This window comes from Panthera leo, chromosome A3 (genome assembly GCF_018350215.1).
Source record: "Panthera leo isolate Ple1 chromosome A3, P.leo_Ple1_pat1.1, whole genome shotgun sequence".
Lineage (NCBI taxonomy): Eukaryota > Metazoa > Chordata > Mammalia > Carnivora > Felidae > Panthera > Panthera leo.
The window spans coordinates 66,977,508-67,121,686 of NC_056681.1; the positions used below are offsets into that span (position 1 = coordinate 66,977,508).

The window sequence follows — 144,179 nt, forward strand, 5'->3', positions numbered from 1 at the left end:
AATGTGCACTGTAAACCTGGTGTGTGTGGATGATTTCAGTTCTCACCCTGGGCATCCAGTTCAGCCTCCTGCCCCTGCCTTGCCCCTCCTGCTGTCTTTGGTCTCTTGCAAGTCTCCCGTTACTGGTCAGCTTTTAGCTAGAAGACATTACATCTCTAAAGTCAAGAATCAATAGCTTTTGCGAAATGAAAACGGGCTAAGATGTGCTGAGCCCTTAGCTGAAACAGTAGATTTCACCTTACTCCATGAATCAGTATCATTGCCCATTTTAAACATAAGGAAACTGAGGCTCAGAAAAGTGAAGAGCCAGAGTTGCTCCTGTCACTCAGTGAATGGTGAGGTTTGTATCTGAATTCAAGGGTTTGACTCCAAACTAGGTTGCCAGATTTAGCAAAAAACGATTGTGTGTACTTAATTCAAAAAGTATTTGTTGTTTATCTGAAACTCAAAGTTTATCAGGCGTTCAGTATCTTACCTGGTTACCCTACCCAAGGCAAGGGGTGTGGGGTGCTGGTGCTGAATTGGGGGATGGGGGTCAGGCTCGGGAGCTCAGGGAGCGGCTGTCGGGGAGGAGGTAGGGGAACGGTCCGCACAAGGTCTCCAGTTTGAGCGCCTGGCGAGGAGTGACCCCTGGTGGCTGCGCAGCGTCCTGCAGCCCCAGCTGCTCAGCCCCATTGGTGGTGCCCGCGCCTTCAGAGATGGACATCTATTCTGGGTTCTGACCTCTACCGAGAGCAAAGTGCACCCGGCGACTGTGGGGAAGCAGGGCGGACCAGGCTCGGAGCCACCTGCGAGGGTTTTCAATCTCTTCGGCGGGACTGGAGGTCCGCTCCGTGCGCTGGGCCGGCCCCACTATCGCCCCCAGGCGGCTCACCTGCAAACAGCAGATCCTGGAGCTCCTAAATCTTCGGGCACCAGAGTAGGAACTGCTGAAATCCTGCCCCCTCCTCCCTGCCACCTATGGGGTCCCTTGGCACCTCCTGCCAGCCCACTCCAACGTGTGTCAAACCCTAACTGACGGCAGCACCCGAGTCGAGCGCGTTATTAAAACCAGCCTCAGGGAGTCTGTTTCCAGGATGGAGTTCTAGGAGTTACCTTCGTGTAAATCTGCTTTTTAGTACATCTGGTCTGTGCTGTGCAGGGTCCATACAATCTCCTTGGAGACTCATTTCTTCTTTGGATTTTCACTGTGTCCTACTCTGTGGCGGCATATGTCATGTTCTGAAGGTCACAAACATGGTTCCCGTGGGGCCTGCTTTCTCAGGGCTGTTGAGGAGACAAACCTGTCCCACAGGTCCCAAAAAGGGTCCCACAGGACACAGAATGGCTTCCACCCCAGGCCCTAAGGAAGCCCACCTAATGGCCCCTTTCTTCTGAGAATTGCGGAGGCCAGAATATCTTGGGGTGGTAGCGAGGTTGTCTTCCCAGGGACCCAGCTGACTTTTCATACTCTTTGTGTGTTTGGCCCTGAAGGTGTCACTGGCAGCTTGGTCAGGACTCATTGTGTTCTCTACATGCAGCACAGGGCCCTACAGAACTTTAGAGGGCCCACACTCACATGCCTGTAGGGCTTATCCTCCTTCTTCCCTCCGTATTTATTTTCCACCCACCTCCACCCTACTCTGTGCCTGCAGGCTGACTGCTTCACCAGGCTCCCTTTGCCCTCTGGCTTCAGATTTGGGTCAGCCAGGAGGGGAGGGTCACTAGCAAGAGATAGAGGGGCAAGAGAGTTCCCCCACCCTCCCCACCACTGGCCTGAGGGTTGGCAATGGCTGTGTTCCTCTACCTGAGGCCACAGCTTTATGGACACTCTTTCCTATAGCTGCAGGTTTCCCCCTAGTTCTGGTAAGGGCTCTTTTCCCTGCCCTTTTAGGCCTAGGGGGTAGTGGCTTGAGGGAAAACCTTTCTTAGGTTAAGTACCTGAGGGTCTGCAAATTAAAGTAACAAAAGGCAGAATAACAGGAGAAAAGGCACAAAATTTTTATTAATATTTGCATGCACTGGCCATTCACAGAAAAGAAGTGAAATTTAAAGAAGATGTTGGACTCAGGGACTTAATATACTATTTTAAGTAAGGAAAGAGGGTTTGGGCTTGAAGGGATGATAACTTTTAGGGAAGTGACTAGGAAATATATGGGAGAAACTACTAGAAGATACCAATTATTTCAGTAAGTTTTGTTTATGCAGATTCATCTTGGTGCTGATTCTGTCTCTGATGATACGGGTTACTCTCCTCTTCCTGATCCAGGAGAGGGGGACACTTTGCTAGAGAAATATATGCTCTGCTTTTAGGTGGATTAAGGCAAGGGCAGAAAACTCTTCTCAGATCTGTTGATTCTCAACTATCTTCAGCTCAAAATAATCCTAATGCCAAAGTGACATATTTTGAGGTGGCATCTCCTGGTCCCTTCACTTACCACTGCCTACCCCAGCACTTTTTTTTAACGTTTATTTATTTTTGAGAGAGGGGTGAGGAGGGGCAGAGAGAGAGGGAGACAGGATTTGAAGCAGGCTCTGTGCTGACAGCAAAGAACCTAATACGGGGCCCGAACTCAAGAACCATGAGATCCCAACGTAAGCCAAAGTTGATGCTTAACTGACTGAGCCACCCAGGTGCCCTGCAAACAGTCCTTTGTTAAGCTGTGTGTCTTGCTAGGGTACCAGAGTGCCAAAGCTAGCCTCTCATTTCCATCACCAAACATATATGCAGCGCTGAGGGTGTCCCAGGCACACAGTTGGAAACAGACCCTCTGGGCCTTCACAGTCTAGTGGGAGAAAGAGAACATGACAGGTCAGTAGGCTATGGTGGGAGCTCAGAGTGCCACCCAGCCCTGCCTGGAGCATCAGGGCAGCTCCCTGAAGAACAAGGAAGGATGAGGGGCACCTGGGGGGCTCAGTCAGTTAAGCATCAGCTCTTGATTTTGGCTCGGGTCATGAGGCCAGGGTTGTGATGTCAGGGTCATGGGATCGAGACCCAAGTTGGACTCTGTCCTGACAACATGGAGACTGCTTGGGATTCTCTAAATAAACAAACAAACAAACATTTAAAAAAAATTATATTAAAAAAAAGAAGGAAGGATGACCAAGTGGAGGAAGGCAGGCAATGTAGGGAGAAGCAGCAGCATGCAGGGAGGACTGAAGGCAGAGATGTCATGCATCAGGCACCAAAATGGCCACAGGAGGGATGGCCTGGAAGCGGCTGGTCATGACATTAGCAGACAGTGTGCCCTTCCTATTGCTGGGCCCTGGTTCTCTGGCACCTCCAGTCTGATTGGGGAACAGCAGCATCTTTGACACAAAGAATGTCCATCATGAAAGGACCCAGATAAGGGCCAAGCAGTAAGTGCTGAGGATGCTGGAGATTTGTGTGTGTGTGTGTGTGTGTGTGTGTGTGTGTGTGTCTGTGTGTGTGTGTGTGTTGGGGAAGGGGTCCAGCCAGACATGATTTGTGCTTTTAAAAGGTCAATCTAAGGGTGCCCGGGTGGCTCAGTCGGTTACATGTCTCACTTTTTGGTTTGTAAGTTCGAGCCCTGCATCGGGCTCTGTGCTGACAGTGTGGAGCCTGCTTTGGATTTTCTCTCCCTTTCTCTCTCTGCTCCTCCCCTGTTTGTGCTCTCTCTCTCCCTCTCCCTCTCTCAAAAATAAATAAGTAAACTTTAAATAAAATAAAAAAATAAAAGATCACTCAAGAAAAAAGTCACCCTGACTGTTGCAGGGGGCATAGATGAATGTTAGGGTGATAACCAGGGAGACCAGTCAGGAGGATGGCACCAGTAGTGGAGAGAAGGGAGAGGACAGTTTTGTGCTGTATTTGGAGGTGGAGCTGGCAGAAGTTGCTGGGGCTTTGGATGTGGACAGTGAGGGAGGGGAGGGATCCAGCTTTCTGGCTTGACAACTGGGTGCTCAGACAGGTGCTGCTTACTAAGATGGAGAAGAGACAGAGGACAGGCTGGGAGGAGGGAACAAGAGCTCAGCTTTGAATATGTTAAGTGTGAGATGTCCCTGAGACAACCAGGCAGTGGGGTATATGGCTTTAGAACTCCAGAAAGAAGTCTTGTGACGCTGGGTCTTACAAGGGAGGAAAGTGGTTGGGTGAGGCAGAATTAATGACTTAAAGGATTGGTGGGCCCTAAAGGCAAGGGTCTTGAGAGAGTTGGCGAACAAGTCTTGGTGAGATAGGGAAACTGAAGGGATTAAAGGGAATTAAAAAGCCTTTTTTTTTCCTTTGCTCCTTTTCTGGCTTCCATTCTTGCTAGGACCTGAACCTCCATCCCACTCTATACGTGCCTTGTAATGTGAATAGCATATGTCCTCCTTGTAAGGGACCAAGAGATGATGCTATCTTTGGAGTCTTCAGTCTTCCAGCACCATAGACAGCATCTAGGGAATAACCAGGTGGGGTGGTCATGAACATTCTCCAAGACCATTGGTACCAAACACCTTGATGCCAAGACCCCTGACTTCAGGGAATGAATGGCTTACGAAGGACACCTGGCCCCTGTCCTTGTTCTGACCAGTTCCTGGTTGCCTGAGAGGAGATGTGCACAATATGTGCTATAATTGCTAATAAAAAAACCCAGACTCCCAAGGAAAGATGAGACTCATGCTCTTTTCCATTCTGAATCTCGAGGAAGTGCTCTCTCTCTCTCTCTCTCTCTCTCTCTCTCTTCAATAGACTCTGCTTCGACCTCCTGCTGGCTGCCATCTGACTTCCATCTTTCAAGAAGCCAGGGACCCTCTTGGCTAGTCCTGTGGGACCCCCTCTCTGGGTCCTTGGACCTGGCCTGTCTCCATCAGTAGTCTTGAGAAGTCAATTGCTTAGTTTACAATCTTATCTTTTAGTAGCAGGTATTTCCTGGAGCAAGCAGCTGGACTATTTTTGTTTGGTCCTAGCATTGTTTAACATGGGGAAGGGAAAGTGTGTTCATTTCAGTTCTCATCATTAACTGAGTGTCTTCAAGCAAGCACCTTAAAAGAAACAACTATTATATAGTGCTTACCCCGCTGGACAGTTTTAACTCCCTTGATTCTCACAACAACCCAATAAGAGGGGTATTGTTATTTGCCCACGTTATAGATATGCTTCTTGTTTTAAACACAGACAGGTAACCTGTCTGAGGTCACATGGCTGGTTAGGGATAAGTCTGGGCCCCAGAATCCAAACTCTCACTCACTCCCTTCCTTAGTTGCTTCACTTCTCGAGTTTCTCCTTATATACAATGAGGGGGTGGCTCAGATGATAAGGGCTTTGGGTGGAGGGAGGGGATGTTAAAGAAATAATCATTCATGACACTTATTAAAGGTGGTAAGGGGACTTTATTCAAGAAGAGCTAGTACAGTAGGGTTTTGTAGTAGGGAAGAAACATCATGCTCAGTTCTGAATGCAGTAAGGAAAAGTGGGAATTTACTGCCAAGGACCAAGGGATGGTCAGTGGATAGAAAATTATCAAGAGGTAGGTATGGTGTCTAAATGGGGTGTTCCTTGGGGTGCCTGGGTGGCTCAGTTAGTTAAGTGTCCGACTTCGGCTCAGGTCATGGTCTCATAGCTGGTGAGTTTGAGCCCCTCATCGGGCTCTCTGCTCTCAGCTCAGAGCCTGGAGCCTGCTTCGGATTCTGTGTCTCCCTCTCTCTCTGCCCCTCCCCCACTCTCTCTCTCTGTCTCTCAAAAATAAATAGACATTTTAAAAATAAGTGGGGGGGGTCTCTTGATCAGATGGGGGCCCCCAAATGTGGGCAATGATTGGGTGGCAGCGGGTGGTGCAGGAGGTGAAAGAATTCACCTGAGGCAGAACAAAGGAGATAGAAGTTTATTGAATACCCAAGGGAGCAGTGGGCAGGACAGCAGAGGAGAGGCTATCTGCCAGGAGACAGTGGGAGGGGGCTGCTTTTAAGGAGGGCAGGTGAGGAGGTATTGCAATGTATGGAATTTTCCCTTTTTTGGTAACTGTGTCTAACTCTAAGTAGCCCCATTGGTCAGTTAGGGCCTATGGATATTTTGAGGTGGGTCCTTTGATGGGGCTTTTCTACAGTTCATTGCCCAAGCCTGTTTACTTGGAAATGGCCTCCACAATAGGGCAATTCTTTGTTAAGCTGACCTAGCAGGATTGTAGGCTGAAGGTAGGCCAGAGTGAAAAGATATTCAGGGTGTCAGACCAACAGTGGGGGATTTTCACTAAACTGACTCAGCAGGAGTCTTGCTCAAAGTGGACAATGCAGAGATGAACAGGAAGTCTGAAAGTCGGAGCCTGGTTGAGAAGGGAGTTCAGCGGAGCCTGTCTAAATTTGGTCAAGGAGAGACTCTTTGTCAGGAGGGAAAACTTTCCCTCAATCATCTCCTGTTAAGTGAATAGAGACTGCAATTAAACTGACAAAAGACAGACTAGCAAGAGAACAGTTTATTTCTGCATGTGTCACATACACATACACACACACACACACACACACACAAGTGGGAGTGCTCAGTGAGTAACTCAAAGGGGTGGTTAGAATTTGGGGCTTATGTATCTAATTTACTAGGAAAAACGGAGGGGGAGAAAAGGCTCTCCTGGGAAGAGCAAATAAATCTCTTTAGGAAAGACAAATGGGCTTTTAGAAGAACAGACATGAGATAAGAAAGTTTGTAATCGTGTTTGTTTATGCAGAGGCGAATAGTCTTTCTGTCTTGGAACCATAGAGCTTCCCTGGGGAGGGGATTGAGGGCATGTTTGCTCTAGGTCTGTCTCCTGGGAGCTGAACCACACCAAAGAGGGAATTTATGGCAGCCCTCATTTTAGTTAGATAAACTCCGAGAAGGCATATTTTTCCCCTGTATCTGCTGAATTTCAAATGTCTTCAGCCTAAAATAATCTTTATATGAACTTTGGAGGTTTGAGTGGGTCCCCACAGGTCTCATCCAGTTCCATCATTCTGTGGCTCACCGTAAAATGGCAAATGACAATGTGAGGCATGTCACAAGGGTCACATGCATGCCACAGCAGTTGGGGCCACAGCCCTCAAACCACTGCTTGGTGTCTTCCACCTTGGTGTCTTGGTCTGGGGACAGTATGTTCAGGGGAGGGTGGTGAATTCAGTTGAGCTGGCAAAGGCTTTGTGGATTGGAATCTGTGAAGGGAAGTGGGCAAGAGCATTGCAGGGGCTGAGTCAGCATGTGGGAGGGAAGGGACTGGTACTTACAGGGCACACATTATGTGCCTTTACTTCACCTCATTCTATTTTCCCAATAATCCTATGAGGTAAGGATTAGTCCAATCCCCACTGATCAGATTAGAAGACCAAAGCTCAAGTGCAAGTAATTTACTCACACATTCTCACACTCAAACTGCCACAACTTGTATGTGGGATCCCCAGGATCAAACAGTGAGCAGTGGAGGCAGAGGATGCTTGGAAGGGACACTGAGGCCAGACTTTGGAGATCAGAGGCTGAGACCGTCTGAAACATGAAAGGGCCTCTCTAGTTATTAGAAAACCTGTCCACCCAGATGGCTCTGGCAGCCAGGGAAAGACCTGAACCAGCCCTCCTCCCGCTGCTGTTCCTGGTCTGAGAAGCATGCTAGGGGCGGTGGGGGGGTGGGGGGTGAAGGGGAAACACACCGAGGCTGCAGCTCTCTCTCCCTGTGGTGGAGGCATTGAGCGACAGAGCCTAGGCTCAGTGCCTCAGTGCCTCTAGCACACCTTGGGTACTTTGAGGAGCACAGAGGTGCCTTTGACTTCTGTCCCCTTCCTGCCTGAAAGGCAGGCTACAGCTCCTGTCTCCTTCTATCTGGCTGCCACAAAGTTCCTGCCCTCCTTATTTCTGGGGACTGAGAAAGTAAATATTAGCAAGGAATGAGAAGTTAAAAATGTGCCCTGCCATTCATGGGGCAGGGACAGCAAAGACAAAGCCAGCTACAAAGTTAAAGAAGAAACACTTTCTGTCAAGGCTAAGCCCTAGCTGTACAGGGCCATGAAGACTGGTGCTTACTTATACTTGTCGAGAGATCTCCAATCTCTACATGCAGAGACCAGCAGAAACTTTGCTCTTTGAAATTGTATCAGCAGGGATGAAACATCCCACTCTTGCCTGGAGTATTTGATGCACTCTGACACAGAGAAGCAACTTCAATTTACAACCCAGGTGGACAGCATTAGATAAAGGATTTGGGGGCACACCATTCTACATCTATCTGAATTTAATAGTTTCCAAGGAAATGCGGCCTTGGGTCCATTTTGCAGTCTAGATTTCGACTTTGCTTTGAACCCATCCAAACATGGGTTCAGGTACACTTCTTTAATCTTTAAATTTTTTTTTAATGTTTATTTATTTTTTGAGACAATGCGAGAGACAGAGTGCAAGCAACGGAGGGGCAGAGGGAGACACAGAATCTGAAGCAGGCTCCAGGCTCTGAGCTGTCAGCCCAGAGCCCGACGTGGAGCTTGAACTCATAAACCGTGAGATCATGACCTGAGCCGAAGTCGGACGCTTAACTGACTGAGCCACTCAGGCGCCCCTCAGGTACATTTCTAACCTCCACCCTCCCCCATAACAACTGTAGGTTCTTCTTTGTTGGATGAGATGCCTCGTGGTTCCTGTTGTGCTATGGACTCTCCTTCCTTGCCACTGACCAAAAAACCCTGACTTTTTCAGACTATAGGCAAGTTTCTGGTGACCATGGGGTGATTGAGCTAGGACTTGACTTTATCTCCTAAAGCCCAAGACAAAGGCAAGAATTGTTGAGTCAGCCTGCTCCTTGGATAGGCAGAGAGCACACAGAGCATCGCATTCTTCTGGAAAATCCTAAGAGCTTTCTGTATATGACTGTCTCATTTCTCTGGTGCTTATGGTGTGGCAGGCACCATAAGCTGGGTTGAGGGCCTTACCAGTGTCTTATTACTCCATCCTTATCACACCCCACGAAGTAGGTCCTCTTATCATCATTCCCATTTAATAGGTGAAGAAACTAAGGCACAGAGAGAGATTAAATGTCTTGCCCAACAAAGTCATGCAGTTAGTAAGTGGCTTAGTTGGAATTTGAAACATCAAGTTTAAGTACAGAGCTTGAGTGCAGAGTTTGAGTACAGAGCCCTGAACCACTAGGTCCTAAACCTCTGGTGCTCTTAGTATCTCAGTACTTTCTTCACCAACCCTCTCCACCCCCCACCCCCCCAGTCCAAAAGAAATACTTAACAATTCTGTGTATTAAGTTTTATGTCCATACACCTTAATAAACATTTAGGTCCTAACAATGCCATCGCTATTTGAAAATAAATAATATATTAAAAAAATAAATAAATAAACCTAAGAGGGTAGAGTAAAAAATATATATATTATATATATATATAATATATATTATATAAAAATATATATGTAATATATATATTATATAAAAAAATATATAAACATCTATATTAAAAGAAAAAAATTGTATTTCATTCTTAAATAACCTGCACATAGTAATGGAATGTGTGCTAGTTGGGCACTGCACACTTTTCCAACTTTGGGATCAGATTTGGACACTATCACCCTTACTCTACATTCATTTTTCTCATGTGTTAAAAAAAAAAAAAACAAAGTTCAGGGACACCTGACTGGTTTGGCCGGTAAAGCACGTGATTCTTGATCTCAGGTTGTGAGTTCAAGCCCCACGTTGAGCACGTAGAGTTTACTGAAAAATAAAATAAAATTTTTAAAAATTAAAAAAAAAATTCAACCAAATAAATTTGAAGATCTAATTGGCTTTATTAAATGATTCCTGAAATGGGCAGCACCTGGTCTGGCAGGGTGAGGGGTGCTCTGAGGAACTGTACAGAAGGGAAGGTGTTTGTAGAAAGGAGGGTGGGACAAGAAAGCTACAAGCAAAAGAAAGGATTGCTTCAGGCAAGACCTCCTTTCCTTAGAGGGAAGGGCAGTGGGTCTTATTGTGCAGATTATCTCTTATTTCTTTGGGGTGCGGGGTTGGGGAGGGGATGGAGAGGGCCCATGTGACAGATTACCTCATTGATGCTTATTAGAAAACTCTGAGGCACCTGGCTGGCCCTGTCTGAGGAGTGTGTGACTCCTGGTCTCAGGGTCATGAGTTTGAGCCCCAGCTGGGTGTAGAGATTATTTAAATAAAAATAATACTTAACAAAATAAGAAAATTCTTTATTGATAGGTTGAAACTTAATTTCTGAAGAAGGTTGAAACTGCAATTAGGTTAGGTAATAAGCCCTTGTTTGGTGACTTGTCCTGGCCCAAGTAATGCCATTTTGGGCCTGTTGCTTCTCTTTATAACACATGGTAGTTGCTTTTTAGCACAGAAAACACCAAAAACTCAGTTTCACAAAGATATGATGTGTGGGGATCCATTCAAAACCCAAGAATTTGTATAAATATTTTAAGTTTATTTATTTATTTTGCAAGAGAGCAGGGAGAGGCAGAGAGACAGAGAATCCCAAGCAGGCTTCATGCTGTTAGCCCAGAGCCCAACACGGGGCTCCAACTCACAAACTGTGAGATCAAGACCCAAGCCAAAATAAAAAGCTGGTTGCTCAACCAACTGAGCCATCCAGGTGTCAGCTTAAATGTTTTAAGCTGAAGACATTTGAGATGTAACAGATGCCGAAAGAAGTCTTCTTGGAGTTTCCTTTATCTGACTAAAAGCAGCAAGTTCTGAGAAATGAAGCTGTCATAAATCTCTTCTCCTGGGGAGTTTCCTGGCCATGAAAACGAACACTCATACCTGCATAAACAATTATCACAAACTTTCTCATCTTCTGTTTGTTTTTGTAAAAACCCATTTGTCTTTCCTTTTTTTTTTTTTTTTTTTTGAAAGAGAGAGAGTGTGTGAGAGTGAGGGAGGGGCAGAGAGAGGAGAGAGAGAACTCCAAGCAGGCTGTGAGCTTCCAGTGCAGAGTCCAACTGGGGGCTCTATCCCATGAACTGTGAGACCATGACCTGAGCCAAGGTCAAGAATAGGATGTTTAACCGAATGAGCCACCCAGTGGTCTCTTTCCTTTTTTTTTTTTTTTAAGATTTTATTTTTAAGTAGTCTCTACATCCAATGTGGGGCTCGAACTTACAACCCTGAGGTCAAGAGTCACATGTTCTACTGACTGACCCAGCCAGGCACCCCCAATTTGTCTTTTCTAAAAAAAAAAAAACCAAAATAAACCCCCCAAAAAACCCTGATTTGTTCTTCCTTATAGAAGCCTTTTCTTCCTCCTCTCTCCTACCCCCACTAAACTAGACATATAAGCCCGAAATTCTAACCACTTCTGTGAGTTACTTATCACTGAGTACTCCCACATGTATTTGCACTGCATGCAAAAATATTTCGTCTCTTTTCTCTTGCTAATCTGCATTTTGTCAGTTAAATTCACAGACTTCCAAGAAGTGAACCTAAGAGGGTAGAGAAAATGTTGTTTTTTCCTCCCCAATAATATTGTCAAAAGCAATGTAACATGATTTAATATTGAAACTGTAAACTACCTGTAGTAGTTTTGCTTGGTGTCCAACAGATGTTGCTGAGTTTCCCTTGAAAATTTAAAATACCCCTGGTGCCCCTATGAATTTTCTCTTATTCTCTGGGATGCCTTGCTGCCCAGTTTGGGAACCATGGTGGTAGCCTAATCCCTATCAAAAGTGATAGGAACACTGGGACCGGGCTTGTTTTCTCAGTAGTCTCTACCTCCTCTGGACATGCCCTTCTGTCCCATGACTGTATCCCTTGTGCCAACATCAGTAGCCTGGCACAAAGCAAGAATTCAGTTGGAGGAGATGTTGCATGAGCTTAGGGAGCACAGGTGCAGAGCACACGTGATGAAGTTTTGGGGGATATTTCACCCTCCCCCACTGATGAGTAATACATGAGTAAATACATCCAGACTTTCAGATATAAATACCACTAATTTCTCTTGCTCTTCTGGCTCTTTTTTTTCCCTAGACTTTATGCAGACTGCACTCTCCCTATTTCCATACTTTCTTCTGTCAAGAACAAGAGAGCTGAGTTAGGTTACTGTTTTTTACACTGCACTCTATTATCAACATTGCAATCTGTGTCACATCAGGTCACTTTTCTGCTCAAAATCTGCAATGATTCCCCAGCTCACTCTGAGTCAATGTCAAAAGTCCCATAAGGGCACAGATAATCCACCCTAGCCTTTCTTCCTTGACCTCCTGTCCTGCTGCTCCTCCCAGCTTATTCTTCTCTTGCAGTTCAGGCCTCCTCGCTACACCCAACCTCTGGGTGTTTGCTCTTCACTGAGGAGCTGTTCCCTTGGCCTGGAAGACTCTTGTCAGACATGTGGAAATAGTTAGGACCACCCAAATGAGAACGAGCAAAGGCTATTTATTCAGTTTGCTACAGCAAGGGAGTCACAGCCACCGCCATTTGCATGTTGCAGAGATTCAAAGGCTATCAGGGATGCTGTTTGGCTCCCTGGACTGGTTGCTGCAGATATGGTTGACTTCTTGAGCTAGTTGCTGTAGATTGAAGCCAAACCACAACCTCTGCAGCAACCAAAGATTTCTGCAGCAATTGGCCCAGAACTGTCAGGACTTGGTGAATGACTGGTCAGGTTCTCTATTTTGTTGTTGTTGTTGTTGTTGTTCCCTCTTCCAACTCAGGACCGATCAGAGAAGGCTAAATATCCTTCCCAAATCAACCACAAAGGATGCTCTACTTCTAGTTAGCCCATGTCTAGTTTCCCCAGGCCAACTACTTCTAATCAGAGCACATCTGAAGCCTTCCCTTTGCTCACTGTGAAGCTTTCCTACTCCTTAGCTTGCCCTTGAATCTCTGCCCGTGATGGTAGCTGAGTCTCTTGCTGTAGCAAGCACTGATTAAGTAGCTTGTTCTGTCTGCTCTTATTTGGGTGTTCTTCATTTATAATTACAAACATGTGCTTTCTGGAGATGGTTGGGTGATCTCACCTACGAAAAAATTGTGTGTTTGAGAATTCTAAGATGTGTGGTGTGACTTCTTACTTTTTAGACTCTTAATGAAAAGTTAGATGTGGGAGACATCTGACAGTAGCCTCCAAAATTTGGCCCCAAGTTAGAATTGTTCTCAATAACAATGAAGAAACAAGTTACCAGGCTGGTAGGCTGAGATGGAGCCTAGCTCTTATCTATCTAAAAGCAATGGCACTTAACCTCAGTCCCATAACTGGTTCATTCCTAAAAAGAATTCAGTATTGGCAATTTCATACAATTCAATCTAATCCAAGTTTGTTGTGAGGATTAAGTGAAATGAAATTATGTTAAAATGAAGGCAGTATAACATTTCTGTTAATAATACAAGACGCCAGGGGCTCCTGTGTGGCTCAGTTGGTTAAGCGTCCTTTGGCTCAGGTCATGATCTCACAGTTTGTGAGTTGGAGTCCCATATTGGGCTCTCTGCTTTGAGTACAGAGCCCTCTTGGGATCCTCTGTCTCCCTCTCTCTCTCTCTCTACCCCTCTTCTCCTAGTGCGCGCATGCACTTGCTCTCTGTCTCTCAAAAAGAAATAAACAATAAACACTGAAAAAATAATAACAACACAAGACCCCAGAAACACCTCTCCAGGATTAAAATCCCTACTCCATCACTTCTAGCTGTTTGATTTTAGGCACCTTACTTGCACCATGTGTACCTCAGTCTTTACAGCCATAGTGTGGAGATATAATACAGGTCAACAATCCCTTGTCTACAACTCTGAAATGTAAGTATCTCTGAAAACCAAGTTTTGTGGCAAACTCAAGTGGTAGCAAATTTTGACCTGAGTTTACTTGAGGCTATTGATGGTCTATAATTATCCCACTTACTGTGAATTGAACAGGTCTTACTGCATTAATATTGATTTCAGGGTGTTGCCCCAGAATCTCTGGGAGTGTCACATATTATACCCACAGAGGGAAGAAAGCACCTCTCAAATATATTTGAAACAATGTTGGTTTTACTTTTTGTCTAGCAAAGGAGAACTTGTGGTAGAGCACAGCCTTCCTGAATAAAGCAGAGAGCTGGTCCTATAAAGGTTTTTACCAAAGCACAGCTGTTGCTGATTGGGATTGGTTTCCAGGATTCTGGATTTTAGTTACTTATTCACAATTTGGGATTAAGGCCAAAGAAGTGTCAGTCTTCCTATTTCTTTTTTGGCTTTGGAGAATGGGAACTTCAGTCACACCCTATCATCTTTTTGACGTGGAGAACAAAGACAAAAGAAAAAATTAAATTTCCTTACAACTTCTAGCCCATTGACAAGTCCTTGAGACAGGCAGAATGACCATCCTCTAGGAACTCAACTGCCTCCATGTTAATATTTGCTAAGGGCAAAAAGCAATCTTAGCTTCACATTATTCTGACCTCCAGGATCCTGTAGGTCTCCTTTAACATATAAATATTCCTTTGGAAACTTCTTTTATCTCTACCCCCCAAGATATATGTTAGCAATCATCCTCCAAGCATGTGGCCCACTGATACACCTCTGAAGTGTCTCATTACTAAGGTTTTACTACTAGACAGTAATAAATTACCTCCTTACAACAGCTAGCCGCCCCCCCCCCCCCCCTTCCTGGAAACCTTGTTTCCAAACTTCCTTAGAGACTTAAGCTATCTCTAACCCCTTCCCAGTTTGAAGGTATATAATCAATTGCTCCTCACAACCCCAGTGCAGCTCTTTCTGCCCACGGGTCCTGTCCCTGTGCGTTAATAAAGCCACCATTTTACACCAAAGATTTCTCAAAAATTCGCTCTGAACTTTGAACCTTTCCACATCACTTCCCAAATCTGAAAAACCTTGCATTTTGAGACACACTTGGTCCAAAAGGTTCAGATAAGGAGTTGTGGACCTGAAGTACTTCCATCAGTTTTGAGCAGATTCAACTAGTCTATGTAAACAAATTGGAAAGCTCTGTGTAGCCAGCAGGTTTTCATAAACATATAAAGTGCCGTGGCGCCTGGGTGGCTCAGTCCATTAAGCATCCGACTTCAGCTCAGGTCATGATTTCAGGGTTCGTGGGTTCCAGCCCCGCGTTGGGCTCTGTGCTGACAGCTCAGAGCCTGGAGCCTGCTTCGGATTCTGTGTCTCCCTCTCTCTCTGCCCCTCCCCTGTTCATGCTCTGTCTCAAAAATAAATAAACATTAAACAAAATAAAAAAAAAAAAACAAAGTGCCTGCCACTTAGCAGTGTATCAAGTGCCTACTAAGTGTAACACTCTGAGAATTCAGGATAAACAGGGGGCTTGATTCACTGCAGACTCAATTCTTTTTTCCCTCGAGTTCCTGGCGGAAGCGCTCTAACCACGGAATTTTTCAGGCAAGCGCGGGAAGGTGTTTCTCCGCAAGGGCCGCTTTCCCCGGCCCTTGGGTTAGCCCTCTGCACCCCGGCCACTAATGCCCACGCGGTGCGTGCTCTCCCCCAGCTCACGGCCCCGCCACCGCCCTTCCACAGAGGGCTGGCTTTCCCGAAGCGGCGGCTCCGAGGCTGCCGTCGGCTACCGGCCCGAGCGTTCCTGCCTCGACCAGCCACGGAGGGAGGGCAGCAGGCCTGTTGCCATTCTTGCCCTGGGTGCAGGGGCCCCGCGCGGCCTGCCAGCCCCTCCTCTCCTCACGTCGCCTGGCGCCCCGAGGGGGCGGGGCAGGTCGCGCACGGGCCGCTACGCCTCTTGCTCCCGCCCCAGCGCCTGTCGATTGGCCGCTGGGGCCAGTGTTCCTCCTGCGCAGCGCACCTCCCCCCAGATTTCCCGCCAGCAGTCGCCGCGCGGTTAATTCCGAGCTTCTAGGCGCTGGGTCCGACCGAGCGGTTGGGCCTTGTCGGCCGTCGCTATGTCGCGACAGAGCACGCTGTACAGCTTCTTCCCCAAGTCTCCAGCGCTGAATAATGCTAACAAGGCCTCGGTCAGGGCCTCAGGTGAAGGCGGTGGTGCCGCCGCTGCTACCCGGGCCTCCGCTTCTCCCGGCGGGGATGCGGCCTGGAGCGAGGCCGAGCCTGGGCCCCTAGCGGGCTCTGCGTCGCCACCCGAGGCGAGGAACATCAATGGAGGGCTGCGGAAGTCGGCCGCGCCCGCGGTCCCCCCCAGGTAGCGCGGTGTGTGTGTGTGTGGGGGGGGGGGCGAGGGCGGGGGCACAGCGGCGGGGCGCAGGGAGCCTGGGGAAGGGAGGCTTGCTTTGGAGGATTGCGGGGTGCGTAGCCAGGCCTTGGGTTCGGAGGAGGTGGGGCTGTATACTTGGCTTGAAACAGTGCAGGGGTTGAGTTCGTAGCCTTGGCGTTAGGGGGCATAGATTGTAAACAGGGCAGCAGGAAATTGGCTGCAGGAAGAAGGGGGGGGGGGGAGGAGACGTGCAGACTTCGTAGGAAGAGATGCGTTCCGCCAGGTGGGAGGCCGCGGTAGAGATGGAGTGCAAACTGGTTGGGGTAGCGAGAAGAAAGGGGAGATGGGAGCGTTGGGGGTGGGGCGGGAAGAGAAGGGAGCTTTGCAAGCTCCTTGCGGGGTGCGCACCCAGGGCGGGGGAGGGGGTGGTGTTTGTCTGCGGCGGGGGAGGGGTGGCGGGAAAGAGGAATGTCTGCGGGGAGGATGAACGCTTGCAGCCCAGAGGTTGTGGGGGGGGCGGCAGTGACTGGGATTCGAGGAGGAGGTTCCTCCTTCAGAGCTGGGATAGTGATCTGGGGGCCATTAGACGTTCGGGGAACACACTTTGATGCTTGATTTGAGCCTTGGACGCCTAGACTGTGGGGGCGATGGGCCCTCGGCCTGCTTGTGTGGGCTGTTGGGGAGGTGGGAGTGGGGGTGGGCCACGAGCTGTGTGCGTCGGGGGTGTATCACGTCGCAGACCGAGGGGTCCGATTGGTCGGAAGGAGAATTGCAGGGCGGGGTGGGGCGGGGCAGGGGGGGGGAGCAGAAAGTGCTGGGATCCGGCTGGGTCATCCCATAGGTAGGCCGAACATGCACCAACAAATGGAGAATTTAGAAGCCGTGTTAATTTTGACACACGTGGTGGAAGTGTGGTGTGGAGTTGAAAAAGATGTTATGATACAGTGTCTCTTTTGTTGACGATTCCATGGGAGGAGGGGGCACTGTAATTTTTTCGCAGTTAAGAGTGAGCTTGGAAAGGCCTTGAGCTGGCCCTGGACAGGGATATACCGCCACGATTGTGGGGAATCCGGCCGGGAGGTGTCCTAGCTCTCCGAGCAGTTCGGTGCTGTTCCACGGCTTGGTTGGCCTTTTGTAGGAGAAGCGGCGACATTTTGAAAAGCTTGTATTTGCTGTATCCCAGGTATTGTATTAGGCACAAAATGTAATGCTAGCCGTTTGAAAGGATGAAGAAATAGAGGTTAAGAAAAAAAAAACCCAACTCATTCAAGATTGAAGTGTTAGTAGTTCTGAGTAATCCCAATGTCTTTAGTTTTAGGTGTCCTACAGATTGTGAAGTCCAAGTGTAAATTATAGTGTTACCTTCCTTTAAGCGACCCTTTCAGGCAGTGAGTTTATGTAGTTGTGTGAAGAGTAGTAGGGTATGCCTCTGGCTTAAAGATTATTTGGGGCTCTTTTTTTTCTTTTTCTTTTCTTTTTTTTTAATATATGAGATTTATTGTCAAAATTCTTTTTTCTTTTTAAGTTTATTTATATTGGGAAAAAGAGCGAGTGTTCGAGCGGAGAAGGGGCAGCGGGAGTCTGTCCTAAGCTGCGCTGAGCCTGATCATGACCTGAGCCGAAGTCAAGAGCTCAACTGATGAGCCACCCAGGCGCCCCTTGAGCTTTCTTTTTGAGAAACAGCAGACACTAGAGCAGTTCTTGAAAAGGGTACTTTACTCATCAATTTACATTTATAAGGGAAACCTCCATTTGTAAAGATGTCTCCTGCTTTGAACCAGGAAGAGGAAAGATAACTAAAAGTGGATAAAACGTTTCTAATGGAGATGGTTCTGACTTAAATCTGCATAACAATCAGCACTTGTTGGGTGTTCTTTCCCTGGTACCCTTTGGTACCTGTCCCTCTCCCCACCCCTCCTCCATCTTTCTTTTGTCTTTAGCTGCAGAAGGTATTTAAGGTGGTAACTTGGAGCTATCTCTGGGAGTTAACTGTTTCCCTCAGTATCTCCAATGTATGCAGGAGGTGTACATGTTAATAAACCTCAGTTTGGTTTTCTTCCGTTAATCTTTTATTACTGCGGGTCTTAGCCAAGAACTCAGAAGGCTAGAGGAAAAACATTTTTCCTCCTCTAACATGTGTATCTTCCATAACATTGTTTTTCATAAAATTTTTCATCATTCATTGTAAGAAATGCAAGATGTGTTATAATGTTTATTTGAACAGGAGTTGACTATTCTTGCATCCATGCTAAAAGGACGTATTTATTGTGTGGTTGTGTTTTATGTATTGAAAAGTACATGCTCAGGGCGCCTGGGTGGCTCGGTGGGTTGAGGGGCCCACTTCGGCTCAGGTCATGATCTCACGGTCTGGGAGTTCGAGCCCCGCGTGGGGCTCTGTGCTGACGGCTCAGAGCCTGGAGGCTGTTTCAGATTCTGTGTCTCCCTCTCTCTGACCCTCTCCCGTTCATGCTCTGTCTCTCTCTGTCTCAAAAATAAATAAACGTTAAAAAAAAAAAAAAGAAAAGTACATGCTCCTTTTTTTTTGAGGTCTGAATTCAGGAGACTTGTAAAAACATGACATTGTTTACACTTGACCACCTGCTAAACGGACTGTTTCCAGAGTATTCAAGAAAGATCAGCATTTGATACTAAGCTTCTGAAGAGACTCCAGTATATAGATTTGACCTTCATTCAACAAATGCCCATGTAGCTGCTCTGCCAAGCACAGTATTAGGCATTGTGGGTCCAGGATACAACCTTATATAGAACAAGCAAAAGAGTAATTCTTAGAGTAGGAGCAGAGTGTATGAGCTCTGTGAGCTTTGGTGAGGGGAAGAGAGTATATATGACAGGGTAGGCTTTCATCTCTTCGGGGTGAAACCCAGCAGACAGACAGGAGTTAGGCTATGGTGGGAATAAGGGGGTGTTAGGAAGCTGGTTCAGGAAGAAGGTCCAGCAAATTGTGGATTGAAGGAAAGGAGATGTGAGCCTTTGAGAGGTGTGTAGGGGTTCAGTCATGAACCCCCTTTTTCTTTATTTTTGACTAAGATAATTGAGAGAGCTGTAATACGTATGGCTTTTTAAAATTTGAGCACTTTAAATCTGGCTTTTTAAAATTATTATTACAAATCTTGGCTAGTTTATTTTTTACAATCTTATCTCAATGATAATTGTCTCTCTTTGAAGTGTATGCCCCATCCACATTCACAGAGGAGGAGTGGTCAGACCTGGCAAATCTTTAAGCACCCTTGTCTGTACTAGTTGTAAGTCCTTTCCTAAGAATTTTCATAGTTAAATGTATTTGTAGATAGCAGTATACTTTTCCAACTAATATGACATCAATATAGTATTACTTATTGTAAGAGAAAGAATTCTAGCCCTTTTAAAAAGTATCCTGTGGGCTCAGTTTCACAGACCTAACTTGTTTTAATTGATATAATTAAAACGGTTTTTAAAGATGCTCAGCTTGTCATAATTTGGTCTGTGGGAGCCTCTTGTGAGCTTTTACAACTTTTTAACATCACCTCAGGACTTTTGAAAACATTCATTCTGATGACCCTTCTCCATCCCTGCATGGAATTAAGCTGCTCCACAAAGAACCTGTTTTTGTTTTTTTTAAATTTCCTTTAGGTTTCTGATCCTGTTTAGAAAATAGTAGACACCAGTTTGGATGACAGTTTATATGGTCACCTTAGATCCTTAGTGCATAAGTGATGGGTAACAGTTAACCCAAGCTGAAGGAGAAGGAAAGGGTATATATGGGCAGAGGTGTACTGGTAGGGGGGTAGGTCTTGTAGGGGCCTTGGAATTAGTTGCTCTGATTACTTCTCTTTTCTCAGTACTGCATTTAGTTATTTGAGGGTAGAGGAAGTCTGCTCTAATGGTCCACCTTGAGAGTTAGGTGCAAACACTGGTAGCTGATTTCTGAAGTTGGTCTGAAAGTGCTTTTGTGTTATATGCACATTTTTGTTTGACTCTTTTATTGTTTATAGAAGCAGATTCTAGCAGTGCTTTGGTACCTACTGAATTTTTTTTTAAGTAGATAGCTCAAAATTGATTATAAATTTGGGGGCACAATCAGTAATTGACAACAAAATTATGGACCAAAAGGAAAGCAAAAACATGATTTTTTTTTAAAGCATAGTTTGAAAGATCTGTTCAATATATATTTAGCTTTACTAAGTCATTTCTCAGTTTTAGTTGTATGAGTTTTGTTTTTTTTTAATAATTAGCTCTATGCCCAAAATGGGGCTCCAACTCCTGACCCTGAGGTCAAGAATTGCATGCTGTACAGACTGAGACAGCTTGGCACCCTAGTTGTATGAAGGCTTTTACATTTATTTTTCTGAGCTATCCGGTTTTTCCTTTTTTTTTTTTTTTAACACTATCTTTAGAATCTCAAGAATATTAAACATTTAAGATATATTAACATTTCTGGGGTGCCTGGGTGGCTTAGTGGAAAGAGCCTGCAGCTCATGATCTTGGGGTTGTGAGTTTGAGTCCCATGTTGGATGTAGAGATTACTTAAATAGATTTAAAAACATTTATATTAACACTTTAAAAACATATAAAGTCATAATTGGATTAGAAAATTTTTTTAATGTTTATTTTTGATAGAGCACAAGCAGGGGAGGGGCAGAGAGAAAGGGAGACACAATGTAAAGCAGGCTCCAGGCTCTGAGCTGTCAGCACAGAGCTCAAGTGGGCTTGAACTAATGAGTTGTGAGATCATGACCTAAGCTGAAATCGGAAGCTCAACCGACTGAGCCACCCATGCACCCTATTTAGATCTTATTTATAAGTATATTGTAAGATACCATTCCAGTATTTATTTTGGCATTTCAGCTTGGGCTTTAGGAAGAGCCAGAGTATTTTACATTGTAATAAAATGTTTAAATTTTTTTTTTAACGTTTATTTATTTTTGAGAGAGAGAGAGAGCATGAACGGGGGAGGGTCAGAGAGAGAGAGGGAGACACAGAATCTGAAACAGGCTTCAGGCTCTGAGCTGTCAGCACAGAGCCCAGCGCAGGGCTCGAACTCACAGACTGTGAGATCATGACCTGAGCCGACAACTGAGCCACTCAGGTTCCCTTGTAATAAAATATTTAGATGTGAGGTGACTTTTTGGCCCAGATATTTTCAAATTTGATTTGCATAGGGCTAAAGATTCTTGTTAATACAGTTATATGAAAAGGGAAAAATGTTAAGATTGTCAGAAAACATAGCTAAATATTAAAATACAGTTAATACATGACTGTCGGGCAAAGTTTTAAGTAGAGCCAGTGAAATAGGTGGATGTGATTTTCATAGGGTTATCAGGCTTTTATGAAAACCAGTGTATGAAAAACTGGCAGGTATTCAAATTATAGCATATTTCAAGATTGCATTATATTTCCATATTTTAAAAAATTAAGAAAAAAATTTTTTTTTAATGTTTGAGAAAGAGAGTGTGAGTGGGGCTGGAGCAGAGAGAGAGGGAGACACAGAATCTGAAGCAGGCTCCAGGCTCTGAGTTGTCAGCACAGAGCCCGACATGGGGCCTGAACTCAAGAACTGCGAGATCATGACCTGAGCTGAAGTCAGACGCTTACTGACTGAGCCACCCAGGCGCCCCCCCCCCCCCATTTTTTTTTTTACATTTATTTATTTTTGAAAGACCGAGACAGCACAAGTGGGGGAGGGGCAGAGAGAGAGAGGGAGATACAGAATCTGAAGCAGGCTCTCAGTGACGCGTGGGACTCGAACTCAAAAACTGTGAGATCGTGACCTGAGCCAAAGTCGGATGCTTAACTGACTGAGCCACCCAGGCACCCCTATATTTCCATATTTTAAAAGACAGGATTTAGTGTTGGTAGGAAAACCTGAATATTTGCATGGATTAAAATATATGTTCCTTTTATTTTGGTATTCTTTGGAAACTACACAACTGCTAGAAATTTTTATTTTATTTATTTATTTTGAGATTAAATTTTTAAAATTACCTTTAAACAATTGGAGTGTACCCACAAAATTAATAGATTTAATAAGAACTCTGTTAGCATTAAGTGAAGAAAATTTTTAATTGAAATGTTTAAAATACCTAGTTTTATTACACAGTATATACAACAGTGTATTTTATTACCCACTTAATTCTCTTTTTGGCTGGAAACCACTGTTTCCTGGGCCGGAATTTTTAAATGTCATTTTTAGCATTAGTAGAGGAACAGTGCATATTACTAAACATTTTAGCCTTAGCATTTTATAGTTTACTGCCAGTTCCTAACAGCAGAAAAGTTAGATTGTGTGTAAGATTCTTTAAGTATAAGGTTATATTTAGGGTATGGTGATGTTGAAAAACAATTTGAACAGTTAATTTTAACTTTACAAATAAGGAATTTATTTCAAAACTAGCTTTTTACGCTTTTTTTCCTCCAGTAAGTATGGCTATCTGCCTTTCAAGATAAACTTAAAGATATTAACAATTTTTAAGTTAATTTATTTATTTTGAGAGAGTGTGCATGAGCAGGAGAGGGGCAGAGGGAGAGAGAATCCCAGGCAGGCTCCTTGCTATCAGTACAGAGCCTGACATGGGGCTCAATCTTACGAACTGTGAGATCATGACCTGAGCCAAAATCAAGAGTTGGATGCTTAACTGACTGAGCCACCCAGGTACCCAAGACATTGAATTTTTAAATTGGTTGCTTTGGAAATTTATCTTTTCTAATTATTTTTGAGACCTTTGAATACCACTGTACAGTTTGTTTTACAATTTGCACTACATTTGTATAAATGGCAGTTAATAACTTGAGTCTTACTTAGCTCAAGTTATTTCCTTTGGGATAAAACTAATGAACTTATTCATGTTAAAACAGTAATATTTTATTACATCTTAAGTTTAGGTATAAAACTAAAATTTTTTTTCATGTCTTTGGGTCTCAGAAACTTGAGTTACTCTTACTTGAGGATAGAAAGGAATTTTCAGGAGGCAGGTGTGGCCATGTCATTTTTGGCTCAAGAATTTTGATCTAGTCATGACAGTTTTTCTGGGATCCCGTAAGAAAACTGAGATTCCTACAAGTGCTCTGTTGCCTCATACCAGGCAAAACAGAATTCCACTGGATTTGAGGCATCCTGTTCCCTTGAACTTCAAATGTACTACCAAGATGGGGCACCTTGGGTGGCTCAGTTGGTTAAGTGTCCGACTCTTGATTTAGGCTCAGGTCATGATCTCATGGTTTGTGGGATGGAGCCCCACGTTGGGCTCTGTGCTAACAGCGTGGAGCCTGCTCTGGATTCTCATTCATTCTCTCTCTCTCTCTCTCTCTCTCTCTCTCTCTCTCTCTCTCTCCCTCTCTCCCCCTCTCTCCCCCCTTTGCCCTCCCCCCCACTTGTGCTGTCACAAAATAAATAAACTTAAAAAATGTATTACTAAGATGCATTCTTGTCAGTCTGTTATGCACTAACTCCATTCTTGAGAATTTGTAACTTTTATAAATGTTTTTTTAAACGTTTATTTATTATTGAGAGACACAGAACGTGAGCAGGGTAGAGAGGGGGGAGACACAGAATCTGAAGTAGGCTCCAGCCTCTGAGCTGTCAGCACAGAGCCTGACGTGGGGCTCGAACTCACAAACTGTGAGATCATGACCTGAGCCGAAGTCGGTCGCCTAACCAACTGAGCCACCCAGGCGCCCTGAGAATTTGTAACTTTTATAAGACACAGATGTAATGAAACAGCTGGTGTCCAGTTCAGCCCTTAGTCCTTACCCTGCATAACTCTGTACACACAGGCAAGAAGAATAGTTGTCTTTAATTTCACAAATCAAGAACGCTTTTTTTTTTAAGATTTTATTTTTTAAGTAATCTCCATACCCAATGTGGCGCTCGAACTCACAACCTTGAGGTCAAGAGTTTCATGTTCCACCGACAGCCAGCCAGGCACTCCAAACCAAGAACACTTTGTAAACCTCGCTCCATAATGGTCAGGCTCAAGGCTCATCTACGTATACTGAATAACTTCAATACTTGGGGAGAAACTGCCTCAAACTATCCAATGATGGGGTTTAGGCTTAGCTACAAACACACCAAAACCTTACCTGAGTCTCCATCTTTTAAGGGATTTAAGTGTCTTTGAGAAGGGCAGCCAGGCTTGACAGATAGGTATCCCAACTGGTCCCCCTTTCAGAAAAATCTGCTTGGATAACACAATTTGAAGCCTGATGTCTCAAGACTATACAGAAATACGCTTCATGAGGGGAGACATGTTCATTGAAATAACATGTATTTGCTCTTTGGCCAATCTTGTAAAAATTATTGCCACGGTTCAGACTCACAACTGTTAGTGTCTTTACAAAGACAAAAGATGTTTCCTTCCTTTAGCAGCAGAAATAAAAGGCCAGCTTTAGGGTAGTCCCAGGTACTTTGGTACAAAGGCTGTGTGGTTAGTGGCTACCTGGCTGGAGTCAAGGGAAAGACTGCTTGACAGTAGGGAGGCTTGTAAACAAACCATTCTGCACAGCTGTAAGGGTCTTTGTCTCCTGTTAATGGATGTTAGTAGCCAGGAGGCACTTAATAGAAGTTTGTTTGAAATTGTACAGTCACAGCTTCCTGTTAAAGATGACCTATGTGGTGAGCTTGATGGCAATATTTATAGATCTTTGCTTGTGTAGGTTGCTATAGATTTAAGAGTGCACATACTGTAAAGGCCCTTGAGAAAAGTCCCAGCTGAATCATGCTGTTGTTTTTCTCTTCTAATTGTCTAGCCTAGGGGTTTCCATATTCACATTTTTGAAGAAAAGGAATAATTTCGTTATTGGGTCTGAATACAGTGGCCCCAGGTGACTAACGGAAGCTATTCTAAAATGTTCCGTTTGTCATACTTATTTTACTTTTGCAGTTATTCAGTGAAATCTTTAAGCAAGTTTAGAAAATCTTGGTATATAGTACTTGAGCAGAATTTATCAGCTGTTGTGGCTTCCTCATCACTGAGGGACTGTGCTGTAGTCTTTTAATTTTTATTTTTATATTTTAATTTTAATTAGTTAACATACAGTGTTATGTTAGTTTCAGGTGTACATCTGCTGTAGTCTTTTAAGCTAGATTTTTCTCTCCCTACCCTCTCCTCCTTTCCCTTTCTCAGGAAACCTTCAGGACCAAATCATTTTGTTAAGATTGAATTTCTGTTTTCGAGTCTAAAGGCATATGTACTCAATACTTCAGGGATGTTAGGCACTTTACTGACATTTTCCATAAAACTAGATTTTTAGGAGTGAAGGATAGTAGTGTGCTAGGTAGCTTTTGGAATGTGTGGAATACATAGGAGCTTGACTGGAGACTGATTCCAAGCAGAGTCTAATGAGGTAATATTTAATATCATTAGCAAATTACATAGTATGCTTGGTATTTTATTAATACTGTGGGTCAGGTCCTGTTCCTGATATATACTATATGGTGGTATGCAGGCATTGATGTGATGCATTATAATTTGGAGAGCATGTACAATGAGTCTTGTTGTTAACATTGTTATTCTACCAGAATTCTGCTATAGTTTTTAAACTTTGAATGATTCTGAGTAGTTTCTCACCTTAATACCAGAATTCATTATATTTGTGTTTGTCTTAATAGTTAAATAATAAGCATTGTGATATTTGCTTATGTTTTTAAAATGACTTGAACATCTGATTTTTAAAAATCATTAATTCTAGGATTTTTATGCTTGAATATTAATGCCAGAATTCATAGGAGTGTTAATGATACCTTCCTTGGAATTGCTTTTATTTGTAGGTAATTGCCTTGAATGCAACTTAACCAAATATTAACCAAGTTATATATTTCCTTTTGGCAACAGTTCTTGTGACTTCTCACCAGGTGATTTGGTTTGGGCCAAGATGGAGGGTTACCCCTGGTGGCCTTGCCTGGTTTATAACCACCCTTTTGATGGAACATTCATCCGCGAGAAAGGGAAGTCTGTCCGAGTTCATGTACAGTTTTTTGATGACAGCCCAACAAGGGGCTGGGTTAGCAGAAGGCTATTAAAGCCATATACAGGTAAGGGAGTCCACTCTGCAGAATGTTTGTGAGAGAGAGTGTGCGAGAGCAAGCACGCATGCACGTGAGCACAAGTGTCTCCGTCTCCTATACAGTGAAATTAAGTGTATTTTATGCCAATAAATTTCAGGAGTGGCAGGAAATGCTTCCAGCATGGGAAAAGGATAAGATAGATGGGGAAAATATAAGATGCTGTAGCTGGTCTTCAGTAGGTTTGTTGCATGGAGTGGAATTTTTCTGTCTTTTCAGTTGACTTATAGCAATATCATGCCTTTAAAGGAAAAATGTTTTCATGATTAGATCTCATTTGGACCAAAATATCAAATTCAGATATGAAAAAGGTAAATTGACACAGTGTCCTCATCTTCAAGGGTCCAAGAGAAAGGCAATGCAGTCAGGATATGTAGCATATAAATCAGTGTCATTCTCTAGGACAGATGGAGATGCATGCTTACCTGGCCTTCAAAATCCTCACCTATGATTACGTCTGAGGTGAGTTTCACATCAGATTTCTGGAACCATAACTTTCTTTTTCCAGGCCCAGCTTTTTTATGGTCCTAGACATCAGCAGTCCCGCCTGTGGGGCCTCACTTGGGCCAGGTGCACCTTCTCAGTTTCTTGAATTATATAGTGCATGCACATGATGTTCGCAGGATTCAGTGCTTGTACATACACTTGATGATGAATAAGTCCTTATCTGTTATCCCCAGACTCTCCAGGCTAGGATGTTGTTGAACTCAAGTGTTTTGGAGTCAGAATAAGAGTCAGTTTCCCAGGAATCTCTGGGAATCATGCCTTTTGGTCCTAGCACCGCTCATCCTGCAGGGCAAGGAGAGCATACTGAAGAAAGTTCAGTCTGCACAGAAATCTGACCTGCAGGACAGAAAGAGAATCTGGAAATTTGGTGCTGTCTCCTGCACTAATTTGCTGTATAATCTTGGCCAACAAAGCAACTCAGATACTGTTCACTCATATATAAAGTGAGAGAGTTGAACTAGATGACAAATAAGATCTTTTCCTAGGACTGATTTGGAGATTCTACACAAAGCTTTGGCAGTATGACTTTAAAAATACCAAAAAATTTTGCATTTATGTTGTCATTATTTTGTAAAGGCACCCTCTGCATACTGCATTTGGCCCTTTAAATTTCTAAATCATTGCAATAGCGTGGATGAGGAAAAGTAGGTTTTTAATTTTCTTTTTTCTTTTTTTTTTTGGTCTTAGGATTGTAAAGTAGTTTGCATCAGGGTTTTTCGTGGAATGATGTCATTAGATAGCTGGGGGGTGAGTGTAGCTGCAAACAAGGCACTGGAGAAGTTAGGAGCCACCCTCCAATGGATTTTGATTATCCTAACTTTGTAGTGTTGGTGCAGCTCTTTAGAAAAATGAAAAATTGTACCTTTATTTTATTTAGGCAGCTCATTAAAGTTGCAAATTCCATGACACTTTAGCATGTACTTAGTTTTAGTATTCAGTAGAAAGAAGGAAATAACGCCATGTTTGGAGCTTTCAAATGTAGACAAATGCAGGTTTGTTTTCTAATTATATTTGGTTAGAAGAAAACAGACATTCCTAGTTTGTGCCATTAGATTTGTGATCTTCTGCATCTAATCTTTTGCTCAGTGGATAGTGTCATTTAAAATTATAGCTCTTTAAATGCAAGGAGTAAAGAAAGAGTTTTGCTTGAAAACAAGACAGTTTCACTTGAAAACAAAAAACATTCAAAGTCTGAAATGGGGTACCCTTCCAAAATATTAGTATCCTTACCAGTAGAGGGTTTTTTTTTGTTTGTTTTTTGGTTTGTTTTTAATATATCCTATTTAACTTAGGGATAAACTTAGTATCATAACTCCATTTAACTGAGGGTGTAGTTTTGGCCTTCCTGAAGTAATAAAAAAAGGGTCTCAACACAAACACCTTTTACATGTCATGCCTCACCTGAAGAGGAGGTGGGCTTTATTTAGGGCCACTTCCCAAGAAATTAGAAGAGAGATGAAGTGGTCCTGGATGACCCAACAGTTAAGGCAACTTCAAGGAGGTAAAATAGGTAATTTAAGTTTCACTGGTAATTTTTTCCCTGAGAATTCCTTCCTTGTTGGCTTTCCTGGTCTATTAATCAGAAGTAATGGGTCATTAAATTAAAAACTAGATTCTCATCATTCTTCATTAGGACAGGTGTTGTAGGTTGAGTCCACTACCCCACCAACAGGTCCTATTTATAAGAATAAGATTTGCTTAAGAAATATAAATTAAATCTAAATGTAAATTTTTTAGGTTCAAAATCGAAAGAAGCACAAAAAGGAGGTCATTTTTATAGTTCAAAGCCTGAAATACTCAGAGCAATGCAACGTGCAGATGAAGCCTTGAATAAAGACAAGATCGAGAGGCTTGAATTGGCAGTGTGTGATGAGCCCTCAGAACCAGAGGAAGAAGAAGAGATGGAGGTGGGGCATTGTTAAACAGTCAGTTGTTACTTCTGTTGGGAGAGTGATGGAAGGAGGGGGTGGATATGCAAAGTGATGTTCTCTTATTTATATGTTGTTTGCATATATATATACACTTTAATATTTGTACACATACGTCTGTATTTCCTCAGGACTGTAGGTTAAATTAGATTAGAATCTCAGCAGTCATTTTGCTTAAGTTTTACAGCTTCAAGCCTGGTGGAGGACACATCGTGTAAGAGGTAGAACCATTTTTGGTAACAAGTAATGAGCTCAGGACAGTAAGGACATGGTGACAAAATTGGTCATGGTATCTGGTAGTAAGCCTCTATAGGAGGGTGTGGTCAAGCCCTGGTAATTAATTGCTTGGTTTTTTGTGTTCATTCCTTTTTTTGTTGTTGTATTTTGTATGGATGAGAATAAAGGTTAAATAACCTTGACATACAACCTGGGTTTCAAATGTTAGTGGTCACTATTTGACTGAATTAAATTCTGTTAAGGAAGAAATAATTGGTTCATTTAAAACAAACATGGTCATTATTCTCTAATTTAAGAAATTACTGAGCGGTGTGCTGAAGAGATTCTATGTTTTATTCTATTACAGATAGGGAATAAACAAGTTAATCTAATGGGTATTTTAAGAGAAATGAGAGGAAAAGTGTTTTTAATCTTATGTTTGAGGTTGAGAGCAGGGATCATAACATTCATCAAAGGTTTAGAACTGGATGGTAATACAGAAATCATTTAGCCTCCTGTGACTTTACGTATGTGGGAGATCCACGATAAGTGAATGTGCTGTGCCCAAGAAGATACAGCTGGTTTGTGGAAGGGCAAGGACTAGAACCAGTAGAGATTGCTTACTGCTTTCTTAACACTTAAGAATTTATAAAGTGGCAAATTTCGTAATACGTCCATCTGTAAGAGGAGAGGTGACCCTGGAAGAAAGATAATGGAGTTATTTAAAGTTGTTTATTTCCACAGCTGACTGTTCCTGGGGGCATCACTTACGGGCATTTGTGATGTATGGTCATGCTAATGGGCTGCATCACTATATAGGATAGAACTGTCATGATAGAATCACTTAATCCTGTAATGTGATACTACTGAAACTGATATTCTTTGAGGAAAAAAATAGTTTCTCATTTTTGGAGATGGGTTCTTCTCTTGACATAGGAAGTATTGAGAAATACTTCACAGCAGTACTGTAATTTTCCAAATTGTTTTGTATTTAAATAACTCTTTCCTTGCCTGCCAGGTAGGTGCAACTTACTCATCAGATAAGAGTGAAGAAGATAAGGAAATTGAAAGTGAAGAAGAAGTGCCACCTAAGGTGCAAGGATCTAGGCGAAGTAGCCGCCAGATAAAAAAACGAAGGGTCATATCAGACTCTGAGAGTGATGTTGGTGGCTCTGATGTGGAATTCAAGCCAGATGCTAAGGAGGAAGGAAGCAGTGATGAAATAAGCAGTGGAGTGGGGGACAGTGACAGTGAAGGCTTGGACAGCCCTGTCAAAGTTGCTTCAAAACGGAAGAAAATGGTGTCTGGAAATGGCGCTCTCAAAAGGAAAAGTTCAAGGAAGGAAATGCCCTTGGCCACCAAACGATCAACTGGCATTTCATCAGAAACCAAGAGCACTCTGAGTGCTTTCTCTGCCCCTCAGAATTCTGAATCTCAAGCCCACACTGGTGGAGGATGTGAGGATAGTAGTCGCCCCACTTTCTGGTATCATGAAACTTTAGAGTGGCTTAAGGAGGAAAAGAGACGAGATCTCCACAGGAGGCGACCTGATCACCCCGATTTTGATGCATCCACACTCTATGTGCCTGAGGATTTCCTTAATTCCTGTACTCCTGGGATGAGGAAGTGGTGGCAGATTAAGTCTCAGAACTTTGATCTTGTTATTTTTTATAAGGTGGGGAAGTTTTATGAGTTGTACCACATGGATGCTCTTATTGGAGTCAATGAACTCGGGCTGGTATTCATGAAAGGCAACTGGGCTCATTCTGGTTTCCCTGAAATTGCATTTGGCCGATACTCTGATTCTCTGGTTCAGAAGGGCTATAAAGTAGCACGAGTGGAACAGACTGAGACCCCGGAAATGATGGAGGCACGATGCCGGAAGATGGCACATATATCTAAGTATGACAGAGTGGTGAGGAGGGAGATCTGTAGAGTCATTACCAAGGGTACACAGACCTACAGTGTACTGGAAGGTGACCCCTCTGAGAACTACAGTAAGTATCTTCTTAGCCTCAAAGAAAAAGAGGAGGATTCCTCTGGCCACACTCGAGTGTATGGAGTATGCTTTGTTGATACCTCACTGGGAAAGTTTTTCATAGGTCAGTTTCCAGACGATCGCCACTGTTCTAGATTTAGGACTCTAGTGGCACACTACCCTCCAGTACAAGTCTTGTTTGAGAAAGGAAATCTCTCAACAGAAACTAAGATGATTCTGAAGGGTTCATTATCCTCCTCTCTTCAGGAAGGTCTGATACCAGGCTCCCAGTTTTGGGATGCAGCCAAAACTTTGAGAACTCTCCTTGAAGAAGCATATTTTAAGGAAAAGTTAAATGAGGACAGTGGGGTGATGTTACCCCAGGTGCTTAAAGGTATGACCTCAGAGTCTGATTCTCTTGGGTTAACACCAGGAGAGAAGAGTGAATTGGCCCTCTCTGCTCTAGGTGGTTGTGTCTTCTACCTCAAAAAATGCCTTATTGATCAAGAGCTTTTATCAATGGCTAATTTTGAAGAATACATTCCCTTGGATTCTGACAGGGTTAGTGCTACAAGACCTGGTGCTGTTTTTGCAAAAGCCAATCAACGGATGGTGCTAGATGCTGTGACATTAAGCAACTTGGAGATTTTCCTGAATGGAACAAATGGTTCTACTGAAGGGACCCTGCTAGAAAAGATTGATACTTGCCATACTCCCTTTGGTAAGCGGCTCCTAAAGCAGTGGCTTTGTGCCCCACTCTGTAGCCCTTATGCTATCAATGATCGTTTAGATGCTATAGAAGACCTCATGGCTGTGCCTGACAAAATCTCTGATGTTGCAGACCTTCTAAAGAAGATTCCAGACCTTGAGAGGCTGCTGAGTAAAATTCATAATGTTGGGTCTCCCCTGAAGAGCCAGAACCACCCAGATAGCAGGGCTATAATGTATGAAGAAACTACATACAGCAAAAAAAAGATTATTGATTTTCTTTCTGCTCTAGAAGGATTCAAAGTAATATGTAAAATTATAGAGATTATGGAAGAAGTTGCTGACAACTTTAAGTCTAAAATCCTTAAGCAAGTCATTACTTTGCAGACAAAAAATCCTGAGGGCCGTTTTCCTGATTTGACTATAGAACTGAACCGATGGGATACAGCCTTTGACCATGAAAAGGCTCGAAGGACTGGACTAATTACTCCCAAAGCAGGATTTGACCCTGATTATGACCAAGCTCTTGCTGACATAAGAGAAAATGAACAGAGCCTCCTGGAATACTTGGAGAAACAGCGCAGTCGAATTGGCTGTAGGACCATTGTCTACTGGGGGATTGGCAGGAACCGTTACCAGTTGGAAATTCCAGAGAATTTCATCACTCGTAATTTGCCAGAAGAATATGAGTTGAAATCCACCAAGAAGGGCTGTAAACGATACTGGACCAAAACTATTGAGAAGAAGTTGGCTAATCTGATAAACGCTGAAGAGCGGAGAGACGTATCATTGAAAGACTGCATGCGGCGACTCTTCTATAACTTTGATAAAAATTACAAAGACTGGCAGTCTGCTGTTGAGTGCATCGCAGTATTGGGTAAGACTTTGAACAAGTTTATTCCTAAAGCTTTGGTTAGTGATGCATTATGTCCTAGTTGTACATTAAGATTTACATCCATTGGAGAGTTGCCACTGAGGCGGATCTCTGAACATAGATAACAAGGTATATACATCTTGATGTGTGTATGCTTGCCTCCTCACTAGACAAAATGACTAGTTTGTCCATAGCAATTTAAGTTGTTCACTTTTTGGCCTTACTCAGTCTTGAATAATTGAACAAAAAAAATATTTTTAGTACTTTTAATGAGGCAATGTGTTTTAGATCAAATTTCCTTTACAGTGGAGTTTTTTAGTATTTGATACTGTTTTAATTTAGTCTAACAAAAAATAGAAGCTTAAATCTTGGCCCATCACTTGTTAATTTTAACTTTTGCATCCTTTCTGATTATCAGTGCATCTCTTTTCTTTACATGCATATATCAAGATTTTAATCTTTTTTCTTTTAGCCCAAATTATCACACTTTCTTTCCTGCAGTTGATTTCTCAGAGCCCTGATTTATAGATTTGTAATTTGGTAACCTTTTCAAAAGCTTAATACCCTTTTTCTTTAAATTTCATGGCCAACTTATTTGGAACCCTTGGTGTTTCAGTTTAGGTTTTTTCCCTGTGGTTTAAAAACACAGTAACCAAATTTGTAACAGAACTATTTTGACCTGAACATGGCTGTCCAGAATTGGCATCCTTTTTGTACCACATTTTTTAATTTTTTAATTTTTTAATTTTACAGAGAGAGTGCATGCTAGCAGTAGAGAGGGGCGATGGAGAGAGAGAATCCCAAGCAGGCTCCGTCCACGTTCAGAGACTGGATCCCACGGTCCTGGGATCACGACCTGAGTCAAAATCAAGAGCTGGATGCTCAACCAACTGAGCCACCTAGGCGCCCCCTGTGCCACATATATTCCTTAAACCAATACAGCTTTGAATAGTTCAGTGGGTAATTAAAAAAAAAAAAAAAAAAATTCCCTCAGCACAGGTGTTCAAAATTGTGAATTTATTCTTGGTTGTTTTATATTAGGGGCACCTGGGTGGCTCAGTTGGTTAAGTATCGACTTCGGCTTAGGTCATGATCTTAGGTTCACGGGTTTGATCACTGTGTCAGGCTCTGCTGATGGCTCAGAGCCTGGAGCCTGCTTTAGAATCTGTGTCTTCCTCTGTTTTTCTGCTCCTACCCCACTTGCACTCTGTCTCTCTCTCTCTCAAAAATAAACATTTAAAAGAACTTAAAAAAAAAAAAATTGTTTTATATCAGTGTGCCTATTGTGAAAACATTCTGCTTCTAAGAAGTGTTAGCTCCAGGATTAGATCAAGTAAAATAGGTCAGTATAGCATTTCCCAGTTGTATCTCTTAGCTTCCCCTGGCATTCCTCTGGTCTGTATGTTAGGGGACTAAGTGTTTTTGAGATTGGGTGAGAAGTGGGATTTGGGGCCAAAAATGAGAGTTCTCTTTTCATTACAAATGCTATAATAGAAGACCCCTAAAACATTTAGGCTGATGACTGATTTTAGGTTATTGAATGCATTAACAAAGCATTTTATGTATTCTGGAGTGCCTTTTAAAGAAAAGAAAAAACACTATGTCTAAAAAGCAAGTAGAACATACCACCACCCTCCACTGAGAAAGTGTTTGTTTTGTTTAAAAACAATTTTTTTTTAACGTTTATTCTTTTGAGAGACACAAGACGGTGTGAGCTGAGGAAGGGACAGAGAGGGAGACACACAATCCCCAGCAGGCTTTTTATATTAATTAGTTGGGTCTTTGTGTTTATCAGACCTCAAAAATCAAGCCTCACTTTTACCTTAACAGATGTCTTACTGTGCCTGGCTAACTACAGTCGAGGGGGTGATGGCCCTATGTGTCGTCCAGTAATTCTGTTTCCAGAAGAAGACACACCCCCCTTCTTGGACCTTAGAGGATCACGTCATCCCTGCATTACGAAGACTTTTTTTGGAGATGACTTTATTCCTAATGACATTCTAATAGGCTGTGAGGAAGAGGAGGAGGAAAATGGCAAAGCTTATTGTGTGCTTGTTACTGGACCTAATATGGGGGGCAAGTCGACACTCATGAGACAGGTAAACTGACCTTTAAGGTTTTACAACAAAGTTACTTGTACGCTTTAGGAATATATTACATATTTAGGCCCCTTTCCAAATAGCACATGAATAACAGAATTCAGTCACTAGAATACTAGGAAACAAAGGAAAAATGTATCATAAAACAGAATTGTATTCACTTCATCAAATGTCTGTCTGATGTACAGGAAGCCTATATTTAAAAAGGCTAGAAAAATAAAAAGGCAAGGGAGATTTCAAGTTATGTCTTTATAAACTTTGACTGGATTCATTTCCTCTGAAGGTAGGTATATTCATAACGATTGAAAATGTTGCAGGTTTGTCCTTTAATTAGACTCATTTGTGGGAATCCTTATAAAAAACCATGACCGACTTGTTCAGATAGGAAAGCAAATAAAGTTTATGACCTCGAGTAACTGTTGGAAACTGCTTTTAGGGAAGACAATAAATACGTAAGGGGTTGGCCGGCCACTGAGGTAAACCATGATTTATATTTTTTAAAGGGTTATAAAAAGGAAAAAAAAATGTGACTGAGACATTGGGCCCTTGAACTGAAAATGTTTGCTGACCCCCTGCTCTCCTGTATAATCTTATACTTATGGTCATCAAATTTCCTAACTAGCAAGGGACAGTACGGTTCTAGTTGATCGGTTTTGATTTTTTTGTATTTCTGTCAAGCTCTCCAGGTGATCTTAAAAAATGAAAATGGGGTGAGCCTGACAAAGTGCAGGAGGGTTCCATCCTCCCAGATTGATTTGGTCTGGAATTGCTTCTAGGCATCAGCAATTTTAAAGAGCTGCCAGGTGATTCTACTGTGTAGCTAGCCAGGGTTAAAAATCACTGATGTAGTGGGTTCAGACCTCACAGGCTGAGGTTTTCAAGCCAGTTAGGCCCTAAGCCTTTTGCCTTCTCTAGGCTTCGCTGTGCCTTTTAGGAGTGCCTGACTCCTACCATAATTGTTCTTTTGAAAGATAATGTTTATTAGCTTGGCGTTGCTGTCTTCTGGATATATATAGATCTGTATCTGTCTATGTATCTATGTTTTTAATACCAATTAGAAATGACCTTTCCCTCCATTTACAGGCTGGCCTGTTAGCTGTAATGGCCCAGACGGGTTGTTACATACCTGCTGAAGTATGCAGGCTCACACCTATTGATAGAGTATTTACTAGACTTGGTGCCTCAGACAGAATAATGTCAGGTGAGTTTTCTTTTCCACCTAAAAGGCTTTATTATTTGACCATTCATTCTGTGTTTTAAGTGATAAACATATCTGCCTTCAGATATATCAGACATCTGATGAATTTGACAATTCATTTCTATGTTTTAAATGATAAATATATCTGCCTGCATATGAGTCATTTAAATTTGATGTTTTTCTTCTGGAATGCTTTCAGACATTTGAAATCATTTTACTGTTTCAGGAATTGCATGCATAATCTGTGTAAAAAGATTTAACCTGGGTAGCTCATGGATTCAAAGAATATGAACCTTAAAGATGAATGTACTGTTTTAGGATTCTTAAAGCTCTCCTTCACATATGTGTGTGTTTTAGGTGAAAGTACATTTTTTGTTGAACTGAGTGAAACTGCCAGTATCCTTACACACGCAACAGCACATTCTCTGGTGCTTGTGGATGAATTAGGTAAGACATTACAATTTCCATTTGAAGGCTATTTTTAAAACTTTAGTACAAAGAATTACTTTTCTTGAAGATGGTTGACAGGACAGTTCTCTAAAAGAATGCACTCACCTTTGCGCCATAGACCATAGTTGGAGATAAGAGATTGAAGAGATAATGTGAAAAAGTTCTCAGTATTAAGAGATCTCAAGCCTTGGTAATTAATCTATCAAAATACGGATATTTAAGGAGAAACCAATAGGACATTTCTGAAGATGACTGGTACCTGAACAGTATGCTTTAAAGAAATGCACCCCACTACAAGTGCTGCTAAATGAGACCAGACCTATTTAGCTAAACAGGGCCTATTATTTGGATGCACTAATTGATGTTACTGTTCTATCTTCATTTTTTTCTTTTTTTCTATTGTAAGGTAGATCCTTTTGGGTATTAGGCAGATACGTAATTTATGCATATTTTACTTTCATAGGAAGAGGTACTGCAACATTTGATGGAACAGCAATAGCAAATGCAGTTGTTAAAGAACTTGCTGAGAACATAAAGTGTCGTACATTGTTTTCTACCCATTACCATTCATTAGTGGAAGATTATTCTCAAAACGTTGCAGTGCGCCTGGGACACATGGTATGTGTAAATTGCTTACGCAAAAGGTTAGATTTTTGAGGGAATCAAGTCAGGTACTTCCATTACTAGCACATGAATATAACGTAATAAAATATTTTTCTTTTTTAGGCATGCATGGTAGAAAATGAATGTGAGGATCCCAGCCAGGAGACTATTACCTTCCTATATAAATTCATTAAGGGAGCTTGTCCTAAAAGCTATGGCTTTAATGCAGCAAAGCTTGCTAATCTTCCAGAGGAGATTATTCAAAAGGGACATAGAAAAGCAAGAGAATTTGAGAAGATGACCCAATCACTGCGATTATTTCGGTAATTATACTTGGATATGATTTTGCCATGCAGCCAACCTTATTAAAACCATAAAGGGGGATGGTTGATGTGAACTCAATTTTTTTTTTTTTTTTTAATTTTAAGGGAAGTTTGCCTGGCTAGTGAAAGGTCGACTATAGATGCTGAAGCTGTCCCTAAGTTGCTGACTTTGATTAAGGAATTATAGACTACATTGGAAGCTTTGAGTTGACTTTTTGACAAAGGTGGTAAATTCAGACAACATTATGATCTAATAAACTTTATTTTTTAAAAATGACCATTTTTCCATTTTCTTTCTAGGAAATTAAACCCTTTTAATTCTTATCTACCTTCTACATAATGGTTATTGAATACTCCACAATATATTAAGTCTAGATGTTATGGTACATGCATACACTTTCAGGCTGTTTATACCCACTGTCACCAATACACATAAATGGGGGAGGGGGAGCTATGAAACTGTATAGGGCTGTATATATACTTGTCTCAGCTTATGCAGGAAATTGTTTTTATAATTTCCAGCAGTTTGTCTAAACTGTTCAAAAAAAAACTATGAACAGAGTTCAAATACAGGACTGTTTTGAAGAGACTTTCTAAAGTGTACTTTAAAACATAGTAGTTTTTACCTTTCACAAAACTGAGTTACAAGAATACTTTTGTTTTACAGTGCATCCCTTCCTAGGAAGTCTCATTAAAACACTCACTTTTTCTAGGGGTGATTTTTGAATGCTGCACAGGGAAGGGAAGGAAATAATAGTCTTAACTTTTCTTAAAGGATACCAGAAACATTGCTGGATATAATTTAAGATTAGTGTTTTCTCTTTCATAGAAAGAACGTACATACTGGGACATGAGTACAGTTACAGCAAGTCTAGGTGTGCTAACAAAACAGGGCACATTCAAGTACAAGAAGATTTGCTTGAAATTAAAAACAAACTACATGAGATTAAAGCATTAAAATCATATTTCTCAATCTGAATACATGTTAAAAAAAAATCAAAAGAAACGCAGAAGTGCTAGCTCACATTTTTACCATATTACAAAAGCAATTGGTACCCATGTCCATAAAGGCAGCAACAAAGCTGCTTGTCTATTGAAGAGTACTACTGCAAATTGGACTGCATTCAATGCTAGTTGTAAAAACACCAGCTTTTTTTCAGAAGTTGGTATCTGTACAAAATTGCAGCTTATTTCTTCACTTCTGTCCCTTCAAAAGTCTTTACACAGTAATGCTAAAACACCCAGCTTTGAGATCCTGAGTCAATATATTGCCACTTTCTTTTTGGTAGCTTGAGCTTCATAGTGTCAACTGACCTCGTGTATCCATTTTTAATACAGTCTCTTCCTGTAGCATGGGCAAATATTTTAAGTCTTCTTCCAAAAAAAATGTTTTAAGTTATGATGTTAGAATGGCAGGACTTTTTCTTTAGGGAAGGAATTCAGTTGTGCTGCAATGTATTAGATTCTATAGGTGGAGCAGAGTCATATAGTGTATCTGTATCATGTGTAGGCTCACCAGCTAATGTACAAGGATTAGACAGTGTTCCAGCACCACAGTCACAGAAAAACCTAAAGCAAAATGAAAACCCAAAAATTAGGAAAGTGAGGGGGAAAATAAGTGGGTAATAGAGCAAGTAAGTGTGCTACATACCTATCATGTCTAATAAATTCTACATCATGTCCCTGATGGCACTTCTTAATGCAGTTCACACATATGGCATTTCGATCTGTGGTGTTACAAGTGTGACATCTAAAAAGCAAAAGCTCACATTATTTTTCTTGAACATGAGATTTCCTCAAAACATGGTATTTCACCCTATGTATGACCTTTGGTTTACAAGAAAAGAGGACCAAAACCATTTTGTGGCCCCATGCCACATTAATTCTGCAAAAGGACTTAAATGTAATAAGTGAATCTCCTGTGTCTTCTGAGAAAAGCCACTGATTTGCAATTTAACCTATCAAAGTCTGTATTGAATCAACTTGGGGGAGAAGGGAGTCAAAAACCACTCAGTGACTAGGGTATATGGAACACTTAATGACAGCTTTACTTTGAAACTCCTAGGCAAACAAATAAGCATTGTGTTCCATCTTTCTAGTGATAGGAATAGTTACTGCAGTATTGTATTTTCATATTTATGGTCCCCAACATACAATCCTCAAGTAGACTGACCACAGAACTCAATGTGGACAAATATAAAGTTCGCAGTTATATTTTCTTTCCATTGGCAAATACCCCATTTCCTCTGCCTTAAGAGAAAGAGATCTAAAAATGTTAGGTATTGCCAGTTTAGAAAACACACACACACACAGAAAAAGAAAAATCACAAACTCCCCCTTTCCAAGACTCAAGTAATTTAGAAATATACCTGTAGAAATCATGCATGGGATAGCTGGTATAACTTGATATTTTATATAAACATTGGCCTCTACTAACAGCCTTTTCTATGGCATCTTGATTGTTCATTATTTTGTTGTCTGTAATAAAAGAAAAAAATAAAATTCTAGAGGACAAAGACAAAATATAGAAGACTTAAGATAAAAATAGATAGTCTATTTTAAAGAAGAGTCACTTTTTAAGATCTTTAAAGAAGGCTAGCCAATTGAGTAAAACACCTTAAAGGATTTTCCTTGTGTAAGAGATTCCAACTGTTTAGAATAACCTGAAACTTAGAAAATAGGTGAGTTGCAGTCTTGGTAAACAGGAAAATAGGTCTTGGTAGACTGACAAAGCAGTCAAATACCAATGGCTTCTGATACCATTATTTTTTCATGGCGTATTTTCTATATTTATAGGCAGAGCAGACTCCAACATACCTTTCATTGTCACATTAACACCAGATGCTAAAAATAAGCCTCCAAACCGGTTGTTAAAAATCTGATTGCCTTCTAGTGTTGCAGTCGCATGATTTGTAATTTCAATACCTGAAGTAAAATTTACAAACAGTAGATACATCATCACATTATACAGTTTCCTAAAAGAAACCTGCAATACAGCAAATAAAAACTAACAAGTGTATTAACTCTTAATATCTAAAGAATAAGATGAAATGTTAGAGTCCTTGAGAATAACACTTATTTTCCACTGTTACTAGTCCACTCTCCTTGCCAAAGTGAGCAATGCTACAGATGGTTCATAACATACTACTTTCTTTGCAAACTAAGAAGAGGATAAATGCTCAGAAGTATGGTGAGGTAGCCATTAGTTATACACATAAAGAAAAAAGGAGCTGAATGGTTATTTGGGATAAAAATAATTGTCCTCTTCATTGGCAAAAAGTTGAAATATATGTGTAATACTTTGTGAAGCCAGAGGGCTTGAATTTGTCTGTAGTACAAGCCTGCATTCTATCCCAAATAATGTTTCATAATTACTACCGGACATTAATAGAGACATTTCTTAAAAGTTGGGCTTAGAGTAGGAGAATCCAGAACTTGGATTGGGTACTCTAATAAGCGATTGTAAATTGATAGGCATTCAGCCACTTTTGTAATACAATTTACACCTTTAGTTATAAAGCAAAAGAGAATAGACTAAAAAACACTTTATAGAAAACAAGCTACAGGTAACAAAAGAAAATACAAACCTGCAGCAAATCCATCAAATATTCTGTTTTTCCTTAAGACTGGATGACTATTAGTGCTGATGAGAACACCTGCTTGAGCATTCCTGAAAATGTCATTTTCTTCAAGGAGACCTATAATAAAATATTTCCTCAGATTAAGACTAATGCACACAAGTTTTACTAGGTGTTTTGGTGGTATTTAAGTATTCTTTTAGTTTCTTATTAATTGCATTGTATAAAATTCACAGGACTAACTTTTCAGCTGAAAGGAAAGTTTATTAGTAATTCAAAAGAATGTAAGACTTAACTGAAAATTGCCATGTAACCATACTAACAAATAACTGGAAATCCCAGGGTAGCAGGAACCATGTGCAGTTCATTCACCATTGCATCCCCAGTGGCTGGCACGTAGTTTTTCTCACAAAAATACTGAATTAAAATTAATTCCTTTTAAATGTTTCTGGAACCTCTGCAGCACCCTGTTTTCATTCAAGCCCTGATTATTTCTGGCCATTACTATAATAATCATTATTTGACCAATTTCTTTTACTCCAGTCTCTTTTGCTGTTATTTTTCCCAGTGACCTACAGCTTTATCACATACCTCTCTGCTTAAAAAGTATTTTCAGAATAAAGTTTAAAATTAAGTTGCCATTTAAAGCCTTTCAAAATATTCCCCAACCTATTCTGTCTTCCTACATTACCTATGCCTTGAATATGCTATACGTTTTTATCTCTAATGCTATGGTTTGTATTATTTCCTCATTCTGGAATGTCCTACTCTCTTTCTTCCTAATGTCACGTCCTCTGGAAGATTTTTAGTTTCTCTCCATCAAATTTATTATTCTCTCTTCTGGGAGTATAACATAATGATCGATAGTGAGCTGAGGAATTATTAGACTTTTGGTCTTCAAACACTGATTTCACCTCCTCCTAGCTCTGAGTAGGTAAATTACTTACCTACTCTTTGTCTCCATGTCCTTATCTGTAAAATGGGAATAATAGCACCTACCATATAGGGTTATAATGGGGATCACATGAATTAATATATGTAAAAGTACACAGCACTAAATAAATATTAAGCTATATTACTCCTATAAAACCTATTTATGTATAGACAATTATTAGTTGTGTACTAGTGTTTCTCTGCTCCCTGAAGACGTGAAACATGGTTTTTATTTCTGTAGACATTTGACCCATCTGTGGTATTTCAGTCTTGACCTTAAATTGCTTCAAGTCCCTATCTGTAATTTTGCTTTTGCTAAGATCCAGTCTGAATTCCATGTACAAAGTCTCTTAAGATTTGGGCCCTGCCTCTTTTCTAGGCTCACCTTTCAGTATCTCTTTGTCTTACTAAACCACTTTGTTTCTTCTAGTTGTTTTAATGTGCCATTAGACTATAAACTTTCTGGATGTAGTACTGTTTTTATTTAGCATTGTATCTTTAGCATCGGTATCACAGTTGTTAGTACATGAGTATTCAGTTAATATGTACAGAACAAATGAAACTGAAATAAGTATGCTTTCTACACCTGGAATGACCTCCCCACCCCATTGACCTGTGAATACTTATTTTTCAAGGCACAGCTCAAGAGTGATTTTACTCCATGAACCTTTTCTCAACACCTTACAAATAAAACCATCCACTGTATTGTGTTTCCTCGTTATACCTTGTAAATACTCCTATCAGATATGTTACTTTATTACTAAATTCTAAGCTCCTTCAGAGTCTCTGTCATTAATGGAATCATCACTGCTTGGCTGTAGTAGTAAACTTTGTTGACTGGTATGTTGTAGCAATAACTAGCTATCCTGTATAAGATATGTACAGTGCTGGGTTACTGACATTTCAGGAATGATGATAAATTTACATTTGACATTCTCCCCTAGTCTCTCTCTATAAGCAACCTGCATTTGCAAGGGGCAGGGACTGTGGAACTTTTGCCTCAATGCAAAATGAGCTGACCTTTATGTATACAAAACCAGGCATGCCCGCTGGGCTTCATTAATTCCATTCTCCAACACAGTTGTAAACAGTTACAAAGCAGTATTTCTTTACTACAGACATTTTCATATATTTACAGACCCAATTAATTTCTCATCTAGTTATGTAACTGGACTTTGAGGTTTATTATAATCCTATCACTATTCTAAATATTAAGTCCAGAGAGAGGATGTAAACAAATTCTACCTTAAAAAAGCCTAACAACTGGCATAGTCAAGATGACTACAAAAGAAAAAAAAAATTATGTTAACATTTGTCTCCTTTACCTCTAGGCACTAATCTCTTAAACCATCTCAAGACCTGATAAAGAAATAAACTTGAGATTCACTCATTTATAACATATTAATTGGTAATGTCACTAATCATTAAAGATATGGAAGAAGAATAACAAAAAACTTGGTTTTTTACTAATGCAAAATTAACAACGATACCTCGACCCCCATTAAATATACAGATGCCACCATCTCTTCCATCATGGATTTTATTTCTTCTTAGTGTAGGATTACTATCTGTCTTAATCCAGACTCCAGCCATTGCATTGTCAAATATTTCATTGTCTTCTATACAGCCTAGACCTACAAGTGTAAAAATGTAGGTTATGTTATTTGGAAAGTATATTTTAAAGGCAATTAGCAATGAGAAAAAGATGAAAGATTAAACGTACCAGAATTATAAACAAGAATTCCACCATTCTGTCCTCCCCAAATTTTGTTACGTCTAATTTTGGGGTTGCTTCCAGTCCTATGGATACAATAGAAAATAATGCCATTTAAATTGCTTCTACTCCCAGGGTACCAGGGTGGCTCAGTAAGTTAAAGCATTCGACTTCGGCTCAGGTCTTGATCTTGTGGTTCATGAGTTTGAGCCTTGTGTTGGGCTCTGTGCTGATAGCTTGGAGCCTGGAGCCTCCTTCGGATTCTGTGTGTCCCCCTCTCTCTGCCCCTCCCCCACTCACATTGTGCGTGTGTGTGTGTGTGCCCCGCGCGCGTGTGTCTCAAAAATAAAAACGTTAAAAAATAAATTGCTTTTACTCTCTTATCCATGTTATGTGAGGTAACAGTGGAAAAATTCATATTAATCACAGTAAGAATAAATATAACAATGGCATCCTTCCAAAATGCTCTGAGAAAATTTATTGGTAAAGACACTGATTTAATTTTGCTTAATTCTAATTACTATAGAATACACTTAGTTATAGATTATATTACTACTATACAGTCTCCTAATAATATACAAACTAAACTGAGGGAAGTTAGATTAAACGACTATTACTGCATGCTCCCCTCATATATAAAATGAAGGGCGGAATTTAAGTACTATTACAGTTTTTAAAACTGTTAAAATACAGGAAAGAGGGATTTAAAAAACTATTAATTTTACAGAAATAGTGTAAAAAAAGAAGCTCCCATCTACTAAGTGCCTACACCATGCCAGGTATAGTTCATAAGTGTTTTTATACAGCCTTCCACTTTTCCAAGTATGATGGAGTACACTGGCAACTACAACCGTTACACTGGAGAACAGAGGAAATGTGCACTTATGGCAGGCATATGTGCCACTGGCTACCATCTTCAAGTTGTTCAAGAGAAGTTATATTCTGACAATTAAAGCTGAGCATGTGATAAGAGAGAGTGAATATATATATGGAGGAATAAAGATTGAGCATTAAATAACAAGTTCTACATGCCCCACATACTCCCACCCAACTTCTTCCCGAAAGCAAAATGTGAAAATGTTTACCTTATCTGAACCCCTGAATACATATGATTATAGATATCATTGTCCTCTAGCACTCCATGTCCATTGTCATAAAAATAAACACCAACCTAAAATTTAAAAAAATTATTTTTCAGATGACAAGAAAGTGTTTACCAACAATGTGTTTCCCAAATAAGAGTCCAAAATAATTTTACCTGCTTCCCACTATGTATCCTGTTTCTTCTCAGTACTGGAGTACTGCCAGTTGTCACCCAGACCCCAGCCAGAGTATTACTATAAACTTCATTCTCTTCTATTACTCCTTGTCCTTTCTCATGCTAAATAAAATTTATTACAATAAATTACAATACATATCTTTTAGAAACATTACAATATATATATACATATATATCTTCTAGAAATAGTTTATATTCCCCCTTTAAAGACAGTTATCATAAAAAAATCTCAATTTTTATTTTTTAATCTGGTTAAAGAGGTAATGATTACATTGTTTTTATGTAGTCTCTACACGAATTTAAGCTCCAGAAGTTTATATACTGTTATGCGGTTTTGTACTTTTAAATCTATTATAGAAAGAGTAGTAGCATTCAATTTTCTTCAGCAAAAAAGCTTATCTTTCATTTAGTAAGTTAATAGTTATTTCAAATTTATTAACTGATGAAATAATTCAAAAAAAGGTCTTAGGTTACTAAAATTTTTGAGAAGATTTAAGATACGGACATTTCTAGAACTGAAAATAAAAATTAGAGTCACACCTAGCATTACACAAGGACCTTTCTAAAACTTCCTGCATTTTCTCACTTGAATCGGTTGTAATAGTTTGAGACACCATGGTAACAGAAGACATAGGACTAATATATATTTTTACAATTTTGTAAGATGCTCAATTATGTTTCAACATAAATTCAAATGAGAAAATGGCTTTTCAAAAAATATTCAAAAAGATTCAAGTCTAGGGGCACCTGACTGGCTCGCTCAGAAGAGCGTGCGACTCTTGATTTTTTTAGGGTCATGAACCTCATGCTGGGGGGGCAGAGATTTCTTAAATAGATAAAACTTTAAAAAATTAGTAAGAAGATACTTCTATGCCTAAATTCAGTCAGTTGACTGAATTTTACAGAACACTACCCACACTATAAAAGTAAGTTATTCATATATACTGGCAGAAAGAACAAGAGTCTTATTGTATAAGTATTAAATAGAGTCATAAATTCATACTCTACAAGTTGAATGTGGCCTACCCCTTCTCTCTTGGTTTTAATGCATGGCATTCTAGAACTATATTCATTAACTTACCACATAAATCCCACCATGCTGGCCATCATGAATTTTGTTATGTCGAACAATTGGACAACTGTTTGTCCTAATCTGAATTCCTGCTAGTGCATTGCCTATTTAAAAATAAAAGTTACAATGTCAACATAAGGAGCCTAGTGCAACACAGTAAGAGTTTTGCATTACACAATAAACATTTTTACAATTTTAGGAAAAGCATTAGTCTGTGAATATGTCATATTCAGAAAGATATTTGTGGGCCATGAACATTAAAAAAAACTAAGGGAACCAGGAGTATAAAAAGAAAAACTGTAGGCAGTATGGGTATAATGGTTAAGAGTAGAGACTCAGAAGTCAGGCTGCCAAATTTTGAATCCCAGGAATTCTACCTTCCTGTGTGACTGTAAGATACTTAACCTCATCATACCTTTGTTTCCTGATCAGTAAGTGGGGATATTTAATAGTGTCTACTTCACAGGGTTGATGTGAATATTATATGACTTAATTCAGGTAAGGTGTTCAGAATAATGCCTGAAACTAAGTAAGCTTTATGTTAAGTATTAGCAAAAGACAAAGCCCAGGAACATATCAGTGTCTGGCATACAGACACCTAATAATGGTTTGCTGAATTAATATCTCAAAAAGTTTTAATGAGGAGTATTTTCCTTTTATAGTTAGTACCAAAGTTAATGAAGTGAATCTAAGGAAACTGTAGATACTTCTGAGACTAAAGTCATATTTATATTTTCATCACTGATAATCTGGCATAGTGATTGGTACACAGTGGGTACTCAGTAAATGTTAAGTGAATAATGACTATTAAGTAAATAGATCAGAAATAATCTTTATTGAGAGTTTAAAGAAACTGGATCAATTATCCTATTTGGATGGTTTCAAAGTGGTCCACTGTGTTAATGTCAAGAAGAAAGGCCAAGCTCCAAGACTGTATACAGCAAAACCACATGCTTACCATAAATGTCATTTCCTTCAATAAGGCCTCGTCCATCACCAAAGATGTAAACTCCCCCTTGATTTCCATTAAATATAGAATTTCCCCTATAATTAATAAATAATAAAAATAAAGATCTATTCAAACATCTACAAGCTTACTTGTTTTACACAATAAACTGTAAGGCCACTCATAATCATGTGACCTTAAAAAATTATTTATCTTTTAAGGGCCTCAATTTCCTAATCTGTAAAATGAGGGACTCAGATTAGATGATTTCTAAATTCCCTTGCAGTTTTTCTAAGACCTAAAGCTTAGAAGAGCCTCCTGGTATTTGAGACAAAATAACATTCTTTTTTTCCCCAAAATATTTATTTTGAGAGAGCATGGGTACACACAAGCGGGGGGGGGGGGAGGTGGGAGAGAAAGGGGGGGGGGGAGGGAGGAAGGGTGGGAGGGAGAGAATCCCAAGCAGGCTCTGCTCTGTCAGTGCAGAGCTGATGTGGGGTTTGATCCCATGAACCCCGAGATCATGACCTGAGACGAAATCAAAAGTTGGACGCTTATTAACTGACCAAGCCACCCAGGCACCCCCAAAATAACATTCTTAAAAATCCCCCCTCAAAATAGCTAACACAATGAGAAGAACTGTTTTTTAGCTGATCTGGAAACGTTTGCTGAATATTAACAAGATGGAAATCCCATAATCTACTTTCATAAAGCCAGCAGAAAATAAAACTTGGCAATTAAAAATAAATTATCATTGATCAAATTATAATAGTTCTGTTCTACAGTCTTAGTCAATGCCTTTCAGAATGTATCTGTTTGTTTCCTTACTGTGGCCAGAGGGAGTGGTAGGAACTATTAAAGGAAAGTTTTGACTTTTTGTTATTCTTGGACTCTCTGTCCAAGAATCTTTGAGATAGCTACTTTCCTGATTTATGCTACTTGCTCTCAGACAAAAAGAGAAGACAAGATCATTCAGGTTCCAAGAGAAAGTTCATGGCTCTACATACCCATTTATAGTGCAGTTTGATAAATTTAAAATAAAAATCTCAGCATTTGCAATTGTTCATAAAATATTATTAATGCATGGCTTAGATCACTAAAAAACGAACACCCTAAAATAAAAGCAATTGTTATACTCATTCAGATGCATAGACATTTACTAGGAAAATCTATTTTACAGCAGTCAGGTGTCTAGGAAAAACACTGAGAGTTAAAGCTAAGTATCCTGACTTTTCTTATAACACAAAACAATGTGACAAAGTAATTTCCATCCATAATTACATATAAATACCTTATTGTTGGGTCACTATTTGAGGTAATCCATACACCTGCAAAGTTGTTTGCATAGATTTTATTCTCTATGAATTGTCCTCTTCCTTTCTCATGCACATATATTCCTCCAGTCTGCCCATGATGAATTTCACATCGAACCACCGTGGGGTTAGCATAGGCTTTTACTTCAAAGCCTGCTATTCTGTTTCTGTGTATGTTGCAACTTTCAAAGTAACCCTGAAAAACACAGAAATTAAACTGTAGGTAAGGCTACCTTCCAAAAAGAAATGACATTAAAAAAATTGACCTTTTTAATGTATACCTCTAAATTAAGTATCAGAAATGTTGAGTAAGAATAAAACACAGATATACACTAAATTTCAAATGATAAACACGAAGAGATTTAAGTATTTTAGTAAAACATAAGTACAAATTCTCTAATTAGTCTCAGTATACTCAAAGCCAGGAAAGAAAAATAGGGAAAGATTTATTCAATAAATGCAAATAAACACCATTACCCAATAAATATATAGATCCTTTAACAAAGACTTATTACGTATTAAATAAAATAAATCCTTGTAGTTAAAAATGCCCCAAGAAATCAAACTTTCTAAAAAGTTGACTTAAGGACATAATCAGAGACAATAAAACCCTTCTGAAGACTTATGTTTATGCTCTACATGCTATCTAAGATAGTATACATTAAATATGATCTCAATTTTATTTCAAGAAAAACTTGAAGAATAAAACAAAAATATGAGGGCATGATTATCTGAGAAGTATTATGGATGACTTTTTGTATCCTTTACACTTCTCTTAGTTTCTTAAATCTTCTGTAACAGACATGCTTATTTTTTTTTTTTTATTTTTTGGACATGCTTCACTTACTTGTAATGAGAGTCAAAGTTACTGTAATACTGATATCCTAAATTCTAAGATCCAATCAAGAGTAAATAATTAAGAGAAAAAAATAAGACATTCCTAAGATGGCACTTAAACTCCTGGTCTATCTCCCTTCAAAAACTGAAGGTGTTCTCCATTCTTTAAATTCTCTTTAATACTAAGTACTTTCTTATGCTACCTCTAAGTACTGCTTTGTACTACTTCCATATTGGTCATATCCATTTCTAACTGATCATAAGCTCCTATATAGAAATGAATATACTAATTTCTGGTGCAGCTATACAGGACTTCACACACAAAACACTCAAGTAAGAACTAATTAACTTTCTGCAAAATCTAGTAGAGGCTAAAAACAGGATGTAAATCTGAATAGTTTACTATATATTTAACTCTTTAAGAAGACACACCTCTGAGAATAACATTCAGAAGTAGTTTCTGGATTCATTTTCTACAAGTACATACTATCTGTAACTTTGAAAAATAACTTTTTTAAATATGAAAAGCTTCTTTGATTTTATACCAAATAAAAATGGATGTATAATGGATATATATACAGACTATTATGGCAAAACTGAGCATCAAAGAAAAAAACAAGAAATTTAAAGAGTTCAGACCAAATGGACTTAATGTTAGGTTGGAATGAATCCACATTTCTGATGTTTTCATTATTGAGAAAGGAGTTCAATTAGGCTCCTAGTTTCTTTCTGCTGGGAGTTGAATGACTTCTCTGATTGGTAAACTTGGGGAAGAATAAACTGGGTATGCTCATTCAGCTTCACTCTTTTCCTCACAGAAGTGAGCTGCCCTGAGGGAGCATGCCTTCTGCTACTATTCCACAAACAAATCTTAGGACTAAGTGGGTAAGCTTATTTAATTTTGGGGTGCAATTACAACCAGATCCATGTGGTTCTTGTTCTAGGTTGTATTCTCCAACTTAGCTCTTTAAGGGTTAATAAAATGCTATTTCAGCCCCCTTCTGCTACCTCATGGCTTTATTTCTTAATCTGTTCAGAATATGGCAAGGAAATGTGCTGCTTATTGGGCTTCCATAAAGATTTCAGTAACAGCCCACTGTCATCTACTGACTATACTAAACATACAGTACTGCAAGTATATTTTGCTATGTATTGACTAAACATGATTCAAATGCAGGGATGCTCTTTCTGTTTTCTTTAGGTTTTGATTCTGTATAGTTAAGATAGTCAACTAAAGCAATTTATTTTGTTAAGTTTATTTTTTTACTTTGAGAGAGTGCGAGCACATACGAGTTGGAGAGTGACAGAAAGAAGAGGGAGAGAGAGAGAGAATCCCAAGCAGGCTCCACACCATCAGCACAGAGCCTGATGTAGGGCCTGAACTCACAAACTGTGAGATCATGACCTGAGCTGAAATCAAGAGTTGGACACTTAACCCACTAAGCCACCCAGGCACCCCTAAGATAGTCAACTAGATCCACAAGTTTATTAAGGCAAACAGTAGCCGCCTCTCCTCATTTTCCCTGATCTAATGGCCCCCGTTTCCATTCATTTAGCTGTTTCTTTTTATCTATCTATTTTTTTAAAGTTTATTTATATTGAGAGAGAGAGAGAGTGAGTGAGCAAGCGGTCACACAAGCAGGGGAGGGGCAGAGAGAGAGGGAGAGACAGAATCCTAAGCAGGCTTCGCGCCACCAGCACAGATGTTTGGGATTCTGTGTCTCCCTTTCTCTCTGCCCCCTTCCACTTGTGCTCGCTCTCTCAAAATAAACATTAAAAAAAAAAAAAAACAACCAAAAAACAACTTGTATTGTATCTTCAGCTTGCAGTTTTAGGGATTATCCACTGACTTCCTATTATAGAAGGTAACAATTTAGCTCTTTCTATTTCTATCTCCCATCACACACATTCACACTGTCATTCCAATGTAGTTATATCACAATTTTGGTTAAGATTACTGTGCTACTCAGAGCTGAGCCATAAAGTACAACTACATATTCTTTGCCATACAACTTTTTATTGAAGTTAGTAATTATCTTGTTCTCCTTTGCTTAGGTCTCTAGTGATAATTCTATCCTAAACTTGTGATCAGTTCTTTAAACACTTGAATATATTTATATTCACATCAGATTTATCAATTTATCTTCCTGAACATAAGGTTTTATAATTGGCTCTAAACTGGACTGGCTGCCCTGGTCATAGGCATGCAGTCATTTACAACATTGCAATTTAAAGGTTAAAATGTCTCCTAGGTTTTATCAAAGACGGTGTTTGTAACTTGTATTTTTTGTTTGAGAATAACTTTCAAGAACAGAAAGCAGGAAAAAACATTATTTTCTTTCATACTTTTTTTTTTTTTAAGTAAACTCTACTCCTAATGTGGGGCTTGAACTCACGACCCTACACTCAAGAGTCACATGCTCCAGGAGCTGCCCCCCCCACTACATGCTTTGAAAACCAGAAGCCTCTCTATTGCTACAACTGTCATTTTATTACATTCATTACAGAACAATGATTGACTGACTTATAGTTTAATAATTTTACAAAGAAATCTATCTCTTATGGGCTTAAAGGGTTCAGTTAATGTAATTGTGCTTTAAAATACATTTTAATGGAATGCATGTTTTAAGAGATGCCTTTAGTGTAAAATAGCCTAATAATACAGAAATGTTAAGTAGGATATAGACAGAATTCTACTTTGCCTTGTAAGATGCAGACCACAAAAACTCCAACATATATGTACAAAACTCCAAAAGCAAGGGTGTTTTGTTGGGACAATCCCCAAAAATCATTTCAAAGATATCAGATTGCTAAGAGCTTCTTCCATATATACATTTCTAAGTTTATTTATTTTGAGAGAGACAGTACAAAGGGGGGTAGGGGCAGAGAGAGAAGAGAGAATTCCAAGCAGGCTCCATGCTGTCAATGCAGAGCCCAATGCGAGGCTTGAACATGTGAACCATGAGATCATGACCCAAGCCAAAATCAAGAGCTGGACGCTTAACTGACTTGAGCCGCCCAGGGACCCCAAGCTTCTTCCATATATAAAATAAGGGCTTGTTAACTTGATACCACAAGTGTTTCTAAATCCTTGACATACACATTAATATAAATTTTTGAAAATTAACTTTCTATAAAGTTAAAAACTTAACACTGATATAAAAATAAAAGGCGAAGGACTTTTTCATTTAAAATTTTTTGGAAATACAACAGTCTTTATTAAATATGACAAAGTAAAAGGCATTCAAGAATTTCTCTTAAAACTCTCCAAAGAAAACAAGAATGAAAAATAGAGGAAAAAAAGCATGCTATCTTCATTGAAATAAATGTCTGCAATGCAAACTACTATTTACAGAACACTTGCCAAATACTGCAAAATCTGGATAAGGAAGAGTAGGTGCTGAAACCTAACAAATGCTATCTTCTACCTTTAGCAAGGTAGTTTCCCCCAAATAGCTGAAGGTTCCAATGAGCCTAGCCAATACTACAGTGATGAGATCTAATGGCATGAACGGAACATAAGAAAGATATTTCTGTATCATTTTCATAGAAATATCCCAGGCACTAGAAGTAAATGTGAGTAGGAAACACACTAAGCATGAAATTATGCTTCCTATCTAAGGGAGATTATCCAAAGTAAAGGAAAATGAGAGAGAGGGCAATTTCAAAATTTCTGTCATGTGTCAAATTCATAAATTAAGAATAAATGTCTCAAAAAATTTTATAGCAGTTTGGTATTGCTGTGGTATTCTAATTACATTTTATACAAAACAATACTCTGGAATGGATTTGATATTAAAAAAAGATAATTGGGGAACTGTGAACAATGACAGAAAAATTGTTTTTAGGAATGAGACTGGTACTGGTTCTATGAAAGAAAGAAAAATAAAGAATCCTCATTTTTTAAAGATACATGCTGAAATATATACAGATGATATGATGACGTCCAAGATTTGCTTCAAAATAATCTAGAGAGTAGAGAGTAAAGTGATTAAGTACAGATGAAACAAAATTGGCCATGAATTGAGATAGCTGTTGAAGTGGAAAGTGGGCACGTGGAGATTCATTCACTATACTGTTCTACTTTTATGTACGTTAGAAAAATTCCATAAAACAAAATGCATTAAAAATTAGAGCTAAAAACTCTACTGGAAACAAAACAGGAAAAAAAGAACTATAGAATCATAGTAAGGGACACAGAGAGCCAAGTTTCTAAAGAAAGGAACACATGGAATAAAAAAAAAAACCCAGTAAAACACAACATCAACAAAAACCTACATAAGGATACTGAAGTAGAAAAAGAAAAAAAAAAAAAAAAAACACAACAAAAAAAGCCCCAGAATGATCTCAGACTTGCCAGCTACACTGGATGCTAGAAATATAAAAATGTCTATAAAATTCAGAGGGGAAAAAAGTGCACTCAAAACTGTGTATATTTAGCCAAGTTAAAAGGTAATGGGGTAGGTGTTCTCAAGTGGTAAGAATTCAGGCTACAATACTTGTAAGCCCCTCTTTTAAAAATAAATAAAAGGGGTGGCGGGTGGCTCAGTTGGTTAAGCATCTGACTCTTGATTTGGCTCAGGTAGTGATCTCACAATTTGTGAGTTCAAGCCTGGCACTGGGCTCTGCACTGGCAGTGTGGAGCCTGCTTGGGATTCTGTGTCTGTCTCTCTCTCTCAAAAATAAATAAATAAACTTAAAAAAAACCCAAAAAACAAATAATGAATGGCTAGATGACAAAGTCCAGCCATACAAAGGATGAATCAAAAAAATTCAGCAATGGACAAACTGTTATAAAAGGACTAAAGGTAAATAAATATAGAATAAATACACACCAATAACTATAGGAATGCAAATGTTACAAATCTTTACAAAAGAAAAATAAGAATATAAATGACGGAATGGTGACAGGTTGAAATATAAGGTGTTCATTCCCTCATTTTTTGTACGAGTTCATACTTAATCCTAGAGGTGTCCTTTGTACTAGTGCATGTAGTATCTTTACAAAAACAACTCTTTAAAATAAAAAGAGTATAAAATCTTTTATGATTAATTCTTATGAGTATAGGAATTTAAAGTCTAAGTATGTCAGCAGGCAAGTAAAGGAAAAAAATTCAGAGAATACATGTCTATTTAAAGAAAGTGGACAGTATAGAAACTAGTTTTAAATGTTTATTCTAATGTTCTTTGAAGTTCTATAGATAACAAAGTCAAATTTTAGAAAGATTATTCACAGTGATGTTATCCTACCGATCATGGGCTGTCAACACAAAGACGATGAAGAAGACAAGCCAAAAGAATACCTGAAATGGAAGAACATCCTACCAAAAGATGTTATGCTTTAATTTCCATCCTTCCCTTACAAATGTGTAATACGTTACAAATCTCTTCATCAATCCTTAATGAAAATATCTATCTGTAGCATCGCCTAGAATTGTTTAAAAACAAGTTAAAAAATTTGTAAGCCCAAATATAGGTGTACAATGAGGACTAAATTATTATGATGAACTTTAGTTAAGTGACCATCACCACAGGTCTTTTAAAAATGAGGAAGTTTACTCAGATTAAAATTATCTTGGCACTTCAAATCTCCCTTGTCAATGAGACCAGAGGAATGCAAAAACGTGATACTAGAATTGTACGTTAACTCTGGGGCAAAGTGTAAAGGCAACGCGAGCAGAGAAATACTAGCATAGTGGTGCCATTACAAAATGAGAGTTCCATTTAGGAACTATAGGCAATATAGGCCAGGGGAGAAGGGGAGATTTTCAAGATTCTTATGTTTTGATATCCTCCATACCTTTGCCCAGACTCCCCAGTTCCCATGCTTCCTATTTCCCTATTCTTTGGAAAACAGAGGTACAATTTACAGTGAAATGTCAATTTCTTTATTCCAGCTGGAGAGGGGCAAATGGTCATCTCCACTCTTTATTATTTGTTTGCTTGTTTATTTATTTATTTAATTTCCCCCACTCTGCTTTCTTATTTAAAGGCCCAAGTTATAGCCTACATTTTAAGTGAACTATTCTTCGCAGGTTACAGTTACCCCAGGAGTATGATGCACTGGATGGTCTGAAACCATTTAAATCTAATCAGAATTTCATAAAAGAGTGCTCCCTCCTGGTCTAGATCAGTTTTAAAACAGTTCTACATTAGGGCTTTGGAACAAACAATAAAAATAAAAAATTTCCTTCACTAATTGATGATTTGTATATGTGAATCCAACATTCCTCTGTTGCTTGATTCATGCTATACAACAGCAATACAACTTCGCTGTAACCCGATTTGCCCACCATATCATCACCTCTTCTCCCATCTCAGACTCCTTAACAAAAAATGTTGCCAATGTTGTACTAGGACTTAAAAATTGCCTCAATGAAAATTAGACATTAAATGAAAAGCATACCTGAATAGACACCAAAGACCATTATTTTAAAATAGTGGTCTAAGAGAGCTCAAAAAGTTGTGCCTCTAGAAATCTGTGTAAAATGACATAATAGTATTTAAAATATAATATTATCCATCAAGACACTAACTGCTGCATCAGTTTTAGAACTGATATTTTATTATCACTGTATCTCTTATTAAAATTCTGCCAGTTAAAAAAAATTTTAAAGCACTAAAATGGAATGATGAAACCATTAATTCTCAAAGTGTAGTCTAAAAACAACCTGCATTCAACTCACTTATAGTGCTTATTAAAAATGCATATCCTAATCCCCATTTATATTATTTATTATATCTGGGTGATTTTTATGCACACTTACATTTGAGAACTACTATATTAGATCTTACTCCCCTCAAAGATTCATCAATTCCCTAAGGACACCATCTTCTCTACATGCACATAGTATTAGATTCATGAATTTACAGATTACTGCACAATGATTTTAAAATATGCTGAAATTTCTTTTTAAAATTTTGAGAGAATATGTGTGTGTGTGTGTGTGTGTGTGTGTGTGTGTGTGTGTGTGTGTGTACAAGCAAGGGAGGGGCAGAGACAGAGGAAGAGAATCTTAAGCAGGCTCCATGATGTCAGTAGAGCCTGATGTGGGGCTTGATCCCATGACTTATAAGATCATGACTTTCACTGAACTCAAGAGTCAAGACACTCAACCGACTGAGCCCCCACAGGTGTCCCTAAAATAAAAATCTTTAAAAAAAAAATAGCTTAACTGATAAGAAGTCAGTTTTTTTTTTTATTAAGAATAAATGTTCTTACCATGCCATGATCAAATGTGAACACACCAACATCACGTCCATGATGGATATGATTCCGTCTAATAATTGGGTTTCCATGATTTTTAACCCAAATCCCAGCTAAAGCATTATTGGAAATTTCATTATCCTCATATATTCCCTGCAACAATTAATCAGAAATAGACATTAGCAGAACTTTAAAAAAAATTTTAAAAAGAAAAAAACCCCACAAAATTAAAAAATACCTGTGCATGATCTGTTATATAAAGTCCAACATTTTCACAGTCACTGATGTTACAGTGCTTGATAGTGGGACATGCTCCTTGACCACTAACACATACTGCTGAGCCAACTGTAAGAAGAAAAATTTATTTAAAAATCTACTGGACAACAATACAGTGACTTTTTTTTAAGAGAGAGACAGAGAGAGATAGAGCAAGAGCAGGGGAGAGGGGAAAAGGAAGGGAGGGAGGGAGGGGGAGAGAGACAGAGAGGGAGAGAGAATATATATCCAAGGCAGGCTCTATGCTCAGTGAAGAGCCCAATGCTGGATCCCACAGCCCTGGGATCATGACTTGAGCCGAAATCAAGAGTTGGGACACTCAACTGACTGAGCCACCCTGGCACCCCAATAACTCATTTCATAATAAAACATAATGGAAACACTAACCTGTACATGTACTTCGGATGATACAGTGATCAATAATAGGGCTACAATTTACTGTAATCTCTAAGCAGTGGTGTGCATTATGGTGTTGAGCAGATTTGTCATCAGGGTTAAACTGAAAAGGAGAAATTCTGCTTGAAACAGACAACCACTGCCTTAAATGATTTCAACATACATATTCTAAATCTTAAATTCCTTACCCTTATTGTCATATATCCAACATAAGCATCCTCAGAACCTTCCATAAAGACGAAGGTTGAATCTCTAGTGTTTTCAATTATAACTTTGTCTGCTACTTTTCCAGGTGCTGTGGAGAAGATATTTTAAAACACATTACCTTTATCTTTTTAAAGCACATGATTTATCAGATGAAATTGAAATAAAAATTTTTTTAATCAGTAAAAATATTCTGCCATAAAACTAATAATAAAAAAAATCCTTTTTATTGTTTTAAGTTGGGTACTTTTTTTGGAGGAGGCATTTTTTTTTTCATTTTTTAAGAAAAATTTTAATAAAAAAATTTAATTGAAGTATAGTTAACATATTAGTTTCAGGTGTACAATACAGTGACTTGATAATTATATACATTACAAAATGCTCACTATGGAAGTGTAATTACTCTGTCACCATCACAAAATTATTATAATATTACTGATTATATTCCCTATCCTATACTTTTCAACCTGTGGCATTTATTTTATAACGGGAAGTTTGTACCTCTTAATCTCCTTCCCCTTTTTCATCTATCTGTCCACTTACCTCCCCTCTATAAACCACCTATACGTTCTCTGTATTTATGAGTCTATTTCCTTTTTACTGTTATTTGTTTTGTTTTTTAGATTCCATATATAAGTGACATCACTTGGTATTTGTCTTTGTCTAACTTATTTCACTTAGCATAATGAGGGGGAAGTTTTAAAAAAACATTAGTATTGAGTATATAAGAATATTCATTTTATCAGGTAACTGTGTTTCACTGGCCTTTACTACAGGCCATCATATTTAATGTGGGTATTATTTGAGTACTATTATACTCATTCATATATAACAATACTCCTAATAATATTTAACTACTAATAGTATTTAGTATCAAATACAATGACAGATTAAAAAATGGTTTCTTGTGAAAATAAAATCACCTCTGGCAGCACCAGAAAAAGAAGCTTAAGGAGGGGAAAGAAGAAGGGGGATGATGAGTAGGTAGAGAAGGAGAGAAACCTCCCAATTTAAACTTATTTCCAAACTGGCCTTGATTTGGAAAGTACTGCAAGTCATTAGGCAAAATTTACTATACCTTCCCCCCCTATTCTCTATCGTGGAAATGGAGCAGGGAAGCACAAGGGGCAGTAAATACAAATTTCAGTTACAAGTAATAAATGCTAGCTATCTTAAAATGGTCCAGGTACAGTGTCCTTAAAAAAGGCAGAAGAAATCTTGAAATGACTGACCAGTGCTCAACAACTGTTACATTAATTCTTAGAAACCTGACCAATAGCACAAAAAAAATTTACAAAGGATATCTGTTTCATTAAAAACACAGCAATAAAAACATTAACCATCTTGATTTTCAAATAAAAGATAAAACAAGTATCTTTCTTTCTTTAATGAATAAGACAGTTGGACAAAGTACAGACATCAAGAAATATATACATCTTAAAAAAAAATTCATCTATAATGTCTGAACTGTCATGTTTTCATTTCTGTGATATGCAATATTCCTGTTCTTTCTTACCATTAAGGTATTACCAAGGTTCCCCTGGATTTTAAGTCACTAGTGTTAAAAAAAAAAAAAAATCATGTAAATAATATATTAAATTTTTAATGACAATGCATCTCAAAATACCTGCACCAATCATGGTGATTGGAGATTCAATATATATCCATTCATCAGTGTATATTCCAGAATGAACAAAGATAAGTCCATCAAAATGAGCTTCTTGTACCCCACCAAGGGCATCTTCAATTGTATCATAATACTACAAAAAAAAAAATAAAAGCATCAGTACAGAACTGAAAGATTACCATCTTAAGTCTTGTAAAAATACGATTCAAACATACCAACATATTTTCTCTTCCTTTATATCTTGCAGGATTACTGTAGAAATGTTCAGCAAATCCTGGCTTTACATGTGCACCTTTATACTAAAATGTCAAAAAACAAAACAAACAAAAAAACCAGAAACATTAACTACTAATATAAACATTATATTCTAAATTAATTTCGTATTGTATATTTTTTATTAAATATAAAAAACGTTTTAATTATTCTAATTTTCTGTTGCATAGTGCAATGTAAATTCTGAAACAGCTTATGACTCAGTAATATCCAGTAAGAAAGGACAAAATTTGCTAATCTCAGCACTACTGATATTTTGGGACAGATAATTCTTTGTTGTGGGGTTGTCCTGTGCATCACTGTTAAAATATTTAGCAGCATCCCTGGCCTCTACCCACTAGATACCAGTAGAATCCTCTTCTCCAGTGTGACAACCAAAAAGGTCTCCAGACATTGCCAAATGTCTCCTGTGGAGCAAAACCATCCCCACCTGAGAACCACTCATAAAAGACCATAGGAAAATTAAGGTAAATGTGAAACTTTAAAACAACTACTGAACACTAATAATTTAAGAAAAAGTTCAAAGAGATCCATATAAAGTATAACTGCTCTTGGGCTACTGATGCTTACTGCCACTGTTTAAATTATTAATAAATACATCAGCAGTTAAAAAAATTGTTGAGGGGCGCCTGGGTGGCGCAGTCGGTTAAGCGTCCGACTTCAGCCAGGTCACGATCTCGCGGTCCGTGAGTTCGAGCCCCGCGTCAGGCTCTGGGCTGATGGCTCGGAGCCTGGAGCCTGTTTCTGATTCTGTGTCTCCCTCTCTCTCTGCCCCTCCCCCGTTCATGCTGTCTCTCTCTGTCCCAAAAATAAATAAAAAACGTTGAAAAAAAAAAAAAAATTGTTGAATATTTTGTTGACTGATAAATATTCACTGCCTTAAAACCTATTCTTAAGTTTAAATAAATTTTTTAAAAAGAAACTTTTAGTTACAAATATAAATCAGTATTTTCCATTTATACTTCATACCAACTGCTGGAAACTCTCTTTCCAAGGATTTGGATGTTCATATTCTTCTGGATTAATCTGGTAGAATTTGCCAGGTTCAGGATGCATCATAGGGCGAGTATATTCGAAAACTTCCATGTATAATCGTTTCCTGAAGGAGAAAAGGAATGAAAGATTTCTTCATAAAATGTCCTTTAAAACAACTAGAAAGGGGCGCCTGGGTGGCTCAGTCGGTTAAGCAACCGACTTCGGCTTAGGTCATGATCTCACAGTCCGTGAGTTCGAGCCCCACGTCGGGCTCTGTGCTGACAGCTCAGAGCCTGGAGCCTGCTTCGGATTCTGTGTCTCCCTCTCTCTTTGCCCCTCCCCTGATCATGCTCTGTCTCCCTCTGTTTCAAAAATAAATAAAAAAACATTAAAAAAAAATAAAAATAAAAATAAAACAACTAGAAAAATTATCTGATGCTTTAAAACATATAAGAATATAAAAAACCAAAATTTTAAATGTAAAATGGTTTTTGGCTAAAATAATATAACTACATATAGGGACACCTGGGTGGCTCAGATGGCTGAACATCTGACTTCAGCTTAGGTCATGATTTCACAGTTCACAAGTTTGAGCCCCACATCTGGCTCTGTGCTGACAGCTTAGAAACCTGGAGCCTGCTAAGGATTCTGTGTCTCCCTCTCTCTCTGCTCCCTCCCCACTCACTCACTCTCAAAAATAAATAAACATTAAAAAACAATATGTAACTACATATAAAAAATAGTACACCTCCCAAAATAAGAAGTGTCAATTCTTCAAAATTTGCTTAGGGGAAAAAAGGCTACCCTTACTGTAAAAGGCTCATACGGTTATTATTTAAAAGGATGGCTTTTAGGTTGCCTGGGTGGTTTAGTCAGTTAAGCGCCTAACTCTTGGTTTCGGCTCAGGTCATGATCTCATCATTTGTGAGATCAAGCCGGGCATCGGGCTCCACGCTGACAGTGCATGGCCTGCTTGGGATTCTCTCTCTCCCTCTCTCTCTGCCCCTCCTCCACTCACACATGTGCATGCTCTCTCAAAATAAATAAATAAACTTTGAAAAAAATAATTAAAGGATGGCTTTCAGTGAAATACTCTGAACCTAATTAACTCTTTGTATATCTTTACATGTTATTATCAAGAGCCAACAAATCTCAGAAATGTACTGATAGTAACTATTATCACTTCCTGTAAAAATTGGTATTTTCTTGCAGTCTTTTTATCTACAGATAGTTTCATTTACTACAGTTATGATTATATAGCATATAAAATTCTGTATTCTGCTCTTTAAAAAAATTTTTTAGAACATAGCATTTTACTATGTTAGTAGCAACTCTTGTAAAAATCACTATTAATTGCCTGTATCATCATCCTCCAAGTAGATGTTACATTATTAGTCCATTTCTTCTTGCTAGACATTTAGATTTCTAATTTTCCCTATTATTAACTGTGCCATTATGAAAAATTTGTACATAAGGAAAAAAAATTTCCAGAAGTGAATTACGTTGGTCAAAGGGCTCACATACTTTAAGGCTCATAAATACAACTGTCAAACTCAGTGATGTTAACAGTTTTCCAAAAGTGATGTAACAAAATCTACACTCTCATTAAACTATCAGATTGAATTACCTGTTTTCTTTTTCTTAAAAAATTACCTATCTGAAATTAGACACAGTTCTATTTCTAAAAAGCTTAAATTTAAATGAACAACATTTCCCATAATCACTCAGTTGCTATTAACTGATAAATAGCACAGAAAGTACTTCATTTTTTGTTTTATAAATACCGCTTAGACCAACAACCTACATTTGTGATAAACAGGTAACATGGAATTTATAAGCATTCTAATGTTGTTCCAACGGTTTAATTTTAACCAGCACCTCACACTTCAACTTCCCTACCATCTTTAGCATTTAGGGCAGCAAATAATATATCTCAAGATAATAAGAAATAAATTTTCACTTACCACAAAATTGGATCATTAGCAAGCTCACTGAAGCGTTTACACACACAAGCTGCTCTACAAAGATCCTGTTCCAGCAAGTAAGAGAAGATTTTTAGAACCACTTCATCTGGCAGTTTCTCCTGAAGATACTGTTCAGCAGGTGCTGCTATAGAGAGATTAACAAACAGAATTTAAACTATTTATTGCGGTAGTGACAACTTTCTCATTATGTAAAGAGCATTAGTTTCATTTTATCTAATGAATAGCTTTTATTGTTTGATGACAGTCATTTTATAAGCATTTTACTTTCATAGATAATATACACATTTACTTTCTTTTGTCCTAACTTAAGTATTCTTTCTTTTAGCTGTTATGTACCATTTCAGAAACTGGTTAAACACATAAAATGTATTTTTATACAACAATTACAGTCAAAAGAGATCAGGTTCTCATGTTTATTCTATAATATCACCTTTTCAATTCAAAATGTGCCATTAATCTATATTTAATAAAATTTTAATTTTTGCCATCAAACAAAATTAAAAAGAGTATTTAACTCTATCCCTTAGTTTTCCCAAAGGAAATACCAGATAGATCTTGTGATTTTCCAGATACTCTTGCACGTTTTGCACGATGACCAAAGTTTTCTGTAGTTGAAGTTGAGGCACCCTTCAAAAACAAAAGGAAAACTAATTAAGCAAATATTTTTACCATACGTAATCATTACTTCTAAAAAACGGGTGATATTTCAGGGGCACCTGGGGGGCTCAGTCGGTTAAGCGTCCGACTTCGGCTCAGGTCATGATCTCGCAGTTTTAGTTTGAGCCCCATGTCAGGCTGTGTGCTGACAGCTCGGAGCCTACAGCCTCCTTCAGATTCTGTGTCTCTCTCTCTCTCTCTCTCTCTCTCTCTCTCTCTCTCTCTCTCTGTCCCTCCCCCACTCATGCTGTCTCTCTCTCAAAAATAAATACACATTAAAAAAAATTTCTTTTAAATGGTGACATTTCCCGTTTTGTTTCTTAACAATTCCTTCATTACAAAAAGAAAAGGAGTTACATTTATTTACCTCCATACTGCTCTTTGTAGGACACGCTGTTCTTTTTGGCAAAAGAGTTTTTCTACGAAGTTGGTATGGACTATTTTGTGCACCAGGACCTGATTCTTCAGCAACCATATCTGCAGGTACATCATCATCTGTTATAAAAAAAAAGCAATATGAAAAATGACACCCATTTTTAAAAAAAAGCTCTATGGATGCAGTATACTTTTAAGAAGCTTCATAAATTTGATAGGGGAAGAAAGGGTAGGTATAACTTTTATATAAAATTTCAGCCAACTGGACAAACATCTGAAAGAAATGCTAGACTTCTAGTTCATTTCTTACTTCAGAACAAATTCCAAAATAGAGCATGTATTCAAGTACAAAAAAATCTATCACTAAAAGAAACCAAAGGTAATTATTTTTTGTAATGTTAAAGCAGAGAAGAAGTAGAACACAATATCTGGAAGGCATTTAAAAAAAAGGTGAGGAGCATGTTCACCTGATGAGGAATGGGAAGACTTACTAATACATGATTATAGCCCAAGTAGGGTGAGAAGAGTAGCCTGGCAAGAGGTGTCAGAATCAAAGTGGGATGAGGAGGGTGTCCATGCAGAGGGACAGCTAAGTGGAGGGTGGGTATCACATATCAAGTAGGATGAAAACAACATTTTGCAGACGGTGGTCTGGCATAGGGTGCTAGAGCTCAACAGGGTAAGGAAGCTTGTGTGGGAGAAGGGGTGGCCTGAAATGGAGAGTCAGAGCAAGAGCAAGGAGAGAAGGGCATACAGGAAAAGGGATGGTGGAAGTGGAAGATTGGCTGCATACAACAGAGGGATTCATCAAATAATTAAACAATAATGGAAGCCAGGTTTCTGTCAGAGAAGAGAGTTAAATTATAAAAAGAAAACTAGAATAAGAACTTGGGTGTTAAGACTGGAATTGGAAGTTATCAATGTGAACTCATGGTTTCTAATACATAAATACATATGTAAATGTTTGGATGTGGATAAATGTACCTGCGTATATTTCCTAGCTTTGTCCACTGACAGAACCTAGAAAGCAGTTGACACTCCAGTACCAATGAGTATGACCAACATTTGGATATTGGCTTCTGATAACATTTTTTATAAAAAGGATAAGGGCTCCTTGGAGAAATGGCTGATTTTAGGTTGTTGGAAATTATAAAACAAGCCTGGAATATCTTGTGGCGGAGAAAAGAAAATGCTCAAAGAATGATGAAGATGTGTCAAAAAGACACAGAGGTCAGCTTAAATGATCACTCACTAGCAAAATTATGTTGGAACATCAAAATTCATAATGACAGTAAAAGTATTATAATCCAATGAATAGAAAGCAACCCATAAATTCATATTGCTAGAGATAAATAATTAACTTTAAAGTTTGATATGGAATGGCACGTTTGAGTACCTCCCCCCAAATACTTATTAAGTAGAAAGGGAAAAATAGTAACTCGATAGCAGAGATGCCCATCAGACACTGCCTTAATCAAGTGATCAACATGACTATCATCAGTAGGACAAACTGAAACTGTGTGCCACCTGATAGCATACAACAGGATCACAACTGCTATGATAAAGATATATATCCTAAATTTAATTTGAGGAAACCTCAAACAAGCTCAATTTGTTCTAATTTGTTTTGAATAATCTTCAAAATTGTCAAAGTCATGAAAGTCAAGCAAAGTCTAAGGAATTGTTCCAGGTTGAAGAATACGGAAGAGATATGGCAACTAACGTGGTTCTGAACTGGATCCTTTTGCTAAAAATTTGCCATTATGACAATTAGTGAAACTTGAATGGGAGTTAAAAGATTAGAAGGTAGTAATGGGTCAATGTTAACTTTCAGATTTTAATAGCTGTAGTACAGTGATTTAGGAGAATATCCTTGTTTGTAGGAAACATACACCCTAACGTATTAGGAGGTAGCAGGATAACAGGCTGGCAACTTACTTTTGTGGGGATTCAGAAGGAAAAAACCTTCCTTGTATTATACTTTTAACTTTAAGTACGAATTGTTTAAAAAAAAAAAAAAAAGAAAGAGGCTAATAGAGGCACCTGAGTGGCTCAATCAGTTGAACATCCAACTTTAGCTCAGGTCATGACCTCACCCTTCTTGAGTTCAAGCTCTGTATTGGGCTCACTGCTTGTCAGTTCAGAGCCTGGAGCCTGCTTCAGATTCTATGTCTCCTTCTCTCTTTCTGCCCCTCCCCAACTTGTTCTTGTTCTTTCTTTCTCTCTCTCTCTCTCTCCCCACCTCCCCCCAAATAAACATATTGATTTTTTTTTTTTAAAGCTAATCAATTTGAGTAATATATAAAAAGTTTTAAAATTCTGCTTGGAAAATTAACACCACCAACATAATCAAGAAGCAACCTAGTAGGAAAATATTTTTACAATACATGTCACAGAAGGGTAATTTCCTTATTTTATCTGCATGCCTACAAATCAATATGGAAAAGAAACAATTCAATAGAAAATCAGGCCAAGGACATGAATAGACAAGACAGAATTAAGTTTAAATGCTAATAAAAATGACAATAAGATTAAAAAAAAAAGTTTATATATTTTGAAAGAGAGCACACACGAGAGAGAGAGAGAGAGAGAGAGAGCATGTGCAAGCGCACAAGGGGGATGGCCAGAGAGAGGGGGAGAGAGAGAATCCCAAGAATCGTGGGGCTCCATCTCACAAACCATGAAATCATGACATGAGCTGAAATCAAGAGCTGGATGCTTAACCCATTGAGCCACCCAGGTGCCCTGACAATGAGATTTTTTATGTGGCAAGTTATCAAATATCAAAAAGTGTGATCAAATACTAGTATCATTAAAGGATAGTATGGGGAAAAAAGATTCCTAATTGCTTTAAGGAGAGCAGTTTGGCAATTGCTATTATTAATAAGGAATTCCATTTCTGCGAATTGATTCTGCAACTATATTCACACATATGGGCAAAGTAGTATGTACCAAGATATTCACTGCAGTTGTTTATAATACTGCGGGATAACAATCAAAATGTTCATCAATAACTGTTTAAATAAACTTTGGTACAGCTATACAATAGACTATTATGTGGTCATTACAAAATACAAAGCAAGGACAGGGCTCCTGGGTGGCTCAGTCAGTTGAGTGTCCGACTTCGGTTCATTCAGATCATGATCTTGAGGTTCATGGGTTTAAGCCCCACACTGGGCTCACTGCTGACAGTGTGAAGCCTGCTTCAGATCCTCTGTTTCCCTGTCTCTCTACTCCTCCCCCGCTCAGGCTAAGATAAACAAACATTAAAAAAAATTAGATTTTTGTACAATTACAGAAGTTGTTTCAGGTTCTAAGCCATATGCCTAGGTTTTAGTGCTAGCTCTATTTTGAAAATGCCTAAGACCACATATCTCCCATGCCCATATATGCACTAAAACTCCAACCCAGATCCCTGAGGACATATAGTCCAGAACCAAAAAGTCCCTGTGCTATTTTATACAATAGCACCTACTCCTACTTACTGCTTTGATTTGACTTCTCTCATTTCTGGCTTCTTCTTTCCTTCTTTAGAGCTTAACTACGCATTTACATTTCTGTCCTTGTTTTGTGTTACATTTCTGTATGTTTGTGGTAGGTATGCATGTGGGGATAATATCTCTATCACCCTGGTTATAATGCTGCTAGCAATCAGTTTCTACAACACTCAAAAAAGTACATTCTCAAAACTTTTCATCCTATACAACCTTCTTCTCTCTCACTCCACTACTATTCCTGTTTAAAATCGATAGATCTTGGGGCACCCGGGTGGTTCAGATGGTTGAGTGTCCAACTCCTGATTTCAGCTCAGGTCATGATCCCAAGATCATGGGAACTGAGCCCTGAATTGGGCTCCAGGCTAAGCGTGGAGCCTGCTTGAGGTTCTCTCTCTCCCTGCCTCTGCCCCTCTTTCCCACTCGTGCCTTCTCTCTAAAAACAAACAAAAACCCTCAAATCTATAGATCTTATTATTACAGATACCTAACTCACTCACCCATCCTGCCCTGGAATCCTTTCCTTCTCACCATCAACACAGCAAATATTAAAGACTAAAAAGTAAGGAATTCAGAGGTACTAACAGAAAGAAAAGGTGTTGGTTAACTCAGCTGCACCCAGAAGTTCACACCAAACAAATACACAAAGCTACATAATTTGAATTGTGTAATGCCATAGTAACCTCAACTTCCTATCTGTAAACACTGTCTTGTTCTAAAGCACTCAAAGCTCAGTTCTAAAAGAACTGTTATTGATTCTTATTTGTGCTGAGGTAAAGAATCTGTGCTAAATTTCTATATAGTTCTCATAATAAATTACCACTGACTGTTCTAAAAGGTATTTAAAAAGGGGTCATTCTGAAAAGATCACTTGGCCACTATTGCAATATGAAGCAAAGGAAAAGATTAAAAAACAAAACAACTCTAGTCATTAGTATTTTCTTCATTTTTTGAATTCCTGTAGTACTGTATAATTATCTGCAGTAGTATGTAAGTACCATATATTCTTTGCAATATCATAGCTACTTTATGTTATTATTTACTTTTTTGGTATATGCCATATTTTCTTGACAAAAATATAAGCTTTGATGGCCAGGTCTCTCATTTATATTCTTTCTCAGTATCTACTTTGTTGTCCAGTAGGTACTCAAAAAAATGTTGATTCACATCTATGGAGAACCCCTTCAATTCAAGGACTTTTCCCCAAAAACCATCCCTAGTGGTGAACTATGATGACCTTAGATACTACTTTACAGAAAATAAAAATCTGGACAGGAACTGCTTCATGTCTTTCTACCTTCAACTCCAATGAACTTATATACATGCACATGTATGATTTTTTGTTCCCTCCTAAAATTATGAAGTATTCCCAAGATAGATTTGGCACATACGAAGCAAATAAACAAAAATTTTGTTAAATAAATAAATGAAACCATGAATAAAGTGAACGATCAATGGTAACTGCCATACTAGCTCCAATCCAAGAATCAAGAAATCATAAAATATTATTTATGGCTTTGTTCCAACAACGAAGTCTAAAAGCAAGCCCTCAAAACAATATTTTGTTGAAAAAATTTTAACTTTATAGTTTCACTTTTACACCTAGTATTAGAATGTCCATATTTAAATGCCAAGCTGTAATCTAAAACTAAAAAAAAAAAATCTCAATACAAAAAATGCTCAATTTCAACCATAATTTACAGAAAACATAATTTTCAGTTAGGAAATGTTCTCAACCAGAGAGGTCTAATAGAAACAGAATGTGATTCATATATGTAAATTTTTTTAAAGTTTATTTATTTTTTTAGTAATCTCTTTACCCAACATGGGGCTCAAACTCACAACCCTGAGATCAAGAGTCACGTGCTCTTCTGACTGAGCCAACCAAGCACCCCCACACATGTAATTTTTCATATTCTAGTAGCTGTATTTGAAAAAGAAAGTGAAATTAATTCTAATATAATTTAACCAGATATCTAAAATGTATTTCAACATTTAACCAATATAAAATTGAGATATTTTACATTCTTTTTTCATACCAAATCTTTGAAAATCAGTACTTATTTTTACCACATTTATTTTCAGACATGCCTTATATCAAGTGCTCAACGGTCACATGTGACTAGTGACTACCCAAATTGGATAGTGTACACACCTACACATTTTATTAAGACCTTATCAGTGCTCAAAAAGATAACAGTGTGCAATTTAAAGGGATGCTTACACACACACACAGATTTAATTTTATAATTTTTAGATTTTACTGTCAACCCTACATTAATATACCAGAGTCTTCACTATTAACAGGAACCAAGGTTTAAGCAAAGCCTTCTGGAAAATAAGCACATTTCTTTCTTTAGCTAAAAAATAATCTTTGAAATCTTTGATATTAAATACATTGAAAATTTATATTAGGATTTATTCCAACAAAAGAAGGGACTTAAGTCTATACATTCTGAAACTAGAAGAATACCTTAATTTTTACATACTTAACTATCTTAAAGGTTTACAAAAAAACTATTACTGCTTGGATGGGGTTCAAAATCTATACACTAGGTTATACACTAACCTAAAGTTAGAGTTTATGGAAATTAATTTACAGTGGTTTCCAACCCCCCACAAATATTATACATATTCCACATTACTTACCCATAGCCACAGATCAGATTGGAAACTTAAGCAAATCTGTGCTAGTAACTGTGTGTTTAGAAACAGCTCCCAGTCTCACATTGTAAAGAACCACACTTGACAACTGTTTCTAACACAGTTGCGAACTACCACAGCTTTTTCCAACTACTAAAAAAATCCACTGAATAAACTGAAATCAAGATAAAATTCATTTAAAATGTTTTTAAATATTTTACTTAAAACTTAAGCATTTTACTTAAAAAATTTTTCTTAAATATTTTAAGGTAGAGAGTCCAGAAATAAAGTAATAATATGTAATTATTCAAGATATTACATATTCCATTCACATATTCAGTTATTAATTACACACATATACACACACTTCTGAATTTCCAAAACAATATGAACTATAGGGATTATCTAAGACTGGTAAAAGAAGAAATATTTACACTTTGACCACTGAATAATAATCTTTAGAAACCACTTCTTTGATATTATCAACACTTACTGAAAACTCAAACAAGGCTTCATTTCAACAGAAAAAATTTAGACCAACTCATTCTAAACTGCCGGACATAAAGTGTGTTCAACAAATATTTGCTGAATAAATGTAGAATGAACGAACGAATGTGCCATGCACCGTATGAGTTACTGGTGAGACAGAGCAACCATTAATTCTTTCAATGTCTGGTAGAATTTACCAGTGGAGCAGTCTGGTCCTGGGCTTTTGTTTGCTGGGAGGTTTTTGATTACTGAGTCAATCTCCCTACTAGTAATTCATCTGTTCAAATTTCCTACTTCATCATGATTCAGTCTTGGTAGGTTGTATATTTCTAGGAATTTATCCATTTCTTCTAGGTTGTCCAATTTGTTGGCATACAACTTCATTCTAATCTTCCAATCCTAAAACAAACAAACAAAAAAAACCTCTCCCAATCTTTTGTATTTCTGTGCTCTCAGTTGTAATATTTCCTCTTTCATTTTTTATTTTATTTGTGTCCTATTTCCTTTTGTCTTGGTGAGTGTAGCTAAAGGTTTGTCAATTTTGTTATCTTTTCAAAGAACCAATTCTTAGTTCCTTAATCTTCTCTATTGTCTTTTGACTCTCTATTTTATTAATTTCTGCTCTAATCTTTGTTATTCTCTTCCTTGTATTAAATTTAGGCTTTTTTTGTTTTCTTCCTAGTCCCTTGAAATATAAAGTTGTCTCAGACTTTGTTTCTTGAGATAGACATTTATTGCCACAAACTTTCCTTCTGAACTGCTCTTGCTGCATGCCACATATTTGTCTGTCACAGTTCCATTTTTTTTGTCTCAAGGTATTTTTTTATTTCTCTTTTGATTTCTTCTTTGACCTACTGGTTGTTCGGTAGCATACTATTTAATCTCCACAAATTTGTGAATTCTCTGGTCTTCTTTGTATAATTAATTTTCTAGTTTCATACCATTATGGTTGGAAAAGATGCCTGATATGATTTCAATTCTCTTAAATTTATTGAGACTTTTTTTGTGGCCTAACATATAATCTATTTTGGAAAATGAGTCTCTTGTAAGGCAGCATATGATGGGTCTTCTTCCTTTTATGGTGGGTTCTTGTTATGGCCTACCAAGCATTCAAAGATTTAATATCAATTTTTCTAACCTCTTTCAAAAATAGAAGAGGACAAAACTCTTCCAAAGTCAAGGCAGACATTATCTTGATAGCAAAACCAGATAAGGATGCCACAAGAAAATTATTGGCCAATATCCCTGATGAACATAAATATAAAAATCCTCAATGAAATATCAGCAAACTGAATTCGACAATACATTAAAAGGAGCAGACACCATGATCAAGTGGGATTTATTCCAGGGATGCAAGAAGGCCTAACAGCTACACATCAGTCAATGTGATATACCACGTTAACAAAATAAAAGAAAAAAATCATATGATCATCTCAATAGATGCAGAAAGGGCATCTGACAAAATTCAACAACATTTACGATAAAAACTCTCAGCCAAGTGGGTATAGGGAACATACTTCAGTAAAGGCCATATAAGATAAACCCACAGCTAACATACTCAATGGTGAAAAGCTAAATGCTTTTCCTCTAAAAACCAGGAACAACAAGACCAATATGCTCACTCTTGCCACTTTATTCAACACAGTATTGGAAATCCTAGCCAGAGTAATCAGGTAAGACAAATAAAGGCATCCAAATTGGAAAGGAGGAAGTAAAACTGTCACTATTTACAGGTGACATATTATATATACAAGACCCTAAAAACATCAAGAAATTGTTAGAATAAATTCAATAAAGTTGCAGGATACAAAGTCAATACACAAAAATTTGTTGCATACATGAAGAATTAACTATTAGAAATTAAAAAGAAAACCCATTTACAAATGCACAAAAACAAAAAAATACCCAGGAATAAATTTAATTAAGGAGGTAAAAGACCTATATACTAAAAACTAGAAGACATTAATGAAAGAAATTGAAGACACAAATAAATGGGAAGATACTCTGTACTCATGCATTGGAAAAATTAGTACTGTTAAAATGTCCATACTACTCAAAGCAATATACAGATTCAACACAATCTCTTTCATAATCCCAATGGTATTTTTCATAGAAACAGAACAAACAATTCTAAAATTTGTATGGAACCATAAAAGACCCTGAATAGCCAGAGCAATCTTGAAAGAGGAGAACAAAGCTGGAGGCATCACACTCCCAGATTTCAAAATATATTACAAAGACATAGTAATTAAAACAGTATTACATTGGCATAAAAAAACACATAGATCAATGGAACAGAATAGAGGGCCCAGAAATATACCCACACATATAAGGTCAATTAATTTACGACAAAGGAGCCAAGAATACACAATGCAGATAGGACACAATAAACAATGTTGGAAACACTGGACACCCAAATACAAAAGAATGAAACTGAACTACTAGCTTACACTACACACAAAAATAAACTCAAAATGGATTAAAAACTTCAAACCGTAAAATTCCTAGAAGACAACATAGGCAATAAACTCCTTGACACAGGTCCTGGCAATGGTTTTTTGAATTTGACACCCAAGGCAAACCAACAAAAGCAAAAATAAACAAATGGGACTACTTCAAAACTAAAAAGCTTCTGCACAGCAAAGGGAACAACAAAATGAAAAGACAACCTATTGAATGGAATAAAATATTTGTAAATCATGTATCTGATAAACAACTAATATACAAAATATATAGAGAATTCCTACAACTCAACAGCAAAACAAAAATGAAACCCTAACAATCCAATTTAAAAAATGGGCAGTAAATTAGAATAGACATTCTCCCAAAGACCTACAGAAGGCCAACAGATACATGAAAAGATGTCAACATTTATAATCATTGGGGATGCAAATCAAAAGGGATATCACCTCACACGTGTTAGAATGGCTATTATCAAAAAGACTAGAATAACAAGTGTTGGCAATGTAGAGAAAAGGATCTCCGGGGTGCGTGGGTGGGTCAGTCGGTTAAGCAAGTGAGGTTAAGCATCTGACTCTTGACTTCAGCTCAGGTCATGATGTCAAGGGTTCATGACTTCAAGCACCACTGTCAGTGCAGAACCTGCTTGGGATTCTCTCTCTGCCTCTTCCCCACCTGTTCACACTTGCTTACTCTCTCAAAATAAATAAATAAACTTAAAAAAAAAACCCAAAAGGATCTCTTGTGCACTTCTGGTGGGAAAGTAAACTGGTACAACCACTATAGAAAAAAATATGGAGTTTCCTTAAAAAGTTAAAAGTAGAACTACCATATGATCCAGCAATTCCACTTTTGGGTATTTACCTGAAGAAAACAAAAACACTAACTTGAAAAGATGTATACACCTCCCACCCCATATTCACTGCAACATTATTTACAACGGCCAATATACAGAAACAACCTAAGTGTCCACTGATTGATGAATCGATGAAAAAATTGTATATATACACAATAGAATATTATTCAGTCATAAAAAAGGATGAAATCTTGCCATTTGTGGAAACACAGATGGATCCTGAAGGCATTACGCTAAGTGATGTAAATCAGATGAAGAAAAGACAACTACCATATGATCTCTCTTACATGTGGAATCTAAAAGAAAATAAAAAACTCCAAACACAAAACCAACGCCTGCCCTGAACACCAAGTTCATAAATACAGACAACAGAATGACAGTTGCTAGAGGTAGAGGGTGGATGGTGGGAGAAATAAACTTTTTGTCTCCAGGCTAAATAAGTCAAAAAAATAAATGAAATTTTAATTGAGAGAGAGAGAGGGAGAAAGATACATCTGAAGAAAGTAGCTCCAACATTGTTGGCAAACCATAAAAGGAAAAGAAAAAAAAAAAGAATGAATGAAATGAAACACAGCAACCAAAACAATATTGTACCTGCCCTCCAGGAATTCAGGAGAGACGCAGACAACTAAATAGGCGATGACAATACAGTATGTCACACGCTGTAACAGGGATAAGCAGAAAGTACTATGGAAATATACAAGAATATCTAATCCAATATTAGATGATGTTGGAGTAGGATACTGGGGTATCAGTGAAGGTTTCTTGAAAAAATTCCAAAATGAGACTGATGACAATTGGGAATTAGTCAAGCAGAAAGAATAGTGTGTGTCAAGACCTGAAGGTGCTCACCTCCAGCACAGGTCTCCAGGAACTACAAGTTGCTCCATATGGCTGTATCATGTAGTAGGGGCTGGATTATGAAGGGTGCTATAAACACTTTAAAGAATTTAGATGTTATCTTGAAGGTCAAGGATTGTTACTGAATACTTTTTTAAGTTTATTTATTTATTTTGAGAGACAGACAGACAGACCGACCGACCTAAGCAGGCTCCACACTGTCAACACAAAGCTTGATGGCAAGGCTTGAACTCATGAACCATGAGATCATGACCTGAGCTGGTCAGATGCTTAACCGACTGAGCCACCCAGGAGCCCCACCACTGAATGGTTTTAAATAGAGCAGCAAGCAACATGCTCTGATTTGTATTTTAGGAAGATTACTTAAACAGTGTAAAAACAACTGGAAATGGATGGTAATGGTGGTGGGAGACCAGTTTAGGATGCTATGGCAGAAATACAAATGAGAAGAGATAAACATGGCTTGAACTATGGTAATAAAAAAGGAAGAAGTGAATAGATTTGAGATACATGCACAAGGTAAATTCATAAAACTTAATGAGTGAATGGATACGGGGGGCGGGTAGAGAAGAGGATGCAGCCAGGAGTAATACTGATTTGGGCAATCCAATGGATGGTGCCATGTACTAGGGCAGGGATCTTTGTGGGCAAGTTAGGGATGGAATGGGGAGGAAAAGATGAGTTCAGGTTTGGGTTTTGAGTTTTGAGGTACTGTGGGACATACAAGTGGAGATTCTCAGCAAAGCTCAAGTTTCAATGAGTGATTTGAAGAGAGAATTTTATCACTTTGCAAATATACTATAGTAGGAGCAGAGAGTTACAAAGCATAGATTTAGCTATCCTTATTTACATACTATGATGTAATATAGATACTTGATACTAATGTGCTATCCAATCCTTGAGAAAAAGCTATATAATGTACAATGGATTGTTATCTATTGAGGTCAAAATTATCAATACCACATATAAAAAATATCTGTGGGTCCCAGAATTGACAAGAGTTCATAATTCTAGCTAGCTTGATGAAAAATAAAAGAATCTTTTTAAAGTTAGCAACTTTCATAAATTTTAAGTAGCTTTAAGTGGATTTAGACAATGATATTATTCAAAAGCAACATTACATCTAAAGTAGAAGCTGATATGACCAGGGAATCAAGTGAATCATTAATTTAAGATCAGAATGACCATGGCACCAAGTCAGCAATTAAGACAAACCTCATTAATTATGGGCTAATCCAGGATTCATGTAAGTCAGCAAATTTTAAAAACCTGTTAATTTTCAACTATTTGTTAGTCACAATGAATATAAATGTTAGTCACAATGAATATAAAGATCTGCTTGATTCAGTAGGAAGCTAGACATACAAACAACTGAATCACTATAATAACCACCATATTAAAGGCACACACAAGGTGTTAGGAAAATATGAGGTAGAGTACGTTAATCACCATATACACACAGCTTAAAAGAAAACAATTTAGCTTGTCCCTAATTTTGTTTTCACATTAAATTTAGAAATTTTTAGAAATGGCTTTTATTACTTTAGTTTTATAGAGAAGGAATACCAAGACCAGGAGAGTAAAGTATGAAAATCGAAATAAGAATAAGACTATTATAATCTAACAAGCATTAAATGCTTAACCTTTGTTGTCAACTCACTTGAGAAACCATTTTTCTGAAAGAAAGAAAATGGACCTCATGGAAGGGAGGGGAGGCAGAGCATCATCAGTTCTCTTTCTTTCATAGTTTTTTTTTTTTTTATTTTTTTTTTTTTTATTTTTCAACGTTTATTTATTTTTGGGACAGAGAGAGACAGAGCATGAACGGGGGAAGGGGCAGAGAGAGAAGGAGAGGGAGACACAGAATCGGAAACAGGCTCCAGGCTCCAAGCCATCAGCCCAGAGCCTGACGCGGGGCTCGAACTCCCGGACCGCGAGATCGTGACCTGGCTGAAGTCGGACGCTTAACCGACTGCGCCACCCAGGCGCCCCTCTTTCTTTCATAGTTTTAAAGTTAGACCATAATTTCTAGAACCATATGATTTCTAGTAATGTTTTACAGATCAAGAGATTACCTGACAGGAAAGAATATTATCAGCCTGTTTTACTGACATTAAAGTTCAGGGAAATGCTGAAGGTTAGAAAGTTAGTAAGTGGAAGCAAAGTAAGTTTCAGCTCAATGGACTCTAAGTACAATCTTATGTATGTATGTATGTATGTATGCATGTATGTATGTATGTATATATGTAATTTGAATGTCTCCAAAGTTTATTTTATAATATGAATAATAATAGTAATTGGACTAATAGTAGTAGCAGCAGTACCACTACTGCTACTAGTACTACCACTATTAGTGTACCTAATACTGAATACTTACATGTGGCAAACACTACTGTTTCAGATGTTTTATATACATATAGGCATATCTCAAGAGATTTGCAGGTTTGGTTCCAGACCACTGCAATAAAGTGACTACCACAATAAAGCAAGTCAAATAAATGTCTAGTTTCACAGTGCATATAACAGCTACGTTTATACTATATTGTAGTCTGTTAGTTGTGCAATAGCATTATGTCTAAAAAAACAACATACATACTTAAGTTAAAAAATGTTTTATTGCTAAAAAATGCTAACCATTAACTGAACTTTCAGGAAGTCATAATCACTGATCACAGACGACCACCACAAAATAATGAATAAGTTCAAAATACTGTAAGAATTATCAGAACATGACACATACACACAAAAAGAGCGAAATGCTGTTAGAAAAATAGCACTGATAGACTTGCTTGATGCAGGGTTGCCACAAACCTTCAATTTGTAAAAAATGCAGTATCTGTAATATAAAGTGATGTGCAATAAAACACAGTATCCCTGGGGCGCCTGGGTGGCTCAGTGGGTTGGGCGCCGACTTCGGCTCAGGTCATGATCTCGCGGTCCGTGAGTTTGAGCCTCGCGTCAGGCTCTGTGCTGACAGCTCAGAGCCTGGAGCCTGTTTCAGATTCTGTGTCTCCCTCTCTCTGACCCTCCCCTGTTCATGCTCTGTCTCTCCCTGTCTCAAAAATAAATAAAATGTTAAAAAAATTAAAAAAAAAAAACAACACAGTACCCCTGTTCTAAGTCACTAAATCACTGTTATCAACTCTATGAGGAACATATTATTATTTAAGTTTATTTATTTACTTTGAGAGAGAGATAGAGTACATATGGGGGAGAGGCAGAGAGAGAAGGAAAGAGAGAATCCCAAGGAGGCTCTTGTACTATCCCAAGTAGCCCCAACATGGGGCTCAACCCCACGAACCAGGAGATCATGACCTGACCAAGATCAAGGGTCAAACGTTCAATCAATTGAACCACTCACACACCCCATATATTACTTTTTTAAATGTTTATTTTGAGAGAGAAAGAGAGTGCGCGCGCACACACACACACACACACACACACACACACACGAGCAAGATGGGGGAGGAGGGGCAGAGAAAGAGAAGAAGGTGAATCCCAAGCAGGGATCGCATGCTCTTAGCATGGAGCCTGACAGGAGGCTTGATCCCAGAACCATGAGATCATGACCTGAGCTGAAATCAAGAGTTGGATGCTTAAACATCTGAGCCACCTAGGCTCCCCTATGAGGAACATATTATTTTATTCCTAGTTTACAGAGAAGGAATCCAGTCAAGGAAAGGTTAAGCATTTTGCCCAAGGTTATGCAATATTAAGTAGTAGCAGAGGCAGAATCTGAACTCAGACTAGCTCCAGAGCCCCATACTCTTAACCACTGTACTATCTAAATACAAATTAGTCTTGGGGCACCTGGGTGGCTCACTGGATCAAGATTCCGACTTCGGCTCAGGTCATGATCTCACAGTTTGTGAGTTCGAGCCCTGCATCAGGCTCTGTGCTGACAGTTCAGAGCCAGGAGCTGGCGTCAGATTCTGTGTTTCCCTCTCTCTGCCCCTCCCCTGCTCACACTCTGTCTCTCTCTCTCTCCCATTAAAAAAAGTAAAAATACATATATACATACAAATTAATCTTGATAAATATTACTGGATATACTTATTACTAGGAGTATTTATCATACAGAACAGTATCATGAAATAAAACATTCTTTTGGAAATGTTTACAGGATTTAAAAAAATCATACTATTTCAGGTCTTTATTAAGTGTTAGTAAGTTAACATTTTATACAAAAACACCAAAACATATACGTCAGACCCTTTATTTTCATAATGGGCACCTCTTTAGATCTTTTTGTATTATAAATATCAATAATACTTGGATACAGTATAGTACAGTGATTAAAAATACAGACTGGGAAAACGGTACTTATTTGGCTTAGAATCTTGGCTTAGTCGCTAGCTCTACAATCATGGACAAATTCCTTACTCTGTCTGATTTTCAGTGCATCCATAAAATGGAAATAATGGTGCCTACCTCATAAAATGTTGTGAACATTAATACTTAACACAGTACCTGGCAGAGAGACATCCATAAATGAGATGGGATGCTGAAAGTTAGCCAGGTCCACTCAAAACATTCCAGTTAGAAGCCTTGTTAATATTATCTAATTCAGTCTTCAAAAAAAAAAAAGCTGAAGTAGAAATAACAATTACTAGTACAAACTACCTATGATGGGTGTTCAGAGTAGTTCTTAAATAGCACAAAATATAATGTGAAATCCACAAATGCCATGGGCTGACCACAGAAAAAAATGAGTATTATCCCCTTTAAAATATCATTCTGGGAGGCTATAAAATTATTCCAACAATCCTGCCACAATTGAAGTATTTGTTACACTCATTTTTTTTTATTATAAAAATACGTTCACTTAGGAAATGTAAAGAAAAACACAAAAGGGAAAAAAGTTACTGAAAAATCCCATCACTCAGAATTTTATTCCCATTAATGCTTTAGAATATTCCAGTTTTTTTCCCTATCAAATGATATAATTGAAATACTGTACATACTGCTTTGTATATCTTGCTTTTTAATTTTCACTGTACCATGAACATGAAGTATATTTATAGGTCATGAAATTTTTTCTGAAACATGGCTATCAATGGCTACAGAATATAAATGTTCCATGATTTATTCCAACAGTCTCTTGTTAAATTTATTTAACTACTCCGCTCTTATTAAAGTTCCCATTTTTCCTTGGCCATTTTTGTTAATTTTTTCAATTCAAGACAAAAATTCACCCTTTCAGGAAAGATAGGATTTTTGACATTAGCTTTATGTCATTCAGTGTCAAATAAGATAACTTATTAAGAATAACAGATATAAGCTGAAAAATAGTTGGTTTAGAGAGATTAACTTTCCAGTCAAACAGCTAGTAAGCAGCAAGGCTGGGATTTGGTTCAGACACAGTCTTCTGTTCCATACCACCTCCCCAACAACAACATCAACAACATAATCGACACTACCCAGCCACCAGCACTAATAACGTGCAGTTAACATTTTATCAATGTGCCAGGTAGTGTGATCATTATTTTACATATATTATCTCCATCTCCTGTGAAGAAGAGCTAGTATTAGTGCAACTTAGACTATTCTGTTCCTAGGATATGTTTACATATGTATTTACATCTATGTGCCTTTATTCACTGTGTTCTTTCTGCTTACAATATCCGTCTCTTTTCTCTCTACTTACGTAAGGTTATATAGTTTAGTGTTCTGTCAAGTCCCATGTTCTCTATCTATAAAGCCTTTCCCAACTTTTCCATTTTTGGATTGCTTTCTAATTTTTTTTTTTTAATGTTTATTTACTTTTGAGGAAGAGAGAGACAGAGTAGGATCAGGGAGGGCCAGAGAGAGAGGAAGACACAGAATCCGAAGCAGTCTCCAGGCCCTGAACTGTCAGCACAGAGCCCGGTGCGGGGCTTGAACTCATGAACAGTGATATTGGGACCTGAGCCGAAGTCAGATGTTTAACCAATGGAGCCACCCAGGTGCCTCTTGTATTGCTTTCTAATTGCAACTTAGAAAAAGTCAAATCAAGTGTAGAGTATTAGAAAGAAAACTACCTCGTTTTATCACTTTGGGCAAACCAATTAACCTCTCTATACCTCAATTCTTTGCCTGCAAACTGAGAGGGATGGACTTAGATCAGCAGTCCTCAAACTTCAGTACAGATGAGAATCATGTGGAGATCTTGTTAAAACACAATGCTGAGCTCCACCCTCGGTGTTTCTGAATCAGAAAGGGAAGAATGGGAGTAAGGATTTATACTGCCAACAAGTTCCAAAGGATGCTGCCTCTGCTGGGTCAGGAGTCACATTTTTGAGAATCAATGGGGCCACACACAAAAAAAGTCTTTGAAAGCCAAGGTAAATGGTGTGGTAAGAAAAAAAAAAAAAAAAGGAAAATTTTCAATTAGAGTTGTAACATTTAATAAACCTTTTGTTAAGAGGTGGCTTAGGCAGCAATGTGCATATAAGAAACTAGGGTACAATAAAAAGACTCCTTCAATAATGGCAATAAACCAGAAAACCCCGGATTAAGGTGATGGTAGTAAAAAAGAGGAAAAAACAAACAAACCCAAATTGTGATTCAGTCACTCTTCTCTGATAAAAGTTTTTGCAATTATCCAATGGAAAGCTGTATGTATACATACTACTATTATTTAGAAAACACAGCATGAAATCAGGAATAATTTTCTGCCACAGTAAAATCACTATAATATCAATAGGGATCTAATGTTCAAGTTACTTTCTTAGTACAGGTCAACTTTAAACTTTTTTTTTTTTTTTTTAATGTTTATTACTGAGAGACAGAGAGAGCATGAGCAGGGGAGGGGCAGAGAGAGGAGGAGACACAGAATCCAAAGCAGGCTCCAGGCTCTGAGCTGTCAGCACAGAGCCTGACGCGGGGCTCGAACTCACAAACCGCAAGATCATGACCTGAGCCGAAGTCAGACACTCAACCAACCAACTGAGCCACCCAGGTGCCCCTAAACTTTTAAAAATAAAAAAACCTGGGGGAAAATGGTAGGATTGATACTCATTTTATCCCCAAGGCTCCTTACATTATTAGTAAGGAAATAAAAAGATACAAACCGCTACAAAAGAAAGAACAGGATAAAGCCATCAGTACACAAAAGATTTCAATGGATTTCTAGAAGACACAAAAATAAATGAGTGTTGACTGCAGAAGCAAAGCAGAAGAAGCTACTGCCTACTAAAGCATGTTAGAAGCTACAACTGAAGAGGGAGCTGTCAAATCCTCTCAAAACCTCAGATGAGCTTTGAACTCTGAAAAATGCAATTACAGTAAAGGACAATGTATGTGAATCTGAAAGGAATGACATTCACTGTTGATCAATAAAAGGAAGTCAAGTCTCATCAAACCACCACACAAGAATAAAGGGAGAATAAAGAAATTTCCAGACAGGCTGAGACTCAGAAAGTTGGTCTCCTATATAACTTTCCTTAGGAAGTTACTTGATGACATAGTTCAACAAAACTAGGCAGTAAATATAGAAAGAAGATGATCTGGGATCCAGAAATTAATAAAGTTATCACAGAAAAGCAACAAAGGGAAGAAATTCCAAGATAAAGGTTGTGAAGCAGGCCCAAAGGAACTACAGATCAGAAGAGGACTCCAAAGAGCTGCAGGAATGAAAATTTCCTAGAAATTTCATAGGGAAATTAACAGGTTAGATAGTAAGAAGCTTGGAATAACTTGAAAACATGATAAAGGCAACAGGTGAAATGTAAAAAAAAGAATCCATCAGAATAGTTAGGAATGATCTCTTTTGAGTGTCCTATTAGGGAGTAGAGAAAGAGAAACTAGCACATACTTGGCGCTACAGAGAAAAATATCTCCATATTCATGGTAAACACTCATTTTTCAACCTCAAGTCATTTTATGTACAAATCACTGAAAAACACTTCACTAACAACATGGCAAACATTTATTAACCTTGATAATGAGAATGTACAGCTGTAACCACCTTTGTGGTGAAAGGCAAGAACTATGAGTATCCATCCTCATCTTACAAAAGAGGAAGTCTAGAGATATTATTCTTAGTTGAGGAAATGTAAAATTAAGCTTTAAATACATGTTTCAAAGTTTTATTGGGTTGAGGTGAGTGGTAGGAATGCTGTAAGTAAATCAACACAGCAGAAATCAACAATGTTTAAATTTGATGGAGAAACAGAATAAGATATGATCAGCCAAAAGAGACATCATGCTACTTATGCACAGAAACTCATTAACTTTACTCAAAGTTCACTGCTTAGGACTCATTTATCTTTAGTCTATGTACACAGTTTTTTATTTATTAATTTTTTTAATGTTTTATTTATTTTTGAGAGAGGAGAGAGACAGAGTGTGAGCAGTGGAGGCGGCAGAGAGAGGGAGACAGGATCTGAAGCAGGCTCCAGGCTCTGACTTGTCAGCAGAGCCAAATGCAGGGCTCAAACTCAGGGACCGCGAGATCATGACCTGAGCTGAAGTTGGATGCTTACCCAACTGAACCACCCAAGTACCCCTGCACAGTTTTTTAAATCAAGGCATCAGATTTTCAAGTTTTTATACCCAAAAGTGCATAAACATTTGTTATCTAAAGACTACAAAATCAGTATATAAATTGCCCCAGTCAACAGAGAACAGGACTCTTGTTTGGAGAGAAGAGACATACATGACAACTAATGAACAAACTCAATCTCTCCCTCTTAATATACCAGAGTACCAGGTCATGTCTGACAATTAGAGACTATGAATATAAAATAAGATGCTACTTCTGTAGTGTAAACGATTTATATAAAAGAAACTATAGAAAAGCAGTAAAAATAAATGTAGCTCAGAATCACAGGGGACAATTTCACAGAATAGACAGAGGTGCGGCTTGAGGATAAGATGCGGGAAGACTACGAAGGATGAAAAACTAGGTCTTCAGAAAAGGACATAAGAAAGCAAAAGTTAAGTAAGAAGCCCAGTGAGTCTGTCTTACTCAAAGCTTTCATGGGAAGACAAAGGAAGGTAGAGGAAAAAGTCTTCAGGAACCCAGAGGCACTGAATGAATATACAAAAGTGGCAGAGGTAAGAGTACAGAAATATTTTTCAGTAAGCTTATTTCCAAAATTACCAAGGAAACAGTCTGAGCATCAGAAATATAGGAATCATAAGGCAGCGCAAGCAGATTAAAAAATAACTCATTTTTCTGCTTTACAGGAATAAATAGAAAATACATACCTACTCAAATCTACCTTCAAGTTTTACCAGAATAGATGAAATATCCTATTAAACAGCAGGTGGCGCCAAAATATTTTTTTCACTAATGCTTTGAGTCATGTAAATCATTAACTAAATAAAAGGAAAAAAAACTTTTCATATTAGAACTGAAAAATATTTTTTAAAATTTATAAATTATCCAGATTTTCATGTGGTATCCCACAGACTGATGTCAATAACAATGTTCTAGAGCATGAATACTTCTTGAAAAACACAAGACTGCTTAATGCAAAAACCTGAATTGGAAGTACTTTGGGTTTTACTAAGTCTTTTAAGTCTTACTTCTTACAAAGGAGTTACAGAGTAAACAATGGCACTAACAGAATTTATTAGCAATATGGGTAATTTAAAGCTACCCTTTACAGAAATGTATTTCCTTTATTTATTTATTTATTTATTTATTAACGTTTATTTATTTTTGAGACAGAGAGAGACAGAGCATTAACGGGGAAGGGTCAGAGAGAGGGAGACACAGAATGTGAAACAGGCTCCAGGCTCCGAGCTGTCAGCACAGAGCCCGACGCGGGGCTCGAACTCACAGACCGTGAGATCATGACCTGAGCCGAAGTCGGCAGCTCAACAGACTGAGCCCACCCAGGCGCACCCCCTTCTTGATTCTAAGATGTATAAGGAGGAATACTACAACAAAATATATCCACTCATCTCAAAATCATCCAGAGCTCAAAGATTAAAATATAAAAATAATTGGAGATTTGGGGAACAACTTGTGTCAACATCAATGATTCATTCTGATGATGTCTGGGTTAGTTTAGGATTAAACTAATTTGCACTGATTGGGGTTAGGGGAAGGGGGGGGGGAAACTTGGCAAGATTTAAAAGTAATAGCCTCTGGATGATTTACACAGAGGAAAAACAGCACATTTTCATAAATTCACAAATAGATGAGATCTCAAGAAAGATTTTGGTCCAATTTCTTGTATACAAATAGCTAAAGCTTTACTATGTCTTTCTTATCTGTAGCCCTCAAAGAAAATGTTTTCATAGTTACTTTTTCAGGATACCTGAGGGTTTTACACCCTTCAAACACCAGGAAATATTTAATTTTTAAAAAATGTTTTTATTTATTTTTGAGAGAGAGAAAGAGACAGAGCATGAGCAGGGGAGGGGCAGAGAGAGAGACAAAGAATCTCAAGCAGGCTCCAGGCTCCAAGCGTTCAGCACAGAGCCCGATGCAGGGATCGAACAAACTAGTGAACAGTAAGATCATGACCAGAGCCAAAGTTAGATGCTTAACCAACTAAGCCATCTAGGCACCTCAGAACAGAATTTTAATCAATCTTCATTGAAAATGTTTCTGAAGTAAATTACCTTAATCTTTTTTTTTTTTAAGTTTATTTATTTAGAGAGGGGGAGAGTGCACAAGGGGGAGAGTGCACAAGGGGCAGAGAGAGGAGGAGAGAGACAGAATCTCATGCAGGCTCCACAGTGTCAGTGCAGAGCCTGATCCAGTGCTCAAACTCATACACCACAAGATCATGATCTGAGCTGAAATCAAGAGCCGGACTCTTTTTTTTTTTTTTTAATGTTTTATTTATTTTTGAGAGAGAGACAGAGTGCAAGCAGGGGAGGGGCAGAGACAGAAAGAGAGACACAGAATCCAAAGTAGGCTCCAGGTTCCAAGCTGTCAGCACAGAGCCCAACACGGGGCTTGAACCCACAAACTGTGAGATCATGACCTGCGCTGAAGTCAGACGCTCAACCGACTGAGCCATTCAGGCGCCCTTCAAGAGCCGGACTCTTAACCAACCTAGCCACCCAGGTGCCCCTACCTTATTTTGTTTTTAGAAGAATACCCTTAAAATAATGCAACACTTTGATCATAGAATTGTAGAGGGGAGATTTATGCTGTTTTATTATTTTTATTACATTTATTTATTTTTTGAGAGACAGAGCACAAGTGGGGGAGGGGCAGAGAGAGAAGGAGACACAGAATCTGAAGCAGGCTCCAGGCTGTCAGCACAGAGCCCGACGCAGGGCTCGAACTCACAAACTTTGAGATCATGACCTGAGCTGAAGTCGACGCTTAACTGACTGAGCCATCCAGGCGCACCCCCCCCCCCAACCACTCCCCGGAGGACCCACTTATGAGTACAAAGCTATATTCTAGAATAAATTGTCCTACACTGCTGGGTTTCTTGTGTTACTCCTGCAGTTTACAGATTTTTTTTCTCCCTTTCTTGCTGTCATGCTGTCAGCTGTTGCTTCTTCCAAGCTGTCCATTAGACTAACTATAAACTTCTTTTTTCTTGGATAATCTAAAATAATAGCTTGCTGGACATATCTTAATTAATAGTTAGGGTAAACAGGCACTAAAAAGGAGCTTAGGAAACTTTTCTGAGAATAAAGTACCATGAGTATTAGAACTATGTCATGCTGCTCAAAGTCTTTATTGCTTTAGCCTCAGCGTTAAAGTAAATGAGATTGCTGGGCAGCTTTATTCCAAATAGTTAAAATACTTTTTATCATTGTACTCTGAGTGGTAAACTCATTTGCCAGATAGTACACAGCCAAAGGACCTCTAACAACAGCCACCACGTTAGAAATTGGCTGTATATCCACATGGTTAATAAATTTAAATGACAATTATGAATACAGATCTTCCAATCTAATCCTTAATTAACAATTACTTTATCCTGAAGCCTTAACCAATGCTACCCAAACTTAGCCTCTTCATCAGAAATCAAATAAGTTAAACCAAAACCATTCTTTGTTCCATTGGTAAAAGGAAAAATAATTACGTTTTCTTCTTCCCTATTTTTTTTTTTTTTGAACTGGGAAGTGTAGTAGTGCTCAAAATTAGTGGTACACTGAATCAGCTGTAGCTCCTGTAAAAACACATATATCCACAATTCACTTACTATGAAATGGGCATTGTGCTTTACTTCATAATATCCATTCCACCGCATATACATAGTCTGGCTATTTATGGTAATTCCATACTTTTCAAGGATGAACAGGACTAAGCCAATTTGGCCCAGTGGGGCACAAGTAGTTTGCTTTTTTGGCTTCTGGATAGGAGAGGCCCTTCTCTCTTTTCCTAGTAGATACAAACAAGGATAGATGTTGCATTTTTTTATGATAGGCAGCCAGCCTAGGTCCTTGAGGAAAACTTAAGACAAAACTTACCACATGAGGTAAATTTTCTTACAGTTTAAGCCAGTTTGAGTGAGATTTAAGCTACATTCAAAAGCATTTTGAATTCTGAAAAAGCTCTACTGTTCATTACATACAACCAGGGCTGAAAGCCACAGGACTACAGAAGTTATAATCAGAAATTCAGAAGCAATTAAAGCAGAGTGATGTCAAGAACTGGGAAGAAAAGGGAAGAGTAAGAATCCAAACCTAATCTATGGGAGCAAACTCTTAACCATAAAAATGTGACTGCAAATTCAAAATATGCACACATGCACAATTCTTTCTTTGGATCCTCCTTCAACAGTGATTATCATAGCACTAGACATACCAATACTGTTTAATAACTAAAATAAATCTAAAACAATTAGTACAAAGACTTAAATTAGCTTCAAATGCAATGTTCCCCTTGACTTCAAATCTACTTCAATATAGAAAATAAAACCAAAACACTCTCATTAAGCTAGCTCAATATGATACTGTTTCAAGTTTAAAATGCCACAGATGTGTTGGTACAAAAAAAAAGCAAATGAATTATTAAATGATAATTCTATTTATATGTTTTTGTCAAGAATAATCACTAGCTGATTTTATAGGTGTTCTGCTGTAAGGCTAATAGGGAACAGAATTAAATGAGAATATACTCTAATTTCCATAAGTATTCTTAAATAGCTCATTCACATGGCTCTGAAACAATCTAGTTACAGAAAACTTTAGTGAAACCTACATTCAGATCATAAGAGTCTCACTTTTGAAAAGTGTTCAAAATAAAGGGTCTATAAACAGATCTTAATTTATAAAGTACCTAAGTGAAAGTTATAATTTTATTTCAAAAGTTTCACAGTGTTCATTAGATACAGTATTTTGGGGTTGTGGCACAGAATTTTCAAAAGTACTGGCTCACTTTGAAAACATATAGCATGTTTTATTGGATCATAAATATAAACCTAAAGCTGGATATGTTTTTTTTTTTCCTTATATATGTGCAAAGAAAACATCTGGGTACTATTTTAACCTATTTAGAGAAAAATTTTCCTAACCTGTAAAAATAAACATAAGAACTAATGCAGTTTACCATCATATATATTTATGACAGTTTGGTACATAAGTACTCAATAAATACCTATGAATAAACAATTTGAAACAAAACCGGATTACATCATTGTGAGGGAAACTGCTATTACTTCAAATCTAGTCAACTGTGTCTGTCACAAACCCTAGATTTTTAGCTGAGCAGATGACCATCTAGAACACAGCCCACATTTCTCAGCCTCCCTTACAAATGAGTTGGCCATATGAGTTGGTATTGGCCAATGGAATATTAGCAGAAGTGTCCTACATAATTTCCAGAATAGGTACTAAAGGGAAGGAAAAGGGTGCTTCTTTACACTTTCTGCTTCCTGCTAGGTAGAATGCTGGAACACGAGCTGGTATTTTGAAACATAAAACAGAAGTCATGTGTTTAAGGATAGTGGAGTAAACAAAACAGAAGTAAGTATTGATCCATAAAGTCATGGTGGAGAGCCTTCATACTAACCTTACATGCTTACCTCCAGACTTTAATCACAAGAGAGGGGAATAAACTTCTATCTTTTTAGACAACTGTTGTCTTGGGTTTCCTGTCACCCTGACAAACCTAATTTTAATAGTCACACAAAGTAAAATATTCTCTACATTTGTATAAGAATCTTAAATACATTTAAGACATCAGTGGAAACAACATGGATTATTAGAATCAACAGAACCTGTTCAAATCCCAGCTCTGCTACTTAGCCATATGATCTTGGGCAGATTACTTCACTTCAATTAAGTCTCAGTCTCCAGAACTGTAAATGGCAGAAAACTATCTACCTCTTAGAATTACTATGAGGATCAAATATAATGGAAGGGAAAATGAGGAAGCAAAAAGAGTACAAATGTCAACAAAGAGTGCTAAGAAAAATATTAGCTGGCAAAGGGATTAGCTGGAATTTCTCAAAAGGTATTTTAAGACCTAAAAATAATGTAAAAGTAAGTAACTGGAACATGTTCTTCATTTAGTCTTTTATAGCATTCAACATCTATAAAATAAGAATGTTGTATTACATGACACCTAAGCGTTCTTCCAGCTCTAAAATTCCATCCCAAAATTATGTCAGCTCACAAAAGTCTATAATCTATCCTGAAAGTTTGCTTAAAAACTTTCAGCTCCATGTTATTCTTGAGAAAAAAATAAACACACACACACCTCCTTGATAACAAGTAGGATTAAACATGATAGGCCTTAATCACCTTCAGACTTTACGTACATAACACAGTGCTGACTCTGCAAAATGTACGGTGATCGCTAGTATCTTGTATGTGTACTCTCAAAGTTGAAATTTCTAAGACTTAAGGCCTTTGGTGACACAACTTATAAATAAGAGTTACCCTAAAGACTAAAAACAATTTTCTAATAGCTTACAGGTTATAGATTTTGGTTAGCACAGCTACCTTTAATTAACTGCTTTAATTAATAAGTTAATTCTTTCTTCACTGCTACAATATAGCATCAGATAGGCTAAGTTAAACTGCAGTAATGAACAACTCCAAAAATTTCTAGCTTAAAATAACAGAATTATTTCTTGCATACTTTATACCTATCACTGGTTGGTGAAGAGCTCTGCTCTGTATTATCCTCTTCTGGAACTCAGACTATGGAGCAGCCACTCTCTGAAACACTGCTAGTGGCAGCAGCAGAAGGAAAGAGAGCTCATACTGGCAATTAAATGACTGGCCTGGAAATTACACACTCATTTCCATTCACAACTCTTTGGCCAGAACTGTTGACATAGCCCAATGACAGAGAGGTCAGAAAATGCCAGATGGAGGAGAGCCAAAAATATTTAGTAAGCAGTATAAATAACTACACTAAATGCCTAGCCTAATGACACAGAAAGAGGTTAAATAAATGTTTTTTAGTGATACAGATTTGAAAAATTATTACTTCTAATAGTCATATCATCACTTAACAAAATTAGGATCTTAACAAACCTCATTGAAGTCACAACATTCTTCTTACAGAAACTACCAGACTCCAGGAGAATCCATATCAAATGCTTTGAGTAAGTGAATAAAGAATTGATAAGCATATCCGTATATTCTCCTAAAGACATACTACAGCTTAGGGAAAGAAAGATGGCAATGCTAGCCCAAATTCAGGCTTTTAAAAACGTTTAATTTATCCTAGTCAGTGTTAGTTTCCCATGCCATAATAATTAAAAGCGACAATTTTTCTTTTGTTTATTTAGTTAATTTGAGAGAGAATGCACATATTGGGGGGGAGAGGTAGAGAGAGAGGGAGAGAGAGAATCCCAAGCAGGGTCTGTGCCGTTAGCACAGAGACTGACATGGGCTTGAACTCACAAACCCTGAGATAATGACAGGAGTCGAAGAGTCAGTTGCTTATAACTGACTGAGTCACCCAGGTGCCCCATAACAAAAAAATTTCTTTTAAAGTTTATTTCTGAGAGAGAGACAGAGAGAGAGAGAGAAAGCATGAGCAGGGAAGGGGCAGAGAGAGAGGGAGACAAAGAATCTGAAGCAGGCTCCAGGCTCTGAGGTGTCTGCACAGAGCCTGACACAGGGCTCGAACTCGTGAACTGTGAGATCATGACCCGAGCCAAAGTCGGATGCCCAACCAACTGAGCCATCAGGCCCCCCCCCCCACCCCATAACAAAAATTTTAAAAAGGCTGTCCACATGAACCAGTAAGTTAGCAAGGGTCACATACTTAAATACCTATGTAAGTCACAGGTGAAGAAAATGAGTGAAGTGAAACATTAAGAAATGGTGGGAATACAGAGAAATGGACAGTTTATGGTTCATGCAATCCTCACCCAGTGCTAAACCCTGGTCAACTGTAGCCATGTAGAAATTCAAGCCAGTGGTATCAGATGATCTGAAATGTTAAACGAACTCAGGAATTGAGATTATGTGAAATTTCACATTTAAAAATGTTGGAAACCAACTGATTTTTTAGGAGCACTATGCAGAACAAATAAAACATTCTGTTGGCCAGATCAGTTTGCTGGCTGCAAATCTGAAACCTCTGGGCTAGGCAAAGTCAAAGACCTTTTGTGCACACATCTTTTGTGAAGCTGCCCAATTCTTGACTGTTGTCTCAGAGGCAACTTAGAAAAAATAAACCCTTATTTTACAAGAGGGAAGGATCTTGAAGTAAACTAAGAGTCTGACAAAAGAGACCTAAAATACCTTATACGATTCTGCTTTTGAACTTACTTAAAATACACAAATATAAAAATTACTATAAGCATCTTTTAGCAGAAGCTCCTAATGTATTATTTTAATGAAGTGAAGGCCTGAGAGTTTAGTTCTTTGGCAAGAATTAAACAAAGAGAACCAACAAACTTATATCCAAAGAAGATCTTCCAAATCCAATTAAAGAGTTCAGATTTTTCTGAAATAAATACTGTCCTTCATATACAGTGCTTACTATGGAACACAAACAGCCATGACTTTGGGTTGTTTTGGGAGTACATAAACATTTTTTGTAAAGCCACAGATATTCCACAGTGCATCCTAATAATGACTGATGGGGATGCATTTGTGAGACTGTTTATCTGGGATTAGGAACAGGTCTTTCTATGTGAAATTAATTTATAATGACTTTTTTTAATATTTATTTTTGAGTGAGAGAGAAAGACAGAGAGATAGCGCAAGTTGGGGAGGGGCAGAGAGAGGAAGACAGAGGATCTCAAATGCACTCTTCCCTGACAGCGAGCCTGATGTGGGGCTTGAACTCACAAACCACAAGATCATGACCTGAGTAGAAGTCGGACGCTCAACCGACTAACACACCCAGGTGCCCCAATTTATATGACTTTTGCTTCATTTAGCACTGTGTTCAAATTAAACTTAACTCCCAGCTCTTCATATCTCTAGTGTTATGCTAAAGAAACTGTGCTACCATACTTAATAACCTTAGGAAAACAGTTTTTTCCTTTATTCCTTCTATGAAAATTAAAAATTCTATGTAGAAAAAAAATTATATATGAGCAGTCTCTGAATTTCAAGTTTTTACTAAGAAACACAACTTCCATATATATTTATTCCATACATTTTATTATCAATTATATAATTATATAAATACACAGATTATATAAGTATGCTATATATTATAAATGTTTATATTCCATACATATGTATTATTACCCCTAGACTCAAATTTTTAAACTTCAACTGATAAAGACTGAGTTATTTCAAGACAGACCTTGCTGGCCAATTTTAGTGGTCGTCATCTTATTTTCTGGATAGGAGTATTTGATTATCTTATTATTTTACAGTGTTCAGGGAAACATAAATGGCAAGCTGACAAAGAACAGAGATGGAAAAAACAGGAGACTGAGGGTTTATATTTAATATGTAAATGTTTATTAATACTTATCACTCTGTTCCCTTTACTTGATTTATGTTTCTTCATAGCATTTATCAGATTACCTAACATTATAATTTTTCTTACACTAGACTGTAAGCTCCATGCAAATAGGACTCTGGTTTGTACACTGCTAAACTATTAATGCCTACCTCCTGGTTTATGGTGGATACTAAATATCTGCTCAATGAGTACACGGACTACTTTTTTCTCCTTTAACTTGTTGGAAGTGACAGGTTACATTAAGAGGTTTTCTAGTATTAAAACAACTTTGCATTTCTGGGATTAACCCCACTTGATTGTGATGTTTTCCTTCATTAATATAAGCTGGGTTTAATTTGCTAATATTTTAAGATTTCTGTATACCTGTTCATAAGATTACGTTATATCTTCCTGCACTGTTTGCCTACTTTAGGTATCAAATATTTTTGTATTATTTCACTAATGCACATAGTTTAAACACTCTAGAAATACTTGTTGAATGATTAGTCTGGTACAATGGAGAACTCTTCTTTTTCTCTTCTCTGTAACTATAAAATTTTGAGGTTTGGTGTACCTTTGGGAAGCTGGTATGTGTAAATTTGTCTTTTATTTTCTGAGTATTTACTGGTGATTAACTTATCAGTGTTATCTATTTCTAAGGTTAATTTTGGCAAATTACATTTTTCCAAAAAATTGTTTGTATCATCTATGATTCAAAGTTATTGACAAAGTATTCATGGAGTTACCTTAAGATTCTTAAAATTCTTGTTCTATCTGTGGTTACATTTCTTTCTGTCTTAGCATTACTTATTTGTATCTTTTCCCCTAATAGTAGTTTGTCTACTGGCCTTTACATTGATCCAATTATTTGTCTTTTATTTCATTAATTTCTCCTTTATAGTTATTTTTATCCTTTTGTCTTTGGTTTTATTCTTCTGTTATCTTTCTATTCCAAGAGTTGAAGACTTAATTACTTTATATTCAATCTTTTTAAAAACCAGTATTTTTAAACCACAGATGTCTGTTCACATTAGTTGCAACCTCCAACTTCTGACCTGTAGTGTCTATGTCAGAGTTCTAGTATTTTGTAATGTCTACTATATTTTCTCTTATCTCATTAAGTACTACACTTAGTTCTCCAAAGTTGTTTAGATATAATTTTTAAACTCATTGTTTTTTTTAAACTCATTATTCTTGATTTCTCATTTAAGTTGAGGTCCAAGAATATGTTCTAAATGGCACTGATTGAAAACTGATAAAATTTCCCCTGTGACAACACAAATTAACTTTTGTTAACTTAAATTTTGTATACTTGAAAATTGTGTATATGTTCTACTTATGTATGTGCTTGTGTGCATACAGGGTTCTACATCTTTTAAAATCAAGCTTGTCAACTGTATTGGCTAATTTTCTGTATCTTTATTAAGTGTGTGAAATGTGACTATGTAGTCAGACTTGTCCATTTGTCTGTACTTTTGGCTTTATAATTTCCTCAGATTTTAAGACTATTATACCTTCTTTTATACACTTGATTGACAGTGTGCTTAAAAGTAATGAATTCTGAAGGCAGAGCTAAGTTTTTCCTCACGAATGTGAAGACACTGCTAAAGTGTCTTTCAGGTTTGTTTTTGAGAAGTTCATGGATATTCTGACTCCAGATCACTGGTATGTGACTCCTCTTTCTCCCAGAAGCTTTGAGGCTTTTCTCTTTATCCCCTGATGTCCTGAAATTTCATCATGTACTACCACAATGAGGGCCTTTTGTCATTCACTCTCATGAATGTGCTTTGGGCCCTTCTAATTTAAAAATTCATGTCCTTTTATTTTGAAGAAAATTTCTTGAAATATGTGTTTGAATTACTTCCTCTCTATTTTCTTTTTCTGGAACCCCTCCGATTTCAGAGTTGGGTCTCCCAGACTAACATTCTACTTTTCTTTTCTACTATTTCTCTTTTTCTTACCCATATTCTGTATTTTTGGTCTTCTGATCCTAGTTTTCTGGGAGACTTAACAATTCCATTTGCATATTTTAAATTCTTGTTGAATTTGTTCTTTCATTTTCCATTTTCATTCTCTTGTTTATACAAAGACAACTATTCTAAAACATCTAATGTTAATCTTTATTATAACAGTATATAAACTGTTAGTTTATATACATGGTGTGATGAGGGATCATGATCACCTTTCCCTTTCACAAGATACCACACTGGTATCACCACCTTGATTGGACCTACTGTGCAGTTTACACGGCAGAAGATGTGAAATAAATCTGACAAAAATTCAGGAACCTTTAACTTCTTTGAAATTTCTAAGGGTCCAGTGGTATGAGGCATGTTGAGATATCCTTCCTAAGGTGAATGATAAGTTGTTGCATTATTCATCATTTGGGTCTGTGACTCTGGCCTATTTACTCAGTGATCCGAAAAGGTGCTAATTTTGAGTGGGGCTCAGAACAGAAGAGGGCTCTGCAATAGGTCCAAGCTGCTGTGTAAGCTGCTCTGACACGGGCTTTGTGATCCAAAAGATCTAATGGTGCACAAAGTGTCGAGGGCAGACGAGGATGCCGTTTGGAAACTTTGGCGAGCTCCTTTAGGACAAGTGCAGCACAGGCCTTTAGGCATCTGGAGCAAAGCCCTGTCATCCTCTGCAGATAACTACTCTCCTTTTAAGAAACAGCTTTTGGCCTGCTACTAGGCCCTCGCTGACTTAACACTTAACCATGGGTGAAATCAAGTTCCCATGTGATCTGAGCTCCTGGTCATGACCTGGGTGTTACCTGACCCACCACGCCATAAAGATGGGCATACACTGCAGCATTCCATCATCAAATGGAGGTGGTATTATGACACGGGACCCGAACACATCCTGAAGGCGCAAGTAAGTTCCATGAAGAGGTAGCCCAAATGCCCACAGTCGCTACCCCTGCACACTATCGGCTCTCTCCCAGCCGGCACCTACAGCTTCACGGGGAGTTCCCTCCAATCAGACGACGGAGAAAGAACTCAAGCTTAGCTCACAGATGGTTCTGCATGACGTGCAGGCACCACTTGAAAGCAGACAGCTGCGGCACTACAGCTCCTTTCTGAGCGTCCCTGAAAGATGGAGGTAAGGGGAATCCTCCTTGTGGGCAGACCTTTGAGCGGTTCACCAGGTTATTCCTTTTGCTTGGAAGGAAAAATGGCCAGACGTGTGATTAAATATCAATTCACAGGCTGTGGTCGATGGTTTGGCTAGACGGGATGACTTGGAAGGAACACAACTGGAAAACTGGTGACAGGGAAGTCTGGGAAAGAAGTATGTGGACAGACCTTTCTGAATGGGTGAAAACATCATGTGTCCCATGTCAAGGCCCCTGGAGGAGTGACCTCAACCAAGGAGGACCTGAATAATCAAGTGGATAGGATGACCTGTTCTGTGGATACCAGTCAGCCTCTCTTCTCAGCCATCTCTGTTCCCAATGGAACAGCCATCTCTGTTCCCTCCAATGGGCTCATGAACAAAGCGGCTGGGGTGGAGGAGGAAGGTTATGCATGGGTTCAGCAACATGGACTTCAACTCACCAAGGCAAGCTTGGCTACAGCCATTGCTAAGTGGCCCATTGCCAGCAGCAGAGACCAACACAGAATCTCCTAAAGGGCACCATTCCCTGGTGTGATCAGCCTGATAGCAGGTTGATTACATTGGACCTACTTGCATCATGAAAGGGCAGCATTTGTTCTTACTGTAATAGAAACTTATCCTGGATATGGATTTGCCTTCCCTGAATGCAAACCTTCTGCCAAAACTACTGTAGACTGACCAAATGCCTTACTCATGTTCATGGTATTGCATATGATGCTGCTTTTGATCAAGGGAAGTAACTTCATGCAAGTTACAGCAATGGACCCATGCTCACGGAATCTAATGTTCTTATCACGTGCCCTAGCATTCTGAAGCAACTGGCTTGATAGAATAATGAAATGATTTTTTGTCATTTTGGCAACACCTTGCAGGAATGGGGAAAGACTCTCCAGGAGGCTGTGTATCAGTATTCAATATATGGTGATGTTTCCCCCACAGTCAGGATTCATAGATCCAGGAATTAAGGGGTAGAAATAGAAGTGGCACCAGTATTTATTCCTAGTGATCCACCTGCAAAATTTTTGTTTCTTCTCTCCATGACCTTATGCTCTCCTAGTGGTGTATAGGTCTTAATTCCAAAGAAAGGAATGCTTCCATCAGGAGACATAACAATGATCTCACTGAACTGGAAGTTAAAACTGCCACCTGGACATTCTAGATACCTCATGCCCCTGAATAAACAGTCAAAGCAGGAAGTCACTGTGCTGTTTGAATGGTTGGGACTAAGGGGAAATGGGATTGCTACTCTGCAATGGAGGTAAGAGAGTATATCTGGCGTATAGGAGATCCCCAAGGACATCTCTCCATGTTATCATGCTGTTATTAAAATCAATGGAAAACTATAACCCAATTCAGGCAAGACTACTAATGGCTCTGACCTTTCAGGAAGGAAGATTTGGGTCACTGTACCAAGTAAAGAACTGTGACCAGCTGAGTTAACTGCTGAATGAAAAAGTAATATAAAATAGGTAGTAGGCAAAAGTAGTTATGAATACCACCTATGACCATGTGACGTTACAGAAAAGAGGACTGTAACTGTCATGTATTTATTTTATTATGAATATGTTTGTGTGCCTGTGTGTTTGTATATACAAATATTTTTGTTTTTCTTCCCTTTCTTATCTCATCATTTAAGGTATACTGAATTTATATCATAATATACAAAACACACATAAAAACAACATAATATTTAAGTTATGGGATATCAAAGAGAAGAGTTAAACATCAGGATTTTGCATCCTCCTCTGGGAAAAGGCTCAGGGTGTTTTTGGCTATACACAGGATATTTGTATGTTAGGTAGAAGTATGACCTTGTTATTGCTTTATTTGTATTCTAAATAGGGTTTAAGGAAGAGGTCTATGGGTGTCAGTTTGACATGGAGTGGACTTGTGATATTTGATTTTATGTGTCAACTTGGAGGGTGTTTTGGACAAGATTAACATTAAACTGTTAAACTCCTGAGTAAGCAGAATGCCCTCCATAATGCGGGTGGGCCTCATTCAATCAGGTGAAGGTTTAATTAGAAGAAAGCAAGCTTCCCCAAGCAAGAAGAAATTCACTAGCACAGTCTTTGGACTTCATCTGCACCATCAGCTTTCCTGGGTCTCTACACCCTATCAGCCCACACTGCAGATTTTTACTTCCCAGCCTTTATGATCATGTGAGCCAGTTCCTTTTTCTCAGTATCTCTCAACCTAATTATATACAGATATAAATACAGATAGATTATCTCCATCCTATTGGTTTTGTTTCTCTGGAGAACTCTCCTACACATTGATTTTTCATTTATATGAATGTTATTATTGGGGTGCCCGGGTGGCTCAGTCTGTTAAACGTCCAACTCTCACTTTTAGCTCAGGTCATGATCTCATGGTCATAGGATCCAGCCCCACATTGGGCTCTGTGGTGGTAGAAGAGAGTCTGCTTGGGATTCTCTCTCTCCCTCTGCCCCTCCACTGCTTGCACATGTGCTTGCTCTCTCAAAATAAATAAACTTAAAATAAAACAAAAATGTTATTTTTACTACTCCATCATTCTATTTCTTGTATTTCCTGCTATATACTATGTGCAGGTGTACATCTAATTAGTTGCTCCTAATTTCTGAGTAATAGTCCACATGTATATGGATTGAATTATATCCCTTAAGGATATGCTGAAGTCCTAACCACTGTTACCTGTAAGTGTGACCTTATTTGGAAATAATCTTTGTAGATGTAATCGAGTTAAGAGGAGATCATTAGGGTGGGCTTTAATCCAATATGACTGATGCCCTTATAAGAAGAAAACGCTATGAGAAGAGACACAGGGAGAACGCCATGTGACAACTGCGCCAAAGATTGAAGTGATATAGCTGCAATCCAAGGATTAATAGCCACCACCATGATCTAGGAATAGGCAAGGAATGATTCTATCCAAAGTCGCAGAGGGAACATGGCCCTGCTCACACAATGGTTTTGGATTTCTAGCCTCCACAACTGTAAGAGAATAAATGTCTGTTGTTTAAGCCACACAGTTTGTGATACTTGGTTATGGCAACTCTAGGAAACTAATACAATGTGCATTCACAAATTTTACCCATCTACACTCAAACCATTATATGAGACATCCTGGTTGACTCTAACTTCTGATGCTACAAATACTACTGCAGTGAACACCCATGTACATAACCCCTATGAAACTCTTGAGATACATATCCAGAAAGGAAATTACTGGGCCACAGGGTGTTCATATTCTTAAGTACTGCTAGGTTGAGCTCTGGAAAGGCTGCAGAGTCCATACTTCTGTTAACATTTGGCATTATACAGTGTAGTTTTAGAAAGTCCACAAATCCTTTGATACTTCTCCCTTCATGAGTGAGGCCTTAATTCTCCTCCCCTTAAGTACTGGCTAGACTTAGTGACTCGCCTCTAATGAATAGAAATTTCACTCAAAGAAGAGGTCATAAAAGGCACCAATGGCTTCCTGTTTGGTTACTCTTGGATCACTTGCTCTGGGGGAAGCCAGATGCCATGTGTCTTCACTCAGGCTGCTATAATAAAATACTATAAACTGAGTGACTTATCAACAACCAAAATTTATTTTGCCCAGTTCTACAGGCCAGAAGTCCAAGATCATAATGTCAGCATGGTTAGGTTCCAGTGAAGGCCCTTTTCCAAGCTACAGACAGTTGACTTCTTCTAGTATTCTAACATGGTGGGGGAAAGTGAGCTAACTCTCCGGCCTCTTCTTATAAGGGCACTAATACCATTCATGAGAGCTCCATTCTTGTGACCTAGTCAGCTTCCAAAGGCCCTACCTCCACATACAATCACACTGGGGGTTGTATTTCAACATAGAAACTTTAAACAAACTTTGGGGGAGAAAGGAAACATGACATTCAATCTGTAACACCATGTTATTAGAAGCAGCCTTCAGAATCCACACAGGCAGCCCTGTGGTGAGGCTCATGCAGTGGAGAACTAAGATCTTCTGCCAACAACCAGCAAAGAACTGAGTCCTCCTGCCAACAGCTTTGAGTGAGCTATCCTGGAAGCAGATATTCCAGTCCCACTCAAACCTTCAAATGACTACAGCCCTGGCTCACAGTGTGACTACACCCTCATGAGAGACCTTGAGCTAAAACCATCCAGCTAAGCTGATACCAGATTCTCTGTCCTTCACAGCTGTGAGATAATACATGTTTTGTTTTAAGATGCTAAATTTGGGGAGTAATCTGTTATGACGAAATAGATAACTAATACATTCTGTTTTATCCAAACTAATGGGTAAATGTGATATCTTATTGTTTTAATTTAAAATTTGCTGTTAACTAACGATTTTGAGTGTATCTACACAGACTTAGTAGCTTTGGGGTTTCTCCTTCTATAAATGCCTCTTTAGAACCTCTACATATTTTCTATGTATTTTTATTTTGGTATGGCTGTCTTTTCCCTTTGCATTTTTAGGAGTTTCTTCCATTTTCTTGATGTTAAATCCCTTGTTAGTTTTTATATTTTACAAATATCTTCTCCCATTCTACCATGATGTCCCTTCAATCCACAGAATGCCTTAACTCTGATGTAAACAAATTCATTTCATTTTTCGACTCATGCCATGTGCTTTTGAAGTTTTGTATACAAAGTCCTTCACTACCCTTACATTACAAACATAAACTGTCAACATTTCTATTATAATTTTTAATTACACTTTTCATACTTCATATCTACTCTGATTTTGTGAGAATACGCATGTGCACACATGAGGAAGAGCAGAGGGAGAGAATCTTAAGCAGGCTTCACGCCCAGTGCAGAGCCCGATGTGGGGCTCCATGGATCATGACCTAAGCCAAAATCAACCAACTAATCTACCCAAGCGCCCCTCCGCTCTGATTTTTTAATTTGGAGCTCCTTTTGCTCTATGACGGTCCTTATTTTTAACATCTGATTCTGGTTTCACACATATAATAACCTCTTAGTGTTCTGAGGTTATTACTTTCTTACAAGTTTTCTTCTCCCCAGTACCATTTATACTTCTTCTCAATCACTTGTTTCTACCTTTCTGCTTTGGCTTCCATCTTTCATTTCATAGGTTTTTCTCAAGTGTCTGATAATCATCAGCTGTCCATTTATATACTAGAGTAAGGTATTAAATGTGGTTTCTAAATTCTGTATGGGGCTATGACTGGCAGGCTTTAGAGTAGAGAAGGTATTCTCAAAGTGTGGTATGGGAACCCTTGGGAGTCATCAAAGGATGACTTTCAACGGGTACTAAGGTCCAAACTATTTTCATTATTAATAATAAGACATCATATGCCTTTTCACTCTCATTTTCTCACAAGTATACAGTGTTTTTCAGAAGCTACATATAGGACATGGGGTATCACAACTGACCAAATGCTGAGGTAGATATTAAAATCCAGCTGATTTTTTTCTTAAGGTAGACACCAGATTTGCAAAAATGTAAAACAATGCTACTCCATTATTTTTGTTTTTAAAAAGCTATTACTCATGAGAGTATATTAATATATTATTGTAAGAGAATATGCTTTATGATATAGTAAACAGCTATAACCCACATTTTAAAAAGCTCTTCAGAGTAATAAAGTTGGGACATAGGAAGTTTCAGTGTCAGTACTGGTTAAGTCTATGGTTTTAGACAAGTTAGTTTTCCCAAATTGCACTCTTTAATACCATCCCTGGAAGGTACAGAACATCTCAAGTCTCAAAATCTGAAATTTCATGGATATGATCCATATTACTATCACTTATATGATCAATTTCACTATCATACTTAGCATCTACAGCAGTGATATCCAATAGAATTTTCTGCAATGATAAAAATGTTCTATAGTTGCATTTCAATATGGTAGCCATAGTGAAATGAAGCTAATAGATAGCTATATTCCCTCTATATAACTACTTCATGGTTAATGTGACCAAGGAAGTGAATTTTAAATTCTATGCATTTTAATTAATTTAAATATAAGTAGTTGTATGTGGCAAGTGGCTACCATACTAGACAGCCCAGGTCTAGAATACTAGTTCTCTCCTTGTATTTATCTTATCTGTATGTCTCTCATCCTCTTTTACACCTTTTTTGAAGGATGCAATACAGCTAGTAAAAAAAAAAAAAAAAATTAAATTAAAAATTTTTTAAAAACAAAACGAAACTGAAAAAAAGGGGTGCCTGAGTGGCTCAGCAGGTTAAGCGTCCAACTCTTGATTTCAGCTCAGGTCATGATCTCATGGTTTGTGAGTCTGAGCTCCACATGGGGCTCTGTGCTGACAGGGTGGAGCCAGCTTGGGATTCTCTCTCTCCTCTCTCTGCCCCTCTCCAGTGTGCTCTCAAAATAAATAAAAACATAAAATTAATTTAAAAAACCTAAAAAATGACTATTTCACTATACCTTCTTTCCAGTGGATTCCATCATTCTTGCTTTATCAAATCTTTTTTTTTTTTTTAACACAGCAGGAAATAAATGGTGGCAATGATAAAATTCCTAGAAATTGCAAAATATTTCAAAATACAGATCGCTAAGATTCCATAATGTACCTTAGGTTTACAAAAAGCATCTGATGGATTCATATAACTGCAACATAGATTGATTTTTTTAAGTAAAAATTTTTCTGCTTTTTGGAAGATCTGTAAGAAGAATAAAAGTAATAAAATACCAAAGCTTTTTAAGTGTTAGAAGTGCTCAGAAAATAAAAAACTAAAATTAGTGCAACTGCTCTTGACAGTACACTAAGGGTTAAGCTTTCTTCATTCTCTTATTTTAGTTTTCCTGGTTCATAAGCCATAGATTTTATTTCTATTCTTTTCAGGGTTACCCTTAAGGTAAAAGAGAAATGAAAGCAGCAGCAGCAAACATGTATTGAGTGTTTACATGTACTGAGTAGTGTTCTAATGGCTTTACATGTATTGTACTTAATCATCCCCATAACACTTTGAGGGTTATTGCCTTCCTATTTGTAGATAAGAAATTTTAGGCACAGGAAGGTATAGTAACCCTAATGTCACACAGCTAGTAAGGCATAAGCTAGGATTTCGTCCAGAGAGCCTGGCTGCAGAGCCACAGAAATAGCTATTTTTACAAGATGACCTAGAGTTCTCAGTGAAAAAAGAATTATAGCACTCTTTTTCTCAAAGATTTTATTTTTAAAGTAATCTCTACATCTAACATGGGGTTCAAACTCACAACCCTGAGATCAAGCGTCGCATGCTCTACCAACTGAGCCAGCCAGGCACCCTGTAGCACTCTTGACATGCTATAATCCCCTTTCTTCCAATTTTCTTGTTATTGCCCAGTATTTTGGCTCTACCTTTAAAAATATTATACATATTTACAATCAAGTCTACTCAATTTATTAACATATTTTACTAATTCTTCACTCATGATGTATTCTTTTTTCTTTTTTAGTTTTTATTTGAGACATAGAGAGAGGGAAAACGAACAAGTGGGGGAGGGGCAGAGAGAGAGGGGGACAGAAGATCTTAAGTGGGCTCTGTGCTGACAGCAGAGAGCCCAATGCGGAGCTCAAACTACGAACTGTGAGAACATGACCTGAGCTGAAATCAAGAGTTGGGACACTTAATTGAGCCACTCAGGCACCCTTTTTTTACTTTGGGGTGCACGGGTGGCTCAGTGGGTTAAGCAACCGACTCTTGATTTCGGCTCAGGTCGTGATCTCATGGTGGTGGGATCAAGCCCCCTGTAAGGCTCTGCACTGACAGCTCAGAGCCAGTTTGGGATTCTCTGTCTCCCTCTGCCCTTCCTGTGCACTCTCTTGTACACATGCTCTCAAAATAAATACACATTAAAAAAATACACATAAAAAAATAAATACCCAGGCGCCCCTTGCATCAAGTTTGTATAGGTGATGAACTCTTAATTTTGTGTATAGCCTGACTTTGGGCCTCATTTTTGCTGATAATTGATAGTTTAAATGGGTATAGAATTCAAACTAAAGTTATATTACCTCTATATTTTAAGGAAAGAGTATTCCACTATCTTCTGGAAATTATTGTCCTGGTAAATACACTGTCATTATAGCTCATATTCTGGGGTAGGCACTCTTTTTTTCACCATCTTAAAGAACTCTTGGGGTGCCTAGGTGGCTCAGTCAGTTGAGCAGCCAACTCTTGACTTTGGCTCAGGTCATGATCCCAGCACTGTGGGATCGAGCTGTGCATTGATCTGAAACTGGCTTTAAGATTCTCTCTCTCCCGGGGCGCCTGGGTGGCGCAGTCGGTTAAGCGTCCGACTTCAGCCAGGTCACGATCTCGCGGTCCGTGAGTTCGAGCCCCGCGTCAGGCTCTGGGCTGATGGCTCGGAGTCTGGAGCCTGTTTCCGATTCTGTGTCTCCCTCTCTCTCTGCCCCTCCCCCGTTCATGCTCTGTCTCTCTCTGTCCCAAAAAAAATAAATAAAAAACGTTGAAAAAAAAAAAAAAAAAAAAAAGATTCTCTCTCTCCCTCTGCCCCTCTCCCCAGCTCACGTGCATGTGCTCTCTAAAAAGGGGAGAAAGAAAGAAAGAAAGAAGAAAGAACTTATTATGTTCTATAATTTCACTACCAAGCATTTATTTTTTTTTTAATTTTTTTTTTTAACGTTTATTTATTTTTGAGACAGAGAGAGACAGAGCATGAACAGGGGAGGGTCAGAGAGAGAGGGAGACACAGAATCCGAATCAGGCTACAGGCTCTGAGCTGTCAGCACAGAGCCCGACGCGGGGCTCGAACTCACGGACCGCGAGATCATAACCTGAGCCGAAGTCGGCCGCTTAACCGACTGAGCCACCCAGGCGCCCCACTACCAAGGATTTAAAAGCAGACTTTTTTTGCTATTTATCCTGCTACACAACTGTTCAGTAATGTACAATTTTAATATGGAAACTTAGGTTTTACTTCAATTCAAAGTCCTCATATATAAAAGGGGTATATTACCTACATGATGGGGGCTGTTACAAAAATAAAACATGCACTTACTGTCTACCAAGAATAGAGTGATCAATAAATGATGTCTATTAATATCACAACTACTGGGCAGAAATTACCAAAATTCCTTGTGTTTTGTCATGGATATAAAAATAGCTAATTACTACTTAAGTGCTTTCAAAAGTATTTTCTTATTATGCTTAATATATACATTGATATTATATATGCAATATATAATACATCATTTCCACTGTGTATTGGAAGTCCCTACACTGATATCAGGTATCTATTAATAGGGAATTCCCATAGCTTCTGGTAAGTTTTCAGAAACTTCATTGCCAAATAGTATTATAAATAAAAACATTCAGGACATCGAACAAAATGAGCTTACTATATAAAATATTATCAAATATTTACTGATAATCCTCCAAACATTAAACATAAATGACCTTTATGCTTACATATATTTATTTACTACATAAATGTAAATGACAGCAAGCACTTGAGGCTGAGATATGGGTAGCTACCAAAAAAGCATGGAGACAGAAAAGCAAGTGATTAAACACTGAAGTCAAGCAACCACTGAGTTCAAAAATTTCTGACAGTGTAAAAAAAAAATGACAGTAGCAACATACAGGGTTCATTCAAAAACAATTTATAGGTAAGTCTGTCAATGACAAAACAGAATCATAATAAAGAAAAAAGGGCAAAGTATAGAGCATTTTGAATCTGGGTTAAGGAATTTAGATTATTCTACACGTGGTAAGACCTGAAGTGGAGAGTGCCTAACTCAACTTTAACTTCTTTTTTGGAAAAGAAACACCAAGACAAAGTGAACTGTAAGATGAACAGAATATGATGACAGAGTTAAAAATCTGTCCTGGTAATTCTTCCATGTTCTCTGGCCCATTTCCTCTTACTAAGAATATCCTTTTTTTCCCTTTTTTCTATCTGTGACATACTCATTCTTCAAGATCTAGTTTAAGCATTCACTTTCTCTGGCAAGTCTTTTCAAACCATTTCAGCCTCAGACTAGTTTCCCCTCCACTCTTAAGTATTTCATGTATACATTCAATCAATAACATTTAATCTCATATATTAATGGTGGGATTATTGTTTTAAAAAACAAATTGGACATTTCTCAAACTTTAAAATGCAAATATGTCTGACTCAATAACTTTTATGAAACTGAAACTGTGACATAAACATGTGAAGATACTTGTAAAAAGATGTTTACTATAATTGCAAAAAATAAGAACCTGAATATTAATAGAGGTACATTTAACATAAATCATAATCCATTCATATAATGAACTATTCTGCAACTGTTAAAAAAAAAAGAGCTATTTATACTTATATTGATACAGAAAAATGCCCAGGATATATTTAAGTAAAAAACAACACTTAATTTACAAATTAATATAGTATGGTTTCTTTTTAAATAAAAAGAGTATGTGTTTACATACGCATATATTTAAAAAATTCTATAGTAAACACACACAGTTAAGAGTTACCTCTAGGGAGTGGTAGGTCAGGGGAAGAGAGGACTTTTCCTTTAAACGTGATATCCTTCTATATTCATTAATTCACCTAACAATCTAGAGTGCCAGGCTTATGACTTATCTATTTCTTTGGCACTTACATATTAAACGTTTTTTGAAAGAATATTTTATGTTCTTGTTTACTGCACTGAAACACCTTGAAGGTAAGCTTTTACTTTCCCACAGTAACAACCATAACACCATACAACTAAATGTTTACAGATTCACACAAATATGTTAAAGTACTTAAAAATGGAATGAATAGATTTATATCAAATTTATGACAGTTGTTGCTTCTTGAGAGGGTAAAAGTGAGGAAGGGAATGGGATGAAAGGTTCTTTTTAAAAAAGATTTAGCTAATTTTATGTATAATTTTTTTCATAAAAACTCACATATGATATTAATCATTTGTTATGTTAGGTGCAAATTTTCTTTCAGTCTATCATTTGCTTTACCTTTGTTTATTAGCAACCTTCATTGCTCAGAACTTTCCACTTATTTTACGTAGTCAATTTCTTGATGTTTCTTTAATGATTTTCTTTTTTTTTTTTTTTTTTTGGTGTTGCTGAGGAAAAAGTACTTTCTTCTAAGTTTTCTATGATTTTCTAATACTGAGCTCTTACTTGGAGGACATGATGCTAAGTGAAATAAGCCCCTTGCAGCAGGACAAATACTACATGATTCCACTTACATGAGGTATCTAAAATAGTCAAACTTATGAAGGTAGAATATATAATGGTGGTTCCCAGGGTCTGGGGGGAGAGGGGAAATAAGGAGTTGCTATTCAGCGGGTATAAAGTTTCAGTAATGCAAGATGAGTAAGTTCTTCGGATTTGATGTACACCTTGCCTACAATTAATAATACTGTATTATACACCTAGAACTTTGTTAAAAGGATAGATCTCATGTTAAATGTTTTTACTATAATAAAACATTTTTCAATTGAAAAAAATGTCAAGCTCTTTAATCATTCGAAATGTAGTTTTTGGTACTGTACAAAGTAGGAAATTAACTGAATGTTTTTTCCAAATGAATAATCAATAGTCTCAGTATCATTTATTGAACAGTAAATAATATAATTGCTGGAATAACATAACTGCCTTTTTTCAACCAGTCACAACTGGTTGAAACAAAACAAAAAATTAAGTCAATTAATAAAAAAACAAGCTATTAAAATTTACTTGCATATTTTAAGTTACTGAACACAAGTATTCTAACAAAATTAATTTTTATTTCAGCTAAAAAATTACAGAAAACTTTATCTGATCAATAGGTTCAACTAATCACTAAACTGAAAAAATGAACAGAATGTTAATAAAATTCTGAAGCAAGAACAGATAACACCATCATCACTGACTGGGAGTCAGGAGATCTGGGTTCATTCCAACCACCACCTTGAACAAGTAAAAAAAACCTCAAGAATTGGGACTACGGTTTTACATCCAACATTCTATAATTTCTAACTAATTTACCATCTCTACGATAATTAAAATATCTAATCAAAATAGCTGACACCAAAAGAGCAAAGTATATAATCTTCTTTATCGACCTGTTGAAGATGTTTACCAGATGTTCTTTATATCACTCTAAACATCAAATAATTTAAATTCATTTTCCCTAGCTATCTTCTGAGCATATACTTCCAATCACGTGAAAGGTTTAGTCACCTGTCAGCTTATCCCTCTTTAGAATAACACTTGATTTTTTTTAATAGACATATTTTCTCAACCATTGCAACATTTTACAAGTCTTATTACTCTGATACATTATCATGTGTTTACACAAACACAAACACTTTAGGTTGGTTCACCTGTAGTCCATATTGTTTTCTGCCATACTTAGTTCTGGCTCAACATTTCTAAGTGATTATTCATTTTTTTGTTGTTCCTATAAAGATGAAGGTTCATTTTTTTGTTTAACAGACCATTCAAAGTAATTTAACTTCTATTCTTGATTTTTGAGGTACTTAACCTCAGCGCATTTATTACTTATTTTTATTTTTTTATTAAAAAAAATTTTTAGAGGTTAGAGTGGGAGAGAGCCAAAGCAGAAGAGACTCTTAAAAACTGAGAACAAACTGAGGGCTGATGGGGGGTGGGAGGGAAGGGAGGGTGGGTGATGGGTATTGAGGAGGGCACCTGTTGGGATGAGCACTGGGTGTTGTATGGAAACCAATTTGACAATAAATTTCATATATTAAAAAAAAAAAAAGAGAAAAAAAATTTTAAGTTTATTTATTTTGAGAGACACAGAGAGCAGAGGAGGGGCAGAGAGAGATGGAGAGAGAGAATCCCAGGCAGGCTCTGTGCAGTCAGCATAGAGCCTGATGCAGGGCTCAAACTCACAAACCATGAGATCATGACCTGAGCTGAAACCAAGAGTTGGGCGCTTAACTAACTGAGCCACCCAGGCATCCCCCTGCCCCTGCTTTTTTAAATCTATGAACTTAATATGTATAGTAACCTAAATTAGTAATATGAACAAACCTCAGTCTAGAGAAGGAAAAAGAAGGGAAACAAACAACCATTTACTAAATTTTTGTAAATGTCTATTTGTAAATGGTTAGCGCTATTTTTGTAGTTGTTGCTTCCATTTAATTCAACTTAAAAAAATTTCCCCCAACCTCACAACACCAATATGACTATTTCATAAAAGAATAAAAGCTGTATTTAAATACACCTATGTCACTCTTGTTCCTTCTTCAGCTACCCAAAGTCACTGTTTCAGGAAAAAACTTTAAATTCATCTGTAATCAGCTCTTCATAAAACTATGATAATTACTATCTAGAATCTATACTTAATGACTGATTTTCCCTAAACCACACAGTAGCCCCTACATTAAAAACAAAACAAACAGTTCACCTCTTTCAATAAAGGTTTTTAGTGTATTTTCCAATAAGAAAATATTCTCTCTTGGTTAAGGTTTATAAGGAGTCTATAAGATGATCAGAAGATTGGCCAAGTGTGAGATAAGTTAATTCCAAATCCAATAAATTTAGGCTTCAAAGGTCCGTATCTTCTGAAAGTCACTGTGGGTTCTTATTTATTCTCAAACACATTAGGTTCCACAATCCAAAACTTCTAAGAATACAGTATCTTAGAATGGGAAGATTTTTTACTGATAATGATGCAACAATCTCTTAGCAATCTGTTTCAACCTAATAGTCATTATTTTTTTCAGAGCTATCTCCAGTTTTATGGGAAGAAAATCCTCCATATAAAATTATCAAATAGACATGAGTCCATACCACCAGAGTACAAAAGAAATAGCCACTTGTTCTGACCAATAAGAAGTTTCACTTTTCTTTCAAATATCCAGTTTGTACGCTAAATTTCCATCATTCAACCAGGCATGTATGTAATGAAAAAACTGTATGTATTTGCATGTAAATAATGTACAGTCACAAACTTGTCCTAGAAAGACAGTATCACTGGCTCAAAAAAAACCCCAAATAACAAATTTGTTTTTCATTCGAATTCTGACTTTCTTATCATCAGTCATCTTCATTTCCTGCAAATGATATAAGCAATTATTATCCTAAAGTTGCTGTGAATACAAAAACTAAAAATGTCTATAAATTAAAACACAGAGAACTGAGAAATGTAAAGTTTCAAGCTTGTATTCAAATGTAAAATGACCTATCTGAGGATCATGTCATCAAACCAACTACTAATAGTCACAATCATCAATCACAACCATTAAAATCTTTTAAAAGGGGCACCTGGGTGGCTTGGTCGGTTAAGCGTCCGACTTCGGCTCAGGTCATGATCTCACGGTCCGTGAGTTCGAGCCCCACGTCGGGCTCTGTACTGACAGCTCAGAGCCTGGAGCCTGCTTCCGATTCTGTGTCTCCCTCTCTCTCTGACCCTCCCCCATTCATGCTCTGTCTCTCTCTGTCTCAAAAATAAATAAACGTTAAAAAAAAAAAATTTAAAACCTTTTAAAAAAATACAAACCTCCTTCCTTCCAGATTCCATATATGGTATTTGAAAAACAAAGAAATGTAAAAGAAGTAACAAAAATCACCTCCCTCCACCATCCCAAGATACTACTGCTAACATTTCACCAAAAATTTTTAGACACTTCACAAAATCAGGAGTGCATATTCCCAGTTTCAGAGAGTATTGTGTGTGTTATCAATGCATATGTATGTTGGTATGTGACATTTCTGTAGCCCTCTAAAACCAGACTTAACTTTACAAACCTTGGACAAGTTCACTACACCCAGATGTCTCAGCTCTGTTTTTCAGCTTTAAAGATTTCAGCTAAGAGGTTCTCAAATCAAATGACTCAGAAATAGAGGGAAGTTTCCCTGTGAGATGTTGCAGTAGAGACTAAGAGAGCATCAGAAAAAATCCATAAAGGCACCTTCAGAGTATGCCTTTACAACTAACTTATATGTGGGATTACAGCTGCTATGAAGGACCTTAAAGTGTTGTTTTACCTCTGCAATTGAAGATCTTAGATTCTGGCAACATATAATTTTATTTAAACCTGTCCGTCTACTTTCAGTTTCTGGATATATAAGCAAAATAACGAATACAATGAAGAAGGACTACACCATGAAAACAAGATAAATGACCCCAACTCTGCAGGTAATTTCTTTCACTAGGCACATTTTCTTTCTTAATAACTTACACACAAGCATGCTATAATTTAGCTTAAACTTTGGGCTGCAACAACTTTCTAAGTGTGGCACAGAGGTAATTCAATAAATGATTAAAGGGCAGAATATATATCAGACTTCGGGGAGTCAAAACAAACCTTCATCTTCATACCATTTCATAAAAAACTCTCCAACAGACTCTGGACTTGGAAACAGTGGACAGATAAGGTTATGAATGAAACTCCGATGTGGTATATGTATGTATGCATGTATATGTGTGTGTATCCTTAAAAATATGTATCAGAAGACAATGAAAACAATATCAACATCCTTATTTGCAACTCATTCTGGTCTCAAATGTTATTTAAATTTAGTCTCTAACTCAATTATAAGTTCCATAAAGGCAAGAACCATGTCTGTATAGTAATACCTAACAAATTCAGACCTCACTGATTTCTACTGGCAATTTAAATGATACAGAAAGAGTTTTAAAGCAACTCAGAAGTCACCTTATTCAAAATCCCCTGATGTAGAAATTTAATTCTAGGAAGGGAAGGAAAAAAAAAGCCACTTTGATGAAAAAGCTCAGGCTCCTTATCCCCAAATTTAACATTTACTTGATGTGGATAGGTGTTTAAAAAAAAAAAGACAGGAAGGTAGCAGTCTCCTCCACACTGCTTATCGTGGACAAGAAAGAACAACTGTTAGCACTAACACTGAACTAGTAAGTGCTGAAAGAACAGACATGAAATAATAAGATCTTACTTTTTTGATATCTAAGGCTACCATATTATCTGTTTTAAGCAAGTGGTTCTTTAACAACAGAACCCCATTTCAGTCACTGATGGCCTGCCATTCTCAGGGGATACTTATATCATGGGGAGCATAAGCTTATAAGACACTAACTAGCACACTTCAGCACAAGCTTTCAGCTGAGGAAAAACTTATCAATGATACTGGCAGAGGTACTTTTACACCTTCTTCTTATACATCAGGAACTGATGATCTGGTCAAGGACTAGAAAAACAACTTGAGAACAAAATGCATCCCAATTTTTCTATGAAGCTTCTGTAATTTTAAAATAAGCAGAATTTAATAAAGGATAATCAAGATATGCAGAAAAAAATAAACAATTAACCAAATAAAAGCAAAATATTTTCACAGGCGTTAAAAAGATAAGCTTAAAAGTAGTAAAAAAAAAAAAAAAAAAAAAAAAAAAAAAAAAGGATTCCACACTGAAATGGAGAAACTACGGCAGTTGCAAAAACAAATAATTTTTGTAATGAAGGCTTAGAATCACATTAAATTCCACAGTAATTTTGAAAATTCCTAAATATAAAAAAAGATTTCCCTCCTCCTCAAAATAACCCAACCTACAACCTATGGGGAAAATTAAAGTATATTAAGGTGAAGGGTAAACTTCCTAACACCACTGTTAAAGGATGCTAGAGCAGATATTCCAAAGACTTAAGAAAAATACTAATATTTGAAATAAAATCAATTGTTTTGGCAGCGTTAATTATGAGAGGACACATTCACGTCTGTCTTTTTTTTAACGTTTATTTTTGAGAGAGAGAGAGAAAGAAGAAAGAGTCAGAGGATCTGAAGTGGGCTCTGTGCTAACAGCAGAAAGCCCAATGTGGGGCTTGAACTCAGGAACAGTGAGATCATGACCTGAGCTGAAGTTGGATGCTTAACTGACTGAGCCACCAAGGTGCCCCATATTCACATCTGTCTTAAAGTTGTTTTATCTCCCAAGTAAATGGAAGCTTTGTCTTTGAGAAAAGAAAACTGATGGTATAATGTTGAGGTAAAAGACTTACCAGGAATGGGTACCTGTATTCACCAAAAGATATACATAAAATACTCACAGCACTATTCCTTACAGCCAAATATTAAAGTTCTATGTCTCTTAATCATAGAATGAATAAATTGTCATATACTCATACAATGTAGTATTACAGATCAACAAGACTAAACAAACTATTGCTATAAGCAACAACATGGTTGAAATAAACAAATACTGAGGGAAAGAAGCCAGACACATAGGAATACAGACTGAGTGATTACAGTTATATAAAGTTATATAAAGACAGACAACAGACAAAACTAATCTAAGCAATCCAAGCAGTAAGAAAGATAGGGTTGGGGATAGTGACTGGGAAGGCAAGGGGCTGGGACAACACACAGAATGTTGATTTCTGGGATACTGGTAGTGGTTTTTTTGTTTGTTTTTTATTTTATATTTGAGAGAGAGAAAGAGACAGAGAGACAGAGCACGAGCAGGGGAGAGGCAGAGAAATGGAGGCAGAATCTGAAGCAGGCTCCAGGCTCTGAGCTGTCAGCACAGAGCCCGACACGGGGCTCAAACCCACCAACTGTGAGATCATGACCTGAGCCGAAGTCGGACGCTCAACAGACCAAGTCACCCAGGCGCCCCTTTGGGATACTGGTAGCGTTTAATTCTTGATCTAGGTATTACTGGCTACACAGACGTGTTCACTTTGTGTAAAGTCATCAAGCTATACACCAATGATTTGTGCACTTGCGTATTTTTATTAAAATGTCAGTTTAGGGGTGTGCCTGGGTGGCTCAGTGGGTTAAGCATCCGACTTCAGCCTAGGTCATGATCTTGCTGTTCCTGAGTTCAAGTCCCATGTTGGGCTCCGTGCTGACAGCTCAGAGCCTGAAGCCTGTTTCAGACTGTGTCTCCTTCTATCTCTCTGCCCCTCCCCCACTCATGCTCTCTCTCAAAAATCAACATTAAAAAAAACTTAGTTAAAAAAAAACTAATAGATTTTTCACAATTTAAATAATTATATATGGTTATATATAGCGTGTGTGTGTGTGTGTGTGTGTGTGTGTATAATTACATACAGACTTTCTAATTTAAATGACCACTGCTAATTTAAAATGACCCACACATACTGTCACTCCTACCTGCTCTAATTCTTTTTCTTCTCTCCATCCCAATCTTCAACCCAAAATTAGTCTTTTGAAAAAATAAAATGTGAAACTTTTAAGAAAATTTTAGGGTCAGAAGTAGATTAGTAAAAACAATAAATGTGTAAGGGAAGTGATTCTTACAAGACTATTCCACCCTCACCTTCCCCTGACATACTTATTTTGTCTCTGAGGAAGCACTCCTACCCAAAGCCTTTGTCCAAATCACTTATTTCTATCTCTTTTACTGGGCCTAAAATACCAAAATTTGACTAAGGGATCAGTTTCTTAAAAATGCAAATGCATTTCAAAGGATTATGAAGATATCAGTCATTTACACACAATGGTGAATTAGTTCTGTGGCTACTTTTAACACAGAAAAATGAGTGATTCCACCATTTCTTTTACCATACAATCACTTTGCCAACAATTCAATTTCGAAATACAGCATCTTCACCCACCTCCATTTCTTTTAAACAAGTCTTCTTTGATCCTTTATCTCTGCCATGATACAAACCCAGAATGATTTCTATTTTCCATTTGTTAAATTCTATTTCACTTCTAATTTCCCTTAAAGCCTGTTTTTTTTTAATATGTATGATTATATGGGAAGAAACAATTACTAGTGACATATATATACCAACCCTGTCCAACTCAAAATATAACAGGTGAATAAAAAAGAGCTGTATGTTCTTTCTCTTCCCCACCTGCTTCCTCTTAAGTGTCAGATTCTCATAAAGCCACATGGTCTTACACACACTATGTTATAGACTATGGATGCAAGATACAAAATCAATATTTCAGTGTAAAAAAGAATTCTCATTAAACTCAAGTAAAGGCAGCAAACCAGCAGAGGCTAAACTGATTCAAGTCAGTTATCAATACATGGTACTAAAGAAATCAATGTCAAAGACTGAACCCCTATAGGAGCCAGTTAATTCCATTCTGAGGAAAAATTTTTAGTAGTCAAAGATTTTGACACAACCCAACCTGAACATCTAGAAAATGAGTGCATGCTGCACACTAGAAGAAATCAGTAAAGATTTTCACTGTTACCAGAAAAATAATTTTAAAGCACAGGTTATTATTCCATTTCTATCACTCAATTTCAAAGCTTTGAGAAAACAGAAAAGTAGGCTCTCTTTGTACCTCTTCCTTCATGAGATGTGGAAATATTCCATTCTGTTTTTTAAGGTTTATTCACCAGTTGAGGGAACAGCATTTAATAATTTTTTCTCCTCTTTTGAACACACACAATTTTTCATTTGTTAGAAGGACTAAACACTGACAATTGGATCTTTAGAAATTGGGGACAATAAGCAACTTACATTTGCTTTAATATACTATCTTAATTTGGATGTTTTAAAACAAAAAATACACAATGTATTCATTTTCAAAGTACATATTTTTGATATTTCCTTAAACTAAAATAAATTATACAAGGGAAGTTAATTGGTTTCATTTCTCTATTTTCTAAGGATTAAGTTTAAGCACATTTCTGTGTTAACCAAACATATAAAAACCCCAGGCTATACATGCAAAGACATCAAGCTATGGTGACAAAAGGATATTTAGTCCACAAACCTGTCAAAATTACCACTGAAGTGTAATTTAACTCACATTTTTCCTTCCTGAAATAGGCTAGTCTATAACCATGAGCTAAAATGACTTAACACCTTTTATTCATAACTTATGAGTAATTCAAGAGAAATCTACCCCTCTTTACACAATGAGTACTTAGTGATCTCAACAAGCTGGAAAAACATGCTGGCCAATCAGTGCAATCTCTTCCAGAGACAAATCTACATTAGAGGTAAAGTTATAATCAGAAGGTTATTTAAAAAATGTTAAAGCAGGTGTCTAACAATGTATGGCATCAGACTACTCTACCAGTCTTCAATAAAATAAATGGGATATGAAAGGAGACAGATGTGCTTCAAGGGCTAGGTTATTCCCTCCTCTGAATGTGATGGACACATTCTGCCAAATGTATTTTGTTATCTCTCCTCTTGTTTATGGGAAGATTCAGTGATATAAATCAATTTTGAAAATCTCTGCTATTTACTAGGACTACTCACTGCTGACTAATGTCCATCTTACAGAATTGCTAAAAGGGTTAAATGAGAGTGTATTAGACTCTAGTACATAAGCAAAAACAGTGATCTATGTTTATTATTGTATTTCAAATACTCATTTCTTCTGTTTCCTTATTCTTTCTTCAAAGAATATTTCAATTTGTTGGCTATAAAATGATTTATAATTATAAACCAGACTAAGGTTTTGGGTTTGTTTGTTTTTTTATGTTTATTTTATTTTATTTTTTGAGAGAGAGACAGAGTGTGAGCAGGGGAGGGGCAGAGAGAGAGGGAGACAAAGAACCTGAAGCAGGCTCCAGGTTCTGAGCTGTCAGCACAGAGCCCAACACGAGGCTTGAACTCCTAAACTGTGAGATCATGATCTGAGCTTAAGTTGGAGGCTTAACCAACTGAGCCATCCAGGTGCCCCTCTGTAAGGTTTTATCAAGTCACCTAGATTGCATTTTGGGGTATGCCAGAAACTAATGACTCATGCACATTTTATCTCTTGGGTTTAGTTTTATATATAACTGATTCTATTGCTTACTATTATTAATATTTTATTTTTAAAATTTTTAAATTTTATTTAGTTTTGAGAGAGAGAGAGACAGAGCGTGAGCAGGGGAGGGGCAGAGAGAGACACACACAGAATCAGAAACAGATCCAGGCTCTGAGCTGTCAGCTCAGAGCCCAATGTGGGGCTTGAACTCACAAACCATGAGATCATGACCTGAGCCAAAGTCGGACGCTTAACCGAATGAGCCACCCATGCACCCCTATTTTATTTTTAGTGTTTATTTTTGAGAGAGAGAGAGAGAGAGAGAGAGAGCGCGCGCGCACACGCGCGCGCACACACACACACACACACACACACAGGGGAGGAGCAGAGATGGGGGTGGTACAGAAGATCTGAAGCAGGCTCTGTGCTAACAGCAGAGAGCCTGGTGCGGGCTCAAACCCTGGAGCCATGAGATCCTGACACTTAACCAACTGAGCCACCTAGGTGCACCTATTACTATTTTAAAAAGCTGCCATTTATTAAGCATCTGTCAAGTCCTAGATACTTAAATCTCTCATTAATTATTCCATAAGACAAGTATTACCATATTCATTTTAAAGATAATCATGTAAGGCTCCAAGAGTTTATATTGCTTTCGCCATGTCAAACAGCTTGTTGATGGTGTAACCAGGATTAGAACTAGCTAGCTGTAACTCTGAGCTCTTTCTTTTTAAAAAAAATTTTTTAAAAATGTTTATTTATTTTTGAAAGAGAGAGACAGAGTGTGCGTGGGGGAGGAGCAGAGCAAGAGGGAGACACAGAATTCAAAGCAGGGTCCAGGCTCTGAGCTGTCAGCACAGAGCCCGACACGGGGCTCGAACCCAAGAACTGTGAGATCATGACCTGAGCCGAAGTAGGACACTTAACCGACTGAGCCACCCAGGCACCCCTGAGCTCTCCCTATCATACTGCCCAACTGTCTCAACTGGCATATTTTGCTTATCATTTTATTTTCAGAGGGTTAACAACTGCAATTTGGGGGTACTTTGCTAGTAACCTCACATACAATTGGAATTCTCTGGAAGTTGAGAATGTAATTAATTCAAAGGGCTGATTAAATTAATAAAATGGAAGGTCTAAAACAAAATAACTCTTCAGAGATTAGTGGGACAAGAAAGACACAAGAGTTAACTTATTAGTTAGTAATAAATATGGGGACTATAAGGAACCTCAAGTTGAAATAACTCTTTATTAGCTTCAAAATTAAAACACATAGGGGAAAAAAAACAAACAAACTTGGAAATACTCACTAGCCTTGAATTCTCCCAAATCTAAGTCCAGGGGTCCTAACAGGTCAGGATCTACGGGTAGTTCTTGCCTTACCTGGTAGGTTTCCAAGCTGGTTGGCCTGTCCTTGGGTTTGCCAGAATTTCCAGTAAAGAAAGAGAAAAGCAGTATAGGGACAACCCATAGGCCTAATCAGCAGAACTTTCACATCAGCATTGTCACACTATCTCATGTTTTCTCTGAAAATGTATGTTTATCTATTTTGAGACAGCAAGAGAGCAAGAGTGGAGGATGAGGAGAAAGAGAAGGAGAGGGAGAATCCTAATCAGGCTCCATGCTGTCAGCACGGAGCCTGATGCAGGGCTCAATCTCATGAACTGTGAGATCATGACCTGAACAGAAATCGAGAGTCATACCTTAACTGACTGAGCCACCCAGGCACCCCACTATCTCATTTCTATCCCTCAAATAACTTGTTAAGCTTTGAGAAAACAGGCTCTTTTCCACCCCACCCTACTCCCACAAAAAACTGGGTGGCATTTCTCCTTTCATGGATGTAAATATTTTGAAGGTTTGGCCACCAGATGGGAGAGTAGTGGCCCACAGAACTTAATTCCTAAGACTGGAAAAATCATGTCCTTTGCCCAGAACTCTTCTGTCAAAAAAGGTTGCAGAAGTTCCTTATTCTTGCATTCTGTAAGTTCCTTATTCTGAAGAACCTGAAGGTAAAATATCATGAGCTAGAACAAGCCCACAGAAGGTACGATTAGCATGCATGACTAGAACACTAAGGAGTTTCCTGGCTGCTGCATATTATAATACGTAGCTCCATTAGGAATATTTCACATATACTGTATGTACTGCATTATTTCAACATATTTAGTTAAAACAAAACTCTAATTCCAGGGTCATCGGTGAGATTTTTATCCCACAAATATGGAACTAAAAAGACTATGTTTTTACTCTCTACAATTACTTCAGACTAGAAATTAATAGCAATACCATTAATATATTGTATTAAATCTCTTGAATGATTATATAATTAAAATTGCAGCACTTCAAAAGAATCTTATGAATTCTCCAACCAGAAAAAAATTACACCTATTTTCAAAAACTTTGATATCAAGACTTTCAGTTGTCAAGTTTCATTTTTTATGTTTTTATTAAAACACAATAAATGAGAAACTAATAATAGTGATTGATTCCAAGCAGGAGAATTTGGTAGCTGAAGGCAGGTGTAGACAAGAAACTTCTGAATTTTAAATCATTTGTATTTATTACCTATTTTAAGTAACCAATTTTAACTACAAACTAAAAATGCTCGGAATACATAGCACTTCTGCAGACTTGTAACCTTACCTCATACTTTTAGAAAAAGACTATCAAAAAGATATTAACATAAATCACAACAAGCTGCAAAAGCTAAATCCTTTCAGGATTTCAAAAGAAAATAAATATAAAAAAATCTATCCCACACTACTTCCAGATTCACTGAATCTGGAATATATCATCAAAGTGTCCCTATGTGGAACACCAATTATATTCTACTAATTTAAAGTAGTATGTGAAATCCTAAACTCTGGAACTTAAACTAAAAGACCAAAACCAGCTAATGATTAGTATTCCATGTTAAGACAGTGGGCCATTACAGATAACATGAGTGAAGACAGCATTCCATGAAACACTCAGGCCAAATATTTCCCAATGTGGGTATAAGTAATTGTCCCCAATGGAAGGTTTTGAAAAGTCCTCATAAGAATTCACTGTATTAGACTGTTTTTTTCCTCTTCAAACACTGGCCATGACATATAAGTGTGTGTGTGTGTGTGTGTGTGTGTGTGTAAGGATGTATCAAGGAAGTTTTTAGACCAATTATCTTGTGGGTAAAGGAGCAACAAAAATCCAACCCTGACAAAATTTTTGCTTGAAAAAAAATAAAAACTACATTGTAACTATACTATTACCACTAAAAAGCCAAAGTCCATCCTTTTATGTGAAATAAGTAAGTAATTTTTTATATTGAATGAATAACTTGTCTTAAAAACAGTGAGTCTGACTTTAATTTCTGACCTGGAAAGCTGTCTGATCCACTATTATGTAACTCTATCCAAACTCTAATGCAAGAGCTACATACCCATTAACAGTTAGTAAAAAGTACAACACACACATACATGTTGGCTGTAGTTCCTTAATTACCTTGTCAAAATTATGACACCCACTATATTCTTAAACAACAAAACCTCTCCTATCCAGACCAAAAATAGTGACACTTCCCATGCTCCATAAAACTTTTAAAAGAGAGGTTATTCCTTTGACTAACTTCTCATCGTGTGAACTGTACGTTTTTAAAAAGTAATCAAATTGCCAATTTTTGTAGAAAGACATATTTTACTTAAAACTGGCAAAATCTTTACTATTTTACTCTTTTAAGTTATCTTAATGTTTTATTCATTTTAAAGCCATTTATCTGCCCCTAAAAGACCCACAGAATTTTCCCTGAAGGCTAATCAGCAAGTTCTTTTCCCCCCTGTGTCAACATGGAATTACCAGAACAGTTTCTACTAGCTGCAGCAAAGCAACAATTCTACAGTGCATTTGATTTACTATTTGGTTAGGTGTATACTGAAATTTTGATTTCTTGAACATCTTTTTGTTAGTCAGCTTATGGACATGAATGAAAAGGAAACTGACACTCTAGTATGCTAATGCCAACAACCAAGTAATTTTACTTCAAAAGGAAATAGACTTTAGTGGCTACTAATTCAAACAAACGTTAAGAAAAGTACCCAAGATAAAAGTACCTCAACTAAGTTTGAAATTACACACATCATGAAAAGGAGATTCAGAATAAATATTTTAAAATACACAATGGGACTAAATTAAATTTGGCCAAACAGATTTGATTCAGCCCTAATGGTATGAACAAATCAGTACATCTTAAAAACACTTCCAGCAATTAAATCCTTACTATGCTAGGATTTCAATCTAGTATCATTGTTTTCTCAAAAAGGACTGTGAACTCTACAGTATATGGTGGAAGGGGACTTGACTATTATTTGAATGGAACACAGGAAAACCCTGCTATGCAAATGTGAAAGGAAATGATGAAACTACAAATATTTTTAATTTACAAAAACATGGTAAATGTATCCGAGAATCATCAAAACATATTTACCAATACTGTTGCACAACACCTCTAACTGGCTTGAAACATCACATTCTTTCAAGCAACATATAGCAAACTGCTTTCTCAAGGACCATCTGTAACAGTGACTAGTGAAAACCCTTTGAACTATTTTTCAAAAGATTCTCATCTCTCTTTTTAAGTATTTTAGCTAAGTACAACATTGAAACAGTTTTTAAGGAAGGAATGTATAATTTTTAAAAGGCATTTAATCTCAATTCGCTTAATCAAAGGAGGTGTGACAACCAACGCATGTAAAATTAACCTTAATCCGCCAACGAAAACACGCAAAATGTCTCCTAACAATTCCCCTCCTCCTTAAAACAACAACCGTACACATAAATATGGTACTGACCTCCACTCCCACTGAGAGCAGCTAATTAATAAAGAGAATAGTTACGTTTGGAGACCAAGGTGCCACATCCTACCTCATATATCTCCCAAAATAACCACATCATCAAAGTAGAACTGAACATTATTTTTGCTAAAGCAAGAATCCAACCCCCGGGAGCTTCAGCCCTTAGACAATGGTGGTTACCAGACAGAGCTGCACAGTTGGGTCCAAATGACACATTTCACTAGGCCTTGGACACAGCACACACACTCACACTCTCCCAAGGGGCCAGTTCCAAGGAAGGGGCGTTCAAACCCCACTAGGAGACGGAGGGTAGCACGGAGGCGTAGGGGTTTGCTAGGGGAGGACAGGCGAGAGGGGTGGTCGATAGAACCGAAGGGTAACTGCACTGACGCGAGGGAGGGGACTGGAAATGGCCGATGGATTCTATATTTATTTATTTAAAGGTCTTGATTTAACGGGTCCTTCCCAGGGGTTCTGTAACTAAAGCCAAACTGCGCAGCAAACATTACGGGGTTGGGAGAGTAGTCGCTGCTCCCCCTACCCCGTGACTAGGGAGGGGGGTGGGGGAAACAAGTTCCCCGGCCAACACCACAGACCACTCGGATTCCCCCCCTTCCCCCTCCTCCACAGGAAGGGGGAGGCTAACAGAGAAAAGGGGGAAAACAAGTTCCCCAGCCAGCCCCACCGCCCGATCACTCCCAGTTGTTCCCCCCCCCCCACCTTCTGTTAGGAAGGGGGAGGCTAAACCGTGGAAGGCAGCAGAAAAGGGGGAAATCCCACATTTTGCCTCCCCCCACCCCAGCCACCAACAGACTCCTGCGGGGTCCGTGAGCCAGCGAAGGAGCCAAAGGATGGGTGGGGGTAGAGGGTGCCGAGCCCCCGCAACCAAACAAAGCGCGGCCTGAGCGAGAGCCCGGGCGAGTGGGGAAGCCGCGGTTTTTCCTGCCGTCCGGGGCCCGGGCCGGGCTGACACTGCGGCACCGGGGGACCCGCCTCCGCTCAGCCTCCGTCTCCCACCCCGGGGGCGCACAGGCCTCCCCCGCCCGCCCCGGCCTTCCTCCCCGCGGGTCCCGGCCGGCCGGCGCCCGAGCCGGAGGGCGGCGGGGAAGGAGCGCGGCCTTACCCCGCTCGCCGGCGTTGTTCCGCTCCTGGGGCAGCGGCGGAGGCGGCGGTGGCGGCGGCGGAGGCTGCTGCTGCTGCGGCGGCGGCGGAGGCTGCTGCTGCGGCTGCTGCTGGGGCGGCTGCGGCGGCGGCTGCTGCGGGGGCTGCTGCTGCTGTTGCTGCACCGGGCGCGGCCGCGACACTCGCCTGGGTCTCCGGTTGGCGGCTCGGACGGAGTTCATTTGCCGGGCTGAGGTGGCGGCGTTGGCGGAGGGACACACACACACACGCACTACGAGCTGCGGGGCAGGAGAAGGGGGTGGGGAGGGGGAGGAAGGAAAGGGGGCGAGGGGAAGGGGAGATGGGAAGGGCGGAGGGGGTGAACGAGACCCCGATTCAAGAGAAAGGCCGGCGGAGACAGACAGAGACCGAGCGAGGCCGGGCGGGAGGGCCTGACGCACGGGGAAGGCCGAGGCCGCCGGGCGGGGCGGCCGCGAGGGACGGAGACAGAAAGACGGGCAGAGCGAGAGAGAGAAAGAAAGAAAGGGCGTCCGCCCGCCTGGGGATCCCGAGGCGAAGCGCGGCGTCGGCGGGTGAGGAGACAGACTCCGGTCCCGCCGACTCCCGAGCGGCGTCTCAGGCGGCGGGGGGAGTGGGCGGGCGGGCGAGGAAGGGAGAAGGAGGAGAAGAGAGGGAGAGAAGGGAGGGAGGGAGCAGGGGGCGCCCAGCTCTTTTTTTTCCTCTTCCTCCCCCCACACCCCCTGAAAGAGATTTCTGTGAGGAATTTTTTCTCTCTTTCTTCGGCCTCTTCTCTCTCCTCCCCCCCTTCTCTCCTCGGCGAAGGGGAAATGAGTGTGAAGGGAGGAGATAGAGGGAAAAAGAGGCGTCGTCGTTCCTCCTCCTTAAAGGAACCTTTCCTCCTCCTCCTCCTCCTCAACCCCGTAGCCGCTGCTTCTGCTGCTGCTCCGTGGCAGGAGGAGCCATTGACACCGCCGGAGCCTCCACTCGCCCAGTGGGTCCCTCCCCGCCGCGGGGCTGGCCAGGGGCGCGGGGGAGGGCCGCGGGGCGGCGGGGGGAGGGGTGAATGGGCGGGGAAGCCAAGGGGCGGGGATTTCGGCAGAGCAGCCAATGGGGGGCGCCCATACAACCTTCGGGCCAATGGGGCCTCTGGTCTTATGGCGAAGTCCCTTCCTTCAACGCCCTGTTTCCTCTCTCGGGTTTCCTCCCTGCCTCGCCTAGGAGGGGGAAGGAGGAAAGGGGAGTGTGGTGGGGCGGGTGATAATGGGGAGGTATCAGGGCATATAATAGAGCGAGGGGGGGGGGGGCGAAGAGAGCGCTAGTGCGTAGCGACGATTCTAGGAGAGGAGGTGCTCGGAGGAAAGGGCGGGGGCTGCTGATGTAATGGGGAGAAGTGATTAATCCTTCGATTCGCCTTTTTAGTCCTCCCCCCGCCCCACCACCACCACCTTCACCCAATTTTTTAAGCAGAAAAAAAAAAAAAAAAAAGTGGAGCTAGGGAGTCGATCCTTGGTAACTTGCGTTTTCTGTGGTAGGTACGTTCAAAGTGTGAGCTGTAGGGAGCGCTAGAGATTTTGTGCCCTTTAGCCCAGCTGAGGGTATTTGCAAACCTTGAAGATCCAATTTACCGAGCTTTCAGCCTGTAACCGAAGTTTGGAGTAGTTTGTTAATCTTCGTGACTAAGAGGAGTCACCTAAGTCTTGAAGAGGTTTTGGTAAACAGGCAATAGACCTTGGTCAATTTATTTTTTGGAAACTTGGTCTATGTTCAAGAAAATAATATGTGAGAAAAAGGAGAGAAGTAAATGTGCTGAGGTTATGACTGTTATTTAATTTTTTTTTTTTTGATCCCACAAACTCAAAGGAAAAGAAAAAAACCCAAGAGGAATTATCTTTGGTATCTGTATCTGGTCCCCTCAGCATAATCTATCCCCAAGGAAAACGCGTTTTTATTCCCTAGCTTTGTTGTGATGGCAGAAAAAGTGCCCTTTCTCAATTCTTTCCGCTCTTTTTTTGTTTATTTTATGGATGTGGCAAAACTGGCAGTTTACCTGATTCTCTGGTTTGCAGACCTTTGGGTGATTTCTCTCTTGTTTGAGTTTGATCAATTGCTATCTAGGTTTGAGATAGGTAATTAAGCGGTTGCAGAGGGTGATAAAATAACGCTGAGAGGGAGAAAAGTATGTACTTGGGGAGGGAGTGGAGAGAGGGGCAAGAAGAGATGAGCCAATATTGTGCAGGGTGTTTGAGTCTTGGATTTAATTATGTGACTTCGGGCATATCACCTTTCTAAATGATGAGGGTCCCTCACCGTAAAAAGAACTTATTTTGGACTACATAATCCCATTTTCAGTTTTTAAAAATGCTGTAATTTTGAGATGATTTCTCTTTGGTCCTTAAAATGTTGAAATTTACATCTAAGTTTCCTTTTCCAAAAAATATTTGAGGAGGGGGCTGTTAGAAAACAACTGAAGAACCTAAGGTTTTTATGATTGTTAACTAGGTGCCAATGGGTAAAATTTTAGATTTGGTTGAAATAAATATGAGGGGGGAGGAAAATTATTTACTATTATACATATAAGTGGACCCATAATTCTGACTTTTCTAAAAGTTTACTTTTTTATTCAACAAGCACTTATTAGTTCCTTCTGTCCCTTCTGCATTACTCTGTAAGGTGCTAAGAGAAATACCAAAAATAAAAAGGTAAAATCTTGGGCATAAAGAGTTTGTAATTTGGCATGGCATAGTCGAAGATTTACTTACATTAATTCAGATGTACAAAGAAATTGTAGCTTGTTTCTGTAATGTTTAACCTTTTTGAGTCCCCACATTATCGCTCTCGCTCTCTCTTTTTTTTTTTTAATTTGAGACAGAATGGAGGAGAGAGGGAGGGGGTGGGGGGGGAGAGAGGGAGAATCTTAAGTAGTCTCCATGCTGAGTGCTCAACACAGAGCCTAATGCGGGACTCGATCCCACGAGCCTAGGATCATTACCTGAGCCAAAATCAGGAGTCAGACACTCAACCAACTGAGCCATCCAGGTGCCCCGCCCCCTCTTTTTTAATAACAATGATCAGTCTTTGAGATTTTGTTTCTCCATCCCCCTCTCATTCCAAGATATGTATGAAGGCCAAAGGTTACTGTATAAGGTACAGTTAGAATGCCCTTCATTTTTTTGGCATCGTAGATTTCTAAATTTATTATGACAGTTCTCTGGCATGTGGCAGTAAGATGACTGGTTCTAACAAAACCAGTGTATACTATGACAATTTTCTGATAGATGGAAGTAAAGTGTCTTAAGAAAGGGAGTGTCTTGTTCTAATTTACACCGTGACTAGTGGGTTGGTAGCAGCCGTGGGGGATGGGAAGGCCTACATGGCATCAGAGAAGCCAGGCATGCCAGTCCTTTGTTATCCACTGGTATGGAGTGGCTGCTATGGTCTGAAAGCAGGACTGATAGTCTAGAGGTAAAATTGGTCATTTCTAGTGTTTTGAGGTATCATGCTGGTATCTTGACTGAAGTACATACATGAGCCATTTGCCTTATGTACTACAACCTCAATACTGACTGACCCCAAGTCCCTGTGGGTCCATTGATTCTCACAATGCCACTCTCTCTTCTCACTGAGATATATGGGAACTTCCGGATTCCCTGAATACCACATGTAGGCCTTGATGAGCCAGGAGCCTTGCTTCGGGCTTATCTATTGAGCCATCTCCCGCCACCAATGTTGCATTATCCTCCTTACGTCATATTGAACATGCCATCAAGCTGAAAGCTGAGCTTCTGGGGGACTCAGTCTCTCACAGGCATGCTCAGGGAAGCAAACCACTATCCCCAGTTTTCCTGGATCTCCCCAAATCTGTGTGAACTATATACCTTCAACTATATACCTCCAATCATAGTTTCCACCCTGAGAAGGGATGGAAGGTAAGCATGGTGGGTCTGATTACCTCTTCCTTGTACCCCTGTCTTCTCTCCATCATCCCTCAGGGCTATAAGAGAGGAATTTTTCTCCTTCTTAAATGTCAGGAGCTTTCCTTATGTACCATATTCTCTTCATTCTTGTGATGGTATCTGCTCTGTACCCTTTCTTGGAGCCATGATGGCTGATGGAGTGCAAGAGAGAAACTAGTTTAACAGTAATGGAACATCTATTGGGAGATAACAAAAAATATTATCCTATCCCCAGATCACTGGTTCCTACATATTTTTAGTCTATCTTACAGGATTCGATGTTAGAATCTTCTTCACGCAAAAGTGTTCAAAGGCATCTTAAAATTGTGGAACTTGGGAGTTGTTAGACTGGGCCTTGGAGATCATGTAATTTTCATTTCTGTATTTGACAGACTGGGAAGCTAAAGTTCAAAGAGGTAAGGTGACAAAAAAAAAAAAAAAATCCTGTAACTGCTTAGTAGCAAAGTTACTGTTTGCCAGTACAGTGCCCATTCCATTCACAGGTATATATAGACCCAATTCCCCCATGAAAACCCCAAATATTCCAGATATTGTTATCCATTGCCAGGTCCACCTGTGTCAGTAAATACTCCTTCCTGTCAGTTAGCTAGGATAGATACTATGTGTGACAGGAAAAAAACTTAAAGGGGGTTTTTATTTGGGATAGGAGTCTCCTAGAATGATTTCAGTAGACACTTAGAATAATTTCAGAGGGCTAAATTCCCTCAGGGTTTGCTCTCTCTTCAAGTACATTTGTGTTTGTTTTTCTCAACTAATTACTGGTGCTTAACAGGATAGTGTATGTAAAGTTATTTGTTTATAAACCCTATCACAATAGGGATGTGGAAAAAATAAGCCCTTTAATCATTTGAATACCTGGCAGGTGATATTTACTGTGATTTTTAGCATGTCAAAGATTCAGCCTCCCTTTCCTCTGTCATTCCATCATCTAGTCCCAAGCCATCAGCACTCAGTGAGTTACATAAGACACCTCAGAGCTGCTCACTCCTTTTATGTCATTTAGGAAATTAGTTTGATCTGAATATGGTTTTCCTGAAGGAATAACCAGCTGTTTAAAATATCCTTGTTAGAGTATGAATGACTTATCTCACTAAGCTGCAGAAATTCATTCTTTAGTACATGCTCAGATAATATTTTATCAGTTAGACAGTGAAAATTAACTTGGAACTAAGATTTAAATTTAATGTATATGTGGGAAAACCTGGTAAGCACGCACTCCAATGATACTTGTAATAGAGGTTATCTTTAAAGAATTATAGATTCAAACTTTAATACCCTTCCCTGTGGAATAATAGAGACATGGCACTCTTTAAAAAAATTAATTGTGTTCAAGATTTAGGATGAGCTGTGACAGACAGTTGTAAATCTTTATTTTTGCTTTTTAAAAGCAGAACCCAATTTCCAAGCACTGAGAAAAGATGAGGCCAAATGATAAGAGTGTATTATATCTTGGAAGAACTGGTAGGTGACCAACGTGTGGGTAGATGTCAGAGTGGCAGACTAACAGGGAGCTTTGGACTTGGGCAAATCACTTACCCTTTCTGTGCTTTAGTTTCTGCCTCTGTGGAATGGGAATGACAGTAGTCCTTATTTCATGGTATTATTATGAGGATTAAACAAATTAATACCTATAAAATGCTTAGGACAGTGCTTGGTGCATAGAAGGGGCTCAGTAAAGTGTTAGCCATTGTTGTTATTGCCGTTGGTGTTGGTATTGTTTCAGGCCATACTTGGTGATTTTCAAAAACACATAGGCATTATATGTAGGGAAGCAGACATGGCTCTTGTTATAAGGAAGTATGCCTAGAAAATGAATAGTACTAGAAAACTTTTTACAAGGCACGTACAAGACAGCACCAAAGGGGAGGGTCAGGCTGAATGACAGCAGGTGATGAGGCATGGACTGATGGGAGACCTCCCTGCAGGATTTCTCCACTCAGGCAGTATTTGAACAAGGATCTTGTGGCAGATGCAGAATACTCTGGCATCTTCTCACTGTGGGAGCCTCTTAAGAGAGAGTACGAGGATTAGGTCAGGAAATGGATGCATAGGCCTAGAAAGGAGACAGCAGTTGGAGGTGTATCTGTGTTTGTGGAAGAATTGGCTGCATTTAAGTACCAGATTAAAATTTACGAACTCATTTGGGCCTCCTTGAAAAGAGTAGGGATGATAGAAAGACATGGAACAGGAGCAGAGAAAGAAGTGGCAGAAAGTAATACATGAAGTAGTAGAAGTTACTCAAGGACTGGAGAATCTGAAAGCTAGAGGAAGTGGGGTTTAGGGGAGGAGCACATGTCAGAGGACAAATTAGACTCCTCTGTGATCCTGAGATTATCGCTTTTGGAAGCATCAGTAGAAGCTTCAGATTCGGGAATCTGTTGAGAGTGATAATCCAGCTAAGATACATTTCAGGAGAGCAGATCTTGCAAGCAAGGTTAATAGACCTAAGGAGTTCTAGAGCAGGAAACAGCGGCAGCAGCTGTGTCATGAAGTTTAAAAGGCTTTGGACCTGGAGTGGACAAATGCAGAGAAGACCAGCTGCAAGGCTATAAGCACGGACTACAGGGTTGCCTGTTGTTATTACATATTTTTTAATGTTTATTTATTTATTTTTGAGAGAGAGAGCAAGTGAGCACATGAACGGAGAAAGGGTAGAAAAAGAGAGGGAAGCACAGAATCCAAAGCAGGCTCCAGATTCTGAACTGTCCGCACAGAGCCTGATGCGGGGCCTGAACCCATAAACTGTGAGATCATGACCTGAGCTGAAGTTGGATGTTCAACTGACTGAGCCATCCAGGCCCCCCAGGTTGCCTATGATAAATGTGGAGTGCTGTGTTCACACATGGAGGTGGAAGCTATGTCACTTCACAGAGACCTGGTTCAATGTAACATTAGTCTTTTCGGCCAGAAATACCAGACTCAAAAGGGAAATGGAAATAGAAGGGTTCAGAACATGGGAAGGATACCAAGAGAAAGAAGGAAGATTTGGGTGTGATCTAGACATTAGGGATGCTACCTCTGAAAACCTCATTTCTCTTTGTACCTGATTGGGTTCTACGCCCATTCTTTTTTTGTTGTTGTTGTTCATTTATTTTTGAGAGAGCACAAGCAGGAAAGGGGCAGAGAGGGGGACAGAGGATCTGAAGTGGGGTCTGCACTGACAGGCTGACAACAGTGAGCCCAATGTGGGGCTCGAATTCATGAACTACAAGATCATGACCTGAGCTGAAGTCAGAGGCTCAACTGACTGAGCCACCCAGGCACCCCTCTATGCCCATTCTTGAATGAGCCTCTGGGGAGGGTGAGGATTACTCTTAGACCAATTAGACTTGCCCCTATAGCTTCAGATGTGGTCAGCTGATGGAGGAAATGTGGGTTCATAGAAAAAAATTAGGGTTTTTTGAGGAAAAAGAGGAAGATGTTGTATAGGAAGTCAACTATGTCCCTATTAAAAGCAACTAAGACGTCCTATGTCACAGTTAACCTCTTATTTGGAAGTTTATCCCAACTGATTTAAATTCACATGTAGCAGTTGGAAAACTGACATATTCTAATAGGCTTCCTGGCAAGGCAGAAACCAAAAAGATGTTCTCTCTTCATCCTTTGTTTCCCATACATTATTCCGCTTCCCCCAGGTAACACTCAGTCTGCTGTAATCTCTGGTAGGCAACGGCAACGAGGGGCTGTCTGTTCATTGGATCCTAGAAACATCATTTTGTTTGCAAAATGCTGCTGCTGCAGAAGTCACAATTGCTTCTACATTTATGGGACTCGAGAGATTTGGGTGGGTTACTTCATTTTGAAGGTGCTGAAGGCTCTACACCCATTGTAATGGAAGAAGGTTCAGGGTGCAGCGAAGGCTGAAGGAACCCAAGGCACTTGAAGGAGAATCCTCCGACAGGTACTGAAAGGATCAGGAAACCAGGGAAAAGAGTAATTGGATTCTGAAGGTCTTTGAGTTCAAGTTATGGTACAAATAGGAATTCATTTTGGACTTGAATTTCTGTTATTGTCATTCCATTTCCAACCATTCTTTGTTGTTTTATTTGGACTTTTGAGAGTAATATTCTCTGTTGACCAGTTTTAGACAGTATGACTAGGTATGATTTCAGATGGGAAATAAACTAGGGAGTGAATATTTGGCCAAGGGTGCAGTACAGCCTGGAAGTTAAATTGATTTAATGACCTGTTGTGACCCATTACCGAAACTCTTAGGAAGACCAACTTAAGCTTAACTGTGCATCTCAGTGGTCCCAGGAAGTTAGAGCAAGGAGCAGTGGTAATGACCAAGGGAGCTGCTAATCTTAATTGGACAAACTTAGCTGAACTAAGTTTGCTTATTAAGCCCAGTTGTTAAAGATTAAATAAATAAATAAATAATGGGGTAGGTGTGGAGGGTGGGGTGGGGAGGGCTGTTCAGGGCTGTCAGAGCTCATGAAGGAGGACATTTCCACTCAAGCTTCTGCCTCTATTTACCCTCTTATTAGATCCTCCACATGGAAAAAGTGACTAGCCTGGTCAGAGACTCTGGAGACACTTCACTAGAAGGAAGGATCATGACACTGAAAGACACTTTCCTTTCTTACAAGTCTAATGCCTGCTTTTTTATTTCCTACCCCTAGGAATCTGCTTTGCAGATACTCTCTCCGGGGCGGGGGGAGGGTAGCATGGTAGCGATGGGCTATCTCAGCTAAGGAGGCCTAATTGTCCTCCTCTCCCTTTTTTGTTCTCAACTCCATGGGTCTGGCAGGCCAGTCTCATCCTGGCACCTGTTCTTATTCTCACTCCTACTACTCTTCTCTTTTCTGGCATACTTGAGGGGGGGTCACAGGACTTAGATTTGAGGTTGGAAAGGTTGCTCAAGAGGCCTCACTTAGACCTTCTGGCCTCTACCCAGCCTTGATCCAAGCATTAAGTTTGGGCGTTTGCCTGCTGACTAATAAAGTGGTACTGGGGTTCTCACTGGGGCATAGACATGGGCATGCGTGTTCCCTCAGATAAGTTGGTCAGTAGAAGAGGTGGAGGTAGCATTTGATTTTGGAATTCTACCACCAATTTTTAATACTGTTTTGGGGGACAGATGGTTATTTTCTACATTTTAAAGCCATGAATGTGTCTTACAAGATGTTGCCTAGCTCAGAAATTCCCAAAAGAAAAATGAAAAAAAGAACAAGACCTTCAGAAAAGTTAGAACTGTTTTTGTGACATATAAACTGGAAAAAAAACAAAAGAACTTATAAATATATTTTGAACAAGAGTCTGTAGTTGTAATTTACCTCTATGCCTGGTGAATAAACTATTGTTCTTCAAGTTATAAATGAATGAAAAATGTGAAAGGAAAGACAATTCCAAATAAGTCGAAACATTATTATATTCAATGCATGTAATAAATTCTTTATTTTAACCATAAAGAGCTATACATTTTATATTAATAGAAAATGAATTTCTCTCTGCCCTCAGCTATTTAAAGGCTATTGGTTTGAAAGGGTGCCAGGTGACTCCTCTCCCCAGGGCTCCCATATGACTTGATCCAGTCCTTTCTCAGCCTTCCACTCTATCATTTATCTAATGTGGCTTTGTTTGTGCCACCTACCACACAGCCCTCAGATTCCATGGGTCCTTTTGAAAAGATAGGCTATTGCAAGGAGTGGTGGGGGTGGAGAGGACAAGGGTAAAAACTGAAAAGATAAGGAGACTCACGACATACCTATTAGAATGACTAAAATCCAGAAAGCTGACCACACCAAATGCTGGTGAGGTGAACAGCAACAGGAACGCTTGTACACTGCTTGTGGAAATGCAAAATGGTGCAGTAACTTGAGAAAAATATCTAGTGATTTCTTACAAAATAAAACATACTGTTACCATAAGATGCAGCAATCTCACACTTGTTGGTATTTATCCAAAGGAGTCGAAAACTTCTGTCCACAGAAAAACCTGCACGCCGATGTTTATAGTAGCTTTATTCATAATTGCCAAAACTTGGAAGCGACATATTCTCTCCAGAGGAATGATGGTAGCATAGTAGCGATGGGCTATCTCTGGTAAGGAGGCCTAATTGTCATCCTCTCCCCTTTCCATTCCCAACTCAATGGATCTGGCAGGCCAACCGTAATCCTGGCACCTGGTCAGGTAGGTGGACTTGCTCAGTTATTCATACCTCTCTATATAAGTCTTGTCTTTCAGTAGGTAAAGGGGTAAATAAACTCTGGTACATTCAGACAATGGAATATTATTCAGCACTAAAAAGAAATGATCAAGCCATGAAAGGACCTTAAGTGCATACACTAAGTAAAAGAAGCCAATCTGGAAAGGCTACATACTGTATGAATCCAACTATATGACATTCAGGAAATGGCAAAACTGTGGAGACAGTAACAAGGTTAATGGTTGCCAGAGGTTAGGGAGGTGGGACAGTGTGATAGGCAGAGGACAGAGGATCTTTTGGACAATAAAGCTACTCTGTATGATACTATAATGGTGGATTTGGTCATTATCAATTTGTCTAAACCCATAGAATGTACAATGCCAAGAGTGAACCCTAATGTAAACCATGGAGCATTTAGTGGCCTAAATGCTGCTTTAAAGGGAAAAGGGTGATAAGCCTCATACATGTGTCAGCCATGTCAAATGACATTGGCTTTATGAAGCTCCTTTCCCTGTCATATTTCTATTCAGTATGCAGTGAATCATTAAGGTCAGCACTTAGATTTACATAAAAAATAATTGATGAGAAAATGTTGGTATTTTTGTTCACTACCCAACTGGAGAAGGGGCCTTGGTGTGGAGGTCCAGGTTTTGGGGTGTGAAAACAATGGGGAGTCTTACCCAATCCATTCTCATAACTTCCCCTCCCCCACTTCAAGAGAGCCTCTGACACTGCAAAAATTTACACTTACGGAAATCGAAAATTAAGGAACTGATCTTTTTGTATAAGTAAAACCCTCCAAGCTACTGCTTACCTAGGATCACAAATGAAAGGAGTTAGACTTTTGAAAACAAACAGATCAACAGATTAAACACCCTGGTGTTCTAATAGCCCTAGTTAAAAACCCTTAGTTAAAAAGTAAACAATTAAGAGATACTCATCAAAGGTGGACAGCTTTTAGCATAGAAGCTTGTAATTTTTTTTTTTTTCTTTTTTTAAGGAAACACTGCTTGGAATCCATCTTGTCCCAACAAGAAGGTAATAGAGCCCTTCAGTCATCACAGACCTCATTTAAAGGACCAGGCCCCATCACAGGATGTGTCTCCTTTTTGATACGGATCAACTTTATTATGTGACTTATTTTAATGAATGCTTAGCATAGCATTGGGGCTATTTTTTTGTTTTAAAGTATTATTTGTTATTAGTTTTGAGGTCAAAATCCTTTAGGAAATAAGTGAACAAGGCAGTAATTTTTCACCTACAAACCAGGGTTGGGTGAGTAAATACAACCAGATATTCTTAAAGGGTCCACTGATGAGCCCCCTTTCCAACCTTACTTCTTGAACCTAAACGGTTTTCCCTGTTCCCTTGATTTTCACCTCTAGTGTCCAACCTTTGATGGTTTGGATTCTGATCACTATTTGTTCCTTACCTTGTATCATGTTTTTTGGATCTGTACCTCCCCAGATCCTAATCTCTATGCTGTGGACCCTGAGCTGATAATTCAACCAAGACTTCCTGTTTCCTTGCTTCATAATTTCATTTGGCACTACAATGAAGTAGAAAAATATCTAGGCTTTGCAGTCACACAGACTAGGGTTTAAATCTTGACTATACCACTAACTGTGATCTGATGTGGGTAATATATCTCTCTGATGATCATTTTCCTTTTTGGTAAAATGAGGATAGGAATACCCACCTCAAAATATGATTATGATTGGAAGTAGACAGTGGTAATGGCTGTATTACATTGTGTCACTGAATTGTACATTTAAAACAGATAAAAATGGGAAATTTTATGTTATGTGTATTTTACCACAATTGTAAAGAAAAAGAAAAAATATGGTTGTAGAAATTAGTCTGTAGAACACACATTACCATACCTGGCACATAGTAGGCTCTCAACAAATAAGAACTGTATGGCATAGAATATTTTATGTTGGAAGTACCAAAAAAACACAACTCAAGCTGGTTTAATCAAGGAATGTACAGGTTCATGAAATTGAAAAGTCCAGAGGTATGGCAGGCTTTTGGATTAATTTATTTTACTGAGGATTGTTTAAGTCTTTAGTCACTAAGGGTTCAGTGTCTTTCCATCTTTCCACTCAGCCTTCTGCATTGCCAGCTTTATCCTAAAGCCAGCAACTCTCATGATCACAAGATGACTGCCTACACCTCCAAAAAGTACATGTTCCCTCATCCACATCTAGGGAGAATGACTGGGCCCCAGCACCCTAGCAAATATCCTGATATTCAGTTGCTTAAATCACAAGCCTGCCCTGGAACCAAAAGTTGTGCATGGGAAGATGAAATGTGATGGTTGGTTTAAACTAACCAGGTAGTGGGTCATCTTCCTTGGAAGCACATGGGCTGCGTGGGGAGAGGTGGATTCCTCAAATAAAAACCGGGAGACTTGGTGGGGGTGGGAAACAGAGCTAAGAAGCTGTGGAGACAAGCAACAAAAGTCCATTTTTGTAGCTATTATCATTATTATTGGCTTTCTTGGCCCTTAGCCCTTGGCTCTTGGCTATTTCTTTGGAAATCATTAAAAAAAAAAACTAAGTTGTTATTTTGAGTAAGTATTTTTTCAAGCAAAGAAAGATCAATAACTATAAAGGTAAGTTTAATTTAACTGGCTATTAGGCATCTGGAACACCAGCCAAACAAGCAGCAAAATGCATTGAGTAAGAGGTTTAACAAGAATGAATGTCAGAGATGGAGAGCAAGGAGGAAGCTAGAAAGATGGTATTTGCCAAAGTGCTAAACCCAGAGGGTGAGATTAGTTACTGGTCTATTCTTTACTGATGCCAGGTTAGAAGCCATGACCTGGGCCAGGACAAAAGGGGCATTCCACAAAGGAGAGTTGACCAAAGAAACATCTCATTAAAACCCAATTTTGCCTGCTCTGCCTGTGCCTTTGCAGCCACAACCTGCCCATCTATAAGATTCCTCTCTCTTTGACCCAGCCCCCATCTAATGACTCACTGATTTCTGCCAATTTTATTTCTGTCCCTTCTGCCAAGAAGGCTCTTCTGCATTCCTTTGCCGCATTTCATCTGGCTAATTTCTACTCATTGGTTAAGACCTTAAATCGTGTCTTTTCTTCCCAGGAAGGCCTTCCAGTACACCACCACTGCCCCCCCTCCCACCCCCAAGACACACAGCACAGGCTGATTTAGGTAATCCTGTTTGGTACTCCCTACCTGCCATCAATGCCCAGTAGTTTAGTGATTTACCTGTGTGATCCCAATCCCTGACCACTCTCCCTACACCACATTAAAGCTTCTGAAGAGTAGGGACTTTATCTTGTCATCTTGCATCTTGCATGATGTCCAGCACAGTGTCTGGCACATAGTAGGAGTTCAGTGAATCAAAGAGGCAATTCCTTCGGTAACTACCTGATCTCCTTTTCTCCAGGACTTAAGAAACAGAAGGACACATAAAAAGCAAAGTGTTTTCTCTACCTCGAAAGGAGGAGTTGGGAATAAGGAATACGGAGCCAGAAAGATGTTTTGTGGCTGTTTGTACCCACTTAGACTTTGGAAGTGGTGACAGCAGAATCAAAATTTTCAAGGAAATGCAGAATGCCTTTTTCTTTTCTATTCTCTACCTTCAAACACTGTTCCTATTCCCAAACTATTAAAGCATATTTATTTTCTGTATTTAGTCACATAGTGTTCACAGTTTTTATGTTGTTTTTTCCAGTCAGAGAATAAGGATGCGATTATTACATGAAAGTGACCATTATAATAGTTCAGACTTATAAACACTAGTTATTGGCATTTACAGAGTGAAGCAAGCCACCTGAACAAAATACCAGGTGCTCAGTAAACTTACTGAAATACCTCATTCTGGTTACAAAGAGCTCATATGACCTTTATGTAGGGAATTTGTTTACTGTTTAATTTATTTTTCCATTTTGAAACAGAGATTCATCCATTATAGGAAAGGAGCCAATTACTGGGTAAACACAGTAACACCTAATGACTATACCCTTTGGTATTTTGTCTCAAAACATTTTGCATTTCTTACCATACAGACTTGAAAGTATTTTAACATTACACTAAAATGAGATTAAGTGTAATTTTTAATGTTCCAGGAGGTAGAACACTCAGCCCTGTTTCTCAAGCAGGCTAAGCTAAAAGGTCTTGTGCTTTGTCTGGTGGTTAGGTTTTGATAATAACCTAAGGGAAGAAGTTACAGAACTGAGGGCTCACCTTGATCATTTCTTGTAGGTTTCTGGTTACTTAGGATTATTTGGAGGCAGAGCCAGCTATAGGCAAATTTCCTAATGTAATGTTTCTTTATGCACCATTTCCACTTGACCCATGACTGCTTTCAAGCCCCCTTCTCCCCACTCTTGGTGTCTGTCCTTCCTGCTAGGTCCTCATGCTCTCATGCTGTGCCTTTCTGACCAGAGCAGAGGGCCACCATGCTGTTCCAATGTAATGGCCCACATGTACACCTTTCTCTGTCTCCCATCACTCCCCATAAGAGTTATAATAACTTTCTTATTCTAAAGTAACTTCAAAAAATCATATTTTAGTGTTTTCTCAATTCTAAGACATTCTCCTCTCCCCCCCCCCCCCCACATTTTGGTGTTTATGAGATTAGAATTAATTTTACAGTCCCTTTCTTTTATCTCCTAAAAAAGTGGTTACTACATCTTTGGTCAATCCTACAATCAAAAGTATCTTAGAATTGCAGAAGTGTGGTATGAATGTACTTCACTGGAGATAATAAGGTTTTTTTTTGAAGAGTCAGCTATTGCTGCATGTGGAGATTGGAGCGATCACACAGCTAATTCAAACAGAAACAGGACTTTTGGGTGGGAATATATGAATGACTTAGACAAAAGAAACTAGTTGTTAGTTGCTTATATGGACTAATTGTTGTCCAGATAATTATCTTAACGTCCTTCACCCTTTTACATCTCCTTGTTTGGGAATTGGAAGCTAAGAAAATATGAAGCTAAATGTCTCTATCATGTAAAAGATAGAGGATCTTAAACTTTCTCTCTGCACAAATTGTCCAAAAGTCTAATATCTGTATTAAATAAGAGGCCAGAGTTATAAACAGAACTCTCCACAGTACATCCTTGATGTAGAAGATCATCTACTGCAAAGGTCTCAAACAACTCCTAAGGTCTTCCCTGAAATGACTGTAACTTGATCTCACCTATTCTCACTAAAGAGGTGATGACTGCTTTGGTCACTGGTCTGTGGAGGGGGCAGATTGTCAACATTACTATGACTACACATGGTTCTTGCCTTGGGTAGAACATTCAGAGATATCTGAGCCCCATTTGTGATGTTGAGCAAAAATACACATATTTTCTTACAATATATAGAGGAAGACAATTATAAGTTGAAAAAAAGCACTTTTCTAGGTATTCACTGCCAATCTTAGCTGTCAAAATAAAGAATAAAATGGAAATTCTGAGGGCATGCTTGTCCCTAACATTTGGAGTTCCCAGGACAAGAGTGCAGATAGAGGGCTACATACAAAAGGTCCAATTTTTAATTTTTAAAAATCATGAATCAAGGTTAAAAAAATTAAATAAATGTGTTCTATCCATCTTCCTTGATAAATATACCGTTATTGTGACAAGAAAATTTAATGTATAAAGCAATGGTTTTTATATTACTGAAAGTCAGCTAAATAGCAAAAATGACTGAACTTAATTATTATTATACATTTGGGCGTTCTGTTGATGGGCTCATGGTGTTTGGATGAGTAGGAAGATAAAGATGTACATAGGTCATAAATTACTACATATTTATTTTATTTTATTTTTTTCAGGAAAACCCTAATTCTAGTGTTTTAATCCACACAATTTGAGTTCTGTTGACACTAATAGCAAAATTTTTCCTAAATCAATAGACTTCTTAGCTTCTTGTTTAACATTCTATCATGGAAATGTAAAAACATTTACAAACGTAGACATAGAGCATAAAGAACTCCACTGGACCTGTCACCCACCCTTAAAAAGTATTAATGCTTAGTCAGTCTCGCTTTATCCATACTACCCAACTCTCTATATCCAATTATTTTGAAGCAAATCCTAGATATCCTAACATTTTATCCATGAATATATCAATATGCATCCCTAGAAAAAAGGATCTCTTAAAAAATTAATCTTAATACTGTTTTCATGCAAAGAAAGTAATTCCTTAATATTAGATGTTTAAAAAATTTGCTTTGATAGAATTGGAGAAATTTTAGTCTGTTGAGGCAGTAGCAACTAGAATTGTCAATAAAATTTCAAATCAGTGCTTATATTTGGAAATAAACCACAAATTTTACAGATCATGTTCAAACGTTTTAATGGGGCTGCTGCAATCATGATTATTATCAGAGAAAATACTACAAAATTTTAATTTTGTCATATAAATTCTATCACTTATAAGTTTTTTTTTCACCAGCCTATCAGCAATATCTATATCCATACAGTGTTAAATTTTCTTTCAGTTTTTTCCATGCTGAGACATAAAGAAAAATAGAAAGAAAAATATGTGGTTCAATTTGTTTAAATCTCTTTTCAGAGGGGAACATACCTCTACCTATAATGTATAGAAAATAGCATCTACCTCTCCAGACACAGATATATAATATATAGATATATAGTTGTATACAAGCAGGTTCCTAATTATGCAAACATTTTTATTCCCTTCTTTGAATTTTCTGTTATTTTATTGGAATATCATTTTCATTGTATTTGTCACATTTAGCATATTTCTACTTAGAAAAATCATTTTCTTTAAAAATTTAAAAAGCATTTTAAATTATTTAAAAAGTGAAATAGGCGGGGCGCCTGGGTAGCTCAGTCAGTTAAGCATCCCACTTCGGCTCAGGACATGATCTCACAGTTCGTGCAGTCAAGCCCCGCATTGGGCTCTGTGCTGAGAGCTCAGTGTCCGGATCCTACTTCAGATTCTGTGTCTCCCTCTCTCCCCTTACCCCACTTGCACTCTGTCTTTCTTTCTCTCAAAAATAAAATAAACATTAAACATTTTTTTAAAAATGAAATAGGCAAGTTTAGATCTATGTCTTATGTAAGCTTCTACTAACATCATTAATAGCAAGCAACAGTCCATACCAAATAACTATTGTTAGCACAAAATTAAAAGTATTTTCCACCATAGACCACAATTCCTTATTTGAGGATCTTTTATGGTTTTACTTAACTATCCTAGTTCAATTCACCCTCTTATCTAAATTAAATCTAATTTCTCCAAGACCATCTTTTAAGAACTTTTTTCTTTCCTTTTTTTTTTTTTTCTGTTTTTTGTTTGTTTTTTTTTGAGAGAGACAGAGAGATAGAGAGAGAATTCCAAGCAGGCTCCTCATTGTCAGCACAGAACATGATGATACCCACCAACAAAACTATGAGATCATGACCTAAGCTGAAATGAACCCTCAACCGACTGAGCCACCCAGGTGCCCCCTCCAAAAGCATTTAAATGGCATCTCCATTGTTAACCAGAATGTCTGTGAGGTCAAATCTGACATGTGTTTGATCAAGATGATCCAGTTTGGGCCAGATCCAGAAAGTACTGTATATAATCTTTAAATCACTCCAGATAATATTGTTGCCATTGCCAGAGTTGAGGCCATACTAGGAATGTCCTGCTAGATATTTAATAAAGTTGAATGTGTTTGTGTTTGTGGAGCACAGCACCCAGGGCAAGTGCTCCTCTTGCCTGAGTCTAAGAGTGGCATCACAGACCGATGATAAATGTATGTATTAATGATACCTTATAGTATGCATGTGCTATATTTTTTGAAGTGCTTCCACATTTATGACTTCTTTTGATCTACCTATGAACTAGGTAGAGCAATTAGAGATGAGAAACAGAGGTCTAGAGAGGTTAAGTGATTTATCTAAAATTACACATCTAATTAGTGGAAGAACCTAGGTCTGCATACACATGTTTTCCTCTTGTACTATGTTATACTGTGCTGTCTCCTTAATGTTTTTAAAAGAAAGAGACCTGACAGTTGGACAGGCTGCATCCCAACATTTTTCATTCCTTAAAACCCTTTGGATTTTAGAAAAGAAAATAGGGGCGCCTGGGTGGCGCAGTCGGTTAAGCGTCCGACTTCAGCCAGGTCACGATCTCGCAGTCCGTGAGTTCGAGCCCCGCGTCAGGCTCTGGGCTGATGGCTCGGAGGCTGGAGCCTGTTTCCGATTCTGTGTCTCCCTCTCTCTCTGCCCCTCCCCCGTTCATGCTCTGTCTCTCTCTGTTCCAAAAATAAATAAAAAACGTTGAAAAAAAAAAAAATTAAAAAAAAAAAAAGAAAAAAAAAAGAAAAGAAAATAAATACAGGCCAATGACTGAGAAAAAAAAAAGTCATGTGTTCCTTCATATCTGTCCGTGTGGGACCAATACATACTTATTGACCAATGTTTCAGAAACTGGAGATTTATCTCCTTCCAGGCAAAGATTCACTTGAGTAATACAGAATAAATCTTCCAAACAACGAAGATCATATTCTTAACCTATTCAGAAGGTATTAAGTACAACTCTGGAAACATAAACTTTGGGAGCATCTTCTAAGAGCCGGGGATTTTTGGAATGCAATATACAAAAATACTTCCTAGTGTAATATACAAGGCCTGGAAGTATAAAACATTAGTATGAGAATGAATATAATCCTCTTTTAATCATGCAAGCCAGATTTCTTGTGAATTCTTCTGCACAGTTTGCTTAAGACTGCCTTGGTGTCTCTGCCTTCTGCTCATACAGACCCAAGACTTCAAGTGCTGACTAAAATTCTTTTTTTTCTCTCCACTTTTTAGTACCTTTGAAATTAGGATGTTATCTTAAATGAACTAGAACATAGTGAACTGTTAGTGGTGTTTACCTCCGGTGAGTTCTGTGTTGCTTGCACTCTCTATAAAAAGAATGCATTATTTTGATAATGAAAACAATTTTAGGCACAAAATGCTCTGTGGTTTACACACCATATCTCTTAATACTAAAAGAATACCAAGAATGTAATAATAATAATTAACATTTCATAAAGTTTTATCTTCATGATGGATTTCATAAGCCGCTACTTGATACTTCTGAGATATTCTTCATAGAAGTCAGCAGTGAATTATCCACAATGGAAAAACTCCTCAGAACTCCCTGGTAGTCACCATATTGTATTGTAATTATCTTTTGCCTTGGTCATTTTTTCCACCCGAGTGGGAACTCCTTGAAGGCAGGAACTGTGCCCATTCATTTCTGTGTATCCAGTGCCTAACACAGAGCTGAATATCAAGTTTGTAAAGTAAATTATTGAATGAAAGATCTGTAGATACTCAGTATTTTTTTTGACTGTTATTTCCACCTATGCAATTTAACAGTTTTCCTGTGAAGAGGGTGATTATTCTTTGCTAGCATATGGCTTATTCATTTTTCCTTTGTGGATGGTGAATGGCAAGGCATAAACAGGAAATGTTATTTTTAAAACGTGTATGGGGGCACCTGGGTGGCTCAGTCAGTTGAGCTTCCGATACTTGATTTCAGCTGAGGTCATGATCCCAGGGTCATGGGATCAAGTCCTGCATCGGGCTCCAGGCTGTATGCTGAGCATGGTGCCAGCTTCAGATATTCTCTCTCTCTCTCTCTCTCTCTCTCTCTCTCTCCATCTCTCTCCATGCTCCTCCCCTGTGCATAAGCACATGCACATGCACATGCTCCCTCTCTCAAAAAAAGTGTCTCTATTTTCTCCCCTCAGTCATATATAACTGTAGCTCTTTGCTTTTTGTTGGCCAATCTGTTAATCTATCTAGTTATTGTATAAGCAGGTAAAGAAAATCACTTTCCAACTTACAACTAAATTAAATATCTTATTGAGACAGGTTGAGAGTAGGGGAAGTTTGAAGTACTTTTTCTTACTACTTAAATCAGAAGAAAATATTTTGCCAATGAAAATTTCTCATCTGGTCTTTAAACTATGGTATCATGTCTATATACAGAAACTCTGGGAGAGTGTTCTCAGTTCCTAAAACTCCATGGTGAATGACTGAACATTTTTTTTATAGGCTCTGGTACATGAATGAAAGTAAAAATATTTGGCAATTCATGTAATGGGAGAAAATAATTGCAACCCACATATCTGACAAGGGGTTAACATCCAGAATATATAAAAAACACTTACAACTCAACAACAACAGCAAAACCAAATAACCCAATTGAAAAGCAGTCAAACGACTTGAATATATTTTTCCAAAGAAGATAAACAGATGGCCAATAGCTGATGAAAAGATGCTCAACATCACAAATTACTAGGGAAATGCAAATGAAAACCACAATGAGATATTATTTCACAATCGTTAAGATGGCACACATACATACATATATATATATGTATATATATATATATACACACATATATATACATATACATATGTATATACATATACATATACATATATATGTGTGTATATATATATATACATATATATATGTGTGTGTGTATATATATACATATATATACACACACACACATATACACACACACACACACACACACACACACATATATATATATATATAACAAGTGTTGGTGAGGATGTGGGAGAAATTGGAATCCTTGTGTACTATGGGTAGGAATGTGAAACGGTGTAGCCTCTGTGGAAAACAGTAGGGAAGTTCCTCAAAAAAGTAAACATAGAATTACTATATGATCCAAGAATTCCATTTCTCAGTGTATGCCCAAAAGAATTGAAAGCAGGGACTCAAACAGATATTTGTAGACTAATTTTCATAGCAGCATTATCACAATAGCCAAAGAATGTAAACAACCCAATTGTCCACAAATGAACAAACAAAATATGGTTTATATATACAATGGAATATTATTCAGTCTTAAATAGGAAGGAAATTCTGATATATGTCACAACATGGATGAACCTTGAAAATTTTATACTAAGTGAGAGAAGTCAGTCACAAGAAGGACAAATATTGTATGATCCACTAAAAGAGGTACTTAGAGTACTCAGATTTGTAGAGGCAAAAAGTAACATGGTGGTTGCCTGGGGCTGGGGAGAGGGAGGAACGGGGACTTAGTGTTTCATGGGTAATGTTTTAGTTGGGGAGGATGAAAAAATTCTGGAAATGGATGGCGGTGATGATTGCACAACGAGGTGAATGTACTTAATGTCACTGAACTTGACACCTAAAATGGTAAAATGGTAACATTTATATGTATGTTTTACCACAATTAAAAAAAAAAGTTTGACATTTACTGAGCACTTGTTTAAAAGCACTTTCACTTGCAGTATTTTATTTGTTCCTCACAACAACCCTGAGAGATAGGCAGGGCAGTTATTATGATTCTCGTTTTACCGATGAGGAAACAAAAGCTCGTTTGGTTTAAGTAAATAGTCAGGGGATACAAAACTAATAAGTGGCAGAGTCGGAATTAGGACCCAGAACTCTAGTCCAGTGCTCTTTCTTCTATCCCAAGCTGCCTCTCACAGAAGGGTTCCTGGACCCTGACAGTTGACGCTGACATTGAATTCACTGGCAAATGCCCAACTTTCACTTGGAGCGTGTACATAAAGGCTGATTCCAAAGAACAGTCTTGAAAGGGCTTTCTGGAGAATGTGGACAAAACAACAGGCGCAGAAATCATTAACAACACGTACCTTCCCGCCCCCCCCCACAACAATAATATTGTGAAGAGCAAGACAGAAATATGAGAACTGAAGCAAAGGCCAGGAAATGCTCTGCCACCATGCGTGAATTTGTCATGGCTCTAGTTCCTTTCTAAACAATTTTTAAGGGACAAATCCCTCGTTAGATGGGAATTTTGATTTTCTCAAATATTCCTTCAACTTCATTTGCAGGCCGTAAGATGATTCTTGAGAATGTTCTTAACTGTGGTGAAAGGAGCTTTATTGTTTCCACATAATACAATTTGATCTGTGTCTGATAGCTTCTTTGAGAAATAGTGATGATTTGTAAAAATATAGAGACGTGAAGAACAACAGCACAGACTTTTATCGTACAACTGCGTGTTCGCATTCTTAATTCAGCCCTGTAAAATCTTTCCGGTAAATTAATTACAGCTAAGAATCAGAAGGGACCATAAAGCAAAAACGTCAGAAGATCCACAGCCAGCTGTTCTTTAAAAATGGAACACTGATTTTTATTTTTAAGTATTCAACAAACAGTTCCCTGAAGCACATCCTCAAGAATCTCAATCATATATTGTTGGTGGACTGTGAAGTTTTGTTTTGTGTACCAAAGATGGAAAATGTCGGTTCCATAATAATACATTTCTGTATGTTCAGGTTATTTTTATGGCAAGCCTGAGAGCTGGCATTTCATGGTGGCAAAAAGTTTCAACGTTTAAAATATAATAATAATTCTAGAAATACCAAAAAAAATGCTTCAAAAGTTTAATAATGATTTTTCTTGGGGGTTCAGGCGTGTTTCTCCACCCCTGTGTGGCCATACATCTCCTTTTTCAGTATTTTACATATTTTCTGCAATGAACATACCTCGCATCTACAATGGGAAAAAATAAAATTTATTTTAAGATAACAACGGTTAGGGAATCTTGCAGGTCAGTTCTCTGGGCAATTGTCTTTTTGATTGAAATTAACTGAAAAAAAACCCCGAAAAGTAAAAAAAAAAAAAAAAAAAAAAAAATGTGTTCTTTAGTTTTCAAATGAGTAAATATATAATGAGCTCCATTTTACAGAAGAGAAGAGTGAAGACCAACACAGTTAAGGGCTTGGGCTAAGTTCACCCAACTAGTAAGCACCAGAACACATAAACCCGAAGTTCCACCCTGCCTGTAGGGAGGTGGTTTGAGGGGAGGCCTGTACTACTCAGTCTACATTCTGTCTGGTGATTCTGAGCAGAATAGGAGCACTTAAAATTTTTTTTTAATGTTTATTTTTTTGAGAGAGAGAAAGAGAGTGAGCACAAGTGGGGGAGGGGCGGACAGAGAGGGAGACACAGAATCCCAAACGGATTCCAGGCTCCAGGCTCTGAGCTGTCAGCAGAGAGACCAGGGCAGGGCTCAAACTCACAAACCACAAGATCATGACCTGAGCCGAAGTCAGATGCTTAACCGACTGAGCCACCCAGGCACTTTAAACTCAAACATTGGCACACCATGTTTATCTCCAGTTTGATAAGCTTGCATATAAATTAAAGATGCTCCTCTATCACAGAAATATGGTTCATTTGCTCGGAA

At 38.4% G+C, this 144,179-nt stretch overlaps 2 protein-coding genes across 2 annotated transcripts; one reads left to right on the forward strand and one right to left on the reverse strand.

Moving 5' to 3' along the window:
* The first annotated feature begins 15,670 nt into the window (after positions 1-15,670).
* MSH6 (mutS homolog 6) lies at positions 15,671-37,244 on the forward strand. Its single transcript, XM_042932213.1, has 10 exons — positions 15,671-16,014; positions 25,854-26,053; positions 28,328-28,497; positions 29,753-32,297; positions 34,125-34,393; positions 35,477-35,594; positions 35,949-36,038; positions 36,505-36,659; positions 36,768-36,967; positions 37,073-37,244. Exons 1-10 carry the CDS (start codon positions 15,761-15,763, stop codon positions 37,152-37,154), a joined length of 4,083 nt encoding a protein of 1,360 aa, XP_042788147.1. The 5' UTR covers positions 15,671-15,760; the 3' UTR covers positions 37,155-37,244.
* On the reverse strand, positions 37,211-121,507 carry FBXO11 (F-box protein 11). Its single transcript, XM_042932216.1, has 23 exons — positions 120,850-121,507; positions 62,607-62,734; positions 62,128-62,209; positions 61,562-61,706; positions 59,592-59,721; positions 58,565-58,648; positions 58,350-58,482; positions 56,707-56,813; positions 56,510-56,621; positions 56,085-56,191; positions 55,862-55,999; positions 47,781-47,998; positions 46,502-46,587; positions 45,553-45,647; positions 44,451-44,573; positions 44,278-44,363; positions 43,202-43,278; positions 42,969-43,112; positions 40,555-40,665; positions 39,785-39,892; positions 39,337-39,445; positions 38,619-38,717; positions 37,211-38,536 (listed from the first exon to the last, which is right to left on the reverse strand). Exons 1-23 carry the CDS (start codon positions 121,067-121,069, stop codon positions 38,407-38,409), a joined length of 2,772 nt encoding a protein of 923 aa, XP_042788150.1. The 5' UTR covers positions 121,070-121,507; the 3' UTR covers positions 37,211-38,406.
* Positions 121,508-144,179: the final 22,672 nt, after the last annotated feature.

Coding starts and splice junctions, on each gene's coding strand:
- MSH6 (XM_042932213.1), top strand. CDS start 15,761: ATGTCGCGACAGAGCACGCTGTACAGCTTCTTCCCCAAGTCTCCAGCG. Junction 16,015..25,853: donor GCGCCCGCGGTCCCCCCCAG/GTAGCGCGGTGT, acceptor TTTTGGCAACAG/TTCTTGTGACTTCTCACCAG. Junction 35,595..35,948: donor CTCAGACAGAATAATGTCAG/GTGAGTTTTCTT, acceptor TGTGTGTTTTAG/GTGAAAGTACATTTTTTGTT.
- FBXO11 (XM_042932216.1), bottom strand. CDS start 121,069: ATGAACTCCGTCCGAGCCGCCAACCGGAGACCCAGGCGAGTGTCGCGG. Junction 56,622..56,706: donor TTGGATATATGACAATAAGG/GTAAGGAATTTA, acceptor TCTCCTTTTCAG/TTTAACCCTGATGACAAATC. Junction 44,574..45,552: donor AGCATGGTGGGATTTATGTG/GTAAGTTAATGA, acceptor AATTTTATTTAG/CATGAGAAAGGACAAGGAGT.